General features: G+C 44.3%; 2 protein-coding genes across 2 annotated transcripts; both read right to left on the minus strand.

Moving 5' to 3' along the window:
• Positions 1–8,819: 8,819 nt before the first annotated feature.
• On the minus strand, positions 8,820–63,155 carry LOC144692759 (interleukin-12 receptor subunit beta-2-like). The gene is made up of 8 exons (XM_078561840.1): positions 62,955–63,155; positions 61,794–62,024; positions 61,176–61,277; positions 52,859–53,014; positions 33,758–33,889; positions 25,352–25,451; positions 22,501–22,591; positions 8,820–10,589 (listed from the first exon to the last, which is right to left on the minus strand). The coding sequence occupies exons 1-8, from the start codon at positions 63,088–63,090 to the stop codon at positions 9,951–9,953; spliced, it is 1,587 nt and encodes a 528-aa protein (XP_078417966.1). The 5' UTR covers positions 63,091–63,155; the 3' UTR covers positions 8,820–9,950.
• Positions 63,156–64,928: 1,773 nt separating this feature from the next.
• LOC144692674 (interleukin-23 receptor-like) lies at positions 64,929–117,762 on the minus strand. The gene is made up of 9 exons (XM_078561769.1): positions 117,593–117,762; positions 96,882–96,971; positions 95,150–95,443; positions 93,411–93,528; positions 83,161–83,330; positions 81,902–82,053; positions 74,094–74,253; positions 72,434–72,516; positions 64,929–65,054 (listed from the first exon to the last, which is right to left on the minus strand). The coding sequence occupies exons 2-9, from the start codon at positions 96,949–96,951 to the stop codon at positions 64,929–64,931; spliced, it is 1,173 nt and encodes a 390-aa protein (XP_078417895.1). The 5' UTR covers positions 96,952–96,971; positions 117,593–117,762.
• Between the last annotated feature and the right edge of the window lie 26,417 nt (positions 117,763–144,179).

Raw genomic sequence — 144,179 nt, forward strand, 5'->3', positions numbered from 1 at the left:
ATGCTCCCCATGCACCTGTGTCATGCCCACTATGTCAAGCAGGCACCAGCGCAGATACCAGCACCTCGGTGAGCATTAGATTGCCGTCTAGTATCTCAGTGCACATTAGTGAGGGCACTTCACACTCGCTTGAGGTGCAGGCAGAGGCAGGACTGCTGGAGACCAGGACAATGCTCAGTCAGTGGCTGACGATGAGCCTCTGGAGTCGGCCATTAGGCGGCAGAGGCTCGAAGTCCAGCGGGGTATGCAGGAGGATCTGGCGGAGATACATGAGGGAATGCGTGCCATGGTGTCCGTTTGGTAGGAGTCCCTGCGGAGCATGACCACTGCATTGACCCTCATGGCCAAGCGCAATGCCTCCTCCATTGAGACAGTGACGACTCTCATGGAGAGGCAGCTCCAGGAACAGAATCAGATGTTCCTGGGGTTGCATTCGGATCTGCAAGCTCTCACAGAGGCAATGACCTCATGTAGTCAGTGCCAGTGTGGGAGATGGATTTGGCACCCAGTATCCCAGCTAGGTGCCCGTCCATAAATGGTGAGCAGGGAGGTCCAGAGCGGCCTCATGTTGGTGCACAAGCTACTTGTTGTCTCTGCGGGCTCCTCTCAGGGCATTCTGGATGATGGCAACAGCTCTTCCGCCCCTCTACCAGTGACCGTGGCATCTGATGAGGCTACAATGACTGGGGAGATGCCAGCCATGGCACTGGCTGCTCCCTCCCAGGCAGGGCCAGCACAGGCTCCACGGGCCAGAGGACGACCGCCAAGGTCATCAAGGCCAACAGGACAGCAGAGTGAGCAGGCTATCTCCAATGCCAGTGCCAGCGAAGGGGGAGCACCTAGACGTAGCACCTGCAACCATAAACGTAAAGCACCTTAAGAGCAAGACGGCCTTATCAGGGATGATATTTTGTTCCCCTATTTTGCTTTAAACAACACCAGTTAATGTTCAGTTCAGCTGTGTTTCACATGCACAATTAAATGAGATTTTATTTTGTGCTGTTGGCCTCTGAATGCTTCATTTGTTCTGTAGGTGCAGGGAAGTCCATTATGTAATGATGGGCGTGTGTCTCCTGAAACTTTATTGCAAAGGCACAGAGTGTATATTGTTGGCCAAGGAAATGGTCCTGTGAGGAATTGAGTATGGAGCCTGCAGCCCTGGCATGTGGTGGTGGTTCTTCTTTGGTAGGCTAGCTGAAAGAGCGTTGGATCAAAGTGTCCCAGATGTCCCTGCTTCCCTGGAGGTTACCCAGGTCAGCCTCCATCCTCTCAGCGTTCTCCTCACCATGCTCATCCTTGGACTCACTACTGGACCTGTGGCCTGTGCAGCTGTGTCAAGATCTTCTTCCTCTACTGCGTCCCCCCTTTCCAGTGCCAGCATGTAACTAATATCAGTGACACACGTTCTGGGAGGTATTGGAGTGCGCCCCCTGAACGGTCCAGGAATCGGAAGCGCATCTTGAGAAGTCCGATAGTTATCTCTACCACTGCCCTTGTGGAGGCGTGGCTCCTATTGTACCGCTGCTCAGCCTCTGTTCTTGGATGGCGGAGAGGCGTCATGAGCCATCTTTTGAAGGGATAGCTCTTGTCACCCAGCAGCCATCCATCCAGACAGGCTGGAGCACTGAAGAGCCCCGGCACCTGGGAGTGTCTGAGGATGTAGGCGTCGTGGGAACTGCCTGGGTACCTTGCACAGACTTGCAGAATCTGCATCCTGTGATCACACACTATCTGCACGTTCATAGAGTGGAAGCTTGTCCTGTTGACAAAAGCACTGGGCTCACCCGCTGGCGCCTTCTTGGCCACATATGTGCAGTCGATGGCATCCTGGATGCAGGGGAACCTGGCAATCGCTGCAAAGCCTCGGGCTTGCTCCGCCTGGCTGGCCTCGTCCATATGGAAATGAATGAAAGTCAATGCCCACCTGAACAGAGTGTCTGTCACCAGCTTGATGCAACTGTGGACAGCTGATTGGGAGACTCCACACAGATCCCCACTGACCCCTGGGAAGAGCCAGAGGCATAGAAGTTGAGGGCCACCGTGACCTTCAGAGCCACTGGCATGGGGTGTCCATCCACACAGTCGGACCTGATCTCAGGCCCAATCCTCTGACAAATGGAGGTCATGGTCTCCCTTGAGAGGTGGGGCCTCCCTTGGCATTACCCAAACATATTGAGGTAGCTGCATTGCCGCCTGTAAACCCTGGCAGCAGGATAGTGGCATCCTCTGTGTCCCCTTCCGCCTTGGACCTCCTCCTGGCCCTGAGCCCCTTGTGCCTGAGCCCCTCCTCCCACAGGACGCTCCCCTGGAAGCTGCATTGAGACACCTGGCCTCCTCTCCCTTCAGCCCCTCTCTTCCTCCTCAGAGGAGGTGCCACCAGCAGAGGCCAGGGTTTTGGAAGGCTGACTGATACCTGGGTGGACCCACACAGTCTGAATCTTCCGGGGGCCTGGAAGACAACTATGAGTCCTGAAATGAAGCCTAGAAATACTCAGGATACAGCTCTGAAGCGAGTTGAAGCTGTCCAGTTTAAATAAGCTACCAGCAGCACACGGTCTCCACAAATCCTCACAACTCACATTGACAATGCTGCTGACTCTTCTTATCCCGCCCATGGATGGGCTTTTGCAAATTGTGGCCTGCCCGCCTGCCCGTTTTTCCCATGCGGCGGCCGAGAAATCGCACGGGCTACATAACATCGCCAACTATTGGTGTGTCAAGGGCCTTAATTGGCCTCTTAATTAATGGCGGGTGTGCCTCCGTCTCCAACGCGCGCCCGCCTAGCGAAATATCGCAAGAGGGTGCGTTGACGTCGGCAAGCTCGGCCGATATCAACGTGCGTTATTTCACGCTCAAGTAGGTCGGGTGCTTGACCACCCTCCAAGCAAAAAATTCTGCCCCTAGACCTTCCTCAGTGCCACCAAAACCTATAATGTTCCTTTGCCAGTGCTGCCATAACTCAGGCACACCCCAACAAATGACTAAAACCCAGTTACCCCCCAGGGCTGCTAAATCCGATTATGGTCCCATGCTCCAGAGCAGCAGGAACCTCCAACTGGTACCTTGTACCAACTGCAATATCACTTCACAACAGGGCAAGAGATAAAAATTGAATACACACCTAAAAGACAGTATAATTATGATCAAGTTCACTGAATGGAGGAGTTCTGGCTTTATGCAATGTATACAATTAATTTCCAGTTGCAAAGCAGAGGAAAAGACATGGAGACCCGTGACATGCAGGTTCTAGGGGTCTTCCAGAGGGTGGTGGAATTCTTGCTGCTAGAGCAGAATTTAAATGAATTGTTCTTAGTGTTGTGTGACATCACCTTCCGTCTCATTTTCCTGGGTCTCTGCATCAGAGCAGCATCCATAGCAAGACTTGAAAAGGAGCAGGTGTTAAACACATAGGACAAAATTTTATGTCTGGGGGTGGGCATGCGCCCGACCAAACCAGGCATAAAATAGCGCGCGATGACATCAGGTGAGGCCACTTAAGGCCATTAAAAAGCCAACTGACGGCGATTTTTCGTTGCCCGTGCGACTTCGCGCTCATCACACGGGCAAAACGGGCAGCCGACATTTTCAAAAACATCATCCACGAGCGGGATAAAAAGGGTCAACAGCATTGCCAGTGTGAGTAGTGAGGAGATTTGGAGATAGTTTGCTGCCGGCGACTTATTGGTACTTGGCAGCTTCGTCTATGTTTGGGGCTTCATTACTAGCTTTTCCATGCTTCATTTCAGGACTTATTGGTGTCTCCAAGGCCCCTGAAAGATTCAGACTATGTGGACCCTTCTAAGTATCAGACAGCCTTCTGTAACCCTGGTAATGGGGATTGTGGTCTCCGCTGGTGGCACTTCCTCTGAGGAGGAAGAGAGGGGCAGAAGGGAGAAGGGGCCACGTCTCCCATTGCAGCTTCCAGGGGAGGGACCTGTGGGAGGAGAGGCATAGGCACAGGGGGGCAGGGCCAACAGGAAGTCCAAGGCAGAAGGGGCTGCAGAAGACGCCACTATCCTGCTGCCAGGGTTTACAGGCAGCGATGCAGCTCCCTCAATACGTCCGAGGTGAAATGCCGAAGGAGGCTCTGCCTCTCAAGGGAGAGCGTGACCTCCATTTGTCAGATGATTGGGCCTGAGGTCAGCTCCAATTATGTGGGTGGACACCCCATGCCAGTGGCTCTGAAGATCACAGAGCAACTTCTATGCCTCCAGCTCTTTCCAGGGCTCAATGGGGGGTGTGTGGAGTTTCCCAATCAGGCGTCCACAGTTGCATCAAGCTAGTGACAGAAGCTCTGATCAGGCGGGTACTGAACTGTATTCTTTACCACATGGACGAGGCCAGTGACTTCTGGGGTCCCCCGCGTCCAGGGTGCAATCGACTGCACACATGTGGCCATCAAGGCACCAGCAGGTCAGCCTTCATCAACAGGAAGGGATTCCACTCCATGAACATGCAAATAGTGTGTGATCACAGGATGCAGATTCTGCAAGTCTATGCAAGGTACCCTGGCAGCTCCCATGACCTTATATCCTTATATCCTAAGGCATTCCCAGGTGCCGAGGCTCTTCAGTGCTCCAGCCCGACTGGATGGATGGCTGCTGGGTGACAAGGGCTATCCGTTGAAGAGGTGGCTCATGACGCCTCTCCGCCATCCAGGAACAGAGACAGATAAGTGTTATAATACGAATCATGCCTCCACAAGGGCGGTGGTAGAGAGTACCATAGGCCTTCTCAAGATGTGCTTCCGATGCCTGGACCATTCAGGGGGTGCACTACAATACCCCCCAGAGTGGGTGTCACTGATAGTGGTTGTATGCTGCGCTCTCCACAATCTGGCACAGGCAAGGGGGGACCCACTGGCGGGAGAGGATCTTGATACAGCTGCACAGGCCACAGATGATCGCTTCAGTAGTGAGTCAGAAGAGGAGCACGGTGAGGAGAACGCTGAGGGCGTGGAGGCAGACCTTGGTAACCTCCAGGGAGGCGGCGACACCAGGGACGCCTTGATCAAACACTCCTTCAGCTAGGCTGCCAAAGATCAGCTTCAACCTCATGCCAGGGCTGCCACCTCCATCCCAGATGTCTGAAATGACCCTTTCATTTGAACCCAAAGAACACTCAATACCTGTGCAATAAAGTTTAGAGCCACTCATGTCCAGCCTTACATACTGGCGTACCCTGCAACAAAAAAATAAAAAGGTGAAGCATACTCAGGCCATTATGACAAAAACAAAATTTATCTCATTTTGACAAACCACAAAAAATTACATAACCTTCTCTGGTCTTCATTCCCAGACCAGTAAAGATAAACCAGAAAAAAAATGAACAGAAAATCACCCATGAACTGTCCCTCGTGTGCTCATGGTGCCTTTAACTCATGCTTGCGAATGCTACGTCTTGATGCCCCCTCCTCGCTGGCACTGGCATTGGGGACAGCCTGCTGGTTCTGGTGTCTTGTTGGCCTTGATGACCTTGCTGGTCGTCCTCTGGCCAATGGAGCCTGTGCTGGCCCTGCCTGGGAGGGAGCGGCCAGTGCCACGGCTGGCATCTCCCCAGTCATTGCAGCCTCATCAGATGCCACGATCACTGGCAGAGGGGCGGAGGAGCTGCTGCCGTCACCCAGAGCACCCTGAGAGGAGCCCGCAGAGACAACAAGTAGCTTGTGTGCCAACGTGAGGTCGCTCTGGACCTCCCTGCTCACCATTGATGGAGGGGCGCCTGGCTAGGATACTGGGTGCCTCATCCATCTTCCACACGGCGCTGACCACCTGAGGTCGATGCCTCTGTGAGAGCTTGCAGATCCGTGCAACCCCAGGAACCCCTGATTCTGTCCCTGGAGCTGCCTTTCCATGAGAGTCGCCACTCTCTCAATGGAGGAGGCAGTGCGCTTGGCCATGAGGGCCAACACAGTGGTCATGCTCTACATGGACTCCTCCACAACAAAGACCATGGCATTAAGACCCTCATGGATCTCCACCAGATCGTCCCACATATCTCGCTGGGCATCCAGCATCTGCTGCCTAATGGACGACTGCAGACACTCACCATCTGCCTTCAACTGAGCATTGTCCTGGTCCCCAGGTGTCCGCCAACCCTGGGAACTCTCTGCCTCCGCCTGCACCTCAAGCGAGTGTGAAGTGCCCTCACCAATGTCCACTGACATCCTAGCCGCCAATCTAAAGCCCACGAGGTGCTGGTATCTGCGTTGGTGCCTGCTTCAGAGAGCTGGTGTGACACAGGTGCAAGTGAAGCCCAGTGGTCCTCTGGCGTCAGGAGTGGCCCTTCAGGGTCCTCAGAGCGAGTGTGTGCTGGAAAACATAAAAGGGAGAACAAGAACATTGCATTAGCTAAATTCTCCACTGTCACTGTGCATGCCAGACACCCTGGTGACACAATGGAGATCTGCATCACAGTGCTATCATCTTTCAGTGATCAATGGGGACTCCAGGTTTAAGTCTCCCATCAATGAAGGGACTACACTAGACAGGTTGCACAATCCGAAACTCTCGCCTTTGCGCACTGTGCTCTTAGCTTCACCTGGCACCCCCGCCTCTCCATGCCTGGTTGCACGGGGAGCGTGCCAGCTCCCCAGCTTGAGGGCATCCTCAAACCTGCTGAGCAGCAGGAGGTTGGGCTGTCCTCCGCCTGTAAGTGCCCTCTCTGCTTGGTTATGGCTCATCTTCTCCTGAAAGGACAGAGGAGCATTGTTTAGTCCACTCTCTAGCTGCAGCGCCATTGCAGCCTGGTCAACCCCAGCTAAGGACAACCTTGCAGGACACGTCCGAGTCGTGGCCCTCGAGCTGCAAGGTACTCAGCCCAAGCAGCCAGGGCTCACCACCTTGGCCAGCTCTGGCGTGATTGACAGTTGGCACTCAGACTCTAACACCCCTGAGGTCCAGAGGGGCACGGCCAGACCTTAACACTTCTGCACACTGAGCCATGCCAACATGGCACTCACCCTTCCTGAGCACAGTAGGTCTTCGAACCGCTTCCGGCACTGAACCCATGTGCCCCACACCACGTCATGGCATCTCACCAGCGCTGCTGTCTCCTCCCATGCCCTCTTGGTGAGGTGTGGTGACCTCCTCCTCCCATCTCTGGGGACAGGAATGTCCCTCCTGGAAGTGACCTCTTCCAGCAGGACCGTGAGGCACTCATCCGAAAAGCAGGGGGGGCCGAGTGCCCACCTGACCTGCCCTCCCACCTGGTATCTCCAGTCGCACTCGACTCCATAACTTGAATGTTGGAGGCACAGAGGAGATGTTCTGCCGTGGCAGCCTTCCAGGGGCTGGCTGGGCCATTTTTAAATCAGCCACAGGGACCTGCTGCACTCAGGAAGGGTGAGTACCGTATTGGCATGTGTCAGTGTGCAGAAGTGTTAAGGTGTGGCCGTCCCCCCCGTGGACCTCAGGGGTGTTAGAGTCTGAGTGCCAACTGTCAAAGACACTGGAGCTGGCCAAGGGGGTGAGCCCTGGCTGCTTGGACTGAGTGCCTTGCGGCTCGAGGGCCACGACTCGATGTGCCCTGCAAGGTGCTCCTCAGGTAGGGTTGGCCAGGCTGCAATGGCGCTGCAGGTAGAGAGGGGACTAATCAATGCTCCTCTGTCCTTTCAGTAGAAGATGAGCCATAACCAAGCAGAACCCTGCCCCGGCTTGGCCCACCCAACCTTCTTCTGCTCAGCAGGTTCGAGCAGGCTCCTGCCCCCGCTTGGCCCTTCCCAACCAGTGATGAGCCGCGTTTCACGCTGGGCAGGCCCGCCTGCGTGAAAACGTGGTCGGGGCTGATCGCGGGCAACGGAACGTTTCCTGGCTGCTCCTGGGCCCACCCACCACACCCACCCGACGACCTCAAAATCCTGCCCATAGAGGCATGTTATATCATATATTTTCAAGTGCAGCACTCAGAATCTTTGGGGGAGAGGCCTTCTAGCTGCTGATTTTGAACGTTAGGGATAAGGTTCCAATAGACTGGTGACCATTGTACCTGTAGCTATTGCTGGCATTGCAGACCTGCAGTGGAGGTAGACTAGCCTCCTCTGCAACTTTGGGGTGTAAGCCTTTTTTAAGGGGCATTCGTAGGCTTGCAGCCAAGTGTGTTTGTAGGGAGTGGAGTTGGTTGTTTGAAATCATCACCACCATAAATCAGAAGGCCTGATAATAGTACCTTCCAGTAATTGCCTGCAATAATAATTCCAAAGTTATAAAAGTTAGATCACAGAAGAGTATTCTGACCAACATACAAACATACAAATAACATTGGACAGGAAAAGACCTCCTGGGTCATCAAGGCTGCCCCACACAGTTATGTTGCCTTGTGCATCACAATCCTATAGATACAGTCTGCACCCCAACCAAAACCATGCAATCTGCTGGGAGGGGCATAAAGCTAGATAATTACCCAAGTCAATTATAGGGGAATAATTTACCAAGTACCTTCTCTGATGGAGCTTAATGAGTCAGTTATGTCTTTACAACAATCTAACAGCTTCTGTGAAAGGCATTAAAAATTGCCAGGTTCTTAAACATAACCATTGGGCTACCATAACCTCCCAGACTTACCCCTTTAAATGCAGGAGAGTAGAGTAGTTTTTACTATGGTAGTTTTCGGTGAACCAGAAGCCATAATTAAACAGATTTAGCGCAATATAAAAGACATTTATTAAATTGCTGGCTAGAATTTGTCACAATCAAATAATAGACGGGATTGTCCAGCCCTGCCCGCTGCCAGGATCATCCAGGTCCCGTCAAAAGTCAATGGATTATTGGCTGAGCTGCCGGATCTCCACTGCAGATCCCACCGTGATGCCGTCAGAAAATCCTGGCCAAAGATTCCAATTAAGTTGTGTATAATACTATATTCCTTTTTTAAATCTGAAGGCTCTAAATACTACAAACAGACTGCAAGTTGAAACAGGAAATTCGGAAAACATTTAACTATTGACAGTCTGGGTATAAACCTTTTGTATTATTTAAACATTTTCAAAACTTAATTTTTAATAAAGGGAAAATACATACATTAGTTTTTAAATTGTTACCGTAGTGACATTCATTCTCAAATTGGCATCTCTAAGACTGGACATTGAGAACATTGAGAGTTGTGTGGTGTGAAAAAAATGTAACCTTTCTGAAATCAGTATTTTCAGATATATTGATAAATTTGGTAATTGTATATTATTTATGTTTAATTGTATGGAGGTGGTGGGTATTAATGAGTGATTCAATTGAATCCCTACAAACAGTGGATGTTGGTTGGGGAAGCATATGCTTGTAATGTGTAACTCTGTATATAAGTATAACAGTGTTAAAGATTGACTCCAGTTCTATCCTTTACCAGCTGGCTTTCTGGAGTATACTAACAACAGCATGAAACAATATTATAAGTTGTCACAATCTTCAAACTAACAACCTTGACTTTGCTCTCTTAGCTTCAGAAGGATGATCCGATTTAAAGGCATATTTTAATTTGTTTGAGAATGGTTATATTAATATATCAAATTCCAGGTAATTAGACAAAATTTCAGGGATTCTAATCCAACTATACAACCAAAAATATTTAGCTGGTTACATTCACATTTAACTCACTCATGGACCCAAAGCACAGTAGGCATCACATTCTTCAGAAATCTTGACCACTTATTTCTTTCCTGAACCTTAAAATCTTCAATTCTGGTCCAAATCAGACAATTTTTCTACTTTTTTTAATAGAAGGGTTAATATAACATTAATTGCTTTTGTTAGCAGCTCATTCCACATATTCATTCTGTGGGGAAAAAAATCAATTCTTGCTGGTAATTTATAGTTTTCTTGAGGCTTGGTGATTTTATACTCAAGCCCCTGCTTTTGTGAGCACAGCCGGAGTCAAATAGCTTGTGCGTATCTCACAAACTTACAGAACTTCTGAAGACTTGAAGAGCCAAGAAACAGATGTTGGCATCTGCTAAAGCAGTGTCACTGAATGGCCACAATCTGGGGGAAATAAGATTTTATATCAATGGAGTCTTCTTCTAAGTGCAGTAAACAATCAACAAGTTCATCCGGTAGTAGAGTTTGTTCTTGAAACAGTCCCTCTGTTACATATATTCTGTGATGCTCATTGACTGGGAACTGATCTTCTTCCTTCTTAAGGATATACTTGTCAGGATCGTCTTGTATCCCACTCTGGCTAGATGCCAAACCTGTGTTCATATCTAAGATTACACCAATAGTGGAAATATCAGCAATGCTGTCAAAAGTTGGGATGCTGAATCCTTTGCATTCTCTAGCTTGATTACTTCCAGCCTTTTGAATTGATTGTTCATCATTATGTGATAAATTTGCCAGTTGGCAGCTGCTGGAGATTTGAGGCTTGTAACCAATGGTTTCTGCATCTTCGTTGGGTTGAGACAGATCAGAATTATGAGCTTCTGGAGTATCTGGAATTGAGTTCTCAAAACCTGATTGTTCTAATTGTTGTTTAGAATTTCCATGCACAGTCTGGATCAAACTTCTGTTGTTCCTTGGCAGCAAAGTATCTTCTACTTCTGTTATTGGCGGATCTTTGTACATCAAGAGCACTGCAGTGTGTAGAAAGGGAACTTCATCCTTCTTCTACAATGAAAATAAATGCAAGACTTGATGACTATCATGAAAGTATCATAGGTCTTTCAAAAGGTTTGCTGAATAAGATATTAAAAAAAAAACCCCGTATTTTCTATGTGGGTATGCTTCATTTACTGAATAGCTGACAACAATTTTCCACTCATGAATTCAGTAGTTTCATTTTCATTTCACTTTTTCAAACAACATCAAACATTTTATAACAGGGAGGCTGCTTAAGGTTGCTACTCCAAGAATTTTTTATTTTTTACTTTAGGTCAATTGAAACCAGTAACATGCTAGCAAGTAGCAAAATCCCTTGAGATTGGATGGAATAATCATGGGTACTGGGGTAGTGCAGTAGATTTGCAAATTGTCTAGAATGTGGATTAAATCTAGCTCAGATTTATGGGCTGAATACTTCCCCCCTCTCTTGTCTATTCCTGTGCCAACATGCTACACCATAATTAAGCTGCAAGTTTGTGCCTACATCATTGTGTATTCCCACTATCAGCTGAGTCTACCTACGGGAAGTGCTGAGCACCTAAGCAGATAAGTGTCAGAAAATGTTCCTTAAGAATAAAGCAGATTTTCTTTTAACCTTTAGCTGTAAAAAATCAGCTGGGCATATTAAATAGCATAATGAATAGTCAGCTTGGATTTCCAAAGCAAAAGTCTTCCTAAACAAAAACAAAAATACATGGAAAAACTCAGCAAGTCTGACAGCATCTGCAGAGAGGAATACAGTTAACGTTACGAGTCCGAATGACTCTTCATCAGAACGTCCTGATTGAATTCATGCTTGATTCATTGAATTCTTGGAAGAGGTAACAGAGAGATGACGAGTGTAATGTAGTAGATGTATTATATTTAGATTTCCAAAATACCTTTGATAATGTACCACTTAATAAATTAATGGATAAGGTCAGGACATATGGGGTCAGGGAACAGGTAGTAGAAGTAGCTGCAAGACACATAGCAGTGAGAGGAGCAAAGGGTAGCTATTCCTGGTGGCAAGGTGGGAAGTAGGCCCCCCTCAAAGGTCAGTGGTGAGAGAGTTGCTGTTCACTATTTATATTAATGATTTAGGCTTTAGAATCAAAAACGCAATTTCTAAATTTGCAGAGGACACCAAATTGGAAGTAGGGTGAGTGGTTGGTGGAATAGTCAATAAGGAGGACTGCAACAAACTACAAAAGTACATTAATACACTTGTAAAATGAGCAAATTAATTTCAATATAGATAAGTGTGAGGTATATATTCATAACAAATAAAAGAGATCACAATTTACTTGGAAATTGAAAATCTAATTTCAGCAGAGGAGCAAAGGGATCTGGGAGTACAGGTAAACCATTAAACACAGGTTAATGCAACCATACAAAAGCAAACCAAGCACTATTTCTAGAAGAATAGAATTGAAAAACAGAGAAGTTTTGTTAAACTCAAATACAAAAACACTGGATATATTGCAAATGCTCAATAAAGAGAGAAATTTCTGGAAATACTCAGTAGGTCTGGCAGCATTTATTGAGAGAGAAACAAAGTTACCATTTCATCAGAACTGTAGAGATATAACAGGTTTTAAATGAGTACAGAGGACAAGAAAGGAAGAAGGGAATATCTGTGAAAGGGATGATGATGTAAGACCAAAGGAGATGCCGTTGGGGCAATAAACAAACAAAGATTGGTCTAAAGGCAGTGTAAAAGGGGAACGACGAATCAATAGTTCTTGTCCAATAAAATATTGCAGAGTTATAATCTGATGTTGTTAAACTCAAAGTGTGTCTGGAAGGCTGGAAAGTGCATAATTGAAATATGAGGTGCTGTTTCTTGATCTTACGTTGAACTTCATTGGAATAATGTAGGGAACCAAAGACAGAGGGACCAAAGTGAGAATGGAGTGGAGAATGGAAATGACAGGTGACCAGGAGCATAGTGTCGCACTTGCAGAGAGGGTGGAGGTGCTCCACAAAGCAGTCATCTAATGAGAGTTTGGTCTCCTCAATGTGGAGGTGACCACATTGTGAGCAGCGAATATAGTATACGTACTAAATTGAAAGAAGTACAAATAAATTGCTGTTCACCTGGAAGAAGTGTTTGGGGCCTTGGATGGTGAGAAGGGAGGATGTAAAAAGGGGAGGTGTTGTGTCTCCTGCAGTTGCATGGGAAGATACTTTGGAAAGGGAGGGGGTGTTGGGAGTGACTGAGGAGAGAACCAGGGTTTCGTAGAAGGAGTGGTCACTTTGGAACATTGAAAGAGGATAGGGGATAAGGCATTAGGCAAAACTTGTATCAAACCTTGGTTAGGTAACAGTTCTGGTCCCAATTTTATAAAAATAATATAGAGGGCCTAAAAAGAGTGCAGAAAAGATTTACAAGGATGATACCAGGAATGCAAGGTTATACTAGCAAGAAAGAATGAACAAGTTGGATGTTCTTTCTTTTAAGAAGAGATGGCTGAGAGGTGACTTAATAGAGATCTTTAAAATTATTAAAAGTTTTGATAGAGTGGGCACAGAGAAAGGGTTTCCACTTGTGGGGAAGAGTACAACTATAGGCCATCAATATAAGATAGTCATCAACTAGAGGTCATCAATATAAGATAGTTATCAAGAAATCCAATAGGGAATTCCGAAGAAAGTGCTTTACCCAGATGTTGGTGGAGATGTGAACTCAATACTAGAGGGAGTAGTTGAAGCAAATATTATAGATTTATTTATGGAGAAGCTAGATAAGCATATGAGGTAAAAGGGAATAGAGGATTATGTTAACAGAATTAGATGAAGAAGGATGGAAGAAGGCTTAAGTGGGCATAAACGCTGACATGGACTGGTTAGGCTGAATGGCCTGTTTCTGGACTGTATATTCTATGTAAGTGCATAAATGAAAATAGAATGGGAAGGATTACACACCCTTTACTAGCCCATCTGATTTAAATGCATCAGTTTATACCAGAGGTCATAAGCCAATGTTGAATTGATTACATGACCCGATGCCTTTCTAACTGAATATTAATGCCCAATCAACGTACATACTGCTAACACAGATTAATCCTCTGTTGTAGATGAAGTAAAGAATATGAGCACAAATTATCAAATAATATAAGATTACTTTTAAGTGAAAAAGTTGATTTGTGTTCATCTTCTTTTCTCAACCCAGTTAGAAGGTACTATTTGATACAATAAAAAAACATAACTTTGCACCTTGTTTGTGAAGCACCAGGTTTCATTTTCTCCTAAGAGAACATTAACACCAAACTGTTTCACTTTTGTCACATGTTCTTCTGCCAGAAGTGTGCAACATTTGAGCCTGTTCTATTAGGGGGCTAAGGTGCTATCATTGAGCTGTTGGCTTAAGTAGTTTAAAACCCAACAATGTCCAATATTTTAATGCAGGAACAAATATCAATGGTAAATGTTGAGAGTTCTAAATAACACTTCTTGAGGAGGGATTTCATTACAGGAGAAAACAACATACGTATATGTCTTTTGTCAGCTAATATAAAAAGTAACATTTATGTAAGCTCATGGGAACACCACCACTGGAAGTTCCCCTCCAAGCCACTTACCATCCTGACTTGGAAATATATCACCATTCCTTCACTGTCGCTGGGTCAAAATCCTGGAACTCCCTTCCTAACAGCACGGTAACTACACCACATAGACTGCAGCAGTTCAAGAAGGCAGCTCACCACCACTTTCTCAAGGGCAATTAGGGGTGGGCAATAAATGTTGGCCCAGCCACCAAAGCCCACATCCCATGAATGAATTAAAAAGTATATATAATTATGCTTTACTAACCATAAAAGGGTGGTAATTGAAGTATGGAAGTTGACAAAAAAGATGGATGATGGGGATTACACTTTAGACATGATAAATTATGCCCTTATTCCAGCAGTTGACTGTGAGTATAACAACAGCAATTTGTATTTGTATAGCACCTTTAACATGGTAAACATCCCAAAGTGCTACACATTAGTGTAATCAGACAAAAAAAATGACATCCATTGACAACCTTTTCTGTTTGGTCAAGGACAAACATGCCAAAGACTGACCCAGTTATGCAGAGGACACAACAATGTCATTCTTACAATCTTTGCCATTCAATTGGCTGATTCATTGACCTTTATTAGCCAATCAAATAACACTTTTTTCATTATTGCTGCTATTTTCAAAATGGACAGTAGGGTCAGGGACTGAAAGATGCAATGCCAGTAAATGACTTTAAATTTTACAAAAATGGGGAAAAGCTACAATAGATAGAATTGAGTATGGAGTAAATTTTTTGAAGTACTTTTGCCTGTGCAGATTGGAAAATTTGCATACATGCTGTCTATGATTTTCCAGTCTGTGCTTGGGCACGCCAGATGCTTCATTGTGGTGTAGAAAAACCTAGAATTATACATTAATTAATAGTAAAAACAAAAATGCTTACTTCTGCAATTTTAGTTTATTTTTTGTCATACAGGATTTAAGACGTTATTACAGTATTAGTCACAAGAGTATAGGGATATTCACAATATTTGAAATAAGACCACAAAGTGCTAGCACAAAACAGGTAAGCCAGCATCTGTAGAGAGAAAAGATGGGTCATAGCCATTTATATGTGCACTCTTTGCTAGACTTAAGAGTCAGCCATGGCTCGGTTGGTAGCACTCTTGCTTCTGGCTTTCAAGGTTCTGCATTCAAGTACCACTCCAAGGCTTGAGCACAAAATCGAGGCTGATACTCCAGTGCAGTACTGAGTGCTGCAATGTTGGGGGCGCTATCTTTCGGATGAGGTGTTAAACAGAGGCCCCATCTGCCTGGATGAGATCCCATGACACTCTTTCAAAGAAGAGCATTGGTTGTCCTGACCAATCCTTATCCTTCAATCAACATCGCAAAAACAGGTTATCTGTTCATGATCAGATTGCTAATTGTGGGAGTTTGCTGCGCTCAAATTGGCTGCTGCATTTCCTTCATTACATTTCAAAAGTACTTCACCGGTTGTAAAGTGCTTTGAAATATCCTGTGGTCATAAAAAGGGATATATAAATGCAAGTCTTTCTTTTCTTTTAGCCTGGAGGCTGAAAGGTGAACAGGCATTTACTAAGGTTAGAAAAATAGAAAGAAAAAGGAAGGTTAAGGGTCAAAGAGGAACCACCAAGTACTCAATCACAAAGAGGGGGTTAATATGTTAAATAGCCTGTAAACTGCTGAATGGAAAATGTGTGATATAAAAGATCAGTAGTGAGATCATGCTGGCATAAAGATCGAAAGAATATGTAAAGAAAGGAGAAAGAAAAATCAAATCCTCTACTGAATTTTATACCGTTTAATATCCTCTTATAATATATTCATGGTGCCTTGTCAAAAGCTCTCCTAAAGTCTGCTGCTACTCATAGTGGTCATTAGGACATGTCACTCATATTCAATCTGTTGACATGATTTTCTTTCTTGAAGAGGTTGAAGAGGGCCACATTTTGAAAGGATGAGAGCATTGTGACACTTTCTCACATTTCTTTTGAATGCTGTATTATACGATCTGTACATTCCTGAAGTGGAAGCCTTTCTTGTTGAGGCAGTTGAGGGGGTTTGCTGTACAAGTTTGCAAAGCAAATTGGGTGACATTTACTGCCCCCTGGACCTCGGGAAAGTCAGAAACTCAGTAAAACTCTCTTTTGCCGCTGTCTTTCAGTGATCCCGAAGGTGATGGATTTTCCAGCTCTCGTGCATTGTATGCCCGTCACCTGGTGAATGCACGTCCATACTGCAGCTTGGCTGATCTTACAGAGATCCCCAGTGGCTGCCTGAAACCTGCCTCTCTCAGCTGATCCTGGCAACAGCTGAAACAGATAGTTCTCAATCTAACTTAATGTAAATGCTTTGTGAGTGAAAAAGCAGGAGATTTGGAATGGTCCCTCATTACAATTGATTTCAATTAGATCACTTGTCATAAAGTGCAAAGATTGGCTTTGAGGTGGAGCTTACTGCCAAAAAAAATTCTTTGTCCTAATTATATGTTGAAATTATGCTGGAAACAACAGAGAAATTCTATATCCAAACATTATGGGGTGAATATTTCCCATGATGGGCGGGCTTGACAGGAGCGGGCATGGAGCTGATTGCCACCCGCGATTGGTTGGCTGCGTGCTGCCATTTTATGCGGGCAGGCCAATTAAGGCCTGCCCAGGGTAACGTGCGGCCAATAGCACTCAGCTCTACCTGTGTGGGTGGGGGGAGGAGGGAGAGTTGGGGCCTAAGCATGTGTGCGAAAGAGCACAGCAATCTCTCTGAAGCATGGAGCTGCCTCAGGGAGATTGAATGGGTTACAAAATTTTATAATAAAGAAAGTAAAAATTTACTTAAACATGTCCCCTCATGTGACAGTGGGCAGAATTTTATGTTCGTTGGTCGGGCGGGCCCGACTGACTCGGCGGCGGGTGGGCGGCTGATTGCCGCTGGCGAAACGGGCTGCGCTGCCACTTTCCGCGGGCGGGCCAATTAAGGCCTGCACCTTGGCTTTGCGACTCCCGTGGAGAACGGGAAAATAGTCGCGGGGGCGGGCGGCCTCAGACTGCCGGTTCCAATGGGGAGCCTGTTTAAAGAGTGGCCAGGCAGCCTGCTTGAAGCAGTGCACCATGGCCACTCAGAGATCAAGAAATGTTGCATGGAGGGCAGAGGAGGAGGGGGGCAGGCTATAGGAGAGGCCAGCGGGGGGCCGCTGTGCCCCCAGATTCTCGGACGCATGCCTTGCTGTCCTCCTGGAAGAGGTGGGCCAGCGACGTGATGTTCTGTATCCTGAGGATGGGGGGAGGAGGGCTTCCCATGTTACCAGCCAGGTGTGGGAGGAGGTGGGCGAGGCTGTAAGTACCCATGATGACGTCAGATGCACTGGCACACAGTGCCGAAAACACTTCAATGATTTGCTGCGCTCTGGATGGGTGAGTACCATGTCTGTCTGGGCTATTTGAGGCAGAAGGCAGCCTTAGCCTTTTCTCCTCCCCCCCCACACACCATATATTGCTGTTGTTACTGCATAGGGCATCTGTCGCACGCTGGGTGGGCAAATGGGTACTGACAATGCTTACATCAGCCTTAGTGGTTGAGGAGAAGAAGGGCTTTCTGTGCAGCATATGTTGGTTTCTGTGGCGTTTGAGTAGTCTGGGAGCAACCTGCAGGGGAGGCCGCACGACACATACTCTGAACTCCAACACATGTCATATTGATGGTAATGACATGGTCCAAGGGGTGCCTCAAGGTGTTTTGGGCAAGTCCCATCTGCTGGCATCGGTGCCGCACCTATTTGCTCCTCCTTGCCATGGGCGCTAGGACCTGTGTGTTATTCAATGTGATGGATGCCAAATGTGTCCAAGGGGACCATTGGGGGAGGGGGTTAGGACCAGCCGTACTATCTTCTGGGGACTGATCACCAGTAGTGTGGACAGGAGCCACTGGAGGCCTCAGATGGGCCACTGTGGTTGGGGTGCGGCGTGCGCGTACAGGCTACATGAGTGAGCAGCCCCAATAAATCCTCTTCTCTGTTTTGCAGGCAAAAAGTAACCACAATGCCCGGGAGCGCCTGAGGACTTGTGGTGGGTGCGCTGTCCTCCAGCGCCTCACCCCAATCGAGGAGCAGGCCATAGAGCTCGGCAGGAGGCAGGAGGCCAGGGCGGTCGGAGGCGGTGAGGCTGGGGTCCAGCGGGCAGGTATTTGAGGTCCACAGTCCCATCCACTCAATGTGTCCACCATCCAAACCACTGAAGTTTGCTGCAATCGTTAATGCTGAAACACTGCTCATTCACTGACTGAGACATTCTGACGTGTGGGTCATACAGGAGGGACCCTCGTCCCCTTGATGAATAGCCTCTCCACCACCTTCCACAGTCACCTTATCCCATTTGTGACCCCTATCACCATGGTTTAACATGCCATTGGATCACTGCTGCAAAGCCAAAGACTTATTTCATCTGAGGGGGTTTGGGACCTCCAGCACCCTTTCAGCCAGTGCACCCCACATTACTTTGTCCAAAAGGTCCTCAGCACCTCAGCTGTGAACCTCATGGCACTCAACTTAGATGAATGCCACCACGTTACTCATCCCTGTGCCAAGGGGAAATGTTGCCTTCTGCCCACCCGGTCTATGCCCCTCCTTACAGAATGAAGGCCAATAATGTGACCTCTCAACCTCCTGTGATCGACGGCAAATGACACAACTGTTTGAGATGTTTCCTCAGCCGCATTAACTATCCAGGCAACAATGCACCCACATCAGATACCTCTGCACTCTCCCCACTCCTCTGGTTCGTTACAAGCCATGTGCCATTCCTGAGGCCATCTGACCAGCCTGTCTGCATGTGCGTTTAATGCTTGGGGCCCGTCTTGACTCATTTGGACCTCACCAATGTTCTTCTTTTAAGGGTCTTTAAGGGTGAGCGACTTATGAGGCTGGGGGGAAAGGGATGAAAGGTTGAACTGACTGTACGCTAACTGATGCACTGTCCTTGTTGTTAATTTCAGCATCACCACCAGAGCGACCCGCACCTCGACCCCGCGGCCCCCCCTCCACACCTGAGGGGCAACATGTGCAACTTGCGGCACATCATTTCAGCCAGCCAGGCACCAGCGCAGACACACACACCACGATAGGGACTTTACCATCAGCTAGTGTCCCGGGTCACAGTGGAGAGGGCATATCACGATCGCTGGAGGAGATGGTAGGGGCAGAGAGTGCCGATGGCTCCAGCAGCCGGAGGGCTGCAGGGGACGAGGCACATGCTGAGTCCGGCACTGATGATGTGCCTCTGGAGTTGTCCCCATTGCAGCAGCTGCAGGACAGGCGGCAGGAAGTGCGTTTGCATCTGGCAGGGTTGCATGAGGGAATGCTTCAGTTGCTCTCTGTGACGGAGAAGTCCAGGCAGAGTGCACGTGAAGAATCTGCCCTCAGGGCAGAGCATCAGGATTCCTCCAATGAGAGATTGGCAACTCTCATAGAGAGGGGCTTCCACCAAATGTATCAAAATATGATTGGGTTATGCTCTGACCTGCAAGCCCTCACAGTGGTTCTGGCCACAGGTGGTGTTTTCCATTGTGGGAGATGTTGTGGACACCAAGCGCCGGCACTCGGTGCCCATGCATCTGCGGTGAGCAGGGAAGTAGATTTGGACCTCTCGTCGGTGCAGCAGCTGCCTGCCATCACTGTGAGCTCCTCTCAGGGCGCTCCGGATGAGGGCAGCAGCTCCTCCGCCCCTCTGCCAGTCAACGTTTCTTCCATTGAGGCTGCAACAACTGGGGAGGTGCCAGTTCAGGAACTGGCCACTCCCTCCCAGGCGGGGCCATCACAGGCTCCACGGGCCAGAGGATGCCCGCCATGGTCATCGAGCCCGATAGGATAGCAGAGTCAGCAGGTTGTCTCTCAAGCCACTCCGAGCGATGGGGCGCCACGTAGACATAGCACCCGCAAACGTAAGCATAAGGCACCTTAGGCACTCCCCGGGTATGTCACTGGTGATTTTGTGTTGGCCTTAGAATAGGGACCCCTTTTTATAACATTGTCGAATAATCATGTGGGCTTTAATTGTGGACAGAATAAAGTCCACCTTTGTTACCATGGCTGAGCGTCTTTTCATTGTGGTGCTTTTTTCATTTTCACAGACGTATCATGAGTGTTAGAGTGGAGATTGATGTTTCTGTACTAAGGCCTCATTTACAGCTGATCAGGTGGAAGAGGTAGCACCTAAGTGCCACGTGTGGAAGTTCCATGCAATGCTGCTCCTGCTGATCAATGTGTGTGGAGCTAATTGGATTAAATTGTCCCGGGTGTCCCTGCCTCCTTGGTGTAATAGCGGGTCGTCATTGTGGCTCTCATTATCGCCCTGTGCTTCCTCATCCTCTGAGGCACTGCTGGATTCATCATGTGCAGCCTCATCCAGGGCGTCAAGGTCTTCATCGTCAACTGCATCCCCCCTGTGCAGAGCGCAGCATGCTACCACGATCAGGGAGACGCGATCTGGGGGGTACTAGAGTACGCCCCCTGAGCGGTCCAGGCAATGGAAGCGCATCTTGAGAAGACCGATGGCTCTCTCCACCACAGCCCTTGTGGTGCCGTGGCTCCTATTGTATCGCTGCTCAGCTTCTGTTCTTGGACGGCGTAGTGGCGTCATGAGCCACCTTCGGAGCAGAGAGCTCTTCTCACCCAGCAGCCAACCATCCAGCCAAGCTGGAACACTGAAGTGCCCCAGCACCTGGGAGTGTCTGAGGATGTATGTATCGTGGGAGCTGCCTGGGTACCTTGCACAGACTTGTAGAATCTGCATCCTGTGATCACACACTATCTGCGTGTTCATGGAGTGGAAGCTCTTCCTGTTGATGAAGGCACTGGGCTCACCTGCTGGCGCCTTGATGGCCACATGTGTGCAGTCTATTGCACCCTGGACACGGGGGAAGCCAGCAATGGCCGCGAAGCCTCTGGCTGTGTCTGGCTTGCCTGGTCGCAGCGGAAGTGGATAAAGGTAGATACCTGCCTGAACAGAGCATCTGTAACCTGCTTGACACAAGTGTGGACACCACAAAGATCACCCACTGAGCCCTGGAAGGAGCCAGAGGCATAGAAGTGGAGGGCAACTGTGAGCTTCAGACCCACTGGCATGGGGTGTCCACCCACACAGTTAGGGGAGATCTCAGGGCCAATCATCTGACAGATATAGTTGACTGTCTCCCTTGAGAGTCGGAACCTCCTTTGGCACTGCACCTCAGTCATACTGAGGTAGCTGCTTCGCCGCCTGTATACCCTGGCAGCAGGATAGTGGCGTCATCTGCGGCCCCTTGCACCTCGGACAACCTCCTGGTACTGTGCCCCTTGTGCCTGCGCCTGGCCTCCCAAAGGTGCCTCCCTTGGAGGCTAATTGTCTAGTCCTGGCCTCCTCCTGATTCTATCCCTCCCTTCCTCCTCAGGGGAGCTGCCTCCACTGGAGAGGTCAGAACCCATGGCCCCGGGCTAAATGGAGGCCTCCGGAAAGCTGCAAGGCCGAAAAAGAATGCTGTCTGCAGACTGCTTTCACTTTACACAAAAACCTCTTGGACATTGATGAGAACTACTAACAATCACACAGGTATGTTTAAACACTTTCATCAATTATAACTTTGTGAAAAACATGAACAACCCCTCTGAGTCCACATATCCCGACATTGCAAAAGTTTTCTTAAATACTCTCCTACCTGCCTTCCCGTTGGGCCCGTGCTCCGACCCGAAGTTCACACGGGCCCCTCAAAATCGTACACAATTGGCAAGTTAAGGGGCTTAACGAGCCCTTCAATTAATGGCGGGTGAACTGATCGCGCCCGCCCACCGAAAGATCGCGATGGCGTGCGCTGACGTCGGCACGCTCGCACGACATCAGCGCGCGTCGGTTTACACGCTGATGTGCAGGCTACGTCATCCACACGTCAACCGGAAAATTCTGGCCAGTGTTACATGAGCTGGGACACGTTTCTGATGTTTGGAAAATTTATTTAATTATTTTATACAGGCTTCAGGATGAGGTTTCCTGAAAAACGTGTAGACTGCTTGGGCTCTTCGCCTGCCCACCAACATTAAGGTTGGATGGGAAGCATTCTAAACAGGTTTAATTATTTTTCTAATGGTCTTAATAGGCTATTGACAGTTTGGCGGGCACACAGCTGCCTCCGGCGCATGCCCGCTGGATGAAATGTCGAAATGACGCGCGATTACGTCGGGGGCGCATGCCCAATGTCATCGCGTGTCATTTTACGCTTCTGCATACCAACAGCAATATTCTGCCCTATTTCTCTTGAAATAAATTTTGTTGCTAACAGTTTAACTTCCCTGGGAATGCGCTGGTTAGTGCACTTCTATAAAATGAATGGGATAACCACTGTGTTAAAATAATGAACAGAGGAAATTCAGCCCCTGATATTTTACCTGCAGTCCTTTAGCCACATTGCTGTTTTCCACATTGGGAAATTCTTCATGAGCCCAGCCAGGTAAAAACATCTTGCACATTGTTTTAATTCTAAAAGGAAAGTAAATAATTCACATGGATACAGAAAGCATTAATCTGAAAAAATTTAAATTACACTTTGTTTCAATATTCATTAACTGGAATAAAAGCAAAATACTGCGGATGCTGGAAATCTGAAACAGCAATTTTCCAGCAATTTTTGTTTTTGTTTCATTAACTGGAAGTTGTGACCTAAATTGTAATACTATAGGAATGAGAAAAGGCCATTCATCTTATCCCACTCACTCCAGCTTCCCATTTTCTGCCTGAAACCTCAAAAATTCCTTGTAAGTATTGTAGTTGATTGTGAATTCCTTAAACCAAAAGAAATCATAAAGAAGTTTAACTTGTAGCTTCTTTAGCTGATAGTCATATCCTTACATATCCACGCACCGATTGTGCACAAAATCTCTTCCTCCATCCAGTGCATTGATTGATAGTAAAAGCTGGAGTTATATCTGTCTCTCTAGTTTTCTTTCTCTTTCCTTCAATGGGAATGGATTTGGCTTCCTTTGCCTATTCATGCCCTAACATAACCTCCGTGGAGACACAAGCATTGCCCATGTAATCAGCAACAGACTGTAAAGTATAATGTTAGGAGGTTTTTTCTCAATACATATTATTATTCCCCCATTTTGTCTCCTTCCTCTCCTGAATGTATTAACTCATGTTGGGATATGGTGCTGGGGTTAGACACTGGCCTGTTATCTGTGGAAATAGCTTCAAATCAACTCATACTGATGAGTTGAAAGGCCTATTTGTCTGTTATCTGTAAACTTATGTCTTCTATGGAGTGATAGTCCAAATAAAAAGAAAAAAAAGTCAAGAATGCTGGAAGTCTGAAATAAAACAGTGGGTCAGTCAGTGTTCAAAAGAGAAAAAAGGTTAGTGATTCAAAAGAAGCCTTTCATCAGAAGTGTTCCTAAATCCAACTGACAATCTCACTTGGGCATGTGGGGTAGAATTGTCCCAGCCTCAGGCTGGTAGACTTGGAGGCTGGGAAAACAGAAGGGAGATGGCTTCCCAATGCATTCCCAATGCTGGGGGTATTTCCCAGGGGTGGGCAGGAATGTGGATTTAATTTAAATAATTAAGGCCCCAGCTAGGGGTGATTTAAAGGGCCTGCTAGCAGGTTGTTGGCTGCAGACCATCCCCCAGTCACATGTGGAGACTACAAGCTTAATGGAGGCTGCCTCCCTGTAGCAGGTTGGGGAGCCATTGGTACCAGTGGCTCCAACCCTAAAGAAGGGGCTGCAAGCATCAAAGGACAACTTTGCACCTCCGATGATCGAAGTAGAGGGGTTTCCCCTCCAATTGTAGGGCTCTGCCTCTTTCTCTCCTCTTCAATAATTATTTATTTTGATGTTGAGGTGCCTTCTTGTTCTCCTACCTGCTCCAGCAGAACCCACCTCTCACATTGGGGCTATCAAGGTTCTAGAGTGTCGGCCCTGTGATTGGGCCTTGCAGAATCAAGAGCCCACCCATTGTCCTTATTAAGAGGGTGCTTCCAGGAAAATAGCTCTCCCAGTCTGGCTCCTGTCAAGTGCAGGCTCAGGACCTCCATTTGGTCCCACCATCAGGGTTTCGAAGCCTGCGGGAAAATCCTGCCCATGATGTAAGAATTGATGTGGACAATGGAGCTGTCACATAGATACAGAACAGATGTTCTCAGGTTCAGGGTAAAACAACCTTTACTCTGTATGTAGGCACCAGTAAGAGCTTGCTGTAGTCCTGGAATGGCTGAAATAGGGAAAATTTCCATTTCTGCTCACACCTCTCACCTTCATGAAGAAAAGATTTTTAAAAAAAGTTGAGAACTAATAACTTCCATTGTTGCTATGTGTCTTATTGAATTTCCTGTTTCCTGTTGAGCTTCCTGTCCCCAGTGCTTTTTGAATACTGATAACAGAACCCACAATAAACAGACAAACATTTAAGGTGGCACATTCCATTATTCTAGGTTTTAATGAATTGTAATATTGCTCTGGAAAATATAGTACACCAGTTATAGGTAGTCAGAGTTAGGTATTTGGAATAATCATCCACTGATTTAATACTTTCCCTGTCTAATGTGCAAGCCCTTGATGAAGTAGGATCCATAGATACTGGGTGTAATCTGGTTTCTTGTCTGAGCCACCATTTTTAATGGCAGGCCTGGGAATTAATTTTACTGAGGACAATCACAGCTGAGCCCATTACTCCTGGTCCCATAAGGGTGGAACTTGAGAGATTTGCAAAGAAAGTATAAAGCATTTGTTTCTGGAAATAACAAAGACTTAGGCCAGGGGAGAAATGGGAGAGGGGGGGGAACTTTAAACTTTTCCACCTCGTGGGAAACATTTGGGATTGGGCTGAAGTCATTGAAAATTAAAATCAAGTTGGGTGTAAAACAGGCATTCGATCCAATCCCATTTGTTTCTTGCCTGCTGAGTTAGGTTAAAGTTGCACCCACTTCCCCATTCCCTCCACCTCCCCAAATTTCGGTGGCAGTAGGTGTGGGATAGGGATGGAGGAGGTTAATGTTGCAGAGTAGAATTATGATTTCTAGTCTGCAGTTAGGATGCTGGTTTCTAGCTCAGCCGAGCAGTGGTACCATCATCCCAGCTGAGATCAACTAACTCAACACTGATTAAGGATGTCGTCTTTAAACTTCTTGGTCTATATGGCTCAGTTTCAACTGAGCTAGAAGGAAATATTTTCTAAACAGAACAATTTTTCTTTTAATACCTTGTTCAAGTTAAAGATTCTGTTTGATCAAAGCAAGTAACTTACCTTCTCCTGACCGACTTTGCAAACGTCAGAGTTAAAAGAAAGGCTGACGGAATGGTTATCCCCATGCTTAGCTGCAGTGGAAGAGCAATGCTGTAATAGTCTAAAAGTTCCAACAATGAAGAAATCAATTCAAAATAAAGAATAGTTCTCATGTTCCATAAATATCATTACTGCATTATAAAAAAATAAATTTAGGTAGAATAAAACTCAACTATCAGAAGATTCATTTTAATGTCATTAAAGATACTAAATGACAACAGCAGGAAATGTTGGAAACACACAGCGGGTCAGTCAGCAACTAAAAAGGAAATAAAAGCAAAATACTGTTGATGCTGGAAATCTGAAATAAAACAAAGTCTTTGAAGAAGAGTCCTGTTCGACTCAAAGCATGAACTCCATTTCTCTCTCCACAGATGCCGCAACACCTGCTGAGTATTTTCAGCACTATCTGTTTTTATTTCTAAAAGAGGAAAACAGCTTAACATATTGAGTGAGAGTCTTCTTCAGAGGTACAACTAAAACATACTACTTTTCTCTTTCAGGTGTTTATCGACTCATTGTGTCTTTCCTTCGCTGTTTGCATTTATTTCTGATTTACTGGTATTTTCATTTTTTAAAAATCTCTCATAACTTAGAATTTCAGTCTGCCAGCTTGGATTTTGTCTGTAGCATTACACTTTCAAAATGTTGGGTTATAGAGAGAGGACTGCAATCCTGTGAACTGATGGTAACTCATCTTGGCTCCTAGTTTTTTTTATTTGCGGTTGCAACCTACCATATCAATGGCCTTTCTGTCATCTTCTGAAGGATTGACAGTTACCATCCTCCATCCTCCTAACACCACACACACAGTTTTTAGACAGATCATATTGGAGGTATCATTGGGAATTCTCTACTATCTTCCATTCTTGGTAAAGAGTAGAGGCAACAAATGCAGGCCAGACTGGTGAGGTTGTAGTGCAGGTTCATGACACCCAGTTGCCAGTAACCCCAAACTCAGGTACATCAGCAAAAGCTCCTACCTGCACTTGCAAAAGGAGCATAAGATTTGCTTTCAAAACAAAGCAGTTACTGGTATGCCAAATGCTGTGGGTGGACAAAGGCCCCCAAGGGAGCAAAAGCATCTGAGCCATTTACCCAATAATATGGAAAATTACACAGTTATGGCATAGTTACAAAACAAATTCTAATCTTGATCATTTTGCTCTCTTCTGGATCAGCAGCAAGGTGATGCAAAAAGTAATAGTGCTGTCAAGCATAACTATTGCCCATTAACCACCTTGTCAATACTCAGTTCAGTTTCTACCAAAACAATTTGGTTCCTGATCTTGTCAAAATCTTAATCGAGACAGGAACAAAAGAGCTGCGAGAAGAAAGGTAAGATTTGCTGCTCTTAACAACAAAGCAACACTCGCTCAGATGGATGCAGTCACAAAAATATTAAAGAGATTGACACTGTTCAAGAATAAATAGTTTGTCTGATTGGTATCCCAGTCTTTGACCCAATATACATTCCCTTCATGCTGATGCACTATGACTGCATTGTGTACTATGCAATAGGGGATACAACAGTAACTTGCCATGTCTGCTTTGATATCATCTCCCAGGCCTGCAACTCCCACCACCAAGAAGATCAAGAACAGTAATGTTAATGGAACACCATCTACTCCAAGTTCCTCTTCGAGTCACACACCACCCTGACTTGTGCATACCACAAAGCCTGTAATGATTCTAGGAGGAGGCCCCCCCCATCATTTTAGGGAAACTAGAATTGGGAATAAATATGACCTGACAAAGTTTATTCAAGAACAAATGCAAAACATTGTTTGCCTGTGTCCCTACATTACCCCCACTGCCACTGAAACCCCATTTCACACCTCTGTCACCTCTAGCCTTGCCATCTCTAACATCTTCCTTGCTGACCTTCTAAACTCCATTCCAAACCATTCAAAATTTCACTGCCCACATGCTGTCACACACTATGACCTGCTTGACCATCATGCTGGTCACCAAGGTGATCCAGAGCAAACACATCAGTAGTAAGTGTTTGGAGCTCGAGGAACTTTGGATCAGAGTTGAGGAACTGGATTCTGAGCTGCAGACATTGCTCCACATCAGGGAGGGGGAAAGTTACCTGGACACTTTTCTCCAGGAGGTGGTCACAGCCCTCAGATCAGGTAATTCAAATTTGTCTGTGATCAGGGACAGGACGGTGTGACTGCAGGTGAAGCAGGTGTGGGGACCCAGGGGGAAGCATTCGAGGAACCTCGGCCCCTGCAACTGTCCAACAGTTACAAGGTTCCTGCAAGTTGTGTGGATGAGAGTGGGGACTGTAGGGAGGATGAGTGAACTGACCACGGCACCGTGGTACAGGGAGCCATTCAAGTAGGGGGAGGAAATGGGAGTGTAGTAGTGGTAGGGGACAGTATAATTAGGGGGATAGATACTGTTCTCTGCAGCCATGAGCATGAATCCTGAAGGCTGTGTTGCCTGTCCAGTGCCAGGGTTAAGGACATCTCCTCAGTGCTGGAGAGGAACTTGGTATTGGAGGGGAGGATCCAATTGTCGCCGTCAACATTGGTACCAACAACATTGATAAGACTAGAAAGGAGGTTCTGCTGAAAGAATTTGAACAGTTAGGAGCTAAATTAAAAAGCAGAACCTTCAAGGTGATAATCTCAGGATTACTACCTGAGCCATGGGCAAACTGGCATAGGAAGTCAAGGAGTTAAATGCATAGCAAAAAGATTGGTGCAGGATGAATGGGCTTCAGTTCACGGGGCACTGGCACCAATACTGGGGTAGAAGGGAACTGTTCCGGTGGGATGGGCTTCACTTGAACCATTCCGGGTCCAGTGTTCTGGCAAATTGAATAACTAGGACTGTAGAGAGGGCTTTAAACTAAATAGAAGGGGGGATGGTTCTGGAGAGAGGTTATGTAGGCTTACAAAACAAAAGGATGTGGCAGCATTGCAGGGCAACTATTTACACCCAGAGTGTGACAGGAAGGGACAGAGTGTACAAACATAAAAAACACAACAGCAAATAGGGTCAAAGGGGGGGAAAATGGTAAAAAGGCAAAATTAATCACCCTTTATTTAAATGTACATAGCATTTGAAACAAAATAAATGAATTAACGGTACAAATAGAGATTAATGGGTATGATCTTATAGCCATTACAGAGACATTGTTACAAGGAGATCAAAGCTGGGAACTAAATATTCAGGGGTATGTGACTTTACGAAAGGACAGGCAGGAAGGAAAGTGTAGTTGGGTATCTTTGTTAGTATGAGATGGAAGTACGATAGCAAGAAATTACCTTGGATCAGAAGATGTAGAATCCATATGGGTGGAGGTAAGAAATAACAAGAGGAAGAAGACACTGGTGGGAGTAGTCTATAGGCCCCCTATCAGTAGCTATACTGTAGGACAGAGAATAAATCAGGAGATAATGAGGGCATGTAAAAAAGGCAGCACATTATTCATGGGTGACTTTAATCTTCATGTAGATTGGGAAAATCAAACTGGCAGAGGTAGCGACGAGCAAGAATTTATAGAGTGTATTTGGGACAGTTTCCTAGAACAATATGTTGTGGATCCAACCAGGATCAGGCTATTTTGGATCTGGTAATGTGTAATGAGGCAGGTTGTAGACCACTGAGACCATTTGCTGGCAATTGGGAAAGATTGTGGCCTGGTGTGTTGTGGAATGGCAGCCCAGCAATCAGGAGGGAGAATTAGGGCCCAGGGCCAGGGTTTGGAGGGTGATTGCGGGAGCGGGGGATGGGGGCTGGGGTAGTGTGGTAGAGTAGAAGGGTGAATAAATCCCTGCAGGAGACTTGAGCTCAGATCTTGGTGAATAGAGTTCGTGATCAGGAGTCATGAGAAACTGTGATCAGTGGAACCAAAAGCAAAGGCTTCCTGGCCCACAAAGAGAGCTTTAAAACGATTTACCTTTGGAGCTCTTGCCTTTATTTCACTGCTGGGTTTCCCAGGCACTCGAAAACCCAACCAACAGCTGTTAAATTTAATTTACGCTCCCAATTACACTGTGGATTTAAATATGACAATGAAATGTCCCAATTTTCCAAGACAGGGCACATGCCGACTTGCATTCCACCACTGGAAAAATGGGGGCAGGTGTGTTTGTGAGGGTTGGACATATGTTCTCCGGTTTTTAATTTTGAACTGCCCACAGACCCTCTCCTGCCTATCATGGAGGGTCAGGGAGGGGGTGGTTAATTTCCAGATCAGGGAGTCCAAGAGACAATATGTTCAATAAGTTTTTTGATAAGACAACAGAGAGTTGATGAAGGTAATGCGATTCACGTGGCGTATATGAAGTTCCAAGAGGCATTTCATAAAGTGCCACATAACAGGCTTATCAGCAAAGTTAAAGCTCATGGAATAAAAGGAACAGTAACTGCATGGATACAAAACTGAATGACAGGAAACAGAGAGTAGTGGTGAATGGTTGTTTTTTGGACTGGAGGGCGGTTCATAGTGGAGTTTGCCAGGGGTCAGTATTAAGATCCCTGCTTTTCTTGATATATATTGATGGCCTAGACTTGGGTGTACTTGGAATACTCTGTCTGGAAATGTGGTAGAGGCAGATTCAATCAAGGCCAACAATACAGAATTAGATAATTACCTCAAGAGAGAAAAAAGTTCCAGGGCCACAAGGAAAAGCTGGGACAATGGGACTAGATGACTTGCTTTTGCTGAGAATGGCATGGACACAAGGGGCTGAATGGCCTCCTCCTGTGTTGTATCCATTCTGTGATTCTACTCTATGATAAAGAAAAGTGATTTTTAAAAATTTTCTCTTGTACTTCACCTTTTTAGACATTTTGAGGAAGTGAAGAGTTGCACTTTATTGTTCTATTTGGTTGCATGACAGATGTTGTGATATTGTATGTATTACTTTCCTGAATCTATCTCATCAGAGATAAAAAAAATTTGTGTTAGCAGCGTCTTATATTTTTGAAAATGAATTATTATATCAGTTGTCATTCTTTAATTATGAAGATATTAGGCAGTTTGGTGTTACTAGAAAAAGACTGTAGATAAAAATGGATCCCTAAGCTTTTCTTTCATGTGAAGGCACTCTAAAACAACCTCAGTATGCAAATTGTGATATTAACAGAGGTCCCTGCACGCATTTGCTTTTGACCACAGACCAGCACAGCACAGGCAGTTCTGTCCTCATCCAATGCACATATTACTGCAAAGTTCACTGGGTTGTTGTCAAGAGCATGAACTGTGATCACCTTACAAGTTTACATGGCTCAGTTCTGCACCAAGCAGTGTATTAACCAAATTATCTTTTTGAGGAGCTAGCAAAATAACCACTTCACTATATTTGATTTATACATTGTACACTTAATAGCCATGATATTGATCAGAAGGCGTTTTGAGCTGATTGGTGGATGGGGTGGTGAGAGTGGAATTGCATGGGGAAAACCCAGAGGCCAACTTAGTGTGTCGAACTTTGCCATCACAACTCAGTTGTACCAATTAAAGCTGACTTCTGGGTTTTGCATCTCCGAACAGTGTTGTGGGCACACCCACATGACACGATCTCAGCTCTAGTTAAGGCACAGTCCACAAATGGAAATTGCAGAATGGGTGGTGAACATGGAACAAGGTCAACACCCAGATTCAATGATGCCTCACTGGAATTATTGCTGGATGCAGTCAGGAGGAGGGATACACTTTTCTCCAGCAATGAGAAGAAGAACCTGCAGCTCTCGCCAAGCTAGTGTGGCTGGAGGCTGAGGAGATGAGTAGCAGGAACGTTGTGCCCAGGTATTAGATGCAATGTTGGAAGTGGTTTAATGGCTTACCCAGGTCAGGAAAAGTCAGCACATTTGCTGATTGAATTATATTCTATGGTTTAAGCCCCCCCACTTCATTCTATCTTACTAAGCATTTTTCATCACATCAATCTCAGTCAACTTGCAGCAGCACCCAGACTTCACTTTCTATGCACTTCATTACCTTCTTATTTATCCATCCATCTTTTACATTCTGCCAAATCTTTTCCAACACATGTCTCATAGTCACCCTCACTGAATGCACTATATCCATTGGATGAATACCTCACCTTCACTCATTTACAAGTCTGTTTTTTTCACCCCTTGTAGAAGAGAATGCAAAACAAAAGGCAGTGGGTGAAGACTGAAAGTGAACTGTCAGAAATAGTCCAGCTTACAGATGCAGAGTAAGGTGCCCTGGAAATAAGTGGTACACTTGCACTGCTCTCATTCTCAGATGGAGGGACAGGAACCTTCAGTTTACTGGAGAAAAGAATTACAGACATCTCTGACATGCATGTAATGACTTCATTTCATCAATGGCTGAACTTTAAGCATGGATTGTCAAAACTGTGTTGCAACACACCACTGTTATTTTGGATACTCTTACTGGTGAGTATTGAGGGGTGCCTCCAGACACCTGAAGCACAGCTTCAACACGTGAATGATTTGATGGGTGACAAACCTCGTGTCATATAGTTCTTATTGAAGTGCTCCTGTGTCTCATTGACAGAATTCCTCACAGATATCATGTGCAAAGTTTCTCCTGTGGCTGCCGTGGCCACAATATGAGCTGGCCCTGAAGTCTGCTTCCTGGAACAAAAAGGCCTGGGATCTTGGTTGGGTGCAGTTTGAAAGCACCGTGGCAGCTCCTAAGGAATCTGCTACAAACTTGCATGAACCTCTTCTTGTGTTTGCATTACAGCTGTGACAAACAAATATCCCTTGTGGTTTATAAAAGCACCAAGGCCAGAATCTTTGGGCTGGCGAGCGGGGCTGGGGCCTACTCGTCGATACACAAAATGACGCGTGGCCACGTCGGGGGTGAGTCCCGACGTCACCGCACGTCATTCAGAGCTTGTGCTTGGCAGGCGCGCAATGGAGTCGGCTGTGCACCCGCCAAACTGTCAAAGGCCTATTAAGGCCATTTAAACAACAATTAAACTAATTAACTGAGCTGCCCGTCCAACCTTAAGGTTGGTGTGTAGGCGAAAGGCCCAGGCATTTATCATGAAGCCTCATCCACGGGCGAGATGAGGTTTCATGAAAGTTTTTAAAGTTTAATAAAAATTTTTAATAAAATTCATTGACATGTCCCAGCTCATGTGACACTGTCACATGAGGGGACATGTCTTAAAATTTTTTTTTTCTTTATTAAAATTTTCAAAAATCAAACTAACCTCTTTGAGGCAGCTCTGTGCCTCAGGGAGATTTCTGCGCTCTTTCGCATGCATGCGTGAAAGAGCGCAGGCCCTGACTCAGCCTCCTCCCCCCGCCCGCACAGGGAGCACACAGTGCTTCCGGGTGCGTGTCACGCTGGGCAGGCCTTAATTGGCCCACCCATGTAAAATGGCGGTGTGCCCGCCTGCGCCCGCTCCCATCCAACCCCCCCGATGGGGAGAAAATTCTCCCCCAAGTCACTTTGTGCAGTCAATAGCACCCTGTACATGTGGGAATCTAACCAGAGAGTTCTATCCTGGTTATTTCCATCAGAAGGGAAGTTTACATAACACCAAGACCTGGCAAACAATCCATCCATTATGCATTTATGTTCAGCTGGCTGTGAGACCCTCGGAATGTCCCCGGAACCATCCTGGAAGGAACCAGAAGCAAACGAATTGAGTGTGGTGGTGACGTTCACAGTCACTGGCAGTGTGTGTATGGCAGGTCTGGCAGGCCTTCTTGAGGCTGCAGATGTCTGTCACCACCTGGTGTGACAACATCAGCCTACAGAAGCAGTGCACTTCTGAGAGGTCAAGGAACTCTGTCTGTAAACCCTGTGATGTGCATAGTGTCTCCTGCAACTTTTGCCCCCTTTTGTGCAATTACTGATCCCACCACAGCACAGCATCACTGCCATGGATAGCGATGGTCTTCCTCTTGTAGTGTGCTGTCAAACACCTAACACCTAACACACCTCTCATCCTGATCTTGACAATTTGAAAATCTCCAAAGTTGAGAAGAAGCTGCATCTACACAAGACGTCTGCCAAATGTTTACTTGAGGGAACTGAGACACCAACTGGAATAAGTAAGGCGATTCAGACGGGGCAACCACAAATTTAAATACACACTGAACTGTGGCTCAATCTGACCCCTGGGAAACCCATGCTGGAGATGCTGGAATTTAAGCCTGTTAAATTCACTTTAAAACACATCATTAATGTCACCAAGGGATGCTGCTTACAGCAATAACTACTCACTGCCTGCACCAATTAAAACCCTGACTTTGGTCAGGAGGTTATTTGCAGCCATCCAAAGGTGCCTCTGTTAAAAAAGTGAGCACGTTGGAGCCAGGTTGAGGACCAAAATCTTATCTCCTCGCCCACCAGTTCTCAGGGGTTAAAAGTTCTTGCAATGAGTTACTTACCTAGTTTGATGGCTGTCTCTGCTCCCTTTGCCCCTTCTCCAGCAGCTGTTGTGGCAGTCATATGTACCATGTAAACTGTGTCAAATTCAAGCGTCAGCCAGTAAGTTCTCACGGTGGCATTTGTGACATTATCTAACAAAATAAAAATAAATCTCTTAATATACAATATAGCACTGTTTGATCAGTGCAAAATACAATTCTATATTCATTGTTTCCAATTAATTCTGATAATGTTTATGCCAAAAAAGCTGCCAAATCTCTTGGAATACTGGAGTAATACTGAATGCTGCAATCATTCCCTCCTCCTCTGGACCTATCTTTTCTTCCTACTCTTGTGTCATCATCACTTTTGTTATGTAATCATTCTTGTCACCCACCCTATCAGAGACATCTTTTTATTCCTTTCCAGCCCCTGTGTCCCAGGCTCTTTTCTTGCTTAAAAGCTGTTGCATTGACCTTAAATGTTGAGGGCAATTTTCACCTCCCCACCACCAAAATATATGTGTTTGAGTGGGGTGGGAAATTAAAGCGTAAAAAATTTCAAACTCAAACCCAACCTATCTCGAATCTGCTGACTTCCAGTTTAAACATAAGAAAATAAAAAATAAGAGCAGGAGTGGACCATCTGGCCCCTTGATCCTGCTCTGTCATTCAATACAATCATGGCTGATCTTCAGCCTCAATTCCCTTTCCTGCCTGCTCCCCGTATTCCTCGATTCCCTGAGTGTGTACAGTATACAAGATGGACTATAATAACTCACTAAGGCTCCTCCAATTGCACTGGAGGGGGTGCAGAGGAGATTCACCAGGATGTTGCCTGGGACGAAGGTGAGGGGCAGGAGGTTTAGGGGGGATGTGAGGAAAAACTTTTTTACCCAGAGGGTGGTGACGGTCTGGAATGCGCTGCCTGGGAGGGTGGTGGAGGCGGGTTGCCTCACATCCTTTAAAAAGTACCTGGATGAGCACTTGGCACGTCATAACATTCAAGGCTATGGGCCAAGTGCTGGTAAATGGGTTTAGGTAGGTAGATCAGGTGTTTCTCACGTGTCAGTGCAGACTCGATGGGCCGAAGAGCCTCTTCTGCAATCTGTGATTCTGTGAATCTGTGATTCTGTGACAGCACCTTCCAAATCCATGACCTCTACCAACCAAAAGGGCAAGGGTAGCAAATGAATGGGAACACCGCTATCTGCAAGTTTCCCTCCAAGCCACATGTTACCCTGACTTGGAACTATATCACCATTCCTTCATTATCGCTTGGTCAAAATCCTGGAGAACTCCCTTTCTAACAGCACCCAAGATATGGACTGCAGCGGTTCAAGATGGCACCTCAATATCACCTTCTCAAGAGCAACTAGGAATGAACAACAAATGCTGGCCCTGCCAGTGACACTCACATCCCATTAAAGAATAAAAGAAGTCCAAAAATCTATCCCAGCCTTAAATTTCCTCAATGATGAAACATCCAAAACCCTCTAAAGGAGACAATTCCAAACATTTACAACCCTCTGAGTGAAGAAATTTCTCTTCATCTCAAGTTCTGAATGATCAACCCTTTATCCTGAGACCGTGCTCCCATGTTCTAGATTCTTCAGCCAAGCAAAACAACCTCACTGTGTCTACTCTGTTAAGCCCCTTCAGTTCAATAAGATCACCTCTCATTAATTTAAATTCCAAAGAGTATAGACTCAAATTACTCAAATTCTCATTATAGGACAATCCTTTCATTCCAGGAACTAATCCAGTGTAGCTTTGCTGCACTGCCTCCAATGCAAGCATATTCTTCCTTAGATACAGAGAATAAAACTGCACACAGTTCTTCAGGTGTGGTCTACCAAAGCCCCTTACAATTGTAACAAGACTTCCTTATTCTTGTACTCCAAACCCCTTGCAATAAAAGTCAGTATGGCATTTACCTTCCTAACTGCTGGAGTACATTTTTGTTAATCATTCATTGAATGTGGGTGTTGCTGACTAGGCCAACATTTATTGTCCTTGAGAAGGTGCTTGTCAGCTGCCTTCTTGAACTGCTGTAGTCTATGTGGTGTAGGTACACCCATAATGTAATTAGGGAGGGAGTTCCAGGATTTTGACTCAGGGACAGTGAAGGAATGGTGATATATTTCCAAGTCAGGATGGTGTGTGGCTTGGAGGGGAACTTGCAGGTGGTGGTGTTCCCATGTATGTGCTGCCCTTGTCCTTCTAGGCAGTAGAAGTCACAGGTTTAGAAGGTGCTGTTGAAGGAGCCTTGGCGAGTTGCTGCAGTGCATCTTGTAGATGATACACACTACTGCCATTGTGTGTTGATGGTGGAGGAAGGGAATGTTGAAGGTGGCGGATGGGGTGTCAATTAAGTGGGCTGCTTTTTCCTGGACGGTGTTGAGCTTCTTGAGTGTTGTTGGAGAAGCACTCATCCAGGAAAGTGGAGAGTATTCCATCACACTCCTGACTTGTGACTTGTAGATGGTGGACAGGCTTTGGGGAGTCAGGAGGTGAGTCACTCACCACATAATTCCCAGGTTCAATTCCTTCCTCACAATTCCTTACACGCTAACTCTCTATGTCCCTTGTATGAGTACACCCAAGTCTCTTTGAGCATCAATATTGAAAAGTTTCCATGCCATTTAAAAAATATTCTGCTTTTCTATTCTTACAACCAAAGTGAATGACGACACACTTTCCCATAGTATACTGCATCTGCCACCTTGTTGCTCACTCACTTAACCTATCCATATCTCTTTGCAGCCTCTTTGTGACCTTCTTACGGCTAATATCACCACCTTTGTATTATCAGCAAATTTAGATACACATTACTCTTGGTCTCTTCTAAGTCATTAATATAGATTGTAAATAGCTGAGGCTCCAGCACTGACCCTCGTGACATTCCACTAGTTACTGCCTGCCAACTTGAAATGCCCTGTTTATCCCTCCATTCTGCTTCCTGTCTAATAATCAGTCCTCCATACATGATTATATATTTCCCTCAACTGCATGAGCCCATATCTTGTATATCAATCTCTTGTGTGGTAACCTTCCCACAAACCCCTCAATCTAATTGGCTGCAGCCAGGAGACAGATCCCATGAATGGTACTCAGGTCCTGCCATTAACTTCAGCAGGAGGCGGTTTCCCAACTACTAAACATCCTCCCCCACTCCCCAACATCCTTTCCTCACAAATATCGGTGTCATTAACACTGTTTTTCTCACTACATAGAGCCTGACTGGCTAAGTGTTTTCAACGTTTTCTGTTTTGACCAGCATCCATGGTATTTTGCTTATTTTTAATTAGAAAGGCATGTTGCCCAACAATACTTCAAAATAAGCGCTGCCTACATTCTCTCCAGAGCTGTATATAGTCACAATCAATTGCTTCATTAGTAGGGTATGCTAGCTATGACCACAAGAGTAGCTAACAATTAAGCCAGGCCTTCAGTGTTAAATCAACAACTGGCAGCCGCACCTCAGCATTCTGAATTAGTTTAAATCATGTCCACAGAAAGTCTCTCACACAAACATTTTCTCTGTTAGTAAACATCATGGCAAAAAACTGTCAAGTATCAGCTTGGGTCAGATGGGAAAATTTGTGATTCAGAAGTCAGGAATATCATAGGTTCAAAACACTCTCTGTGATTTGTACTGGTAATCACATCAGTTCTGCGCTGAAGGAATGTATTGTCAAAGGTGTTACCTTTATTGAAATAATTTAAACATGAATCTGCTTGCCTATTTTGATGAATATACTAAATTCCATTTCACCTGACTGCAATGGTTGTGGGTGCGGCGATGTAAACTGCACATAAATCAGATTCTTGCACACTCAGATTTCCATGTGCAACTCAGGAACAAACCGCTCCCAGAAAAACCTGGCATCACAGCTTCCAGGAGCTAAAGTTTCAGTGCTATGGCTGTCTTAAAGAATAGGTTGGTATTGCCAAGAAAGGTCTTCATCTTTGGAGTTAAAAATTTGATAGTGCCGGTTTTGGGGGGAGGTGGGGAGAATTACCCTGTGCTTGGTTGAGATGATGCAGGCAGCACATAAACTTTTTGCTGTTTGCTCATCAGCAAGATTGTGATGCCATGCATGCACCTGAACATCCTGCTGCATGTACAGACCAGCATCAAACACCATGTTTAGTGGCTGCACATTCAGCAGGGCATTCAGATGTGTGCATGACAAGCACAAGTTACAGCTAGCCTGCAATACTTAAAGGCAGCCTGCACCTCTGAAAGAGGTGGTGCATTCAGGCTGCAACAGTTGGTGGAACTATCAGAGAAGGAGTTAAAGCACCAACAGAGAGAGGCCAGAGAGAGGGCTCCCAAGTTTTTTGATGTGGCATTGAAGGCCATAGTCCAGGAGGCGGAAAGCAGGAGCGAGGTCATGTTCCCACAGGGGGCCAGGAGACCTTCGAGGCACTTACTGTGAATGGAATAGGAGCAGACAGCCACAAGATCAATTGAAGGAGTAACCCAGAGGATTTGGCTGCAGTGTCGGAAAAAGCACAATGACATCACGCGAATGGTCAAGGTCAGTGAAAACATCTTCAGATGCTAACTCCTACCCATCCAACAGGAGGTCTTGTGGCACAGTGGGTAATGTCCCTGCCTCTAAGCCAGAAGCTCTAGGTTCAAGTCCCACCCAGGACTTGATGGCCAAGGAAGGTGTATTCATAATGCAGCCGAACAAGTAGAGTACCAATCTGCAGATTCTTCCAATACACACAAATCGCAGGTGGTAAGAGTGGGAGAGATTTCTGGTCAGCTATATGATGGAAAGAAAGTTGGAGCCCAGACTATAACATTCATGTAAAAATGCATGGTGCCAAAGCAATGCAGACTCCGTGAGTGAACTATAACATACCAATCACAAACCTCAAACACTGATCAAAGCACCCTATGGCTCACCCATCGCAATCTCTTAACAATCAGTACTTGTGCCTAACATTCAGATGCTCAATTCATGAGCTTATCAATGCCTTACACCCACATCTTGCAGCTTCCACCCATTTCCAGCTAGTCAGCTATGACAGGCACATCACTGAAACACACTGAAACACACTCACTGATACTCTTCCCTCTCTCTTGCATGACAAGGTCGCAGATAACAGAAGACAACAACAGGGAGCCAATGGTGGACATGCAGGCCATCATCTGCTGAGCCTCTTGAAGGAAAAGGCGCTGTGAATTATTGGTATGGCAGTGCCTGAGCAACCGGTGTCACTGTGAACATTCAGGATGACAGTATGTTCCTGCCTTATGCACCTCCTCAAATCCCACTTCACCCTCATTCAGCTATCCAGCATGAAGTGTAAGACATATATGGTGTGACCATGGATCTCCTGCTTTTCACCCAATGCCTCCCTACCCTCACCCAACCTTTCCCTTTTGCATTTATGTTTTCAGATATCCAAGAACTGCAGCCTGACCAGCCAGTGCAGCCTCACCGTGAAGGGTGTAAGAAAGGACACATGTCTGATAAAGAATCACTGTCACTTGATCTGACACTCACAGCCACCATCTCAGATACTGGCACTGTACATACTGTAGAGGGTAGTATAGAGATGGGATCAAAAGGTGATGAGTTTCTGCGCACAAGTGGGCTAAACAAGGGCAAGGGGAATGAATAGTGTATATGCTAACTCCCCAGAAGGTGAGGTCGCAGACAGATTCTGCAGTAGAGTATTCAGATGAGGACTTCAATGGGGTGGGGTATAGGCAAAGACTGATGGGCATGCACACTGTGTTGCTTGGTGCCCTGGCAGGTCTGCCACAGAGCCTGCTGTCACTGTCAAGGAGCACGAAGAAGTCAGGTTCCAACCTGGCATAGGGCGCAGCACAGGGCTCGCAGTCTACCCTTTCCAGGGTGGAAGTGGTGTCCAATTCAGTGACAGTACTTGGGGATCCAGCAGTGATTCCGTTTCTGACTGCCGAAGTCCCAACTTCCACTGCAGCACAAGCAGAATGCACGCAATGTGACTGAGATCCTGAGATCTCTGCACATTGCAATGCAAGCTCAGCTCATTGCCGTGCAGACACAGACTGCTACCATCATGGTTGCAGATACCAGAGCTCAATGGGGCAAGCAGCGTGTCATACTAGTACAGTAATCTGTGCCCCATGTGATCACCAGGATTGCTGAGGAGCACCCTATGGGTGTGGCAGCAGCTCTGCGGTACACAAATCTGCTGTCCACTCCCAGGATGATTGCATTCCTCCTTCCACCACTGCCACTCTGCCAGTGCCCTTGCTGTTGCCTGTCAGCCAGCCAGTCCAGACTGTTACCACCCACGCCCAGTTGGTGCAGTCTGAAGCTGGGCCCTTAAGGGCCAGAGCTGCTCAAAGTCACCCTGCAAGGCCAGCTGCAGCCTCCCCCACTGAAAGTCAGCAGCCTTCCACCAACCTTGCTGCAGCCACTGGGGTAGCACTGTGAAGGAACACTACGACAAGCAAAGACACCTGCTAGAGAGGAACTAAGGGGAGGCACAAGAGCAGATAGTTCAGTTTTGTGTGTATTATTTGAAACATTGTTGGATAAAGTTGCTATGAATTGTTTTTTGTGGAGTCTTTTATTTCAGGATTTTGGCCACGAGGATGCGATGATTTTTAAAAAGGGGCGAAGAGTGGCGGAGCCTTCATTTTAAAAAGAGCACGGAGAGCTAGCCAGTCTGAGAACCCACCGGGTTCTGAGAAATATCAAAGTCTCACATCACAGGGAAACAGGGGAGTGATGGGTTGGTGACAATTTTGCTCATTTATTTTTTTTAAAACTCAGGTAATTTATTAGTAATTGTAAGATTTTTATTAGTATTAGTAAACTTTACTACCTATAACTTCACTAGCATGGAGTACAGCTTAACAGAGTGAGAAGCTGGGAGTTTGATGGGTGAAGGAGTTTAGTGAAGAGGGGAAAGTGGTGCTCCTTCCTTTTTCTACCTTTTACAGGCCCCAGTATTTGGTTCTTACTTCAGTACAGGAGATGAAGCTGATTGGTGAGTAACTGGTGAGTTATTCTACTTATTCTACTTCTAATAAATAGTTTGTAAAGTTAAGATATGGCAGGGCAGCTCGGCCAAGTGGAAGATGCATCCTGTGGCATGTGGGAAGTCATGGGTGTACCATGTATCCCAGACAAAAATATCTGCAGGAAGTGTCACCAGCTGCAGAAACTTTAGCTCTGGGTTTCGGAACTCGAGTGGCAGCTGGACTCACTGTGGTGCATCTGCGAGGCAGAGAACTACATGGATAGCATGTTTACAGAGGTGGCCACACCGCAAGTTTTGAGCATGCAGGCAGAGAACGAATATATGTCCACCAGGCAGTCCAAGAGAACCATTCAGGTAGTGCAGGAGTTCTCTGCGTTGATCTAGCTTGCTAACTGGTTATCCATTTTGGATATTGGTGAGGGTGATGGTTCCTCAGAGGACCGCAGCAAGAGCCAAGTCTGTGGCACCATGGGTGACTCAGCTGCACAGGATGGGAGAAAGAAGATTGGAAGAGCAATGGTGATAGGGGATTCGTTAGTTAGGGGAGCAGATAGGCATTTCTGTGGTCGTACACGTGACTGCAGGATGGTATGTTGCCTCCCTGGTGCCAGGGTCAAGGATGTCATAGAGTGGCTGCAGGGCATTCTTCTGGGGGAGGGCGAACTGCCAGAGGTTGTGGTCCACATTGGTACCAACGACATAGATAGGAAGAGGGATGAGGCCCTGGATGCAGGTTTTAGGGAGTTAAGAAAGAAATTAAAAATCAGGGCCTCAAAAGCAGCAATCTCAGGATTACTCCCAGTGCCATGTGCCAGTGAGCATAGGAATAGGAGGACTGAACAATTGAACATGTGGCTGGAGAATTGGTTGGAAGAGAGGGCAACAGATTTCTGAGGCATTGGGATCAGTTCTGGGGCAGGTGGGACCTGTACAAAATGGACGAGTGCACCTTAGTGGGACTGGGACTAACATCTTGCAGGAAGATTTGCTAGAGCTGTTGGGGAGGATTTAAACTAGATTGGCAGGGGGACAGGAACCTGAGGAGGAGTTCAGATTGGAGGGCAGCAAAACTGGTAACAGGAAGTAGAAAGGTGGTAAGTGAAATTCAAAGGCAGATGAAGCAAAGGCAATTAGCAAATAGGATCAGAACGCAGATTAATGTTAAAAGGACAAAGTTAAGGGCACTCTATCTGAATGTACACAGCATTCACAACAAAGTAGATGATTTGAAGGCACAAATAGAAGTAAATGGTATGATTTAATTGCCATTTTGGAGACATAGGGCAGAATTTTTCTGTCGGTGAGCTGGGGGTGGGGCCCGCTCGCCGATGCGAAAATGACGCTGAATGATGTCGGGAGGAACCCCCGACGTCATCCCGGTCCATTTAAATATTCAGGAAGGCGGGCGGACAGCGAAATCAGCTGTGCACCTGCTGACCTGTCAATGGCCAATTGAGGCCATTGACAGGATAGTTAAACCAATTAAAGGCCCTGTCCGTCCAACCTTAAGGCTGGCGGGCAGGCCAGGAGCCCCAGCAGGCTTCTGATAACACATGAAACCTCATCCACCGGTGGGATGAGGTTTCATGTCGGTTTTTTAAAAGTTTAATAAAGTTTCTGTGCATTTTATTAACATGTCCCATCTCACGTGACATTGTCACATGAGGAGGACATGTTAATTATTTTTTTATTTTTCTATTTTTGATGTTTATAAACCTTTCACCGATCTCCCTGAGACAGCACTTAGTCTCAGGGAGCTGTGTGCGCATGCGCGAAAGAGCGCACTCTGACAGTTGGGGAATTTCCCCCCCCCTCCGCACAGGAAGCGCATAGCGTTTCCTGTCGGGTGGCCCGCTGGGCGGGCCTTAATTGGCCTGCCCACTTAAAATGGCGGCGGGGCCCGTTTTGGCGGCAGTGATCGGCTGCCCCCCTGCTGCCGAGCTGGTGGGGCCCACCCGCCCATCAAGGGCAAAATTCTGCCCATGGTTACATGGTGACCAAGACAGAGAACTGAGTATTCAAGGATATTCATCATTTAGGAAAGATAGGCAAAAAGGAAAAGCAGGTGGGGTAGCACTGTTAATAAGGGACAAGATCAGTATATTAATGAGAGAGAATCTTCGCTTGATGGATCAAGATGTAGAATCAGTTTGGATGTAACTAAGAAACATCAAGAAACAGCAAACATTGGCGGGAGTTATTTATAGGCCACGAAATTGTAGTGGCAATGTTGGGTATAAATCAAGAAATTAGAACTGCATGTAGCATGGATAATACATAATAATGAGTGACTTCAATTTATATATATATATACTGGATAAACCTAACTGGCACTAATGCTGTGCAGGGTGAATTTCAGGAGTGTGTATGAGATCAGTTTCTGAAGTAGTACATTGAAGGACCAGCTGGATATCAGGCAAGTTTAGATTTAATATCATGTAATAAGAAAGAGCTAATTGATAACCCTGCTGTCAAGGAGCCTTTAGAAAATAGTGGTCATAATATGATAGAATTTTACACTGGGCAGAATTTCCCCCCCGTCAGGGGGGAAGTTGAAGAGCGAACGCGTGGAGGCCGCCTCTGTTCGGTGCCCCCAATCGGGGGCGCTCTGCCATTTTACATGGGTGGGCCAATTAAGATCCCCCAGCGTGATGTCCACACGGAAGCGCTATGCGCTTCCTGTGCGGGCAGGGGGGAGCTGGGTGGGATTCCCTCAGCCGAGAGTGCGCTCTTCCGCGCATGCGCACGAAAGAGTGCATTCATCTCCCTGAGGCTAAGTGCTGCCTCAGGGAGATCGGCTCCACAGTAAAAAATCTTAAAAATAGAAAAAAAAATTCCCCGATATGTCCCCTCATGTGACACTGTCACCTGAGTTGGGACATGTCCATCACTTTTAAATACAGTTTAATTACATTTTTAAAAACCTACCATGAAGCCTCATCCCGCCCCTAGATGAGGTTTCATGCTTTTTCTAATGCCTGCCAGGGCTCCTGGCCTGCCTGCTAACTTTAAGCTTGGATGGGCAGGTCCATTATTTACTTTAATGACTCTGTCAATGGCCTCAATTGGCCATTGACAGGTCAGTGGGTGCCCAGCTGATTCTGCTGAGCCCCCGCCTATCTGAAAATTGAAATGACGCGGGGTGACATCGGGAGTTTCGCCCGACGTCATCCCGCTTCATTTTACGTGTTGGCGAGCGGGCCCCGCCCCCTGCTCACCGACTGGGAAATCCTGGCTATTAAGTTTGAAAGTGAAATAGTTCATTCTGAAACTAGGGTCTTAAATCGGAACAAAGGAAACTATGGAAGTATGAAAGGCAAGTTGGCTATGGTGGATTGGGAAAATACATTAAAAGGTTTGATGGTAGACATGCAATGGCTAGTATTTAAAGAAGTATTACATGATCTACAACAAATATACATTCCTCTAAGACATAAAAACCCAACAGGAAAGGTGAATAAACCTTGGCTAACAAAAGAAGTTAAAGATTACATTAGATCAAAGGCTTATAAGGTTGCCAAAAAAAAAAGTGGTAAGCCCGAGGATTGGGAGAAATTTAGAATCTGGCAAAGGAGGACCAGAAACTGATAAAGAAAGGAAAAAGAGAATATGAATGCAAGCTAACGAGCAACATAAAGACCTTCTTTACATATGTGAAAAGGAAAACATTAGCAAGGACAAATGTGGGTCCATTACTGGTGGAGACAGGAGAATTTGTAATGGAGGATGGGGAAATGAAACCAAGCAATGACTTTTTGTCCGTCTTCTCAGAGGAAGATCCAGAAAATCTCCCAGAAATACTAGGTAACCAAGGGGCTTGTGAAAACAAGGAACTGAAAGAAATTAGTATTAATAAAGAGGTAGTACTTGAAAAATTGATTGCATTGAAGGTTGATGAATCGCCTGGACCAGATAGTGCTGAAGGAGGTGGCTATCGAGATAGCGGATGAATTATTGGTTATCTTTTAAAATTCAACGGATTCCGGAAGGGTTCCTGCAGACTAGGAAGTAGCAAATGTAATCCCACTATTTAAGAAGTGAGGGAGAGAGAAAACAGAACTACAGACCTGTTAGTAGTGGGGAAAATGTTAGAATCTATTTTAAAGGATGTGATAAATGGACACTTGGAAAATAATGATATGATTAGGCAGAGTCAACATGGATTTATGAAAGGGAAATCATGTTTGACAAACCTGTTGGAGTCTTTTGAGGATGTTACTTGTGGCATAGATAAAGGAAAGCCAGCGGATGGGAATAAGTGTGAAGTTATCCACTTTGGTAGAAAAAACAGAAAGGCAAAGCACTTCTTAAATGGTGAGAGGTTGGGAAGTGTTGATGTCTAAAGGGACCTGGGTATCCTTGTTCAAAAGTCACTAAAAGCTAGCTTGCAGGTGCAGCAGGAAATTAATAAGTCAAGTGGTATGTTGGCCTTCATCGCAAGGGGGTTTGAGTACAGGAGTCTTCTTTCGTATGGCGATATTTTTAGAACATCTATAATTTTACATCAAGATGTTCAAGCTAGGATATTATGTCAGGAATGGCGGCTGCAATTGTATAGAGCCTTGGTGAGACTGCACCTGGAGTATTTGTGTACAGTTTTGGTCTCCTTATCTAAGGAAGGATATACTTGCCATAGAGGGAGTGTAACGGAGGTTCGGCAGACTAATCCCTGGGGTGGTGGGATTGTTTTATGAGGAGAGATTGAGGAAACTGGGCCTGTATTCACTAGAATTTTGAAGAATGAGAGGTGATCTCATTGAAACTTATAAAATTCTTACAGGGCATGACAGGGTAGATGTAGATAGAATGTTTCCCCTGACTGGTGTAGTAGTAGAGTCTGGTACATACAGGGTTAATGTGGGACTGAGTACAGTACCACCCACACAGTGATGTAAGAAGGCACATGATTCAGAGCTAGGGTCAGTCTAGAGATGAACAAAGATGTGTAAAGACTTAGGATAGAGTCAGCTCCATACCTGTACCCTCTACTGTAAATATGTATATAGTTATGAGTTGTTAATAAAGACTTGCTGTTAATATACTCAAGGCTACAAAGTTTACTTCACGGTGTCTGAAGCAGGATTCTTCAGCCGGTGAGTCTAGGATTAGGGAACATAGCCTCAGAATAAGGGGCAGGCTATTTAAGACTGAGATGAGGAGGAATTTCTTCACTCAGAGGGTGGTGAATCAGTTTTAGGAGCTGAGTGACATTATCATCTGCCCACTCCGCATATTTTCAGCTCATGCACGCATGCCCATGTTGGCACCTTCCATGCATGGAGCTCTGTGCAGGCCATGCCAGAAGTGGCCAGATATGGGTCGACTGCCATTTTCAGGACTCCAGGCTCATGTGGCACCAACACCAGCACCCAATTTTGCAGCCTGGGCTTTTTAAATTAAAAAAAATGGTTTTGCAGCTTCAGTACTTGTTTCAGAATGCTGTTGGTATTTTACACTCACTGATAAAGGCTGTGCTCACCATTATGCAACTTCCTTCCCCCACCCCCACCTTGCAGATAGTTGATAAGAATCAATCATCAGCACCTCAACAGTTGCTGAAGACTTTCGTTGGGCCTCTCCTGAGCCTCTAACAACTGTTTTTCTACTATGGAGTAGGAAACCCCCTGCCCCCAATTATACAACTGCTTCTTCATCCCCCACCTGAGTTGCAATGAGAAGCCTCACAGTTATACAGCCCTGCTCTTTTTCAGTCCCAAAAGTCTCCTATTACTCCAGCTATTGCTTGACACTACAGAGGCATAGAACACTAAATCAAGGAAGTTATGCAACTTTTACCAAATTATGGTTGGGCCTCAGCTGGAGTATTGTGTTTAATTCTGGGAACTACCCTTCAGGAAGGATGTTCAGGCCTTCGAGAGAGTGTAGAAAGAAATTTGTGAGAATGGTACCAGGATGTGAAACTTCATTTATATTGGAGAGACTTGGAGAAGCTGGGATTGTTCTCCCTAGAACATAGAGGAGTGACAGGAGATTTAATAGAGGTATTCAAAATCATGAAGGTTTTTATAGAATAAAAGTTCTGGTTAGAGAGCAGCAATGCTCATAGAATTATAGCATGATACAGCAAGAAAGGCAGAAACAGTTCTCATGGCAGAAGGGTCAGTAACCAGACATCATAGGCTGAAGGTGAGGCAAGGTGAGAAAATTTATTTCAAGCAGCAAGCTGTTGATCTGGAATTCACTGCCTGAAATGATGCTGGAAGCAAATTCAATAATAACTCCAAAAAGGGAAGATAAATACTGGAAAAGGAAACATCTGTTGGGCTATGGGGAAGGAGCACCGGTATGGGACTAATTAAGTACCTCTTTCAAAGAGCTGGCACAGGTATGATGGGCCAAATAGCCATTTTCTGTGCTGTAACATTCTATGATTTTATGAACAGTGCTGCTCTCAACTCTCTACAAGGCAGACTGAAGGGACGCTTGGACTGTTGCAAGGCTGCTGCTGCCATCTCAGCCATGTGCTGTGATCTATAGTTATATTTTGTGTGTTTTGTATCACCTCATGTAGTTGTACTTTATATTTTCTTAATATTATTGAATTAGTTAAAGCCAGATATAAACTATAAAAATGAGAGCTGGTACTCTTTGTACCGCTACTCAAGAATTCACAAAATTGCTAACTCTAATGAAATAAAAAACTTTTTAGAAACAACATTGGAAATTAACAAAGCTGTGAATTCAATTCATGAGAAAAACTAACAAGGAATAAGAGTAAAAACTCAAAATGTTGGAAACACTCAGTGGTCAGGCATTATCTATGGAGTGGGGTACATTTTTAAAATTCATTTACGGGATGTGGCGCCACTGGCTAGGCCAGCATTTATTGCACATCCCTAATTGCCCTTGAGAAGGTGGTGGTGAGCTGCCTTCTTGAATCACTACAGTTCCTGTGATGTAGGTACACCGACAGTGCTGATAGGGAGGGAGTTCTAGGATTTTGACTCAGCGACAGCGAAGGAACGGTGATATATTTCCAAGTCAGGATGGTGAGTGGCTTGGAGGGGAATTCCAGGTGGTGGTGTTCCCATCTATTTGCTGCCCTTGTCCCTCTAGATGGTAGTGGTCGTGGCTTTGGAAGGTGCTGTCTCAGGAGGGTTGGTGGGTTCTTGCAGTGTATCTTATAGATGGTAAACACTGCTGCCACTTTATAGTCCCTATGTCAACAGTGCCATCTCAATCCAACCTATGTCCCCCACATCCCCATGGTCCCGCATACCCTCCATGCCAACTCATGCCCCCACATCCCCATGGTCCTTTATAGCCCCATGCCAACTTAGTGCCAACTTATGCCAACCCATGCCCCCAGCCACCACCCTTTGCCCTCACACCCTCCATGCCAACTCACCCAGTATTCACCATGGCGGAAGCCTTGGTGAGATGAAATAAAATAAAATTCTAAGAATTCTAAGTGCTTATTGCAGACTACTGTATTTAAAAAAACCTTCTCAATGATATCATTTAAATCCCTTTTAAATCTTCCTTCAGTGTTAGATAGCTGTCTCCTTTCATGTTACTGAATCCTTCAGAGATATGGAACTTGGCTACTCTCTAATTATGGTCCATCTTTTTATTACAAAGTTCTGCCAACCTGGACAGTCTTGTCTGATCTTGGTGAAAATTATTATGTACTAATTTATCATTTTCAACATGGGAATCAACTTAACTCAGATATTTCCATGTGATACGACGAACATTGGCAGCAGTGTGTACCATCTACAGGATGCACTGCAGAAATTCACTGTATTTAAAAAGCCCTCTCACTGATAAAATTTAAATCTCTTCAAGTACTCAATCCCTTATGCAAACAAACATTTCCCTCAAATATTTAATCCCTTTATGAAGGCAAATATTTGTACTCATAGCCCCATATCAAAGACCACTAGTCTCTTTATAACCGTTTGGAGCTGTCAATCAATCTGTGAATTTATAGACCCCCCCCCGCCCCCTCAACACTGTGACAATGATGTTGTGGAAGCAGTCAAGCAGCACTAATCCTTTAATGACAACACTAGGGTTTATGTCAATGAACAGTAAAATAGCAAGCACCCTTTCTTTCAGTTGCAGACTGGACTTTTTTTTAAAATTTAAAGGGCAGTTAGATTTAAATGACTTGACAGTTCCACACAGCTTATCCACTTTTTATGCACATTCATGTCTACTCTTAGCAATCCCAAAGGGATACCTAACCTCTCCCAAAGAGCAGTTGGCCTCTCCCAAAGAGTAACCTTACCTCTCCAAATAATTCTGGCAGCTTTATATGTTTTCCTCAAATGTCTAAAGCCCACAAGTCATGTTTTGGAATTCCCATTAATGAAAATTGGATTGTTTGAAGACAGCTGCACTTTCACATGTGCAGCTGCCTCAGTGAACCATGGATGTGTGAAGTACAATCCTCCCCCATTCCCTCCCTCCCCCACACCCCTCCCTGGGCAAAAATGGTTGGGGCCAGGTTCAGGAGCAGGACTTCCTGAATTGGGGCTCTGGTGCCAATTTGGCAGAGGTGCGTAGCCCTTCTGGCTTTATGAAAATTCAGGCCATGGAGTCTACAGAAGAATTTAGATAGGTTAAGTGGGTGGGCAAAAAATTGGCAGATGGAGTATAATGTGGGAAAATGCAAACTTGTCCACTTTGGCAGGAAGAATAGAAAAGCAGTATATTTATTGAATGGGGAGAGATTGCAGAATTCTACAGGACAGACGGATCTGGGTGTCCTGGTGCATGAATCACAAAAAGTTGGTAAGCAGGTGAAGCAAGTGAAGGCATATGGTATGTTGACATCTATTGAAAGGGGAATCAAATATACAAGTAGGGAAATGTTGCTGTAGCTGTATAGGGGATTAGTGAGACCGCATCTGGAATACTGTGTACAGTTTTGGTCTCCTTACTAAGGAAGGATATAACTGTATTAGAAGTAGTTCAGAAAAGGTTCACTTGACTGATTCCTGGGTTGAAGGGGTTATCTTATGAAGAAAGGTTGAGCAGGTTGGGTCTATTCTCATTGGAGTTTAGAAGAATGAGTGGTGATTGTGTTGAAACATATACGACCTTGAGGGGACTTGACAAGGTGGATGCTAGGAGGATGTTTCCCCTTGAGGGGGAGTCTAGAACCATGGGGCACAGTTTAAAAATTAGGGGTCTCCCGATTATGAGAAATTTTTTTCACTCAGAGGGTCATATGTCTGCGAAATTCTTTTCCCCGGATAGCAGTAGAGGCTGGGTTATTGAATATATTCAAGGCTGTGTTAGGTAGATTTTTGATCAACAAGGGAGTCAAGGGTCATGGGGGGTAGACAGGAAAGCGAAGTTGAGGCCACAATCAGATCAACCATGATCTTATCGAATGGCAGAGCAGGCCCAAGGGTCTGAATATTTCTGCTCCTAATTCTTGTGCTCTTGTGATTTTAATGCTGTGTTTATTAACCCTCCAAATAATTTTTAAAAATTAAATGTCTTAAAATTCTGGGAACACAGCAAGTCAATGGAGAAATGTTAGGCCCTTGTTTCTGAAGTGTACCCTTCCTCAAATAAAAACTGAAAGACAAAGAAAGGCTTTTTAGGGTGGAAGAGAAAAGGGTGATGGAGAAGGACAAAAAAAGACAATAGATACTCCAATTAGGAGAGAAAGTTTTAAAAATATTTGTTTTGGGATGTGGGCATCACTGAGAATGCCAGCGTTTAATGCCTATGCATAATTACCTTTGAGAAGAAAGTGGTGAGTTACCGCCTTGAATCGCGGCAGTCTATTTGGTGTAGGTGTAACCACTGTACTGTTAGGGTTTTGACCCAGTGGTAGTAAAGGAGCAATGAGGTATTTCCAAGTCAGGATGGTATGTGGCTTGGAGGAAAGCTTTAGGTGGTGGTGTTCCCATAAACCTGCTGCCTTTGTTCTTCGAAGTGTTAGAGGCCATGGGTTTGGAAGATGCTGCCAAAGGACCCTTGGCAAGTTGCTGTAATGCAACTTGTAGATGGTATACACTGCAGCCATGGTTCGGAGTTGATGGAGGGTGTGAATTTTGAAGGTCATGGATAGGGTGTCAAACAAATAAACTGCTTTGTCCTGGATGGTGTTGAGCTTCTTGAGTGTTGTTGGAGTTGCACTCATCCATGCAAGCGAAGAGTATTTCATCACATTCCTGACTTGTGCCTTGTAGATAGTGGACAAGCTTTGGGGAGTCAGCAGCTAAGTTACTTGCCATGGAATTCCCAGCCTCTGATCTGCTCTTGTAGCCACAGTATTTATATGACGGGTGAGGTAAATTTCTGTTCAATACTGATTCCCAGAATGTTGATAATGGGAGATAAAGTGATGGTAACGTTGTTGAATGTCAATGAGAGGTTGTTAGATTCTCTCCTGTTGAAAATTATTATTTCCTAGCACTGGTGTGGCATAAATATTACTTTTGGGTTGAAATGAACTGCAAACTGCTTACAGGAAAAACAGGAAAGATTGATAATATAAAAGATTATCTCAATGAGGTATTGAAAAGACAAAGGAAAAACAACAGAACAAAACAAATAAATAAAACAGCGGAAATTGTGGGAAATGCCTACATTGGAATATGTGAAGAAAATGGGGAGATTGCAAATAAAAATACTGAAAAACTAAATGAAGTGTAAAATCTAAACAGTATAAGAATACAGACACCTGGCTCTCACCTTCGACCATTTGAGAGGTGCAATTTGCTGCGTTTAATCACAGAGATGTTTTTGCTGTGAGTTGCCACATATGGTTGCTGCTCACAATGCAATCTTACATCTGGCCTGTCACCATCTCTGTTTAAAAATCCTGGGGCAAGAAACTACATTTTGATGAGATGTAAACAGAGGATCTCTGACATAACCACCACAAAGGTCTTGACTGCCCGGCAGAAGCCTAGCTCTACTTTATGTTACCTTCTCCTTTGATGCAGTTAGCATGGTTAACACCAGGCAGAAGGTGCAGAATGCAACAGCTACAAACAAAAGTAGAATGTCATTGTTGCACTGAGAGGACTCAATGCTGAAGTTCTCAGAGGATAAAATTACACATAAAGAGCAAACCCTGAGTCATCATAAGCATCAGCTTACAACTGAAAAAAGAGAAAAATCTAAATTACTACTAAATTACGTGCTTCTTGCACGCTCATGAAAATTGAACTTTTTATTGTTTACTCCTGTGCACTGGTCTCAGAATATGTAACAAAAGAACAATCTTGCTAACAGCTAGCAGAACTCAGCTGAAATAGTATTCTATTCTTTCCTTCCTTCCTGTTCTGATCTCTTCTGTTAGAAAATAAGTTAATTTTAGATCTTGGCTGGTGTATCATAAGCTCTGTAAACAAACTGTTTACTTCTGCTAATTTTTTCCCTTGTTTTCTTGGAGACATCAACTCAAGTTTTGCTATTGGTTGAGCTCCAAAACCCCTCCTAAATGACCAATTTGCATGAAGCTAAGCAATGAGGTTGGCTTATAGTGTAAAACATGCGATATTCATTCCATTGCCCACCATATGTCTCTTCCAATCTTCATTTTCACTGTGAAAATGCTACTCACAATCATACAAAAATATTGCCGCCCGCTGCGGTTTATCTGCCTTCTGCTCTCGCAACCTTGCAATTATCTCTCCCTTACCCTTAGCCCATTACTCCCTGCCCACCATCACTGGTGAGCTGCCTGTGAGCACTGCTTCAATGCTAGCAGCTTGCAAATAAGGCCTGGTGCTCAAACCTTGGCCTCTGGCCAAGCACATTGGGCTGGCTGTGCAAAAAAGTTAAAATTGACCCTACTGTTTGGCAGGAGTTCTAGAGAGTGGGAATCCTGCTTGATATTTTATTCTGTTCCTAGTTTTGGAATGCTGAGTCCAGTTATGGAGCTTCTGCTGCCATTTACTCACACCCCCACTGAGCTATGATAATTCCTTATGAACAGGAGATAAGAACTAAATCAACTTCACTCTAAGCAAAGAATGTACCCGTTTCTTGTGTTTTGTTCTTTCTGCAGGGTCATCAAAATCAACATCTTTTTAAATCTGATGTATCACCAATTGATTTGGATTATGATCGGCAGCTTTTTATAACCTTGTTATAAAGGAAAATTAATAAAATAATTATACTCACGTGGAACAAGGTAAGACCCATCAGCACCTTTCTTCAGATATATGGTATAGTTGGTGATAAATCCTTGCTGTTTTTCAAGTGGAATTTCTCCCCATTTTAGTTGTACTTGCTGTCCAGCGAATTTCATCACTGAAACATTTGGTCCTGTTGTGGGTTCTGAAAACAGAAATATGGAACATTCTATGTAAAGAAGGAGATCTCAGGGTTACAATTACCCATGGCGCAGCCACAACTGTACTAACGTTTTCTATGACAAGCCCTTCTGTTCCCTAGAATAGATTCCATCTGCATGGAATGTTTTTTAAATTCATTTATGGGATGTGGGCGTCGCTGGCTGGGCCAGCATTTATTGCCCATCCCTAATTGCCCTAAAGAAGGTGGTGGTGAGCTGCCTTCTTGAACCACTGCTTAAATAATCAAACCTGTAAACTGGCTGGTTAGAATAATTGTGTGAGCTGGAAGCTTATATTTGGTTCATTGAAATATCTCACTAAAAGAATTTTCCTATTCTCAATGCCCTTCCTATCTCTTCATTGAAAACTGTGTCTTCCTTCACATGCTGAACTGGTGGTCTATCATGTTGGCTTTTTTTTCTTGCTTGAGAGATGTCGAGACAGAAGTAGTTCACTCTGTTGCTTCCCTCCTTTGATAAGATCACCTTTTTTTCACTGCCGAGAGGTTCTTTGACATATAAGCCCCACCCTTTCTTTTATCTCCAGTCTGTATTTGCTAACCACTCAGGCCCCAATATTTACAGGGAGGCAGGAAGAGAGCGGGTGAGCTTGTTTGGGCAAAAACTTGAGAATGCTGGGAATTGCAGAGGTGCTGCCACATTTAACGGCAGGACTCTCTTATCTTCTTTTTGGCTATGTTTGCCATTCAGAAGCCAGCACATTGACAGGCTGGCTGGCTGCTGGGCGGGAAAGCCAGTTATGGAAAGATCAGGGTCCCCGTTAAGTAGGAAACATTGTGGATGGGTCGGGGGATCGGAGGTCAGGCCAGCAATCAGGAGAGAGGGGAAACCTGGAGAGGTCATGGATTTGGGTTGTGAGACAGGCAATCAGCAGGGAGAGAGACCAAGAGAGACCCTGGGTTTGATGAAGCGTGGAGGTTGGCCAATGACTGCATAAGATTTGCCTGAGGGGCCAGGAGAGATATTCCTGCTCCTCCTGATGCATAGGCAGTGCTTTAAAAAGCACTTACCTATGGGATCTGCTGCCCTATCTAGTTGACGGAATTCCTGAGCCCTAGGAAACCCGTGCAGTAAACGTTAAATTCAAATCACTGCCAAACTATTAGAAACAGAGCTTCATTTTAGTACTATAATTATGGACCTACTTTTCCAGGGGCCCAGCACAGTTAAAGTGGAAAGAGGCACAGTCAGTGGGTTGGGGTCAGGTTTCACAGATTTGCTGATTTAACTATTGCCTCCCATTACTGGGAGGGGGAGGGATTACAATTGTCCACTGTACATCCCATCATTATAGTTAATGTTTGGTATCTATTTAATACAGGCACAGGAGCAGGTCATTTAGCCCCCTGTTTTGCCGTTTAATGAGATCATGGCTGATCTGTGACCGAACTCCATATACCATTTGCCCCATGTCTCTTTATACCTTTGGATAACAAAAATCTATCAATCTCAAATTTAAAACTGATTTAGCATCAACTGCCTTTTGTGGAAGAGAGTTTCAAACTTTTATCAATCTTTGTGCATAGAAGTGCCTCCTAACTTCGTTTCTGAAAGATTTGGCTCTAATTTCTAAACTAGGTTCCCTAGTCCTAGTCTACCAACTAGTGGAAGTAGTTTCTCTCTATCGACCCTATCTATTCACCTGAATATCTTGAAATCTTCAATCAAATCTCCCCTTAGCTGTCTAAATTCCAGGTTATAGAACCCTAGCTTGTGTAATCTCTCCTTGCAATTAAACCTTTGGAGTACAGGTATTAATTATCCTGATAAATCTATGCTGCTCTCCCTCCAAGTCACTATATCCTTCTTAAGGTGTGGCCCGGAACTGCTCATAGTACTACAGGTATGGTCTAACCAGGGCTTTGTATAGCCGAAGCATGACTTCTATCTCTTTGCATTTTAGTCCTCTAGCTATAAAGGCCAGTGTTCCATTTGTCCTTTTGATTGTTTTCTGTACCTGTTCATGACATTCTAATAATTTGGACTTCACCATTTGGGAAGTATGCTGATCTATCATTTTTAGGTCCAAAGTGGACAACCTCAGATTTGCCTACACTGAAATCCATTTGCCAGTTTGGCCCCTTCACTTCAACATTTCAATGTATCAATGTTTCTTTTGCTTCCATTTACAATGCTTACAATGCCATCTATTTTTGTGCCACTGGCAAATTTGGATATATGACTTTCTATTCCATCATCTAAGTCATTAACAAATGTGGTAAATAGTTGACGACCCAACACAGATCCTTGTGGGACACCACCAGTCACATCTTGCCTATTAAAGTACCTGCCCAGTATCTTTCATCTCAGTCTGTGAAGAAGGTAGGTGTGGAAGGGAGTTGTAGGTGGTGAATGGTTAAAGGAAGTGATCAGAGATGGGCTTATCTGTGATTCATATAATAAGAGTAGTCAGGCCACAGGCAATGGCAAGGTCAAGGGGGCAGCCATGAATATGGATTAAGGAGTTTACATGGAGGAAGAGACTTAGGGGGGATAAGATGGCAGTAAGATCAAGAGGAGAGAAAACAAGATGAGTTGAGATGGAGACTGAAATTGTCCAGGATGAAGTAATTGGCGGAGATTTTCTGACCCTACGGTGGTGGGACCAACAGCAGGGGATGCAGTGGGCCAGCCAAAAGCTCATTGGCTGGGAACAGAAGAAGATCCCAGCAGCAGGTAGGGCCTGAAAACATGCCCATTGGATGCAAAGGCTGAGGAAGGAAAACAGTGAAGATATTTAGGTGATACCACCTTTATCATACTTGAGTGGACAGTAGAGAATGAGAATTTTAGATGGGAGGTGAGAGGGGTGGAACAAGGTGAGATGCTTAAAGGAGGAGAATGTGCCAGAGTATGGGGTCAGGTAAAGGTGTGAATTTATGATAAGAGCCTCACCACTACCATGATGGTCTTGGCAGGGCGAATGGAAGAAAATAAAGCCAGGTGGGGAGGCTTCATGAAGGGGAAAGGTGTCATGCCCCTCAGCCAGGTTTCTGTTAAGTTCATGATTTTGATGCAATCATCCACAATAAGTTCATGGATGGTACGGACTTTGTTTACAAGTGATCAAACATTCTGGAGGGAGATGAGTAGAGGCACAGTGACAGTAGAGTCCTCAGGTCAGCAGTAGGAGGGGTGAGTTGGACAGGAAGGATATTGGCAAGATCAGCCCCCAGTGGGGGCATTGGGTGGGAAAGTTGATGAAAGAGTGGGATGAACAGTTAGGGTTGCTGCTCATAATGAACCAGCACCAAGTGCCATGATGAGCCCTATGGAGGATGCTGAGAGGCACAAGAGGGAAGCTATAGACTTAACTAAGAGAGAGCCAAGTCTGGAGAGCAGCAAAAGAGCTGAAAGGTCAAGGAGTACTGAAAGGGTGGGGCAGGAATTTGGGAGGCTGAGTACCAGGGAGGGGAGAAGTGAAAGGAGGTTTGATGATAGAAGAGAGGGGTCTAGGAGCAGTATAGAGAAAGGATGTTTAAAAAAGGAAAGAAAATATGGAAATAGAAATGGCAGGTTGGGGTCTTGATCAGCAGCGAAAATAGGCATGTAACAAATGAACACAGGGAAAACTCAAGTTACATAGAAATTGTTACATAGTGGTTATTAGGATACATGAGAACCTGATAGTAAACGGCAAATAGATAGGAGGGGGTCCAGAGTTAAGGTTAGAGGTCCTGTGGTAGGATAATGCTGATGTAGGCAGAGTGGAGTCATGAAATGTTGTCCAAGTTTGGAGACAGGTGTAGTAATTGAAGTCCAGAAGCTATTTGAGGATAGAGTAGAGTGGGACATACTGTTGAAGGTATTTCCGAGGGAACAAAGAGTCAGGTGGTGTACAGAATCAGCTGCGGCGCAGAAATGTGATGGCGAGCTTGGGGGTCACCATAAAATCCAGAAGCGGCAGAGGTTTGCACTTTATCACAATTGGATTAGATCCTGGTCAGGAACTGACTCTTCTGAAAGTCCGTATAAATAACATCCATAGCCATAGGATAATTTAGTCACCTCTTCAAAAAGTTCAATCAGGTTCGTCAGGCATGACCTTACACTTTACAAATCCATGCTGTCTCTCTCTGATCAGATAAAATATTTCCAAGGTGTTCAGTCACTTTATCCTTAAAAAGGGCGATGGTGATCTCCACAGTTATTGGGAGGGCTTCTTGTTCCTGGTTTGAGGCTCCAGGTCTTGTCGCCACGTCTTTAGTGAAGCAAAGCCACCTGAGTTATTACTTCTAGCTCATCCCAACATAGGACTGATACTCCTGGAAAATCCTCACGGGATGAGGCAATTTAAAGAGAGTCCTCCTTCTCCTCCCTCCTAGCAGAGGTTTCCCCTTTCTGCCTCCTCCTCTGCCTGTCCTACTCATTTTGCAGAGCAAGTAGCTACTGCCCCTGTGCTCTGTAGTTCTATCGAGCTGTCTGTGCGCAGCAGAAATCGTTACAATCCTCTAACAACTCACGTCAGTGTTTCCACCAACTTGGCCCAAGCACAAGTAAGTTGAAAGCACTTCAGCTGCAAATTCTTGAGTTACCCTTTAAACAGGTCCAGAAGAAGGTCCATCTTTTTTTCTAACGCTTGTCGCTTTAGGAGTGAATAAGGAAGAAGTTCTCTGAACATTCGTTGGTTAATTTTACTATTCGTGTGTTGCATCACACAAATTATCTCACCCTTACAACCTCTTCAGGCTCAAATGAGGGATGCACTTGCATGCAACTTTCTAGTGGCCTGACACCATGCAACCCACACGAGAACTAGCCATCAGCATCTATCGCACAACAAACATGAAGGTATGGTGACACTACACAATTGGACTTTTCACCCTCATCTTTCTTATAAAGCAGAGTGACATATACAATTTTGCAATCTAAAGGACTTGTTCATGAATTGAGAGAACTTTGGAAAATTAAGTTAGAGCATCTGCAAAGTTCTCACCTACTCTCTTTAACCAAGGACATGGAAAAATTGTAAATAGTATGCAAAATGGGAAAGGAGATCTCTTGTGAAGATTGAAAGAAAGTGAATCAATCAGAAAACAAAGTCTTGTTTGCAAGAAAATTGGGACACTAAAAACTCATGCAAGCTGAACTTTAAAACCTAACTGTCACATCCAGTTGGTTTTGTAACGGATTAAGCCTATAGTGTTGCCAACGCAACATGATTAAATGTAAAACGTGCCCAGGGAAAAACATTACCTGTAAAGTGTGTGCTAAGTTAGTTGTTAAAATATTTACTATGTAAAAGTGTGTTTTATTTTAAGTAAAGGTTTTTCTATTCAATGGGAGAAGGCGTAATGACCCTTGCGCTTTGGGAAAAGCTTGAATTTTCTTTTTGCGAAATGTCTCTTCAATTCCATAGTGAAACTGGGAAGTATTCTGAAAAGGATGTAATTGGTAAGCATTTTAGCTCCAAGAAATGTCCTTGTGACCTGAGGTTGTTATGGGGATGAAAGCTAAAAAGCAAAGGGTAAATAGAAAGCTAATTGGATATCGAATTACAGCTGGTCTAAACAAGCACAGTTTAAAACAGATCCTGGTGTAGAAGCAGGGAGAAAACTCTGACAATAGAGCAGGGACTGTGTTACTGTGTAGTATAGTTAAAAAAGACAGAAAGTTAAAGACAATGAGAGCAGGGGTTGTGGATTAGACAAGACCACTGCTGCTGTGATAATTTTGCCAGACCCAATCAGAATGTTTAAATGGATGGAGAAAGGAGTCCCTGGGGATTCTGTGCCTTCAAGACTGTTGTGAACCTAGCTAAGAGATTCTGCAGGGGATGCTGTTTGGATGTTGACCGTATCCAGGAACCTCAGATAGAATAAGGCTGCTGGTGAAAGCGACTCAAGGGCCAAATCCATTGTCTGTTAGCTAATCTTTGAATTATGTTAATTTTAGTTGGTTTATTACAGTAAAAGTTTTAAAAAGTAAAACTTTGTCCAGCCGTTTTCTTTCCCTGGCATCATGGGGATTCCTTCCTTAAAAACCTGATCGGTCTCTACAGGGTTCGTAACACGTGACACAAAATAATTTCCTTATTTCCATTGACAATATCATTGTTATCTGTTTTTATGGAGCCCACATTTCTCCTGACCAGCATCTTTTTTTTTACAATCATGTTAGGAAAAACTGTGCTGCTTTCGATATCCAAAGCAAGTTTCTTTACATACTCCTCTTTTTTTTTAGCTCTTACTATCTGCTTTGTTGCTCTTTGTATCACTGCCACTTGCCAGGATCTGTGCTATTAGCTCTTGATAACCCACAAGCTTTCTTTCTTTTCTTACTATCCTCATTTCTTTGGGTGCCATTAGGGAGCCCCTGAATATAGATGATATCAAGTATGTTTATTTGTTGAGCTCATCCAACTAAGTTCACCATAGATTGTGGAGATGTATTCATTTGCTTGCAACCAATGTCCTGGGCTGGAGTCCTGATTCTAAAAGTTACGAGGGAGGGGCACATTTCACCTTGTGAAACGCACCCCAAAAAATCGAGAAGGACACTGTTAACAGGGGTTGTAAAGAGGTCCATACCCTGTCTTGCTGTTCCAACTGGAGGATAGCAGCATGGACATGGGAAAGCAGTGAAATGGGAACATAGAGGACAATTTATTCAATGGTTTACCAGGCAGGTTGCAAATTTGTGCTGATTTAGCTGACCTCATCCAGAATGGCAGCTGTGGTACTACAGAGAGCTTTGGTAATCTTGGATTTGGACTAGAAAGAAGAATTACAGGGATTCCCGATGTGATCACTGTTTAGTGATTTCTATGGGAAAGTAAAAGTATGTGTCCATTGGTTGAGGACAAAATTGGGCTCATTGCGATGTTCACTGACATTCACATATAAAGAGTGACCTCTTGGACAAGCTAATGGAGTCTAACCAATGTTCATAGAACACCATCAGAAAAGAAAAGAGGTGATGGACAAAAGAGCTCCCGAGGTGAGGTGAGAGTGACTGCCCTTGACACCTAGGCAGCATTTGACTGAGTGTGGCATCAAGGAGCCCTAGCAAAACTAGAGTCAATGGCAATAAGGGGGAAAACTCTCTGCCGGTTGGAGTCATACCTAACACAAAGAAAGGTGCTTGTGGTTGTTGGAGGTCAATCATCTAAGTTCCAGGACATCACTGCAGGAGTTCCTCAGGGTAGTATCCTAGGCCCAACTACCTTCAGCTGCTTCCTCAATGACCCTCCTTCCATCACAAGGTCAAAAGTGAGGATGTTCACTGATGGTTGCACAATGTTCAGCACCATTAGCAACTTTTCAGATAGCGAAGCAGCCCATGTCCAAATGCAGCAAGACCTGAACAATATCCAGCCTTGGGCTGACAAGTGGCAAGTAACATTCGCGCCACACAAGTACCAGGCAATGACCATCTCCAACAAGAGAGAATCTAACCATCTTCCCTTGACATTCAATGACATTGCCATTACTGAATCCCCCACTATCAATACTGTGGCTACAAGAGCAGGACTGAGGATAGGGATTGTGCAACGAATAACTCACCTCCTGACTCCCCAAAGCCTGTCCACCATCTATAAAGCACAAGTCATAAGTGTGATGGAATACTCTCCAGTTGCCTGGATGAGTGCCGCTGCAGCAACACACAAGAAGCTGGACACAATCCAGGACAAAGCAGCCTGCTTCATTAGCACCCTTTCCACAAACATTCATTCCCTCCATCATCGACGAACAGTGGCAGCAGTGTGTACCATTTACGAGATGAACTGCAGAAGCTCACCAAGGCTCCTTAGGCAGCACCTTCCAAACCCACAACTGCTAGCATCTAGAAGGACAAGGGCAACAGATACATGGGAACACCACCACCTGGAAGTTGCTCTCCAAGTCACTTACCATCCTGACTTGGAAATACATCACCATTTCTTCACTGTTGCTGGGTCAAAATCCTGGCACTCCCTCCTTAACAGCACTGTGGGTGTACCTACACCACATGGACTGCAGTGATTCAAGAAGGTAGCTCACCACCACCTTCTCAAGGACAATTAGGGATGGACACTAAATGCTGGCCTAGCCATCGACAGCCACATCTCGTACATGAATAAGAAAACAAATTTGAAAAAGTGGTGGAGGAGGATTTGATTAAAAAATCATACTAAGTACTTACTTCCTTCTACTGAATATCCCTGCACTGAAGAAGATCTTCCTTGTCCCTTTTGGTACATTGCAGTGACAGAAATATTGTAACGTCTTCTTGGTATAATGCTTCCTAAATAAGATGATAGAAATAATTTGTCACAGTAAAATAACTTGCTTTATTATGACAAGCAAAAAGCATAAGAAAGCATAAACTAAACATTGTGTACAAATTCATTCCAACTGCAGAGCATGTCCAATCTACCCTATTTGGACCCCTAACCCATATAGTTAATGCCACAAAATTTCTCTCTGATCCACAAAGTTGTTAAACAATTCACATTTACACCTCCATTTAAGTTTCCTTTGTGCAGGTAACATTTCCATGATTTCAATAGCATGTGAATTATTTGTCTTTCACTGAGGATTTGATCCTATCTGCCCATATTGATATCTATAGCATACATAGTTACACCAATCTACATGAATTGAAACTTTATTAACTACTTTTGGACTGTAGTGGGAAAAAAAACTTCCAATCCTGTTTGTAATATAATATATTGAAGCAGGTGGCCATAGTCTATAGAGTTGGAAGATTTCACTCTGAGATGGAGCAAGCAATGACAGTGGTGGTTTATGGCAAACTTACTTCCTTCTGCTAGATATTCCTGAGGTGAAGAGATTTTTCCTATAAACAAAGAGTGATTATCCCTGGGAAGTCTTTTCCAAGCAAGTAGCTGTTTGTTGTTGTCAACTGCTTCTGTCCAGTCGACTACATAATCCAGAACTGGCTCATTGGCTTCATCTGGTGGTTCCCATTTGACATAAATTCCAGAGTCTCCCGCTGGTGCCGCCTTAAGGTTTCTGGGAGCCATCAAATCTGTATGGTGATAAATATAGTCCAAAGATATTTCACAATGAAACTAGGCTACATCCAATATTCTGCAAGTATACATGTATCAAACTGATGTTGTACCTGAGTTCAGAATGCCCCTAAGAAGAATTCTTTCATAATTGACTCCTTCCTGGGGAGGTTTGGTCAAGCACCAACTGAACTGAATACTCTCAGGTCAGATAACAGACAGGCAGAGAAAAGTTCCCTCTATTCTGATGCAATGACGTATCTCAGCCCTGACCCCAAAGTGTCAGTGTGACAATTTAGTTCCAGTTGGCTTATGGCCTCTCTGCTGGGTGTCAAGGTGCAGTTTTGTGCTGTAGGAAGTGCCCTCCCACACTATCAGTAGTTGTGTTATTTGTTTTTGCCTGTTGAGAAAGGTAAGAATGAAATGTGGCTTTCATACAATTGATCTACAGAACTGGATCATTATCAATAGTGGAGTTGAGAAGTTCTATAGCCAAGATCTGAAGCAAGCCTCCCAACTATTGTGCCACAATAATTGTGCTGTCAGACTGATTATTTATCAATTTTGGGGGCATCAAGGAAAATTGGCCATTTTGTTTTTGTACTTTCATCCCAAAACTGGCACATAGGGAGTGGGTGAGGGGCCTGATCTTTGTCAAAACCTCATGTAAGTGTTTTCTGGTAGATCTTAGAGTGCCCAAGTAAGATTCTTACCTCTTGTTTTCAGTCCCCCTGATGTGAGATGGCACAGTCTCCAGTCAACACCTTTCAATTCAAAGTGGTTTATTCTAAGAATTGGGTGGGAGTAGAATCTGCACCTTCCCCCATCCTGTAACAGGAAGTATCAGTCCTTATATATTTTTTACTTTTATTGAGGTAAAACTAAATTTTAAATCCCTTTCATAAAGATTCAAAAAGGAAAGGTCTCCTGTAAATAATAGGAATTACTTGCTTCTCCTATGTGGAGGACTGCAGGTGTAGAGTTTCCTTTGGAGTTAAATGCAGTAACAAAGATGCGGTCTGGTGCCCAAAATGTTCGCCAGCTGAACCAAGTCTCTGACACACCACACACTCGGATGATCATTTCAAGCCCATTTTGATGATAAAATATACGATAACCGAGAATAATGCCCCTGGTTTCCGGAGGACGGAGAGGCTAGGAATGGGAAAAAAAAATTACACAACAGACAAATATCAGCAAAGAAGAACATAACCTTTTAGCCTCCTTAACCAAGGATTACGTTTCTAGAACAACGATAGTTCTTCAGATATTTTCCCTCTCATCACTAATAGAACTGCTATACATTTTGATGCGTCAAATCAGTGTGAGAAGCCATTTGCTCCTTCTCTAAATCCCAATTACTGGCCTTGAAAGATAATGGAAAATCTATTTACAGCTGTTGATATAACCCTAAATGTTGAGTCTTAGACATAGCATTCTGATTATTGCACTGGAAAGATTATATTGCATGTACAAGGGGAGACACTTCAGTAATATACACAGCTTTTAAAAATGTCAGTCCTCAGTGGAATGGATTTTTGTGCGATCATTTCCATTGAATGGGGGTTGGGTGGAGCAATTCCAATGAAAGTGGTCCAATGCCCAATCAATTTTCATCCCTCGAGTCCCTTTACCATTCTTTCTGCTAGCTGCTCACATGTTTGGAACAGCTCTCTGATGAGAGCAGATACAAAGCATGTAGCTCTTGTAGCCTAATTAAGTTAAAGAGTGGAGGGAGGCGATCCCAAGGGAGGGCAGTAGAAGATCGAGCTTTGCAGGGGTTCTTTGTGGGGTCTGCATTAATGCTCACCCTGATCCAATAAAAATCATTTACAAACCTGTCTTTCCTCTTTTTCTGGGCAGCCTATTGACGTTTAAAGATCACTCATTGGGCCACTCAATCACAACTACCAATGGATGCGGCCCTCCTCTATCCACTTTAAAATTGCATCAGGGTCCTATTGACCTTACAGTAGCCATATTTGCTAATGTCAATATGCATGCTTCCAGCAGATGCTTGGGCTGATCAATTTCAAGCCCCAACCAAACTGGCACAGGCCCAGATATAAGTGGGAAGGAGGTAATCAGTCCTTTTTGGCACCATTCTTCCCTGGTGGACCATGGATTAATGTTGAAGCTATGTTGAAGCCATGCCTCATCCTGATCTCTGCCTTCTATCCCATGCTTAATTGATTTTGAATTGGGCAAAAAACGGTGCGCAGTAGGCCTCCAAGAGAGGAATTGAGAAAGGGAGCAGGGAGATCCGAAATAAAAAAATAGAATGTATACATGTAATCACACAGTCGGTCTCGAGGGGGAGCTATTGGAAAACTAGTCACTAAATTGGTTAGGAAAAGTCATTGAGTTCACAAACTTATTTCACAGGAAGTCACTGAGTATAATATTACAGTGGATCCATTGACTTATTGCCTATATTGAAATGTTACCCTCTTCTCTCCATGCCAATCCAGATACAGAGACCTTACTGATGTGCAAAACTAATACCAGGTCAGATACCAATATTTTCACTCCCAAAATAATATCACTCATGTGTTCACAGCAAATGTTACCAAAACTATCATCACTCCCACTAATACACTGCAGAAGTTAGTCCATGTCATAAGCTTTTCATTGTCTGAATTTACCTATCAGCCACAAAATGTTCAGAGCTGTGTTACAACTTGTGAAGGGATTTTTTTTGGGAGGGATTAAAGGTGTGAGTGATGTTGTATTTGGGCATCAAGATCTGCCAGAATCACACACAGCACCAGCTAACAGTAAAGTAAAAAATGTATTTTCTAACACCATTCTTTCTTCCAAATCTTAGAAAAAAAATCTCTGAATACAATTGTGTGAATGCTTCAATTTCACCGTTAATTATATGCATAGTTAATGCATATTCTCACACAGAGAATACTGATTTAGTGCTGAGCTTTATCTTCAAATATGGTATACAGATTAGAGGGGCTTTGGTGTGCAATGCATAAAGTCACGAACATGACAAGTAGTATCTTTGGTTTTGTATTGAGAGCCACAGAATACAAAACCTAAAAAATAGTGTTAATCTTGTGCAAGATCTTAGGATACAGCTGGAATATTCCATACAGTTTTGCGCACTTCATTGTAGAAAAGATATAAAAGATATGGAAAAGGGTTTTATAAAATTCCCCATGAATCATGGGTTCTAGTTATCAAGGAGATCTTGATAGACTAATGCCTTTTTCCTAAAACTGAGGAAGTCTTTAAGGTTAAGAAGGTTTGTGTTAAGTTAAGGACTGATGCATTGTTTCCATTGGTTGGCGAGGTGGTCACAAGAGGGCACATATTTAATATGGTCAGGTAAAGAACGCAAGGGAAAGTAACTTTACACAAAGCATGGTTAGAACTTAGATTTCTTTTTGCCCCAAACCCTTGTTGACATGGTCTGTGAAAAAAATTAAACATTGTAACCATCTCTTGCTTGAGTCAGTTCTAAAATATATGAGGTGGGATTTTCCTGGGTGTAATGTTGCTTCACTGGCAGTAATGGGGAAGGCGGGGATGAGATATCGAGCAGGGATCCATGCCGCCTGGATCCTCACTCATTTTAAAGATTCATGGTTGACAAAAGCTGCCACCTAAGTATGGGTGGATATTCTGTAATGACCAAGTGGTGCCACACATTATATTTTTCAGCACTGGGCGAGTTCGGCAGCCTGAGCGGACAATATGGCGAGAGGGCCAAAAATCGGCTTCATGATGTCGTGAAACCAGCTCACAATCATCCACTCAGCCCGTCAATGCTGGGCCGCGTTCCCCACCATTGGATGTCGGGAACCTCATTGTAATACATCAGCATATCATTACAAGGCCAGCCCGCCGGAATCATTCCCGCACCACCCCCCCCCACCACCCCCGCTGGATTGAGGGCCCACATCAGCAGGAAAACACGCCGGTGCAGAACACGCCTTGACAACGGTGATGTGCAGAAGTTGCCTTACCCAACAGGGCCCTGCTCATATCGTGGACATCGAGCAGCAAGAGATGCTGGAGCCTGACAGCAACGGGACCCTGGAGGAACATCCATGACATGTTGGGTGGATTCTCATGGACATGGCCCTGCTGTGAAGCAGCTCACGGAAGTTGGAAAGTCACTGTCGATGCTCACAATGGATGATGGTTGAGGGGGTGGGAGAAGGTGGTCTAGGATCGACTGGGTGAGGAAGAGATGTCGGGGAGGGTGAGGTTGGGAGGATGGGAATGATGATGTCGGGAGGGGGGGGTAATGAAGGTGCTGGGGGTGGGGGGGGAATGAAGGTGCCGGGGGGAGGGGGTGAGGTTGGGGGGAAGGGAGTACAGGGAGCGAGGAGTGGATAACACGGGAGAAGATGGCAACTGGGGACATAGGTGTAAGGCGGGGTGGAAGGTGTAAGGGAAGGAGGTCAGTGGGGGAAGGAGTGCAGAGAGGGTAGGGAGTCCGGGTGGAGGAAGAGGTGAGGAGAGGTGAGGGAGTGCGGGAGGAGGAAGGAGTGCGGAGAGGGGAGGGACTAAGGCTGGAACAAGAGGTAAGGCTGGAGGAAGGAGTCGGGAAGGGGGAAGGAGTAAAGCTGGAGGAAGAAGTGAGGGCATCTGAGGCACACAGGAAGGGGGAGGGACTAAGCGGGGGGGTGGGTGTCTGGCGGGGTGGGTGGACTAAGTGGGGGAGTATTTCCAGTGGGGGAAGGGGTCCAGTAGGGGGAAGGGGATCTGAGGGGGGAAGGTTCCAGAGGGGGAAAGGGTTCCGGGGTGGGGGAACCAGAGGGGGAAGGGGCCCTAGGGGGGGGAAGGCATTCCGGGGGTAGGGGAGAAGGGTCCCGGAGGGGGAATGTCCAGGTGAACATGCAAGTCTGATAGGTCCATGACTGCCCCTGGGGAACAAACTGAGTTGGGCGTGGTATGAGGGAATGCTGAGAATGACTGAGGGCAGGGTGAGGCAGTAGGGTGGGAGGGTGAGGGTTTGATGAAGGGATGGCAGGCAGATGGGACCTCAGTTTGATTTTTCATTCAAAGGATGCAGCACTCTGACAATGCTGCACTCCTTCACTACTACACAGAAGTGTCAGCCTGGATTATGTGCTCATTTTTCTGATTTTTGGCTGAGTTGCAGCCTAATGGAGTGGCTGTTCAACATCCGTAGATATTGCCAGTTCATCAGATAAAAGAAATTTCTACTTACCATTGACCCTGCCTTCCCCTTTAAGGTGCCATAAGCATTCCATCTCCTGTAGCTGCAACGATTTCCCATCAGCCTCAGCAGCAGGTTCCCATGCAGTGCTGGGAATTCTGCTAGGAATCCCCCATGAAAAAATAAGTAAGTCTAACCCTAGAAACTTTTCCCAGGGTCAGCAGTGAGCTAGAAAGACCATCCTGCCACAATTAAACTGGGGATCAGATTATGAGGGTGACATCAGCCAAGCACATTAAAAAAGCTGGCTGCCAGAATGCAGCCTTACCCAATACTGATGTCAGCTCTATCCAAAACATGAGGTAGAAATTAAACAACTTTCTCTGGATTTTTTGGATGGTGGAGTTTCCCACCTCGCCACCAAAAGTTTCAATGGGGAACAAGTCCCCCCGATACCAGCAGCCCCGCAGCCATTTAATGCTCCGCGGGGCACTAATTGGCTAAGGACAAGACTTCCGCCCCATTTGGGGAGAAGGTCCCGCCATAGAGAGCTGCCGGATAACCCAACTGGCTGGCAGCTCTGCAGTCCCAGCAACACCAGGTTCAAGCGGTGGTCACTACAGGGACTACAGCCGTCCGCGTAGAAGAGGAGCTAATGGAGGCCGGACTTCAGTTAAGTCTGGGGTTTCAGCAGGGCCTGGCTGTCAGACCCCCTTCCTGACACCAGCTCACCCAGTAAAAGGTGCCGGACTACCCAACTGTCGTGGGCCTCCCCCCTGCTGCTGGTAAAATAACAGCAGGATGAGATGAATTGGCCATTTAACAGCCTCAATAGGCTGAAGGGTTGGAAGGCCATAAAACGGGAGACAGGCTGGGGGGTGGGCAAGTAGGCAGTGGGCAGGCCATGTGCTGCATTTTACAAACCCTACCCTGCCTTCAAACCTGCCAACGGGAGTCCGTAAAACTCTGCCCACTGTGCAATTTGTTCAGTTACACATGTGACTGACAAGTACTTTTGAATATAGCTGACAGTGATTAAATGCAGGAAGCCCCACTATCATTCTCAGGGCATTTAATGAGCTGAAGCAGTTCCACAAGCTGAGGTAAGTTTAATAGAACGTTTAGAAAGATAGATTCAGTCATGTTCATTCCTGCAAGTGAAAAGATCATAGCAAGAAAGAAACATTGAAGACACAGACTTAACTATAAAATAACAGACAAAGCAACTATGTGCATTTGGTGAAATGCTTGCTAATACCGATACCATTTCTTTGCACTGAATAAAGTTGGCACTTTGTGAATAAATGTTTTGTCAGCAGGATGCAAATCACAATCAAAGGCTATTTTGCAAAATGTCTGGACATAATGTTATGCAGCATGTACTGTGCTGATGACTTGATTGTGTACATTTTAATCATTGCTGTTTGGTGGCTTTGATATTTTATAGCGTTTAAGTGTTTGTATAGTATATTCATCTTATAATTTGATTTTTTTCACACCGAAAAGCACCATCAAAGTAGCTTGAAAATGATTAATATTGACAGGCATGGGGACTGACCAGGAGAGTTGGGTTACCCTAGATGGTTCATATAGAAAATAGAACCATTGCAGACTTGTTGGGTAAAATCCTGTGCCCTCTGCTGTGACGGGTTTGGTGGTGTGAGAGGCATCTAATCAGGTGGGAGGGTGTGGGGAGGGGGAACCCGCCAGCTTCCCGCTTCCATCCCATTAAGCCCATGGTGGGAAACCAAGCACCACCACCAATTGAGGCCATTAATTGGCCAAATATTGGCCATTTAATGGCCTAATCCTACTGCCACTGGTATTAGTCCAATGGCGAGCAGGGGGCTTGCCACACAGGGACCACGACAACAAATCCTGGTATCTTAACTTGCAGGCTCCCATGGGAGGGTCCCTCGTTCAAAGGCACTCAGTTCCTGTTCGAGAAGCCCGGCATTGAGAACGGGGCTGCCGCTGAGAACTAAACTCCACCCTTGCCCCCGAACCCGCTCTCCACATCTCTCCTGCGGCCCCCTTCCTGCAATCCCTCTCCCGCCATCACTCACGTGTGGCCTGGGATCCCACCGCGCAGGTGCCATTCAGTAGAGCTGCCGGCCTCTGATTGGCTGAAGCTCTTGGCAAGCAGGACTTCCACCCCCAGGGCCCTTGATCCCATGGGAGTGACCGCGACTTGCTTGTCAAGTGCCTAATTAGCACATTATGCATTGGGCCTTCCCAAGAAGAGGCGATGCAGGCTCTTGGCAGCTCTCCAGCTGGCAGCCAAGACCTCAGTTACATCCACAAGATTCCTCCCACTGAGCCAAATGTCCAGTTTCTGTGCTGTAACATTTATAATTCAATGCTGCTTTAAATTGCTTCAAGATATTTACATTAAAGTACAAACAGATAATTTGGGTGAAAGGAATGCCAATTAGATTCTAATTTTTCAAAGTAAAGTAAATGCTTTGGATCCTCAGACAACCCTTCGGACACTTAGCTAAGAGCATTAAGGGAGCATCGAGAAGCAGGGGCTGGGACAGGTAGTAGCTCACCTCGTGGCGCGCCGCCAACTAATTAGATTCTAACTTACTGCTTTTTTGTCTGCTAGCTTATAATAAATATTTATATGGTTTTCAAGTCAAAAAGATTTTAAGGAATTACAATTGTTGCTAATCTTTTTGGGAGTGGAATGTAGCTCATTTGTGCTAGGAAATGCATCAATTAGTGTCTCATTTGTTGGTGTAGGTGTTCTGAGGACAGATTTGTTTGTATTAAAATGACCGGAATTTAATGAGAGCTGTTTATATGTTACCTAGTTGCAGAGTCAGTGGGACCACAATGCATCGTTCGCATTTTGGGCAAGTACTGTTGCTGAAGCAGCCTTGGTGAGATGCTGCAATGCATCTTGTAGATGATACACACTGCTGCTACTGTGTACCAGTGGTGGAGGGAGTGAATGTTTAAGGTGGTGGATGGGATGCCAATCAAGCGAACTGTTTTGTCCTGGTTGGTGTCAAGCTTCATGAGTGTTGTGGGAGCTGCATTCATCCAGGCAGTGGAGAGTATTCCATCATACTCCTGACTCGTGCCTTGTAGATGGTGGACAGGCTTTGGGAAATGAGGTGAGTTATTTGCCACAGAATTCCCAGCCTCTGACATCTGCCCTTGTAGCCACAGTATTTATATGGCTAGTCCAGTTGTTTCGGGTCCGTGGTAACTTCCAGGATGTTGATAGTGGGTATTCAGCAATGGTAATGCCATTGAAGGTCAAGGGGCGATGGTTAGATTCTCTCTTGTTGGAGATGGTAATTGCTTGGCATTTGTGTGGTGTGAATATTACTTGCCACTTATCAGTCCAAGCTTGAATGTTGTCCAGGTCTTGCTGAATATGGAAATGGACTGCTTCACTATCTGAGGAGTCATGAATGAGATGCTGAACATTGTGAAATCATCAGCGAACATCCCCACCTTTGACCTTATGATGGAAGGCAGATCTTTGATGAAGCAGCTGAAGATGGTTGGGACTAGGACGCTACCCTGAGGTACACCTATAATGATATCCTGGGACTGAGATGATTGACTTCCAATGACCACAGCCATCTTCCTTTGTGCTCGGTATGACTCCAAACACTGGAGTGTTTTCCCCCTGATTTCCATGGCTCCAGTTTTGATCGGGCTTTTTGATGCCACACTTGGGGCAGAATTTTATGTTCGGAGGGCGGGCACGCTCCCGACACACCCGAGTGTAATATGACACGTGATGACGTCGTCTGTTGAAAGGCCTATTAAGGCCATTAACAAGTTAATTAAAATCAAATTAATGCTGCTTGTCCAACCTTATGGTTGGTGGGCAGACGAAAAGGCCAAGCAGCCTTTACATTTTTTAGGAAACCTCATCCACGAGCGGGTTGAGGTTTCCTAAAGAAATAAACATTAACTGAAAACTTTATTTTTGAATTAAAAACATGTCCCAGCTCATGACAGAGTCACATGAGGGGACATTAAAAAATTTTTTTTTTACTGTCTTTAATACTTCTTTAAAAAAGTGCTTCAATCTCTCTGAGGCAGCTCCATGTCTCAGGGAGATTGAAGCGCTCTTTTGCGCGCATGCGCGAACTGCGCACCAGGCCCGCTCTCCCTCCTCCCCCCGCCCGCACAGGTAGCGCTGAACACTGCCACTCGCAATCCACTCAGTGTGGGCCTTAATTGGCCCACCTGCGTGAAAACGCGGAGCGGAGCCGATCGCAGGCGGCAGTCAGCTTCCCGATTGCCCCCGCCTGCTCCCACCGAGCCCGCCCGACGAGGGAAAAACATTTTCCTTGGTCTAATGCTGCCTTGATGTCAGGGGCTGTCACTCTCACCTCACCTCATGAATTCAGCTCTTTTGTCCATGTTTGGATTAAGGCTGTAACGAGGTCAGGAGATGAGTGACCCTGGAGAACCCAAACTGAGCATCAGTGAGCAGGTTATTACTGAGTAAATGTCGCTTGATAGCACTGTCAATGACCACTTCCATCACTTTGCTGATATAAATACGAATATTTTAAAATGACTGACTAGAAGAACAAGAATTAACAAATTACTTGTGACAGATCTAGGGAAAGGGTTAGTACCTTAATTAAATTAAGAAACTGAAATGAAAGGCTGAGGCCTATATAGTGTTGGACTAGACATTGCTGAGGTTAAAAAGAGTAGGAGAGAAAATGAAACAAATAAAGAAATAATGACTATGTGATACCAAATTTGGGTTTTTAATAGCCTGTATGTTGCAGAAGGACAGGATGGTAAGAAGTTCCACACTTAGGAATTTCTAGGAAATGGTAATTAAGTATGGAACAAAGCAGTGGGTTTTGATTTAGATAAAGGCTACAAATTAGAAGCTTAGGGGGAACAAGAACGAAAGTTCGACAGATTTTAATATTAAATTGTTGCAGTTAAAACAAGCGAACAATAGCTTCCTGAAATGGCCTGCTAATTGATTGGTGGAGTTAAGAGAAACTTGCAATATGATTCATAAATTATATCAGATAATTTTGTTGCCAGGTGAGGATTTGTTTTTCTTAAGAGCCACTAAATGATATTGTTTCAGGACTAGCTCAGTGAGAGGTATACATTGATCTTTCATCTTAACTGCCTACATTAGTAAGGTCACATTGCTTTACAGAACTTTACCTCTCTGATCTCTACTGCTATCATGTGAAAAAACATTGCTATTGATGGCTTTTTATCCCTAGGAGTATACAGCTGATTAACAAAATGGCAGGCATAAGGTGTTCAACATACCTTCCAGTAGATGATTATCCTTCTATGTTTGTTTGGATCAACTGGTTCACTTAAACTCCACACATCTAAAACTCCAGCAGGCACTGCAAACATTCATTAGGGAAGAGAAAGGATTTTAGCGTTTAACTTATTGATAACTATATGAAGCATTTGAAATATTTTTCACTACCACAATACGCACAGCTCTCAAATTGTTTATTGACTAACTATACTATGCATATTGTTTTGTACGGCCTTTGTCAGGTTAACCAGGCAGTAAACCTGATTGCATGACCTCTCATTAACCTAACCAATAGTAGCGCAGGTTTAAGGTGTTGGACACAAAAATCTTCCCTGAATTTAATGTTGAGGATGAAATGCACCCAAAGGCTGGGATTTTGTCAGGGCATTGGGAGCCCTGACGATGGGCTGAAAAGTCAGGGGCAATCTCACCTCAGCCATTTAGGGGAGCAAGGCCACAGTTTAGTTACACAGCTACTTAGCTGCTGCCAGGGCTCCAATCCCTTTAAAAGTCATGAGCCCATGCCTGGGAGAGCTGCCAGCCATTGGATAATCCCAACAGTATCACTGGGAGCAGTGGCCACTGCCGGGGCTGCACACAGCCGATAGCAGGCAGTGATGGACACTGCCCTCACAGCAAGGTGGGTGGTGTCAGTAGTTGCTTGGACCAGTCAGGCAGGCCTGGCGAGATGTGGGGGAGATTGGAGTGAGTTGGTGAGGGTCAGGAGGTATTACCACAAAGGCGGCCTTTGCCTCTGGGGTCCCCTTGGTGGGCCATGGGGCGCCAATTAGGAGGGCCCCCAGGAGCCTGTAGGAAGCCAGCTAAGGTTCTCCAGCTGGTCTCCCCACACGGTAAATGGCCCACATACCACTGGTGAGATGCCAATGGTGGCGGTAAGAGGCTTTTAGTTGGCCACTTAAGGCCTCTGGGTGGGAGGGACATCCTCCGCCTTCCCTGCTGCTGGCAGATTGTCATGGCAACAGGAAGGTGATGCGCACTCCACTCTCACTATCTTATGGGCCCCGCTACCTCCCAGCCAATCCCTGGAGGGGTGGTAAACTCCAGCCCAATGAGTGTATCGACCCTGACCCATAACCTCTCATCTGACAATTGCAAATTTTGGGTGAGAATAAATCAAGGGTTTAATTTTCTCTCTTTATTTTCTCCTTCTATGTTATAAGCTCTGCAGATTTAAGCCAATCTTGCAAAACTATCAGAAAGATTCCTGCACACATGAGGCATCTGTCAAAGCAACAGCAGGCAGGAGGAAACAGTGGTGTGGAGGGGGGGAAGAGAGCAAGGAGAGCACCAGGTTTGGAAAGTAACAGGAGTAACAGAGGACTTGGCTTTTAGATCCTGAAGAAAAAAAGCCACCAAGCCACCTGAACACCTAATCTAGGCACCTGGAAGGAGGTGGCCCTGACAATGAATATCATCTCATCTGCACAACAAATCCCTTCTGCAGCAATTGGAAGAAAAGTATACAATTTTAAATTTACTTCTACTTGCTTCTTCCCTTCCACACATACATCTTCCAGCAGAATTTTGCTCAAGGAACACGTTTGTGCAATATACATTTAATATGCTTGGTGTAGCTGAGTACATAATAGTTGATTTCCAACACCCCACTATTTAAATACATGTCAGAATTGCACTCACCTGCCTCAGGTGTTTTGCTTAAAAATGACTTGCTCCAGTCACTCCAGTACTTATTGCCTTTTATGAGGCTGCAGCGAATCTGAAACTCGTATTCGTTGAAAGGCTCCCAGTTGTAAAAATGACCTGAATTTCCATTGATGCTAAACACATTTTTACCAATCTAAAATAGATAACAGAAATATTTCTCCCATATTGGCTCGCTCTTCTCTTTTCGCAAGTTTACTTTTCAATCAACTTTCAATCAGGCGACAGCATTTGCAATGCAAAACAACATCAAAGCAACAGTGTTTTCATAGTTTTCATGATAGTAAATATCCACATTATTTAATTATCTGTATCTTTGTCGTTATTCAAAGGAGCATGATTATTGGAATGAAATTTTACTCAGTGTTCAGACTTACAGTTCAGTGCAATACTATATTTTTTAGAGGTGCTGCACTTTGGCTAATACATTAATCCAAGATCCAGTCAAATAGATGTTTACAGCATTGGATATTCTGTCCATTCTATTGCACAATTTGAGGAAGAATAGGAGGTTTTCTCTGCACTGATAAGAGTTGTGGCTGGGGCTGCCACTACTTAAGGTCTCAGGAATAAGCTGACCTTACCTCATAACTGACTTAAGGCAAGACTTATGTCCCCATGATGGAGGAAGTCCCACCTCAGAGAGCTGCGGGCCAATCAAATGGCTGGCCGGTCTTTTAGCTGGTCCGGGGTCTCACCAGGGCCAGCCTGGGAGTGGGGACAAGGGGTTGGGTGGCCAGGGTAGACAGGAAAGTGGGTGAGGGGAAAAGTGAGATGGGGGAGGCCTTCAAGTGGCATGAAAAGGAAGCTCTATCCCCTTTACCGGCCGCCAGTCAGTCAGGTTTCATTGGGCAGGATGGACACTTGGCGCTGGCATCCTCCCGACACAGAGAAAATCCCAGCAGTGGCAAGAGGCGGCCCTTAAATGACCACTTAAGGGCCTTAATTGGCCCATGGTAGGGCAGGCCTCCCATATCTCCCCCTCTGCTGGTTAGATTGCAGAGTGAGGTGGGGGCAGGAGGATAGGTGCCATGAACAGCGCAGCTGGCATGGTGCCCAATTTTATGGAGCCTTCCCCATCCCATCCCAGGGGTGGTGGTAAAATTCAGCCCTTTATTTACATCAGTCAATCAGCAGTACATCACTGCATTACAGACATAACCACTCCAGGTCCAATGAGTTCCAAATATATTGAGCAAAGGAAAAGAGAGAGTCATTTGCCTGGATTTTGCTGTAAAAATAAACAGAGAGACTATCAGGACTGTTATTAAAGAGTAGATTGGACAGCAACTGCACAAGTGCGGAACGGAGAAATCCAGAAGTTGTTGTCTGAGTACCCTGTTCCTCCAAAAGATTTCCTATAACAACATCTTGCCAAGTGGCTTGACATTCATATACATAAAACAGCATGAAGTTGGAATACTCATGAGGTAGACATCCACTCCAGAATACATTAGAAAAAAGTAGGGCTTGTCTTTTCAAGTATAAGTGAATTTTTAATGGTGTGATAAATCCTAATCACTTACAAACAACCTCTCTGACACTGAAAACATACTTATATAAGTATGGAGTCCCATTCCTTCAGATTTTAATTATTGTTAGAGATTTTAAAATAATCAAAAAACATCTTTATTATACCTCTTTTTTGTCTCATTTATTTCTCCCTTAATCCCATATAACTGTCCCTCCCTTTATTTCACTTTCAGTACACAATTTGGCATTGACTATTCCAACTTCTATATCCTTGTTCAGACTCCGCCTGTCTTAGTGGTCTTCAATCTGATTGGTTAAGGAGACATGCAGTTGTGTGTCCTGTTCATACAGATCCCAAAACCCTATAGAGGCCGATGAACTGTTGAATTTCTAGTAATCGTAAGTTCCAGTACAAAAGCTTGCAGAAAGCAAGCATAAGAATAGATAATGCATGAGTTTGCTGCTGGCAGCTAAATCTGGGCCATTAGCTTTCTCTGAATGGCTGGGTTTCTCCAAATGCAGAGAGCTACTGATGCCACCTTTGTACATCTAAAAGCTCTATCTGAAAGCCCTGTCAACTTCATGAACAGGAAAGGATGTAATATCCTGATTGTGCAGATAGTGGTTGATGCTGACCACTTTGTTAAGAATATTAGGGAGTAAACATAATTTGTTTATTCTCAGGAAATTCAGCATATTGACAATGTTTAGCCACAGCAGTTGGATGGAATAACTAATGGGAGTCAGGGAAACCTGGTTCAGCCGTGGCTGGTAACACTTATTTGAAATGCGAGTAAGTCCATGATGCCCTGGGCACTATCAGAATCAATATGGAACATTTCATTAGAATTTTCAAGCTCCATTTGCGGGACTTGAACAGGTTAAGGGAAGCCCTGCAATATAGCCTAGCAAAGGTTTCCAGAATTGTAGTGGTTTGCTTTATACTCTAATTTGATGATTTGGCCTTCTAAACACAGAAGGTGAAGAAAAAAACGTCACCACTTTGCATGCATGAGAACCTTGCTTCTGAAAGATAGATTTTTTTCAAAATGGACCTCCCGAGATCTTGGTCCTTGAGTTCCGCAGCCAACAGTAGCTGTTAATGCTGTGAGAAGAGACTGCTGTTTCCAGCTCCTCCTGTTCAATGGTGCTGTATGATTCATCCAGTGATAGGCCCTCTTTCCCAAGTGATTTCCTAAGTGACTGTGACTTTGATAAGTAAAGCACCATGGCAGAATGGGCAAATTGCATGGAGAATGCCAGGTTGCTGTTCAGATAACTCTTTATGTTAAATACTGAACGCCGCTGAGGGATACAATGGGTATTCATCATAGGAAGAAGATCTCTGACTGATAAATCAGGAATTGTGACTGAACAGGAGACCTAAGTCACCAGAACATCTAGACTGCAAAATACTCACAGTTCTGTAAATGCTCTATCCCATTACCAATCAAAACCTGGCTGCCCTAAGACAACTTCTCCATTTCCCCCAGTGTGTAGCACAGCCCACTCCTCATATCCATTGGAGGGCCTCAATCCTTTGTTTCTAGTTGTATACATATTTCCCTTTTGCAAATAACACAGAGATTTAGACATGGAACAGATTAACTCCCAATGTTTCTTCACCTAGGTGTCTGCCAAAAGTCCCCTGTACAGATGTGTCCAGGTGCAGGCATTACAACCGTCTCTTAATTTTCCAGTTAAACAATGCAGGAAATGTAATATATATGGGGTAGTGGAATAGTAAAAGAGAAAGCCTACATGTGGGAGGGGTACTGAGAGATTCTTCTTCCTATTCAGGGTCTCATTCATTTCTTCTTTCATATTATATTGCCCTGAATGTTGCTGAGATCAGTCATGCTTCCAGCAGTATCTCTGCATGGAAACTCATGTGGTCACTTACCTTGGCCAGGCTGGTAAGGTCATCAAGTCATTTCTAGTAGTTAATGGGGCAACACAGTTGGTACTGATTACCAGTTTGCTCTCTCTCCAAACTGCCTGAAAATCACTTTTGGGAGACATAGGGCAGCATCGTCCAAGATTTGCACTAAGTGAGGTAACGGACAGATAATACAACGTTTTACCCGCCGGCCGCAATGGCGGATTTTCACACCGTATTGTCCCAAACCCGCCACATTAATTATGCATTCCCGGGAAACACGCCGTTTCCATGGCGGGTGGGCTCTCATTCACCCACTACGCCATCGCCTCGCTGCTTCAGCACGCCAGGCGCCATATTTAAAGTCCATCCAAGCGCAGGCCTCTCAGTGCTTCCAGCCCATGACTGCTGCAAAAAAGAAAAGGCCCTGAGAGGCAAAAAGACTGCAGCCCCCAGGTTCAATGATGTGTCCCTCGAGCGCCTTTTGGATGCAGTGGCGGCCTGCTGTGAAGTTCTCTACCCACACTCTGGCTGCAGGATGGGCAGCAAACTCACTAATCCGGTTTGGGAGGTGGTGGCAGTGGTGGTCAGTGCCAACGCCCTTCGAAAGAGGACAGCCACCCAGTGCAGCAAGAGGATGAATGATCTCCTCCATTCCGCCAGGGTAAGTCTCTCTTCTCATCACTCACAACTCACACACTCACAAACCCATCACACATCCACAGGGCCCTCGCTCATTTCCGGTTCAAGGGACATCACCATTCACTCTCTCACACACACCTTCATTGTCCTCATCCCGTCCATGGGACCACTCACCACCCTCACAGGCCAGACATACTTATCATCTGTTTTGTTTCAGATTTCCAGCACCCGCAGTATTTTGCTTTTATACTTATCATCTGACCTGGCAGGCGTCCTGCTTACACTGTCTCCATCCCTATTTATGCAGGACAAGCTGGCACACAACAAGAGGGAGAGGTTGCAGACCAGTGGAGGAATGCCTGAAATCAAGGTCCTCACGGACTTTGAAAACAGAGCCACCCAGCTGGCCGGCTGTGATCTGGACCGGTCCTGTGCTGACAGTGAGGTCGGCAGTGCTCTAACAAGTGAGGGTCCAGCAGTGCAACATCTATCAGACAACCATGCTGTGAGTGATTTGTCCTGTTTCAGAAGCCACTGCCATGCACTAATTATCTCCTCTTTCTTCCGCAGGTTAATCTGGGAAAAATCCGATGGAGTCCATGACCCAGGCCTCCAATCAAGCCCCAAAGAAACCTCTGAAGAGGAATCTGGAGGCACCCTCCTTGAAGTACCATCACAGCGCTCACCCACACCCTCCACCAGCGCAGAGACCCACACCTCGGTGGGACTGAGCTTTAGAGTAGCCTTGAGATCACAATCTGGTGAGCACATTGCACTGTTTGATCCACAGCAGGCGGAGACAGGGACTTCCCAGGTGTCTGGCACTCGGAGGTCTGCTGGAGGCCAAAAATTTGTTGAGTCTAAGTCAAATGACGAGCCTCTGGACTGTCACAGTTGCTGGAGCTGCAAAGGCAAGCTTGGGAACATCAGGAAAGGATGGCTGCTGTGCTCCTCAGATTGCGAGACAGAATGGAGGAGTCTGTCCACCTTCAGGCTGAGGCGAAAGTGCTGGCATGCCAACGTACTGAGATCAACACTGGTAGGATGGCGGCGCCATGGAGACCTTGGTCCAGGAAATCAGTCCTGCTGTGTGGGCTCAACTCCAACGCTGATGCCATATTTGGCCTCCAACGGTGTGTACCCAAGAGGGGTGCGGGGCAGCTCGATCTCACCCTAGCTACCCCTTCTCCCCAAGGAGTCAGCCTGGCGCCCCTGGACACCCATAGGGAGGAGGATCAGCAGGTGTACCCCCCATGGCCATCAATCCAGATGACTCCGGGAGTGTCCGACCCCCTTGGACCTCAGGGGCTCCAGCTCCACAGGCCGAGAAGGGTGCTACTGCCACACAGCAGGATCCCAAAAGCAGGCCGGGGCCCTCCAGGTCTTGGCCCTCCAGAGGACGCTTGTCAAAGTCATGCAATCAGCAGGCTGCCTTCACCTCCACTGTGGATGGCTGGGGAGCATCAAGACGTAGCGTCAGGGTTAGGAAAGTTAAGAAGATGTAATTGCACAGACTGGGCATGGGTGTTAATCGCTTGTACATTATGTTCACTATTGTTAATAAACTCCCAAGAATGTCTCCCTGCCTATGGCTCCTTGTTCTGATGAGCAGTGTTCAAGTCACTCAGATGTGAAACCTTTCTGCACAAGATAATGACAGGTGTCTCAGTCCAGGGCCTCTTCCCTGTGCTTTGTGCAGCCTTCAGACCAAAGTGATGGTCCAGCCTCACACTCCCTGGAAACATTACTGATGCCAACACCTCAACGGTGCTTGTCATTGCTGCCAAAATGTTGTGGGCAGGCTTCTCAGAGCTCCACCATTCTCTCTGTGTGCTCTCAGCACCTTTAAGGTGGGGCTGGCCATCTCTTCAGCATCTATGACCAGTGATGCTGTGTCCTGAAGGGGACAGGTGCTGAAGGTGGACAAAGGATCAGGTGCTTTTAATGTTTCACGGCTGCGTCTGTATGACATGACCCTGATCACAGAGCACATGCAAGCTGCCCTTGGCCAGACAGGAGTCAGACATTGACAGAGGCTACGTGAAGACCTATGGAGTGTCCTCACTGCATATCGTCATCATCCTCCTGCGATCGAGCAACTTTTATGATCTCCAATACGTCTCCATGACAGGAGCATTATCACAGAATGTATGCACGCTGTCATAAGCCAGACTGGAGTCAAACGTTCATAGATGCAACGTGAGGATCTATGGTGTCTCCCCACTGCATGTCGTCATCATCCTCCACAAAGCTAACAGCTATGAGGGCATCCCGAGCCCACCTGCTTCATCCAAGGGCAAGTGCAAGGGCCTCATCCCTGTCATCGTTGCCTTCGAGGACTTCCTTACCCTCATCGCTGTTGATGTCCTCCTTATCGGAGGAGACCTCCAGCTCCTCCATCTCCTCCTCAGCCAGCTCCTCTCCCCGTTCACTGCAGACCCCTTAGATGATGTATCGCTTTCCGCTGTTGCTTTTTGACATTCAAGCTGGCTCTAACTCTTATCCCTTCATGTTCAGAGTCACCTGCATCTAAGCGTTTCAGCAGAAACAACCCTTTAACTTCTGTATCATGCCCTGGTTTCTGTTGCCCCCGATGGTGGAGATGCAATCAGGAGTGAGATTCTCACTGAAATCCCGCCTGCTGTCCTCCATACAAAGAAAATGCGATCCGATGCCAGTGGAATCATATGGGTGGGTGAAAGTCTTGCCACCATTCACTGATAATCCAAACCTATCACCAAGTTTACAACAGCAAAGTTTAATGGGCACTGGGAGCCTCCTGTGGCCTATATTTAGTAATTTAAGAAAGGCTGCATTAATATACTTTATTGAATATGACAAGAAGATAGGTAGGGATAGTCGAAAGCAGCGACAAAGGCGGGGCCATTGCTGGAGTAAGAGAGGTTAGTTACAGACGTGTTATTAACTCTATTGCAGCCACATTTTCCATTCTACTTATGAATATTAGGCCTAAATGCTCAAAACCAGGGCCTGAATTTTTTGGATTGCGGGGTCTCCCTTTCTGCCAACCAAAGAGTTGGCAGGGAACACATCCCTACCGACTACAAGTGCCCTACAGCCATTTCACGCTCGAATGAGTAAAATTGGCTGCAGGCGGTACTTCTGCCCCTCACTCGGGAAGAAGACCCGCCTTAGAGAGTTGCTGGCCAAATTGATTGACTGGCAGCTCTCCCGTCCTGCAGGGACTTCTGATGGAGGCGCCCTGCACCTGGGCACCCACCCCTTCCAGCCCAAGATCTAAGCCCGTTCTTGTTTGGGCTTCCCCCACAGCAGGCAAATCCTCCCGCCCACCTTAAAATTGAGGTAAGGGCGGGCTTTGCATCCGAGGCCTTGCCCGGCCCAGCGTAAAATCGTTGCGAGGTTGGGTTAGGAGGGAGCACAGAGGGAATCCCATTCCTTCAATTTCAAAACAAAAACAGAATTACCTGGAAAAACTCAGCAGGTCTGGCAGCATCGGCGGAGAAGAAAAGAGTTGATGCTGCCAGACCTGCTGAGTTTTTCCAGGTAATTCTGTTTTTGTTTTGGATTTCCAGCATCCGCAGTAGTTTTTTGTTTTTATCTCCTTCAATTTCAAGCTTGCGTAAAAACCTGCCGGCGGGGGAGTGTGAAATTCTGGCCCGGAGGTGGCTCGCAATGTAAATGGAGTGTGGGTTTGTTTTGTGTATACCAGAAGGATAAAGAGAAACAGAGTGAGGATGATGCTTATATCTTAGTCAGGAAATAATGCATACTTCATAAAACAGCATTCTGCAGTAAGTCTGGAACTTACCAGAGTCCAGCTGATACCAGGATCGGACGTTATTCTATACCTCAGTTCAAACCGACATCTTGCACTTGTTGAATTTCTCCAGTGAATGATGGTCTTGGCAATTGAATTATTTATAAATTCAACTTTAGTGATGTTTGGTGCATCAGGCTTAACTATTTAAACAAAAATATTGTTACAAATTGGCATTAGAATTAGAATAACATTTCTCCCAAGATTTTCCCTTATCACTAAAAAATGGTCACTGGGAATTTCCTTTGGGGCTCTCCTGAATGGTTATCATCACTTCAGGGGAGAATCAGAAACCCATGTATGCAGCTTAACCAGCCTTCTCGTTAATCTCCTGCAACGCTGGTCAAGTGGTAGTAGCCCTGAGGGAAATGACAGTGGGCGATTTATATTGGATATAATTCCACAGGTACTTTCAGTGCTTCATTTTCTTGCCCAAGTGATTTTACTTCATCCCTAGACTTTTAGGCCCTAAAAATCCTAAGGATACTGGAATCTTAGCAGTTGCTCCAAGCTTACTCCCACCGGTGAAATTCGCCACTGACCCTACCAAAGTCTGCAGGCTCAGAGAGAGGACCTTTAATTTGGAGAGAGTTAGCAGGTGTTCACACTTCTTGGGGCCTAACTAGATATTCACCTTGAAAATTTCGATAAAGGGTCAGAAAGTTAGTGGAGCTCCAGGTTGGATATTTCTTAATATTCCTGCAGGGGGGCTGCTCTGAAAATATGTTTTCTAAAAACACAGCTTTTCTCCTGTTCAGTGGGGTAGAAATTAATCCCAGTTCCCCAGGGGGACTGCTACTGTGTTGGCCATCATGCCATCAGCTGTTCCAGTGCCAACTCCAGATATACAGAATCATCACCCAGACTCCCCTATCCCACGTTGATGGCCATGTTTGGTGTGAGTAGAAGCTCCATGACCAACAATCCATTATTGATAATGCTTGGCCAGGACCCCAACCTAATATACAAAGTCTTAGCAGTACACCAGAAAGTCCCAAGATTTTCAGCCCCTTTGTCTGTTCAATGGTGGGGTTAAATACACACGAATCCAAACTTGTCCGCACCCCAACATCCATAAAAAGACGTTTTCCAGCAGGATTGTGGCAATATGGACTCGTGATAAAATGTTGGGCCTTCCTAATCTGTTTTAACTAGGCTAATTGTTTGCTTACTGATCCATCAGAGGAGTTTGAACACAGGACCGAAAAGGTCAAGTACAATTGGAACCACTAGAAATTGTAATACCGTACCTATATCGTGGATCGAAAAAGTTAGGTCCTTAGATGTTGCATTTCCTAGTGCATTCACAGCTTGTACCCAAACCTTGTATAGAGAGGCTTTTTCAAGATGATCTCCAGGCACAGTGACACTGCTAGTTCCAAATTTTGTAGGAAACACCTGTTCTTCACCTGTTCCCTCACTGTAACGATAAGATAATACAGAACTCATAACACAGAAGCATGAGAATGAAAAGCACAAACAAAAAGGAACAAAGTTTTTTCTAATGAATGTAAAAAAATACAACAATCCTATAACATAAATCTAGTATTTTGTTGAGTTCTGCGTCATGAGATCCACATCATAGAGGGCAGTTTTTTATTATAGCTTAGGATGGGCATGCAAAGAAAGGGGCATCTCCTAGACCCATCTAATAATGCCAGCAAGTGGCCAGATCCATTTTCATGATCCGGCATTATTTTAATACTTAAGGTTATTTGCCAGTGCTTTGCTTAAAGGTGAGAAAGACTTGCATTTATATATCACTGTCAGAAAATCCCAAAGTGCTTTATAACCAAACGTGTACCTTAGAAGCAGAAACTAAATACTGTAGATACCGGAAATCTGAAAAAAGGAGAAACTTTCAGAAACGCTCAATAGGCCTGGCTGTATCTGGAGAGACATTTCAGGTCAATGGCCTTTTATCAGGACTGGGAAAAGTTGGAGATGTAATAGGCTTTAATAAAGTGAGGGGGGAAGGGTGGGAGAAAGTACAAAAGTGAATGTCTGTGATAGGGCGGAAGGCAGGATTAAATGACAAGAGAGTTCATGGTGCAAAGCCAGAGGGAGTGGTAATGGGACAAGTCAAGAAACAAAAGATGTGTCTAGAGGAGGTGTGAATGGCACAATAATGAATAACTGCCATCAAAAAATCAAAAAGGAGAAAAAACAAGAGAGACAAACACAAACCAGCAAAAAAAAAGGAAACAACATGGGGCAGAGGTTACAGTCTAAAATTGTTGAACTCCATGTTAAATCTGGAAGGCTGTAAAATGCCTAATCAAAAAATGAGATGTTGTGCTTCAAACTTACTTTGAGTTTCATCAGAACACTACAGGGCACCGAAGATAGAAAGATCAGCGTTCGAGTGAGATGGAGAATTAAAATGACAAGCGATTGGAAGCTCCAGGTTCAAACTTGTGGACTGAATGGAGGTGTTTTACAAGCTGGTCACCAATCTGCATTTAGGCTCCCCAATGTAGGGGACACCACTTCGTGAGCCGTGAATATAGTATACTAAATTGCAAGAAGTACAAGTAAATCACTGTTTCACCTGGGAGGAGTGTTTGTGGCCTTGGATGGTGAGAAGAGGGGGTAAAAAGACAGATGCTGCATCTCCTGCACTTGCATGGAAAGATGCCATGGAAGAGAGTTCTGCAGGTGATTAAGTATTGGGCCAGGATGTCATGGAGGGAACAGTTCCTTTGGAATGCTGAAAGGGAAGGGAAAGACCATGAATATTGGTCGATAGCCTATCTCCAAAAATGGCGACAGAGAAATCAAAGAAGGGAAGAGAGGGGTGGCACTTGAAAGCAAAGCTGATTAAATTTTATAGCTCAGGGCAAGAGCAAGAAGTGGCACCAATGCAGTATTCCAATGAAACTCAACATAAGATACAGAACAATGTATTGGAAAAAGAGGTGAGGGAGGGGGCCTGAGTCAGAACAAAGAATGCATCACATATCTCACAAAAAGGCAGGTGTAACTAGGACACATACTGGCTCCCTAGAAACACCTTTTATTTGGAGGAAGTGAGTGGAGTTAAAGAAGAAACAATTCAATGTGAGAACAAGCTCAGTCATGGTGGCAAGGGTGGTGGTGGATGGTGATTGATTGGGCCTCCTTTCAAGGAAGAAGCGGAGAGCCCTAAGACCAGCCTAGTGGTGAATGGAGGTGTAAGGAGATTGGACGTCTGTGGTGAAGAGATGGTTAGGGTCAGGAAACTGGAAACTGTTAAAGTGACAGAAGGCACTGGAAGGGTCACAGATATAGGTGAGAAGAGACTAGACAACAAAAAGAATCAAGATAGAATAAATCAGTTCAGTGGGGCTGGAACAGTGAAATTATGAGTCTATCCAGGCAGTCCTGTTTGTGGATCTTGGAAAGGAGATAGGGGTGTGCTGTTCAGGGTTGGGGGACTATGAAATTGGAGGCCATGGATGGAAGATCTTCAGAGGATATGTGGTCAGTGACAATCTTGGAAATGGTGGTTTGATGTTCGGTGGTGGAGTTATTGTTGGGGGTGGCAGGAGGAAGTGTCAGAGAATTGGCATTTGGCCTCTGCTAGGTAGGCTTGAGTGAAAAGGTCCACTGTGTGGCAGAGGACTTCTGGCTAAAGAAGTGGTCACAGAGGCAAAGATGATGGAAGAAGAGCTCAGCATCATGTTGAGCTCAAAATTCATTGGGGTGGGTAACTAAGGAGATGAAGCTAAAGCATTTGCTAAAGACAACTCATTCAGGGTCAGAGAGGGGAAGGTCAGAGAGTACCGTGAACACACAGCAGGGGGTGAGTTTAGAGGAAGGATTAAGCTCAGGGTGGAGTGGAGGGGAAGAATGATCAAGAGGATGTTGATATCCATTAGCTGATGAAACTTGCAATCCTTCACACCTCAAATGAAGGAAAAAAGTTTTTTGTTGAAGTGTTGGATGAGACAAATGATGAAAACCAGGGCAGCTTTGAGATAGAGTAAGTTGGTGCTCCTGTAGAGAGAGATTGAGAGCATTCACATGGCAACGCAAGGCACTGAGTGTGGATCTCAGGATGTAGCGAGAACAGCGATTTGAGAGATGCTGAACATCAAGGAGGTAGCTCGTGAGTGGATCTGAAACACGATGGGTGGAATTTCAATTGAAATCTATAAGGAATATGTCGGAGCCAGAGGCTGTTGCTGAGGAAGACAATGTGGCTGTGAAAGCAAATTTTGGTAGTTACCTGATTTAACTCAAAAAGGAAAATAAAAAGCAATAAAGGTGAACAAGGTAGAAGAGGCAAACAGAAATCCTGTCAGAGAGAAGAACAGGGTCTTCAATGTGGCACTCCTGGAAGAGATGTGACAGTGAGTTAAACACTAATACAATATTTGTGGGTGCTGGAAATCTGAAATAAAAACAGAAAATTCTGGAATTACTCAATAGATCTGGCAGCATCTGTGGAGAAAGAAACAGAGTTAGCGTTTCAGGTCGGTGACTTTACATCAGAACTGGGGAAAGTTACAGATGTAACTGGTTTTAAGCAAGTGCTTTCAAAGCGTAGTTACTGTTATAATGTAGGAAATGGGGCAATTACTTTGGACACAGTAAGCTCCCACAACAATGTGATAATGACCAGATATCCTGTTTTTAAATAATGTTGCTTGAGCAATAAATATCAAGGGAATTGAAAAGAACTCCTCTGCTCTTCTCCAAATAGCACCTCGGGACCTTTCACATCCAGATGAGGGGGGCAAATGTCTCATCCAAAAGTCAGCATCTCCAACAGTGCAGCACTCCCTCTGTACTGCACTGGAGTGTCAACCTGGATTATGTGTCAAGTCTCTGAAGTGAGACTTGAACCCACAACTTGCTGAATCAGAGGGCAGAGTTCTGCCCTCTAAGACGTGGCTGACACCTGAAAATGGGGAGCTTATCATGCTCCTTGTAGGCAGCTTGTCCATTGGAAGTGTAGAAAACCTGGGTATTGGGTTTGCCAATATTTCAAGGAAGTCTGTATCTCTGAAAGGAATGGTGAACTGGAACTGTCCTCACAGTCTACTAATAGGACAGGATTCAGGGCCCACAGCATTTTAAATAGGGCCACATAGAAATCAGCTGCTGGAAAGACATTTTCTTCCCTCGTGATCGGAAGCAATGCTCAGCTGTAGTGGAGACAGCTGGCTGAACACAAGCATTGCTCCAGGAACCCAGCAATAATGCTAGAAGTAATTTAATGACTTTACCAGAGTTGCTGGGACTCCCTTTCACATCTCTCCGACTCTCTCCACAACTCTGCAACCTCTGTTGGAGCCACGGCAGCGCCAATATATAAGAATATGAATATGTTTTTATATTGCTTTTGTTTTTAATAGTGACTCAATTAAAACGTGAAAAGGATTTATTTGAATCATGCTCTCAAAAAAACCCTGCCTTTCCCTGTCCTGTTCTCAAACACTCTTCTCAAAGCCATTGATATGAAACGTTTTTGAAACCTAGGTTTTGATCACAGCAATGGGGGGGGGGTGGGATGGCTGCCGCAACTACATCCACCAGAAGATTGTTTACATCAGAGGATAGTTCAGAGGGTGATAAATAACCTCCTGGAGTGAAAAAGATATGAGGCATCTCATCTCTTTTTGGGGTCACCAATGACCAGAAACTTAATTGGAGCAGTAACAAGAGCAGATCAGAAACTGGGTATTCTAAAGTGAGTGACCTACCTCCTAACTCCCCAGCATCTACAAGACACAAGAAGGAGTATAATGGAATACTCTCCGCTTTGCCTGGATGTGTGCAACTCCAAGAACATTCAGTACTATCCAGGACAAAGCAGCTCCCTTGACTTACACCCATCTCACCTTAAATATTTACTCCCTCCAACACCAGCACATGGTAGCTACAGTGTGTACCATATATAAGATACACTACAGCACCTCCCAGCTTCTACCAATCTCCATTTTGCAATTTTCAATTGATCTAGCCTCAACAGTTTTTTGGTGAATCGTAGAATCACAGAATGGTTACAGCACAGAAGGAGGCCATTTGGCCCATCCTGTCTGTTCTGGTTCTCTGAAGAAGCAATTTACCCAGTGCCACGCTCCTGCCTTGTCCCCATAGTCCTGCACATTCTTCCTTTTCAGATAATAATCCAATTCCCTCTTGAATGCCTCGATTGAACCTGCCTCCACCATGCACACAGGTAGTCCATTCCAGATCCTAATGACTCGCTGCATGAAAAGATTTTTCCTCATGTCGCTATTGCTTCTTTTGTCAATTACCTTAAATCTGTGCCCTGTGGTTCTCGATCCTTCCATCAATGGGAACAGTGTCTCCTTATCTACTCTGTCCGAACCCCTCATGATTTTGAATACCTCTATCAAATCTCCTCTCAACCTTCTCTTCTCCAAGGAAAGCAGTCCCAACTTCTCCAATATTTCTTCATAACTGAAATTTCTCATTCCTGAAACCATTGTTGTGAATCTTTTCTGCACCCTCCTAATGCCTTCACATCCTTCCTAAAGTGCGGTACCAAGAATTGCATGTAATATTCCAGTTGAGGCAGTGTTTTGTACAGGTTGAACATAACCTCCTTGCTTTTGTACTCTCTATCCTTATTGATAAAGCCCAGGATGCTGTACGCTTTATTAACCACTCTCTCAGCCTGTCCTGTCACGTTCAATGCTTTATGCACATATTACATTTCCTCTGCTCCTGAGCCCTCCTTAGAATTGTACCCTTTTATATTGTCTCTCCACATTTTATCACTAAAATGAATCACTTCACACTTTTGGAGAGAATTTCAGATCTACACTTTCTGCTCTATTCCCTGAATATTCCCCTCTGGATCACTTGCTTTCTCATTCTCACACACCACCTCAAATACTTTCACATGAGGAATGTAGATAGTGTAAGTGGTAGCTGCCGCAGCCATTCCTTGTGCCAGTCTGTTCTAAGGACTCACTGCATGAAACAAACCTAATATATTCTGCCTTGATTACAAAAGTTCACCAAATAATGCAGCACCTTTGCTCACAGTGATACATTAAAATAAATCAAAGTTACCATTTTAAGAGCTTCTGTTTCAGCTCAATGAGCCAGTAACTGAGGTTAATTACCAGAGGAACTCATGGTTTTACACTTCATCAGTTCTTATTGCAATCAGTACTTCAAGTGCAACTGACATGTTCAGTGACCAAATTACCACCTGTGAATGCAAAATATTATTCGGGTTTTGTGGGTAGAATTTCTCCGACCACAAAGAACATTTCCGCAGAACAGTACTTTAAGTGTCAGTAATAAGGAAAGTTTCTGTTTAAAAACAAGACACATGCAAAATGTAAAAGAACAGCTAGAATTTAATTCAAATTCTAATTCCTTGTGAAGTATGCATATTATTGGTCAACTAAAGGAAAACTTGATAACACTTAAGGGTTCTAGTAGACATTGCAATGGACTACCAAAAACTGAAACATAATTAATGCAATGTGTAACTCCGTAGTATAGCAGATTTCAATTATAATTAAGAAATAGATAAGCGAATGAATCAACACATGAGTAATTGAAACACGTTGTACAAGATTGGAAGGTCCTGTGTTTGATCATTAATTTGTGGTGAGTTCGTTGACCCTGAGTGGGCCAGTGGTGAGGGCTGCAACATATGTCCTCCGTACTACTGCCTAAGAAGGGGAAAACACAACTTAGAATTCCCCCTCCCAGCACTTTCCTGTGGCTGTTACTGAAAAATCTACATGTCAGCAAGGACAGGAATCGACTCAGCTCAGTGATTCCCCATATGGTCAAGAAGCCTGCTGAGATTCATCATCTAGGTTCACACAGACCACAACATTCAGCATGGGATAGGTGATGGTCGAGGGCAGGGGGGTTGATAATAATTAAAAATAAATGTTAGGAACAGTGGGATTAGTTGTTATGCTAATTGTGTGGAAGGGCAATCAAACCACAGAATCACAAAATCACACAGTGCAGAAGAGGCCTTCAGCCCATCGAGTCTGCCCCGACATGTGAGAAACACTTGACCTACCTACCTACCTAATCCCATTTACCAGCACTTGGCCCATAGCCTTGAATGTTATGACGTGCCTAGTGCTCATCCAGGTACCTTTTAAAGAATGTGAGGCAACCCGCCTCCACCACCCTCACAGGCAGTGCATTCCAGACCGTCACCACCCTCTGGCTAAAAAAGTTTTCCCTCACATCCCCCCTAAACCTCCTGCCCCTCACCTTGAAATTATATCCCCTTCTGACTGACCCTAAGGGGAACAGCTGCTCCCTATCCACCCTGTCCATGTACTCATACTCTTGTACACCTCAATCAGGTCGCCCCTCAGTCTTCTCTGCTCCAACAAAAACAACCCAAATCTATCTAACCTCTCTTCATAACTTAAATCTTTCATCCCAGGCAACATTCTGGTGAATCTTCTCTGCACCCCCTCCAGTGCAATCACATCCTTCCTATAATGTGGTGACCAGAACTGCACACAGTATTCCGGCTGTGGCCTCACCAAGGTTCTATACAACTCCAACATGATCTCCCTACTTTTGTAATCTTTGCCTCATTTGATAAAGGAAATTGTCCCCTATGCCTTTTTCACCACCCCACTGACATGCCCTTCTGCCTTCAGAGATCTATGGACACACATGCCAAGGTTCCTTTGTTCCTCAGAACTTCCTAGTGTCATGCCGTTCATTGAATACTTCCTTGTCAAATTATTCCTTCCAAAGTGTATCACCTCACACTTTTCAAGGTTAAATTCCATCTGCCACTTATCTGTCCATTTGACCATCCTGTCTATATCTTCCTGTAGCCCAAGACACACAACCTCACTGTTAACCACCCAGCCAATCTTTGTGTCATCCGCAAACTTACTAATCCTACACCCCACACAGTCATCTATGTCGTTTATATAAATGACAAATAATAGGGGACCCAGCACAGCTTCCAGTCACTAAAGCAGCCTTCTGTCATCACCCTCTGTCTCCTACAACTAAGCCAATTTTGAATCCACCTTATCAAATTACTCTGTATCCCATGTGCATTTGCCTTCTTTATAAGTCTCCCATGTGGGACCTTGTCAAAGGCTTTGCTGAAATCCATATAAACTACATCAACTACACTACCCTCATCTACACACCTGGTCACCTCCTCAAAAAATTCAATCAAATTTTTTAGGCATGACCTCCCTCTGATAAAGCCATGCTGACTATCCCTGATCAAACCTTACCTCTCCAAGTGGAGAGAGATTCTCTCCTTCAGAATTTTCTCCATAGTTTCCCTACCACTGACGTGAGACTCACTGGTCTGTAGTTCCCTGGCTTATCTCTGCAACCCTTCTTAAATAGCGGAGCCACATTAGCTGTTCTCCCGTCCTCTGGCACCTCCCCCGTGGCCAGAGAGGAATTAAAAATTTGGGTCAGAGCCCCTGCGATCTCCTCCCTTGCCTCCCTCAGCAGTCTGGGACACAAAACATCTGGACCTGGAGATTTGTCCACTTTTAAGCCTGCCAACACCTCCAATACCTTGTCACTCCCTATATCAATTTGCTCAAGAACTTCGCAGTCTCTCTCCCCAAGTTTGATGCCTTCATCCTCATTCTCTTGGGTGAAGATGGATGTGAAGTATTCGTTCAACACTCTACCGATGACCTATGGCTCCAGTTTTTCCACAAAGTCTGCACCTATAGGCCCTGAAGTACCATGCATTGTTTTTATACCAAATGAATTGTGTCCATTTGGAGAGCTGGATCAGTTCATTATTATCCACTGCATCGTTCATTGACATAAATATTGAGGAAAGTGGGAGTGATTTGCTTGAAAACTGAGAGAAAAACATTTAAAAAGTCAGTTCTGACTAAAGATTGCTGCAGCAGTGGCACGTTCCTGGGTGGCACTTAGCTTCTTCTGTACCACTTTATAAGAATGTCTAACATAGGGCAACCTGGCAGAGGCAGGTAAAGAAGAGGAGAAGGCATTACGCAAAGGTGGAGAAGTTGTCAATAGAAAACAGAGTCTGAACTGCAAATATAAAAGCAAAATACTGCGGATGCTGGAAATCCGAAATAAAAACAGGAAGTGCAGGAAAATCTCAGCAGGTCTGGCAACATCTGTGAAGAGACAAACAGAGTTAACATTTTGAGTCCAATATGACTCACTTTGGAACTTCGAAGAAATCATATCGGACGTGAAACGTTAACTCTGTTTATCTCTGAGCTGCAAACCCTTGCAGACCACACAACTGTCCTCCAATACCTCATCTCCTGGTCCAGGCACAATGAGATTGCCTTCACTTGGTTCTATTCTTCCTTATCCAGACATAGCCAGAGCTTTAGCAATAGAGATTCTCTTCTCACCACTGCACCATTACCTCTGAGTTTCCCAAATGTATAGCTTTGACCTGTTCCTCTACAGGCTGCCCCTTGGTGACATAATTCACAGACATGACATTGGCTCCCACATGTACATTGACAACATCCTGATCCGTACTCTCAACCCATCCAATGGTTTTGTCAGACTGCTTGCCAACATCCAGTCTTGGCTAAATCATTTTTTTGCTCCATTTGGGAAATCTGTACCCTTGCCACCAATTCTATCCCCCTCCCCAGTCACTGTCTTAGGCTGAAGCGGACTGTTCACAGCCTTAGAATTCTATACAACCTGGGTTGAGCTTCAAATTCCACATAGTTAATGTTACAAAAGAAAATCCAACTCCCATATCTCTGCCAGTTGAATAATGGATGAAATGATAAAATATTGCATGGAACACAGTTTTGGGCTTTTGTTTGATCACCATTGAGAATTAAGGAGTATTTATGGCTGTTATTTGTCCAATACTTTCTTATGACTCAGAAATTTACCTACACGAGACCTGTTCTTAGGAGCTAAATGATCTCCTAGGTCTCCAATATGGCGGCAGGAAGTCCATGCTCATTATGAGCCAGAAGTGCAATGCTTACATTATTGTTAAGGACCCAAAAAAATAGTATACAATGTAATACAAGGGACTGTAATGTAAGGGAGGTCACTGAGGGTCTATTCAATGAGAGCTAACTACACTTCATTCCCGCCACCCAAACAAGGCTATTGACATAGAAACAGCAGAGATACTGGGGCAGGATAGGTGATTGCAGATAGCGCCCATCTCAACCTGACCACCAACACTATATTACGTATCATCAGGATACACCACCACCTGGGAGTTCCTCTTCAAGCCACACACCATCCTGATTTGGAAATATATTGCCATTCCTTCACTGCCGCCAGGACAAAATCCTGGATTCCCTCCCTAACAGCACTGTGGGTGTACCTACACCACATGGACTGCAGTGGTTCAAGAAGGCAGCTCACCACCACCTTCTCAAGGGCAATTAGGGGATGGACAATAAATGCTGGCCTAGCCAGCAATGCCCACATCTCATAAATGAATGTAAAAAAAAGGAACAGGCAGGTACGCAACATAAGCTAGAATTGCTAGCCTGCACATTTTCAGGTCTAGAATGTCTAAATTCTCACTCACGTTTGGATATGGACGGTGTAATATGTTTCCAGCAATGTCTGTTTTCCTGCTATCCACGTGCATGTCATATTGTTATGTCTCCAAATACAGATCAGGTCTTTCGGCTGGTCTGGTGGATCTAACAATAAAAATCACAACAATGTTAAAATCCTGACATAATTTGAGATAACAAAAACACAAAACACAAGAAATAGGAGCAGGAGTAGCCTATCCGGCCCCTCGAGCTTGCTCTGTCATTTGATAAGATCATGGATGATCTGACTGGCTTCAACTCCAATTTCCTGTCTGCACCCCATAACCCTTGACTCCCTTGTCGATCAAATATTTGCCTAACTCAAGCCTTGAATATATTCAGTGACCCAGCCTCCACTGCTACTGGGGAAGAGAATTCCACATACTAATGACCCTCAAGAGAAAAAAATTCTCCTCGTTTCAATCTTAAATGAAAGACCCCTAATTTTTAACTATGTCCCCTAATCCTAGACTCCCCATCAAGGGGAAACATCCTCTTAGCATCCAGCCTATCAAATCCCCTCAGGGTGTTAATGAGAGCCTCTCATTTCAGTTGCAGTGTTGGAATATAAATCAGAGGTAGTCTTCCGCGGCTCCTTTTGACCAGCAGTATAGTTCTGGTACTGCTGATCTTGGTGAACTTGCTCCAGCGTTGGGAAAATCCACATCTAGAGTCAAAGACCAGAGTCAGAAGCTCTTGCACTTTAATTGCGCAATATGAAGGAGGCATAAAGTAATTTCCAATGTTTTTAGTCATAACCTACAGAGTTTCATTTTTCTCATCAATGATTTCATACTGACAGGATTTGTTACTTTTAAACAGCATGAAAAAGGAATAAGTCATCAGGAAGTTGTGTTTGGTGATTTAGTAATATGCAAGAGCTGATTTTAACTCAACACTTCCAGTGAAAATGGGATAGTAGTGGATTTAAAATCATTGTGTGCTATTTACCACCCTATTACCACTACACCATCTTATTTACTGGGCACTTTCACTGGACAGCTCAGGAACCTGTCTGGATCAGGCTGGAGCCTCATTACAGTACAAAGATCAGCTTTCTAACATTATTTTGATGGGTGTTGGGACAGACCATGGTCCTTGTGCAATCCACCAAGTTAAAAGACACGCTGAAAAGAAAAACATAAATAAATCAATAGTTTTGTGGCACAAGGAGGTGCAGGAGTATTTCTCTGGGCTCCATAAGTAGAATGTAAGCTGTTGCTGCCCCAGAAATACCCCTACCCTCCATGATTGGCTCTACCCAGACCTACTTGTTGTACTGTGGGCTGCCAGATATTGTATTGGTCAGGAGCCAGTAAGTGACAGCAAGATGCCCAATCGGGTGGCTGCGTGGCAATGAAACCCAACCTTCAAAATGAACTGGCCTCCTGCTAGCGGGGACAGACTGCTTTTTATCCACTGTCCACCCATTCCATTCCTGGAGTTAAAGTCTACCACATTTCCTGCATTTACTGTCCTGTTCCAGCTTGGATTCCTCCCACCATATTGCACAGTGCCTTCAATTTGCTGGCCCAGTGCCTGCCTGGATCAAGTGCAAGCATCATTATTGCATTCAAGTTGGGGTCCTAAGACTTAAAATTACCAATATCTGTTATACTACTGAGTGCTTCATCCCAGGCAGAAAAGGAAATGTAAAGGGAGAGTCATCTTGTGCATAACTATGAGATCACATTAGGCAATGATATTTTTTGGGACAAATACTTACAGCCAGATTGAAGACTTGCTACACACACTAACTCTTTAGCCCCATCCACACACTCAATGTAACAGTATATTGTGGAGTCTTGAGTTGTAACATTGATCATCAAATGGTGTGCAGCAGTTTTATTAAAGCGCTCCATTTGTATTAGTTTCTTATCTCTATGCAGTTCAAATTCATTGATGTCGCAGTTCTGTCCCATAGACACACAGGTGATCGAAATGTTGGAGCCAACCAGGAAAACAGGAGCTGGTTTTACCAGGACTTTACCAGGACACTGTATGACAGACAGACCTGAAACTAAAAGAAATTACAGTAAAACACTTAAGGTTTGGCCTTTCTGAATAAGATCTATGAGTATGTTGAGATCATTGCAGGTTTTCTTTCTTGTGTTTGTTTCAGTTCATCAAGGCACTAAGTGACAGGATTATGCAAGGGGAATTTTTTCTACTCAACAATCAGATGACAAGCTTATATCATATATGTTAAAAAGAACTCCACTTGGCTCTCCTAATAAATCATCTTAATCCAAGAACAAGTGCCCTTTACTCATCATTGCGAGTTTTCTGTTTCCAGTCTCAGAAAGAGAGAACTATCACTTACTAACTGGTTCAAGTGTGTTTGTAGTATAATTCTTGTCATTTGTTAGGCTAGTCTCATTGTGGAGTGGTTTAATCTTACTGGTCCACTCGATATTGATTAAAGAAAGAGTTCTGTAGCTGGACAAGATATAGTTTAGTAACCTACTTAAACATAAATGTCACTACCAACTACAGGTAATGCACTAACACATATGTATAACATACACAAGTATAAGCCAGACAACCTCAGTATGTGCACCCATGATGCAAAGCTGATCAATCTTCCTGTCAATGTCATCGGTGTCACAAATCGCCCTGAAAATTCTAAGCTCTGCCTAATTTAAGCTTGGCTTTCCTTCTATTGGGTTTTTTTTGCACCTCTTGCACAATTATCTTGCAGCCATCTGCAGTAGTATTCAATGCTAGATAGAGAGATGTTTGCCTTAGTTCTTATCATATCTCAGACGGACATTCTGCATGCTGGGCCTGGAAATATGCTGACCTCACATACCAGATTCTTACGATCCTAACGCTGTCACAAGATGCTTAACTTACTGAGCAGATAGTGAAGCAGAAAACAGACTCACCCTCCCTTTTTCCCCTTTAGTTGCTGTAGTTGCAGTTTTCTGCCTTTTGTGCTGGTACTTCTAATTGTCAACAACCTTTGCTTTCCAACTTGACCTAAATTCCCAAAACAGCTAGATAAAACTAGATTTCTTTCTCACAATCATTTCATATCACTGACTGAGGAGAAACTACAGGTCTTGGCTCAGTGGTAGCACTTCCCTTTGAGTAGGAGGTTGTGTTTTCAAGCCCCACTCTCGTAACTTGGGCATGTAATCCAGTTTAGTAACAAGAGACTATTGTGCCATTTATGGTGCTCATCTTTCAGTGAGTTGTTAAACTGTTGGATGCAAAAGATCCCCTATACACTATTCAAAGTAATGTAGGGGATAATGTATGCCCAATGTCAGTGAAACAGGTAATCTAGCTATTTGCTCTCATTGCTGTTTGTGTAATTACCCTATATTAAACAGCAACTACATCTTAAAAGTTCCATCTTAAAAGTTCCATTGTGATGTGCTATGCAAGTTTGTTCTTTCATAAATATTTAAGTAAAAGGTTATTAATAAATAATCAATGTGCAATAGACTCACCATTCGATCTGACACATAACATCATGGTAGTTATAGCAGTCACTGTCCCCATTATATTAGCTAGACCCATGGTGAATTCATGAAGCTTCCCTGTAAAGAGTTTTTTGAAACAACAGACATCAGCAATAGAGTAATAGAAGGGAAAGTTTAACTGAATATGTGTCACAAACTGTAAAGTTTGTGCTGTTTTGCTTTTATTTATTAAAACAGCAGTTATTTAAGATTTAATTAAGAAGAAGATTTCATTTAAAGTTTCCAAAGACTTCTTGAAATTACTTCAAAGGGTCTTAAATACATCCCTCTAATTACCATAATTAATTCTCAGTGAAAGTAACAAATTGTCTTCATCAGTGTGAAATCTTGTGATAATTAACAAGTAATGTGCCTACAGTTTTGTTTATAGGAACAAGTTAGTTATACTTGACGTTTAGGGTTTAACACTGGATAGGAAAATGATAAAACAAAAAAATTGTTGTGCTCTTAAATGAAAAGGAAAAACTACAAATGTCATACACCTGAAATAAAAACAAAAAAAAACTTAAGTACTCTGCAGGCCAGTTAGCATTTGAAAAGAGAAAAATCTACTGAAAACTGTGAGATAAGCAGGCATTTCAATAAAAGGGGGAGGGAGAAAGAACCAACTGATACAGCAATCTCAGAGAGGAAATTAATAAAATAGACCTGTGACTTGATGCAATATATAAAAAGAACTAAAGAATGTCTAAACTATAGGTGGGTGTAGGTGAATACAGGATAGGTCAACATACGCAAAAACATACCGTTAAAGTATAGAAAAATAGAGAAAGAGGCAACATCATGGTAACCCTGATCTTGGTTTCTCCAAACCAAAATTGGACCCTAACGATATGTTATATTACCTAACCCTTTATCTGCGTGTGAATTAAGTTGTGACCTGCCAGTGGTGGCTGTCAGCAAATTCAGGATATTTTTCTGAAGGGAAAGCACTTGAATAACTGAATCAAATAAATGACCTTGAGACAAAAACAGAAAATGCTGGAAAAACTCAGCAGGTCTGACAGCATCTGTGGAGAGAGAAACAGATTTGACGTTTCGAGTCCATATGACTCTTCTTCAGAGCTTGAGACCTTGGGACCTTGAGCAATTATGTGGGAGGAGGTAATGGACAGGTGTTTCATCTCCTGTGATTGCATGGGAAAACATTGGGGAAGGATAGCTGGAAGCTAGAAGAGTGAATAAAGGTATCATAAAGGGATTGGTCCCTTTGGAAAGAAGAAAGGGAGAAAAAACGTGTTTAGTAGCGGGAATCATATTGAAAGCAATAGATATGATGCAGTAGAGAACAAAGGAGCCCTGATTTTGTAAGAATAGGGGGATGAGACAGGGTCAAAGTTTGAGAAATGGAACAAACATAGTCAACAGACACTGCAGAGGGGAAACTTTGGCGGAAGAGAAAGGAAGACATTTCAAAAGGTTTGATGTAGAAAGTATAGTCACTAGAGAAAATGTGGCAGAGATGGAGAAAACAGGATGAAGGGATTGAGTTCTTATAAGAGGCAGGGTGAGAAAAAACATAGGGCGGTATTTTATCTGTGGCACACCATTCCAGTGGCTGAACTGGAAGTGGGCACCACATCCACTCTCTAGCTTTTTGCTGGTTCCCATATGATTACAATTAAAATTTAAAGTGTCGGCAGCGTGCGGGGAGACACGTGATCACGTGGCAAGGGAAACCTTTCAGTGGCGAAACCCGCCACCAGCTGACAATGCAGTAGGTATAAGCAGGCTATAAAACAGTCCCCTGGAGAAACAGGGTGGTTCTGCATCACGGCCACAACTTTCCTGCCCAGCTCCATTGCCATTAACATAAGGTTTATTAGTAGCACAAAATATTTCAAATTTAAATTTCACTTGTAAATATTTCATATTACATTGTTTTCACTTTATTCATTTGTGCACCATCAATATTTGTTGAGATTAGCTTAGCCTGAGAGCTACATGGATTGGAATACCCCATGTTTGGCATGCATTGATTGTTACAGGGCAATTACAGACATTTCTTTATTTGGAAGAAACAATGTTGTGTTTTTGTGTTCACTCTTTGTTGAACATTTAAGTTAGTGTCCAGTGTTGTACTCACTACTCTGTGGGACATGTCTGAACTTGCAGTTTCAGCAGGCCATCCATTCTATGCAGTGTAAAGAACATTGTCTGAGATCACTTTTAGCAGGGTAATTGAAATGTTGTAGATGAACTCAAAGCCCTCTAAGGAATCTGCCAGCCAATACCCTAGATGGACACACATTTGGACAGTATTAACACTGCCCTTTAGGTCCTTCATTTTCTTGGTGAATCGCATAACTAACATTGTAGATAGGGCTTTAAACTAAATAGTGGGGGGAGGGTTCAGTTGCATGGAAATATAAAAAATCAAAGTTTAAGGAGAGGGTAAGAGTGCAGGTTAGTGACGAGGCTGATTGTTACCAAAAAGTGAAAGGAAGGGACAGAGTGTGTGAATGCACCAAAGAATCATGGGATTAATTAAGGATCTCATAGTAAAGGATCCCCTAGGGAAGAGTGATCATAGCATGCTAGAATTTCAAGTTCAGTTTGAGAGCGAGAAGCTTGAGTCCCACACTAGTGTTCTGGAGTTAAACAAAGATGACACTAAGATTAGAGGCGTTGTGGACAGCGAGGAAGGCTTTCAAAGCTTGCAGAGGGATCTGGACCAACTGGAAAAATGGGCCAGAAAATGGCAGATGGAATTTAATGCAGAAAAGTGTGAGGTGTTGCATTTTGGAGGAACAAACCAAGGTAGGACATATACAGTAAATGGTAGGGCACTGAGGAGTGTGGAGGAACAAAGGGATCTGGGAGTTCAGATACATAATTCCCTGAAAGTGGCATCACAAGTAGACAGGGTTGTAAAGAAAGCTTTTGGCATACTGGCCTTCATAAATCAAAGTATTGAGTATAGGAGTTGGGATGTTATGGTGAGGTTGTATAAGACATTGGTGAGGCCAACTTTGGAGTATTGTGTGCAGTTCTGGGCGCCTAACTACAGGAAGGATATCAGTAAGATTGAAAGAGTGCAGAGAAGATTTTCTAGGATGTTGCCGGGTCTTCAGGAGTTGAGTTATAGGGAAAGATTAAACAGGTTAGGACTTTATTCCTTGGAGCGTAGAAGAATGAGGGGAGATTTGATAGAAGTTTACAAAATAATGAGGGGTATAGACAGAGTAAATACGAGTAGTCTCTTTCCACTCAGATTAGGAGAGATAAACACGAGAGGACATGACTTTAGGGTGAAAGGGGAAAGGTTTAGGGGGAACATTAGGGGGAACTTCTTCACTCAGAGAGTGGTGGGAGTGTGGAACGAGCTGTCATCTGACATGGTAAGTGCGGGCTCACTCTTAAGTTTTAAGGATAAATTGGATAGATACATGGATGGGAGAGGTCTGGAGGGTTATGGACTGGGTGCAGGTCAATGGGACTAGCGGAATAATATTTCGGCACAGACTAGAAGGGCCGAATGGCCTGTTTTTCTGTGCTGTAGTGTTCTATGGTTCAATGGTTCTAAAGGTAACTACATAGGTATGAGGGCAGATTTTGCCCGAGTGGACTTTGCAGAAAGACTACAAGATAGGACAGTTGATGAACAGTGGCAGTTATTGAAGGAGATATTCAATTCCTCCCAAGTAAAAAAATATGTTCCAAAGAGGAAGAAAGATGGTAAGAGGGAAAAAAGCATCCATGGCTAAGCAAAGAAGTTAAAGATAACATAAAGGCAAAAACGAAGGCATACCTAATTGCAAAGGTCAGTGGCAGGCTGGAAGATTGGGAAACTTTTAAAGATCAACAAAGGGTTACTAAAAAAAATAATAAAAAGAGTAAAGGTAAATCATGAAAGAAAACTAGTGCAAGATGTAAAAACTGATAGCAAAAGCTTCTACAAGTATATAAAAGGAAAGAGAATAGCTAAAGTGAATGTTGGTCCCTTGAAGGATGAGACTGGGTAGTTAATAGTGGGGAATGCAGGAATGCCAGAGACGCTTAATCAATGTTTTGCCTCAGTTTTCACGGTGGAGGACACTAGTACCACCCCAATAGTAACAGGTAGTGCAGAGGGTATAGAGAAGGAGGAACTTAGAAGATTTCACCATCACTAGAGAAAAAGTACTGAGCAAATATTGGGATTAAAGGGTGACAAGTACCCAGGACCTGATGGCCTACATCCCAGGGTCTTAAAGGAAGTGACAGCAGAGATAGTGGATGCATTGGCTATAATATTCCAAAATTCCCTGGATTCTGGAAAGGTTCCAGTGATTGGAAAAATGCTAATATAATGCCCTTATTCATAAAGGGGGGGAGGCAGAAAGTAGGGAACTATCGACCAATTAGTTTAACATCTGTCATTGGGAAATTGTTGGAGTCCATAATTAAGGAAGTAGTAATGGGGCATTTGGAAAGTCAAAATGCAATCCGTCAGAGTCAGCATGGTTTTATGAAGAGTAAATCATGTTTGACTAATTTGCTAGAGTTCTTTGAAGATGCGACAAGCAAAGTGGATAAAGGGGATCCTGTAGATGTAGTATATCTGGACTTCCAGGAGGCCTTTGATAAGGTGCCACACAAAAGATTAATACACAAGATAAGATCACATGGAGTTAGGGGTAATAAGTTAGCTTGGATATAGGATTGGCTAACCAACAGAAAGCAGAGAGTCGGGATAAATGGGTCATTTTCTGGATGGCAAGCTGTAACTAGTGGAGTGCCACAGGGTTCGATCCTTGGGCCCCAACTATTTACAATCTATATTAATGACTTGGATTCCAAGATAGAGGGTACTATAGCTAAATTTGCAGATGACACCAAAATAGGTGGGAAAGTAAGTTGCAATGAAGAAATAAGAAATTTACAAATGGATATGGATAGGTTAGGTGAATGTGCCAAAATTTGGCAGATGGAGTTTAACGTGGATAGGTGTGAGGTTTTCCATTTTGGTCGGAAGAATAAGAAGGCGACTTATTATTTAAATGGAGAGAAACTTCAGAATGCTTCAGTGCAGAGGGATCTGGGTGTCCTCGTGCATGAATCGCTAAAAGCTAGTATGCAGGTACAGAAGGTAATAAGGAAAGCAAATGTAATTTTGGCATTTATTGCTGAAGGAACAGAATATAAAAATAAGGAAGTGTTGTTGCAACTGTACAAGGCATTGGTGAGACCGCACCTGGAGTATTATGCACAGCTTTGGTCCCCTTGCTTGAGGAAGGATGTAGTTGCATTGGAGGCAGTTCAGAGGAGGTTCACTAGATTGATTCCAGAGATGCGGGGCTTGTCTTATGAGGAGAGATTGAGCAGTTTAGGCCTATACTTGCTAGAGTTTAGAAGGATGAGAGAAGATCTAATTGAGGTACGTAAGATGCTAAAGGGGATAGATAAAGTAGACGTGGATTAGATGTTTCCCCTTGTGGGGCATTCTAGAATGAGGGACCATAGTTTTAGGCTAAGGGGTGGTAGATTTAAATCAGAGATGAGGAGGAATTACTTTTCTCAAAGGGCCGTGAATCTGTGGAATTCACTGCCTTAGAATGAAGTGGATGCAGGGACGCTGAATAAATTTAAGGAGGAGACAGACTTTTAATTAGTATCGGGTTGAAAGGTTATGGGGAGAGGGCGGGAAACTGGAGTTGAGACTGAAATGAGATCAGCCATGTTCGTAATGAATGGTGGGGCAGGCTCGAGGGGCTGAATCGCCTGCTCCTGCTCCTAGTTCTTAGGTTCTTATGATCTTATGTTATATTGACTGACTGTTCCCACCATCAAACCCAGGACACCAGGCCTTTCTGTCTTCCACTCCTCCATGCCCCTGACCCCATCCTCTATCCTCCCTTGGATTCCTCTTCCACTGCTCCATGCCCCGACTCCACTCCACACCATATCCCCACCTCCGCCACCCAAAACTGCTTACCTTTGCTGGTCCTGAGCCTCCATGCAAACTGCCTATCTCCTGCTCACTTCCCTTGTACTGCATGGTTCAGCAAGGGAAACTCTTGATCTCAGACACAACCACACAAAGCTGACCATTGCATGCCACCTTTAAACACACCAGCTAAAAGATTCTCATGTGCTACTTACTTTAACTTGAAGATAAATTTTAATCTGTGGCACACCATTTCCGATGGCGGAACTGGAAGTGGACACCACGTCCACTCCCTTGCTTTTTGCGGGTTCCCATGTAATTACAATTATGATTGAAAGTGTTGGCAGCATGCGGGGAGACACGTGAGATCATGTGGCAAGGGAAGCTTTTCAGTGGCGAAACCCACCACCAGTTGACAATGCAGTAGGTACAAGCAGGCTATAAAACATTCCCTGGAAAAACAGGGTGATTCTGCATCACGGCCACAACTTTCCTGCACAGCTCCATTGCCATTAACATAAGATTTATTAGTAGCACAAAGTTTTTCAAATTTAAATTTCACATGTAAATATTTCATATTACATTGTTACATTTGAAGGTAATTTTAAAAAGTTTTACGTTAATGACCATCCATGGCATATAAATGAGTTACAAGTGGGAACCCGCCATAGGAGTGTGTGAGGTCTGACACATCACAAACACGCAGCTGACTTAATATCTGCATCTCAACCCAACATCAGGAAATTGAAATTTTGTCTCCCACCTAATTCAATCACCCTGCATACCATGTTTCCTGCTCTTTCAGGCTCCATAAAATCCTCCCCATAATTAATATAGTTATGTCAGTCATTGTGTTTGTAATGGATGTCTGTAGAAAGTCAATTACAAAAAATTGAGAGAAAGAAGTTCTCTTTGCTGCCAGATCCAATAGATGGTTAAAACAGGCAGGTAACCGGAAAGGGAAGGAGACTGGAACTTTCCACCGACCTGCCATCCAAAAATTAAATATACCCCAATGTGTATTTACCTCCTCATTAGCATTCAATGCTTGCTTCTTCCTTACATTATTGTCTAATTTTACAGACATTTCAAAAACATTCCTTCCACTATGAAGTGTCAAAGTACAACTTTTGCTCTGAGCTTCAGCGGGATTAAGGATATATAAAGTATGGATATGTGCATGTTCTTTAGTAAATCAACTTTGGGAAGTATGTGGAATTTTGGGATCACTTAGTGATTGTGGAGGAAGGAGGCATGATGGCTTGTGAGGATGGCATTCAAAAAGTCAAATCTTAAAGTAATTAAAGTATGGATGACTGTTTCAGCATGGGCTGGGGTGGGGGGCACGATGTAGTAGAGCTGTTGGGCAATGTTGCAGAGATCGAGGTATTCCACCTTGGTGTTAAATGAGATATCGGATTGGAGGAGATTTCTTTGAATCTTTGAAAGATATTCAAAATAAAGAATTGTAATTACAGTAAACTCACCGTGGATCTATTCATAATGAAGATTAACTATTACTCAGCCAACGAAAATGTTCAAAAGCAACTGTTGCTCAGTACTTTTGCATTTTGAGCAGACTGTTGTAGACTATATTTTTCCCCTGTATTTTTCTGCAAATTGTACTAAAAGGCAGAGTTGCCTGTTTTCAGTTTGATTAATGATCAACTAGTGAAGTTGCTGGAATCTGTTGTTTTGAAAAACTTATTGCTGTTGGTAGTAATGAATAATCATGACATGCATGTAACAATAAACCATTCATACTACTGTTAGTTAGTCACAGAATCATAGAATGGTCACAGTACAGGAGGCAGTATCTGTGGTGGCTCTCTGCAAGGGCAATTCACTTGATGTTGCTCCTCTGTCTTTTCTTTGTAGCTCTGCAAATTTTCCCTTTTCAGATAATGATCCAATTCTCCTTTGAAAGCCATGACTGAATATGCCTCCACCATACTCTCAAGTAGTGCATTCCAGATCCGAGCCATTCACTGCGTAAAAAAGCTTTTCCTCAAGTTGCCATTGCTTCTTTTGTCCTTCACCTTAAAACACTGTCCCCTGTTTCCCGATCTTTCCACCAATGGGAACATTTCTCCCTATTTACCTAGCCCAGATCCCTCACGATTTTAAATACCTCTATCAAATCTCTTCTCAACCTTCTCTTCTTCAAGGAGAATAGTCCCAGATTCTCTAATCTATCTAATTGAAGTTCATCATCCCTGGAACCATTCTCATGAATCTTTTCTATACCCTCTCTGATGCCTTCACATCCTTCCTAAAGTGTGGTGCCCAGAAATGGACACAATGTTCCAGTTGAGGTCAAACCAGTGTTTTATAATAAAAAGTTAATGGCAATTCATATTATAGTTTAGTTTGCTTACTGGTTCAACAACAATTGAGAAAAACCCACTTTACCAACCAGAATCCCAATACAATCAGTGGTGAAATGAGAGGAGATAGCAACCTCCAAAATGTGTAAACAAGGTGGCTTTATGTCAGTGAAAGAGCCAATGTGGTGTTAGCTGCTTGGAGGACATTGTTGGAGGTTCGGAAGAGGTTGCATGACTTAAAGATGGTTATAAAGATATGCTATGAATGTTATTTTTAAGTAGCATGTCATGGATTATATGGACCTGAAGGAACAGTTTTTAAAGATATCACATGATTAGTAGACAGATGTTCACATAGATATAGCAAATAAGTTCATAGAAACGAAATGATTATGGATATGCAACTTACATTATGCATTTCTTGATGAAAAATCAATACATTCAGGAAAGAATTTCCATGCATTGAATCACCCGAGCTTAACCCTGCCCATTTTTAAATTTAAAGGCTAAACTGACACACAGTAGGAAAGCAGAATGTGAAACAGGTGCTGAAGTCAATGGCACATGGAGGATGTGACTCAATTTGTAAAACAGTAGCTGATTTATATCAGAAGGGGATCTGAATGGTTTTGGTGCTGTGCAGAACTAGTGATGTGTACCATTTTAATAATGAAATTTATCATTTACATTTAAGTTATATCGAAGTGTCCATGTGCACAAAACACGTAATGATAAATGGATAATTTTTCTTATGTAATCATAATGTCCTTATAATTTGTTCTCTTCGTAGAGCAAGGAGGACCTAATTAGTCAACTAAATAACATGAATTCTCATTATCCAGAACCCAGAAAGTCACAAGCTCCATAGGATAAAAACATACTGATGTTAAAGGTGAGGTGTTGAATACTGGTGATGAAAAAAATGGTAGGTGCTGATTGGGAGCAGCTATCATATGACAAAAGTCCAGTCTGCTGACTGTCCCTCTTTAGTTATGTGGAAATATTGGTCTAACTGAACTTATTTTTGAATGAGGGATAATATGAGTCATGATCTTCCTATACATGTTAAATTCTTGGGATGTGTTAGTCTCTTGTTCCACTACGATTATCCAATAATTGCTACAGCCAAACCCATGGGCAGAAACTCCCCTTTTTTGCCTGTTAGGGTGCTACTTCAAAATCTAGCCCTTTATTAAACCCATTGGGGAAATATGTTGGTTGCTTTGAGTTACCAAAATCAGGTAGAGTCAATCCTGTCAACTTTTCTAGGGTCATCCTGTAAACGCTTGATGGTGAGAGTTTATTAAATGAGGTAGGAGAGGTAATGGAAAATTAACAACCAGATGAAGGGGCTAAGCAGCCAAAGCCTTCTAATTGATGGTTGAATTGGAGAGGCTGCATAATGAGGTAGATGAGAAGAGAATTGCCAAATTTGGCACTCTCCCAGTGGTGCACATGTTTGTCAGGGGCTGATCAACACTATGCACTTCCAGTACAACCTGAAATAGATCAGATGTGGAAGATGTCAAACTTTAATAAGCTTTTAAGGTGAAACTATCCACTAGTTTCCTTTACAAGATAGAGGGTCTAATACACCAATCAGTAAGTATTGCCAGTCAACCTGTTACATGTTTACTCTTGGTCCAAGCCAAGCAATGCTGTAGCAATCTATTATTATTGTTTTCCTGTGTAAGGCCAGAAAGTGCAACCTGACTACACTGACTCTAACCTAACAATGCTGACAACTACCTGACAACACTGTCGTGGCCCAGAATAAAACCCCTCACAGAACCCCACAACTCTCACTATAATTGAAAGCACCACCACAACTATGGGCCAGCACAACTTGGAGGGTGCAATTAGTGAGGTTCCCCATTTATCATGATAAGTGAGCAGAACCACGAGCAGGACTTTGACCTTGTCAGACGGGCGCGGGTGGCCGGGCCTGGGAGCAGTCGCGAAACTGACCGCTGCCTGTCGGCCCCGACCACAATTTCACGCTGGCTGGCTAATTAACGGGCAGCCAGCGTGAATGGCGTGCTGCAACACTGAGGGCTGCCAGGGTGGGGGCGGGAGGGCGCAGAGGTTTGCGCATGCGCACGGGTGCACGCACAGAAAGCTCCCTGAAGGCACAAAGCTACCTCAGGGAGCTGAAGATTTTTTAAAAATAAATTATTTAAAAATATTAAAAACATGTCCCCTCATGTGATTCTGTCACATGAGCAGGATCATGTTATAAATGAGATTCAAACATTTTTATTTTATTTTTAATTCCTGTTGGTAACCTCATCCTGCCCATGGAATATGTTTCATAAAAAATCCGAAGGCCGCCCAGCCAATTCTCCTGCCTGCCAACCGTAAGGTTGGACGGCAGCAAAATATTGCATTCAATTATGACTTTAACGGCCTTAATAGGCCTGTTAATTGTTGGTGGGTGTGCCCACTGACCGAACTATCGGGTGAATACGCGAAGATGTCGGGACGCTCACCTAGTGTCATCGCGCGTCATTTTAGGCTCGAGCAGGTCGGGTGCGTGCCCACCCGCTCAGCAAAAAATTCTGGCCCATGTGTGTATTCGGATACAAGCAGCAGAGTTTTGGAGGATCTCAAGCATGTGGAGGGCACAAGATGGGAGAAGAACAAGCATAGCATTAGAATAGCTTACTGGAGGTAACAAAACCACGAATGAGAGTTTCAGTAGCAGATGCAGTCAGGCAGGGCCAGAGATGAGTTGTACTATGGAGCTGGGAGAAGGTGGGGTTTGTAATGAAGTGATTATGCGGTTGGAAAGTACAATGGACGGCCCATCTGTTTTCCCCTGAACAAGTTAGATTAGAACTATGTCCATGATTGGAGCGTTTGATGTCACAGTGAGTATATGAAATGGAGAGAGTTATAATCTCCAGTACTAACATCCCTCACCTTGAATCCCCAGAAAAAAATGGTGGGATTTAAAGCTGCATTTTTACCATGTTCTAATGGAAGCATATGCTGTCAAAGTCATAGTGAAAGAGGAGGTAGTTGAGATACTGGAAGGGCTAAAAAGAGGAGCTACTAGAAAAGCTGGCAGTACTTAAAGTTAATAAATCACCAGAGCCAGATGGGATTCTTCCAACGATACCGTGAGAAGTAAGGATGGAAACTGTAGAGGTATTGGCATAATCTTCCAGTCCTCCTTGGATACAGGGGACTGAAGAATTGCAAATGTTACACCCTTGTTCAAAAAGAGTATAAGGATAAACCTAGCAACTACAGGCCAGTCAGTTTAACCTCAGTAGCAGAAAAACTTTTAGAAATGAAAATCTGGGATAAAATTAACATTTAGTCGGACAAGGGTAAATTAATCGAGGACAGCCAGCATGGATTTGTTAAAGGCAAATTAACTAATTTGTTTGAGTTTTTTGATAAGTTATCAAAGAGGTTGATGAAAGTAATACAGTTATGGACTTCCAAAAAGTGTTTGGTAAAAGCCACATAGTAGACTTGGCAGTAAAGTTGAAGTCCATAGAATTAAAAGGACAGTAGCAAGATAAATATGAAGTTGACTAAATGACAGGAAACAGAGTAATGGTGAACAGTTGATTTTCAGACTGGAATAAAGTACACAATAGGGTTTCCCTGGGTTGGTGCTATGACCATGCTTTTCTTCATATATAAATTAAAACTTGGACTTGGGTGTAATGGGCAGAATTTCAAACATTGCAGATGACACAAAACTGGATGTATATGAACTGTGAGGAGGATAGTGGTGGATTTCAAGAAGACATAGACAAGCTGGTGATATGGGCGCACACGGGGAAGATGAAGTGTAATACAGAGAAGCGTTAAGTGTTACATTTTGATAGGAAGAACTAGGAGAGGCAATATAAAATAAAAAGCCCAATTCTAAAGGGTGTTCAGGAAAAAAAAGACATGGGGTGATATCTTCACACATCATTGACGGTTGAGAAAGTGGCTGAAAAGACATATGGGATTCTAGGCTTTATTATTAGAGGCAGTGAGTACAAAAGCAAGGCAGTTATGATGAACCTTAATAAAACATTAGCTCTGCCTCAACTGGAGTATTGTGTCCAATTCTGGGCATTACATTTTGGGAAGGATCTAAAGGTTTATGACTTAAAGATTTACAAGAATGATTCTAGTTCTGAGAGATTACTGTATGTGGATAGATTGGAGGATCTGGGTTGTTCAACTTAGAGAAGCTTGAGAGGAAATTTGATAGAATGGTTCAAAATCATGAGGGGTATAGGCAGAGTAGCTAGAGAGAAACTGTTCCCATTGATGGAAGGGCCCAGAACTAGAGGACACAGATTTAAATGATTGGCAAAAGAACCAGAGTGACATGAGGAAAATAATTTTCAGCTGTGTGTATTTATGGCCTGGTTTATGTCCTAGCGTGTAAAATTAAAGCACATGGGATTGGGGGTAATTGAGATGGATTTATATAAACGACATAGATGACTATGTGAGAGGTAGGATTAGTAAGTTTGCGGATGACACAAAGATTGGCTCGGTGTTTAACAGTGAGGTTGAGTGTCTTGGGCTACAGGAAGATATAGATGGGATGGTCAAATGGGCAGATAAGCGGCAGATGGAATTTAACCCTGAGAAGTGTGAGGTGATACACTTTGGAAGGAGTAATTTGACAAGGAAGTATTCAATGAACGGCATGACACTAGGAAGTTCTGAGGAACAAAGGGACCTTGGCGTGTGTGTCCATAGATCTCTGAAGGCGGAGGGGCATGTTAGTGGGGTGGTGAAAAAGCCATATGGGACACTTGCCTTTATCAAATGAGGCATAGATTACAAAAATAGGGAGGTCATGTTGGAGTTGCATAGAACCTTGGTGAGGCCACAACTGGAGCACTGTATGCAGTTCTGGTCACCACATTATAGGAAGGATGTGATTGCACTGGATGGGGTGCAGAGGAGATTCACCAGAATGTTGCCTGGGATGAAACATTTAAGTTATGAAGAGAGGTTGGATAGGTTTGGGTTGTTTTTTGTAGGAGCAGAGAAGACTCAGGGGCGACCTGATCGAGGTGTACAAGATTATGAGGGGCATGGACAGGGTGGATAGGGAGCAGCTGTTCCCCTTAGTTGAAGGGTCAGTCATGAGGTGACATAAGTTCAAGGTGAGGGGCAGGAGGTTTAGGGGGCATGTGAGGAAAAACTTTTTTACCCAGAAGGCGGTGACAGTCTGGAATGCACTGCCTGGGAGGGTGGTGGAGGCGGGTTGCCTCACATCCTTTAAAAAGTACCTGGATGAGCACCTGGCATGCCATAACATTCAAGGCTATGGGCCAAGTGCTAGTAAATGGGATTAGGTAGGTAGGTCAGGTGTTTTTCACGTGTCGGTGCAGACTCAATGGGCCGAAGGGCCTCTTCTGCACTGTGTGATTCTGGATAGAAAACTGGTTGGCAGACAGGAAACAAAGAGTAGGAATAAACGGGTCTTTTTCCAAATGGCAGGCAGTGACTAGTGGGGTACCGCCAGGATCGGTGCCGGGACCCCAGCTATTCAAAATATATATTAATGATTTAGATGAGGGAACTAAATGTAATATCTCCAAATTTGGAGATGACACAAAGCTGGATGGGAGGGTGAGCTGTGATGAGGATGCAGAGATGCTTCAGGGTGATTTGGACGAGCTGAGTGAGTGGGCAAATGCATGGCAGATGCAATATAATGTGGATAAATGTGAGGTTATCCACTTTGGTAGCAAAAACAGGAAAGCAGGTTATTATCTGAATGGCTATAAATTGAGAGAGGGGAATGTGCAACGAGACCTGGGTGTCCCTGTACACCAGTCACTGAAGGTAAGCATGCAGGTGCAGCAGGCGGTAAAGAAAGAAAATGGTATTTTGGCCTTCATAGCCAGAGGATTTAAGTACAGGAACAGGGATGTCTTGCTGCAATTATACAGGGCCTTGGTGAGACCACACTTGGAATATTGTGCAGTTTTGGTCTCCTTATCTGAGGAAGGATGTACTTGCTATAGAGGGAGTGCAGTGAAGATTTACCAGACTGATTCCTGGGATGGCGGGACTGACATATGAGGAGAGATTGAGTCGATTAGGGTTATATTCGCTGGAGTTCAGAAGAATGAGGGGGGATCTAATAGAAACCTATAAAATTCTAACAGGACTAGACAGGGTAGGTGCAGGAAGGATGTTCCCGATGGTGGGGGAGTCCAGAACCAGGGGTCACAGTCTGAGGATACGGGGTAGGCCATTTAGGACTGAGATGAGGAGAAATTTCTTCACCCAGAGAGTGGTGAGCCTGTGGAATTCGTTACCACAGAAAGCAATTGAGGCCAAAACATTGTATTTTTTCAAGAAGGAGTTGGATATAGCTCTTGGGGCAAAAGGGATCAAAGGGTATGGGGAGAAAGCGGGAGCAGACTATTGAGTTGGATGATCAGCCATGATCATAATGAAATGCGGAGCAGACTCGAAGGGCCAAATGGCCTACTCCTGCTCCTATTTTTTATGTTTCTATAGAACGCACTGCATGAGAGGGTGGTGGAGGCAGATTTAATCATGGCATTCAAAATAGAACTGGATAAGTACCTGAAGGGGAAAAGCATTGTAGGGTGTAGATCTAGCTAAATTGTACTCGCAGAGAGCAGGCATAGGCTTAATGGGACAAATGGCTATCTCCTGTGTCATAACCATTCTATGATTTTAATGTATTACGCCACTTTTCCCCTTGAAAAAAGAACTTTCAAAAATATCTCAATGCAACTTCCACAACTAGAGTACAAGAGGGTAGCAGTCTTGCTTCAGCCCTACAAAGGCTGGTTAGACCACACCTGGAGTACTGTAAGCAGTTCTGGGCACCACACCTTAGGAAGGATATTCTAGTCTTGGAGGGGATGCAGCATAGGTTTACCAGAATGATACCTGGACTCCAATGATTAAATTACGAGGAGTCATTACATAAATAAGAACCTAAGAACTAGGAGCAGGAGTAGGCGATTCAGCCCCTCGAGCCTGCCCCACCATTCATTACGATCATGGCTGATCTCATTTCGGCCTGAACTCCAATTTCCCGCCCTCTCCCCATAACCTTTCAACCCATTACTAATTAAAAATCTGTCTACCTCATCCTTAAATTTATTCAGCGTCCCGGCATCCAGTACACTCTGAGGTAGTGAATTCCATAGATTCACGACTCTTTGAGAAAAGTAATTCCTCCTCACCTCTGATTTAAATCTACCACCCCTTAGCCTAAAACTATGGCCTCTCGTTCTTGAATACCCCACAAAAGGAAACATCCGCTCCACGTCTACTTTGTCTATCCCCTTTAGCGTCTTATATACCTCAATTAGATCTCCTCTCATCCTTCTAAACTTTAACGCATATCGGCTTAAACTGCTCAATCTCTCCTCATAAGACAAGCCCCGCATCTCTGGAATCAATCTAGTGAACCTCTTCTGAACCGCCTCGAGTGCAACTATATCCTTCCTCAAGTAAGGGGACCAAAGCTGTGCATTGTACTCCAGGTACGGTCTCACCAATGCCTTGTACAGTTGCAACAACACTTCCCTATTTTTATACTCTATTCCTTTAGCAATAAATGCCAAAATTCCATTTGCTTTCCTTATTACCTGCTGTACCTGCATACTAGCTTTCAGTGATTCATGCATGAGGACACCCAGATCCCTCTGCACTGAAGCATTCTGAAGTTTCTCTCCATTTAAATAATAAGTCACCTTTTTATTCTTCCAACCAAAATGGATAATCTCACATTTATCCATGTTAAACTCCATCTGCCAAATTTTGGCACATTCACCTAACCTATCCATATCCATTTGTAAATTTCTTATTTCTTCATTGCAACTTACATTCCCACCTATTTTGGTGTCATCTGCAAATTTAGCTGTAGTACCTTCTCTCTTGGAATCCAAGTCATTGATATAGATTGTAAATAGTTGGGGCCCAAGGATCGAACCCTGTGGCACCCCACTAGTTACAGCTTGCCATCCAGAAAATGACCCATTTATCCCGACTCTCTGCTTTCTGTTGGTTAGCCAATCCTCTATCCAAGCTAATTTATTACCCCTAACTCCATGTGATCTTATCTTGTGTATTAATCTTTTGTGTGGTACCTTATCAAAGGCCTTCTGGAAGTCCAGATATACTACATCTACAGGATCCCCATTATCCACTATGCTTGTCACATCTTCAAAGAATTCTAGCAAATTAGTCAAACATGATTTACTCTTCATAAAACCATGCTGACTCTGATGGATTGCATTTTGACTTTCCAAATGCCCCATTACTACTTCGTCACTAATGGATTCCAACAATTTCCCAATGACAGATGTTAAACTAACTGGTCTATAGTTTCCTACTTTCTGCCTCCCTCCCCTTTTTGAATAAGGGCATTATATTAGCATTTTTCCAATCCACTGGAACCTTTCCAGAATTTAGGGAATTTTGGAATACTATAACCAATGCATCCACTATCGCCGCTGTCACTTCCTTTAAGGCCCTGGGATATAGGCCATCAGCTCCTGGGTACTTGACACCCTTTAATCCCAATAGTTTGCTCAGTACTTTTTCTCTAGTCACAGAATCACAGAATCATAGAATCACAGAGTGCAGAAGACGCCCTTCAGCCCATCGAGTCTACACCGACACGTGAGAAACACCTGACCTACCTACCTAATCCCATTTACCAGCACTTGGCCCATAGCCTTGAATGTTATGACGTGCCAAGTGCTCATCCAGCTAACTTTTAACAGATGTGAGGCAACCCACCTCCACCACCCTCCCAGGTAGCGCATTCCAGACCATCACCGCCCTCTGGGTAAAAAAGGTTTTTCCTCACATCCCCCCTAAACCTCCTGCCCCTCACCTTGAACTTATGTCACCTCATGACTGACTCTTCAAATAAGGGGAACAGCTGCTCCCTATCCACCCTGTCCATGCCCCTCATAATCTTGTACACATCGATCAGGATGCCCCTCAGTCTTCTCTGCTCCAACGAAAATAACCCAAGTCTATCCAACCTCTCTTCATAACTTAAATGTTTCATCCCAGGCAACATCCTGGTGAATCTCCTCTGTACCCCCTCCAGTGCAATCACATCCTTCCTATAATGTGGCGAACAGAACTGCACACAGTACTCCAGCTGTGGCCTCACCAAGGTTCTATACAACTCCAACATGACCTCCCTACTTTTGTAATCTATGCCTCGATTGATAAAGGCAAGTGTCCCATTTGTCTTTTTCACCACCCCACTAACATGCCCCACCACCTTCAGAGATCTATGGACAGACACGCCAAGGTACCCTTGTTCCTCAGAACTTCCTAGTGTCATGCCGTTCATTGAATACTTCCTTGTCAAATTACTCCTTCCAAAGTGTATCACCTCACGCTTTTCAGGGTTAAATTCCATCTGCCACTTATCTGCTCATTTGACCTTCCGATCTATATCTTCCTGTAGCCCAAGACACTCAACCTCACTGTTAACCACCCAGCCAATCTTTGTGTCATCTGCAAACTTACTCATCCTACTCCCCAACATGGTCATCTATGTTGTTTATATAAATGACAAATAATAGGGGACCCAGCACAGATTCCTGTGGTACGCTACTGGACATTGACTTCCAGTCACCAAAGCAGCCTTCTGTCATCACCCTCTGTCTCCTACAACTGAGCCAATTTTGAATCCATCTTATCAAATTACTCTGTATCCCATGTGCATTTGCCTTCTTTATAAGTCTCCCATGTGGGACCTTGTCAAAGGCTTTGCTGAAATCCATATAAACTACATCAATTGCACTACCCTCATCTACACACCTGGTCTCCTCCTCAAAAAATTCAATCAAATTTGTTAGGAATGACCTCCCCCTGATAAAGCCATGCTGACTATCCCTGATCAAACCTTACCTCTCCAAGTGGAGATAAATTCTCTCCTTCAGAATTTTCTCCAATAGTTTCTCTACCACTGACGTGAGACTCACTGGTCTGTAGTTCCCTGGCTTATCTCTACAACCCTTCTTAAATAGCGGAACCACATTAGCTGTTCTCCAGGCCTTTGGCACCTCCCCCGTGACCAGAAAGGAATTAAATATTTGGGTCAGAGCCCCTGCGATCTTCTCCCTTGCCTCCCTCAGCAGCCTGGGACACAAATCATCCGGACCTGGGGATTTGTCCACTTTTCACCCTGCCAACACCTACAATACTTTGCCACTCCCTATATCAAGAACCTCATCTATACACCTGGTCACCTCCTCAAAAAATTCAATCAATTTGTTAGGCATGACCTCCCTCTGACAAAGCCATGCTGACTATTCCTGATCAAACCTTACCTCTCCCTCGCAGAACCTCGCAGTCTCTCTCCCCGAGTTCGATATCTTCATCCTCATTCTCTTGGGTGAAGACGGATGTGAAGTATTCATTCAACACTCTACCGATGACCTCTGGCTCCACCCATAGATAGTGATGGTGATTGTTCTAAGTTCCTCCTTCTCTATACCCTCTGCACTATCTGTTACTATTGGGGTGGTACTAGTGTCCTCCACCGTGAAAACTGAGGCAAAATATTGATTAAGCGTCACTGCCATTTCTGTGTTCCCCACCATTAACTCCCCAGTCTCATCCTCCAAGGGACCAACATTCGCTTTAGCTACTCTTTCCTTTTATATACTTGTAGAAGTTCTTGCTATCAGTTTTTACATTTTGCGCTAGTTTTCTCTCATGATTTACCTTTGCTCTTTTTATTATTTTTTTAGTAACTCTTTGTTGATCTTTAAAAGTTTCCCAATCTTCTAGCCTGCCACTGACCTTTGCAATTTGGTATGCCTTAGTTTTTGCCTTTATATTATCTTTAACTTCCTTGCTTAGTCATGGATGCTTTTTCCCCCTCTTACCATCTTTCTCCCTCTTTGGAATATATTTTTTTACTTGGGAGGAATTGAATATCTCCTTCAATAACTGCCACTGTTCCTCAACTGTCCTACCCTGTAGTCTTCCTGCCCAGTCAACTCGGGCCAAATCTGCCCTCATGCCTATGTAGTTACCTTTGTTTAACTCCAGAACACTAGTGAGGGACTCAAGCTTCTCGCTCTCAAACTGAACTTGAAATTCTAGCATCTCTAGCATCTAGATCGCTCTTCCCTAGAGGATCCTTTACTATGAGATCCTTAAATAATCCCATCTCATTGCACAAAACCAAATCCAGAATAACCTGCTCTCTAGTTGGTTCCACAACATATTGCTCCAAGAAACAATCTCTAATACACTCTATGAACTCTCCCTCGAGGCTACCCTTGCCAATTTGATTAGTCCAGTCTATATGCATATTAAAATCATCCATGATTATTGCTGTGCCTTTCTTACATGCTCCCAGTATTTCCTGGTTTATACTGTGCCCTACTGCTGAACTGCTGTTTGGGGACCTATAGATTACTCCCACCAGTGTCTTCTTTCCCTTGCTATTTCTTATTTCTACCCAGACTGACTCTACGTCTTGCTCTCCAGTGCCAATAAAATTGTATTCACTGGAATTTAGATAGTTCAGGGAAGATTTGATTTAAGTTTTCAAGATAATAAGGCAAACTAGTGAGAACCTATTTCTCCTGTTGGGAGATTAGAATCAGGGCACAGCCTAAAATTAGAGACAGTCTTTTCAGGAGTGAAATTAGGAAACACTTCTTCACACAAAGAGTGGCAGAAGTTTGGAACTCTTCTGGTGGCAGTGCATTATCACAGTATGTGGAACTGAACATATAGAAACCTAATGCTCCTCTGACTGTGGACTATAAGAGCCCTGCACAAAATGAACTCGGTGAGCAATGCAGTGTTCATTGGCCACACTTCACTACTACATTTGGACCAAATTTCGAATCGCACTAAGATAGCCTATGCGGGTGGTTGATGTGTAAACTGGAGCTGCATGAATGCTGTTCTGAGTTTGGGGCACCTAGCTGGGCAGAGTGATTACTAGTATACACAGCATTCAGCTGTGCTGCACCAGGTATTCAGCCCACCAACCCTTCTGCAAGAGCTATCCAGTTAGTCCCATTTCTCTGCCTTTCCCCCACACACTTTTTTGCATTTTTCATTTTGAAATATTTATCCACTTTTCTTTTAAAGTTGTTCGGTATTCTGCTTCCACCATTGTTTCTAGTTCTATACTCTAACAACCTTGTCACAAAAAAAGATATTCCCCACCCTTTCCTTTTGGTGATAATCTTAAAATTGTGCCTTACAGTTACCAATTCATCGAGCGATAGATTCTCCCTGATTAACTTTATCCAGAGTGGAGAATTTAAAATAAAGCTATGGATTTTTCTCCAAAACCAGGGTAGCTATTCCTAAAGAATAAAACTTTAAGTGAATCTAGAACTGTCTTTAATAGTTTTAAAAGTTATGTATTCTTTTAGTTTTAGTGATAACATAATTACCCTAACTTTTGTGACTCAAACAGCAATAATGATCTAAAGAAAGTAGTCAGTTTGAATTACCTTGTTCTCCATTAAGGAGCCTTTTCTTTCCACAGATTGTATTGTACTCCTCCCTGAGCCGTTGTTTCTGTGCAGTCTTCCTACCTGCTTGTTTTCCCAACAAATGACCCCTTTATCCACACAGATTTTGGCAGGAGGAGGTGCTGAATGAACACCTAAGCTGGCACTAAGCATAGTCTTAGCTTTTCCATTTAAGTACTAAATGAATCACATGGCTCATTGGGAAAGCCCCTTCAGGGGGCTGAATTCTGTGATTCTTCTGGGCTCTCGCTGATGTCTGGCAATACACTTCCTTCAAGTGCAAGAGACCTATCTTGATGATGATTGACAATCAGCTACCTGACGTTGTTATGAGAATATTTTTGATGTTTAAAAATACATGAATAGCAAGTCGGATATATTTTAAATTGTCACAAGTTTCCATTACAGTTCTTCACGAGAAGGCAAATTATTTCAAAATTTGAAATCGTAAATGTAGAAAAAAAGTCACACAAAATAACAGGGTGCTGAAATGACACAGAAGATTTTAGCTTTTCATCTATTTCCTGTTTAAATGTATTATGATCTTTAAAAAAAACATACATTTTTTGAAAGAACTAATTCTCAAAAAAGATGCGCATGAATTTTCCTTCTTTCAAGAAAATATTTTAATTTCAAAACTAGTATACATTTCATAGTTAAACGATTTAAGCATGTTGATATATTTTTTCTCTTGAGAACCTGACCCACTTTGTACACCCACATCTCAATTCTGAAAAAAGCTTAAATACAGAAATCTTAGCTTTAATTCTATTGAGCTGAAGGTCACACATGTGTACTACAATTATTACCGTATGTGGTCATTAGTATGGCATGGGTTAGGAAATTCCATTCAGTGATAACAGACAAATAAAGACAGACATTTATTCCATTAAAAATGTAACACGCTGGGCAGGAATTTTAGGTCAGCGTGCGGCACAATTGGTGGGCCCAGGAGCGCCACCCGCGATTTCACGTGCCAGCCAGCGTGAAGCACGAGCTAGAATGCTCAGTGCTACCGGGGTGGGGGTGGGAAGAGAGCAAGCACTGAAGTCAGTGCGGGCGCAAGCGAGCGCTCACAGAAAGCTCCCTTAAGGCAGAGAGCTACCTCAGGGAGCTGAAGACCTCAAAAGTTTTAAATAAAGACTTTAAAATCACAACAAAAATGTCAAAGGATCACAAACAGTCACATAAACATAGACATTATAAAAATTCTGTCCATATATTTTTTTTAATTTAATAACGGAAACCTCATCCCACCCGTGGATGAGGTTTCCTGAAAAATGCAAAGGCTGCCTGGCAGATTTGCCCACCCGCCAACCATAACATTGGACAGGCAATGAAAAAATCTCTGTTAATTGTGCTGTTAATGGGCTTAATTGACCTCTTAATTGTTGACGGGCACGCTTCCAAGTTTAGCAAGCGCCCACTGACCAAAATATCGCGCGAGATGATGTCGGGATGCTCACATGACGTCATCACATGCTATTTTACACTAGAGCTGGTCAGATGTGTGCCCACACACCGAGCTAAATATTCTGCCCATTAAATTTTTTACTAAACTGTCCATTGACAAAGTAGCGAAACGTGCCACATGCTGAGCCTACAATCCAAATAGTTCCCACCGATTTTGATAATGTTAGCTTGGGTACTTGAACCACCTTTTCACAATATCTCGAAATGCTTCACAACCAATTAAGTACTTTTGTTATGCAGTTACTGTTGTATTGTAGGGAAACAGAGCAACCAACATGCACACAAACATTAGTGAGATAAATAATCTGTTTTAGTGATGATGAAATGATAAATGATGCTTAGAGGACTCCCCAACTCTTCATAAAAATGTACCACAGGATCTTTTACGTCCATTTGAGAGGGTGGTCAGGGCCACAGATTAACATCTCATATGAGCCAAGGCTCGACTTTACATCTCTCTTCTCTCTCTTCGCTTTTGACTTCCTTCCATGGTACTTGGGGTCATCACAATGGAGGTCAATCACACTTATCCATCTCCATTCATTTCAACCATCATTTCTGGATTTGGTGGGTGGTTTTACAGCCCTTCCTGCTACTAACCCTCTTCATCTATCTGGACTGAGGAGTGGCACCAATACACACTGCTGCCTGCACAAATGGCAGGATTCTAAGTCTGGCATCTACATCATTTAATTCTCAACAGCTGTTACAGGTTCGATGCAAGAACAAGAGGAAGATAAAGGACACACATCATTTTTCAAAAGATTACTGTAAGGTGGGAAGAGGATGCTGTGATGAGGTGCTTTTGACTTTCTTTTGCTGCTGCAGTGTGAGTGTTCAGTGTTGTGGAAGAATTTGGAAAGTTTTTTAGATTCAGAAGGGATTGGTGCTGGACTTTGACATGGAGGTCAGAGGAACTAAAAGGCCTGTGAAGAGAAAGCCTGCTTTCAGTAATGGGAGGTATATTTGCTGCTCCTCTTGGGCTGCAGCAGAGAGGGGAAGCAGTATGCACAGGGAGGAGCAGTAGGAGTAGGAGGGCACTCAATAGAAGGCCCTACCCACCAAGGTCTTCAGATTGCACTTCTTTTACCTCCACCTCAGGCAGGAACAGTATCCAAGGCAGCTACATTTCACCATGGAAGTAGTCACTGAACTGTGTCATCTCCTATAACTGGACCTACAGCCGCATGGCAGGGTGAGGGCACACTGCCAATGGCCATGGACAGCAGGTGAGAGCAGGTAACATTTCCAATATTTCAAAGTTTGCTTTGCTGCATCAGGTGACAGAGATCGTGAACAGTGTTACACTTGTTATGATCCTTTTCTCCAGTAATGGCGCTCCACTCCTGATCACATGATCCCGATTCACACCATTTTTTTTTTTGCAGGTGCACTGGGCCTGTGTCCTTGGCCCAAAAGGCTTCAAATGTTGCTTGGTTTCAGTCTGCGCAAGCACAAAACTCCCAAGGGCTGTGGGGACTTTGAGTTCCCAACCCCCGCTCCATGAGAAGTCTGATCTCATCACATAATTGTGAGATTTATAAGATTATTATATTTTTAGACTGTATTTTTAAATTTAGAATAAATCAAGGAGGTCATGTGACCTGTTCTGAATCGGCCTGACAGTAAGCCAGGGTGGCTTGAGTGTTAAAGATCAAAGGTAGGCTTAGATTGTTTTACTGAGAAGAAGGTGTAAGGTAATTACACTTGGAGACAATGGCAGCAGTCTCTGGGTTTGTAATGAAGGTAGACTCTGAGTATCCCAAAGTGCCAGAAAGGTGTTGAAGATACCAGGTTATAAATACTTGTGCTGTAAACTGTCCATTTATTTCTAAGATGAAAAAGAGTTGGGATCAAGAATAGCTAATTAGCATTTTCACCTCAATACAAAGTTAATATGTTTCACGTTGCCATGGGGAAGAGGGCAAAGGAAGCCATTTTTGAGATCAGATTATAGGCTTCCCTACAAATCAATGAATATCATAGTCAGACAGCAGTTTCTGTGGTCAATAGAGAGAAGAGACTGCTTGGCTTTGCAAGCTACTATAGCCAGATGTGGGAGGGAAGTGATCTCTATTCAAAGTGGCTTATCCTGCAGCCTTCTCTGGATTTTCAGAGATATGTTCAGCATGGCCAGAGGGATGAAGAATCAGTAGAATAGGCTTTACTGCTGATGGTGGATTTAAGAAACTTCAAAAACTAAGGAAAGCGTCTGGAGATGGTCACTTGAAATTAATACTAGGTGAAATGGGCATACAGGAACCCATTGGAAGCTGGGAGCAATAGTGGACTGCTTGCTATAAGGATTATGGTTCATGGAGAGTGCGATGCATGATAAGTATAAAAGTGGAATGTTCCTCCATGTAGCTTAAAGTATAAGTAGCCTAGAAAAAGAAAATAGTGTTTAGTCAATAGTGCTTTTAGTCACCTGTTACAGTAAAAGTTTTTAAACATGAAATCTTAACGTGTCATTCCTTCAGCTATTAACTGTAAGTTCAAAGTTATTATTAAAAGTAATTGTTTTCTACAGAGATCATGACAACAGAAGGAGAGAGAAGGAGAGAGAAGCAGGAGCTTTGAGCACAAGGCCTTGCCAGGCTCGTGGGATTCGCAATAGTGCAGGTGCTGTTGCCCTGATGCATGTGGCTCTGCAGGCCCCATGTTAATGGGTAGGCATACTACAACCACGAAGACTACATCTCTATGAATATGTAGTTGGTGTGCAACCATGCCCAGAACACCCTGTCAGCAAAGCTGGCATCCTGCATCAGTCAGCTGTATCTGCCATCTTTGGGCCACCATGATAAACCAAAGGCTGGCTGCTTTGTATCAAGGGCTACCAGCTCTATACCTGGCTCATGACTCCCTGCTTTCTTCCAAACAATTTAGTCTATGAATATGGATTTTATTTTTCAATTGTAATTGGTGTCTCCACTGTGTTATAGAGTATAAATTTCTCAACGGCACTACCTTTGTACAGTATAGGTACAGTATACCAAAGGTATGCTCAGTAATGTTGACCATTGAATCCCAATTACCATTGGGATTCATTTGCATAGTGCATATGTGTAGCAAACACACAGTGACACATTATTTGCCACATGCTCATTGGGGTGAAGAAATGCAGACACCTCAGGGACCTTAATGGCTACCATTGAGTTAAAGGTATATTTGTAGCCCCCAAAAAGCATTAAAAGGGACAACTTCTGTTAAATTTGTTAATCATGCTTTGCAGAATACTTTACCTTTTGGAGAGGTTGTTGAAACAGTGAAGCCTTTCATCTGTTGGTAAACAGTTGGTTAAGAACTTAAAAATAGAAGCAGGGCTAAGCCATGTATTCCTTTAAACCTACCATACTATTGATGACAATCATGGCTGATCTTCTACCTCAACTACAACTTCCTGCATATATCCTGTAATTCCTTTAGTATCCAAAAATCTACTGCTCTTTATCTTGGCTACATTTATTGCCCATCCCTAATTCCCCTTGAGAAGGTGGTGTATCACCTTCTTGAACTGCTGCAGTCCATGTGTACACACACAGTGTTATTAGGGAGGGAGTTCCAGGATTTTGACCCAGTGACAGTGAAGGAACAGCGATATAGTTACAAGTCAGAATGGTATGTGGCTTGGAGAGGAACTTACAGGTGGTGGTGTTCCCATGCATCTGCTGGCCTTGTCCTTCTAGGTGGTAGAGTTGTGGGTTTGGAAAGTGCTGTTGGAGAAGCCTTGGTGAGTTAAATGTACTTAACTACTGAGTATTCACAGCCCTCTGGATAGCAAAGTTTAAAGGTTCACTAACCTGTCAATAAAGAAATCTCTGCTTATCTCAGTGCTAAATGTCTGACGCTTTATTCTGAGCCTGTGACCTCTAGTTCTAGACTTCCCTGACAGGAGAAACAACCTTCCAGCATCAGCTTCATTAAGTCCCTTAAGAATTTTTATAAATTTCAATGAGATTATCTCCCATTCTTCTAAACGTTAGGGAATATAGGCTTACTATACTCAATTTCTCCTCATATGACAATCCCCTCATTGCAGGAATTAGTCTAGTGAACTTTGTTTCATTCTTTCCAAGTCAAGTATGTCTTTACTTAAGTAAGGAGATTAAAACTATACACCAGTACTCCAGGTGTAGATTCACCAATTCCAAATACTTCTTTACTGTTGTATTGAAACCCCTTTGTAATAAAAGCTAACATACTATTTGCTTCCCTAATTGCTTACTGTACCAGCACGTTAAATTTCTCTGATTAGTGTACAGGTACACCCAGGTCACTTTGAATACCAACATTTTAAAAGATATTCTGCTTTTATATTTTTCCTTCCAAAGTGAATAATTTCACACTTCCCACATTATATCCATCTGCCATGTTCAAACTGTCATATCCCTTTGCAACCTTTTGTCTCCTCGTCACAGCTCACTGCCCCAATGAGCTTTGTATCATCAGCAAACTTGTATACATTACACCTAGTCCACTCATCTAAACCATTGATATAGATTATAATTAGCAGATATTACCTAGAATATACAGCATAGAAACAAACCATTTGGCCCAATCAGTCCATGCCATGTTTATGCTCCACTTGAGACTCCTCCAATCTAACTATCTACCTAACACTATTTACCTTTTCTATCATAATTACTTAGCTTAAATGTATCTATTATATTCACTTCAAATACTCCTTGTGGTAGCAAGCTCTACGTTCTCAGCATTCTCTGGATAAAGAAGTTTCTTCTGAATTCCCAATTTGGATGTTGTAACATTTTACTACAATATAGGGGTACCAAGTGTACCAATTTTTCGATTTATTTGATTCAAGGCAGCTACAGGAAGCTAAAAGTCCTCTGTTTAGGACTCGATCTGCATTTTCTAATATTTGTTATGCCCATCTTACAAGAATTTCCTCTATGTCCAATCACATACATGTTTTGGCTGCTGTTCTGCACCCGACCTATTACTATGTCCCTTTCGATTCAACCATTCATGATCCTTCACAACCTTTCTCTTCTGAATCCTCCCCTTCCTTTTTCTATTAGGTTTGATGATGACAGCATCATCCTGTTCTTACTGACAATATGTGTTCCCTGGAAGGGGAAGGAAAGCCTAAAGCTTTCCTGCTCACAAATTGTAGCAGTTGCTGGTCAAACAGCACCTGGCTACAGTGCAGGAAGTCGTTCCAATCTCTCACTAAAAGGGCATGGTTAACAACTGGCAATCAAAGTTCTTATCACTAAACAGGCCTTTGGAGTACCATGCATGCCAACACTTATAATCTTGCCTTTAGCTTTTACATTAGTATTCAATAAAGTGAATATTCTAACTTAGTGAGGAGAAAGAAGCTAGAGTTAGGTTCAGGCTTTCAGTCTTAACTTTAAGGAAATGATAAGTTCTACTAAAAAAACATGCATGCTACTGGAGCACTATCATCTTGCTTTATCTTTCTCAGATTCTGTTACCTATTCACAACGTTCTGACTTCTGCTTGCTTTTCGTGATAACATTTGATGATTGCTAGTTGTGATTAGAATTTTGGGAGCTGTGCTCCTTTATGAGTAAAATAGATAATAAAAATTTGCTGCTGTTCTGTCATTGGCCTAGAGATTGCTGCCAAAATGATGGTGAGGCTAATGGCACTCACTGTTATTTATGTGCAAATGGTACAGTAAATTCAGGTGAAGGGCAGATGCACAGTTTTACTCATGAGTCCAAAAGCTGCATTCCAAGTTGCATTGCTCTTGTCATTAACTTTGCTGTCCACATCACCACTGAAATGCATTGTATGGCTTGAAGCTACTGTATTTGTGTGGTAGACACAAAGTAAACTTGCCACAGAAAGTTAAATCTTGTCCATTCCAGTCTAAGTACCCTCTTAACAATGTGAGATAAGTGTTAATCTATCTCTCTGGCATTGAAAATTAATTATTATAAGTATGGTGTCTCATTCTCAGTTTTTAATTGTTGTTAGAGATTTTAAAAAGGTAAAACTTAAAATCAAAAAAGGTCTTACTTTACTTTCTGCCTTTTTGTTTCTCCCTCTCTTTTATAATCTTGCTTTCCTTCCTTTTGTTTCTCTTTCCGTACTTGATTTGATATAGAATTCACCCAATCTAATTTAATCCTATCTTCCTTCTCAGTCCTTATACTGTTAATTTTACAATCTTTCAATCTGTTTGGTTAAGGAGATACAAAGTAGCTTATCCTGTTCACTCAGCTCCCAGATGCTCTGTTTCCTTCACTACACCATTTGTCACATTGCACATTCAGCAGCTTGTCACAAAAAATTGAAAACCTAACATTGTCAGGAAAATATATTAATGTTATTGGAATTTATTGTAAAATAGTGCTATCTGTGTCTATGCGTGTGTGCGTGAGACTTAATTGGATTAAAGTCAGCTGATCTGAAGGCTTTGATGTATTAGAAGATGAGCTAGGTTTGAAATTTTAAGTAGGTAAACATGGGGGAAGTTTAGAATGTAAGGTGTAAAAGGACATTTGCATTTTTAAATCAAGTAGACTAGCTTGAATTCAAAGAGAGGGAGTGAAATGTTACACCTAGCCAGAGGAAGTTAAGAAACAGGGGGTAGAATCTTTGGCTTGGTGAGCGGGGGTGGGACCCGCTCGCCAAGGCCTAAAATGATGCGCGGTGATGTCGGGCGTGCATCCTGATGTCACCGCGTGTCATTTAGATTTTCAGTTCGGCGGGCGTGCAGCCGAGTTGGCTGCGCGCCCACCGAACTGTCGAAGACATATTAAGGCCATTTAAATATCAATTAAACTAATAAACTGAGCTGCCCGTCCAACCTTAAGGTTGGCGGGCAGATGAAGAGCCTAGGTGGCCTTTTTCATGAAACCTCATCTACAGGCAGGATGAGGTTTCATGAACATTTTTACAGTGTTTTAAAAGTTTCTAATAAAATCAATGGACATGTCCCAGCTCATGTGACAGTTTCACATGAGGGGACATGTCCTTAAAATTTTTGTTTACCTTTAATCAATGTTTCATAAGTGAAAGTAATTTCCTTGAGGCACCTCTGTGCCTCAGGGAAATTTCTATGCTCTGTTGCGCGCATGCGCGAAAGAGCACTCTCCCAACTCAGGGAACCCACCCGCACAGGGAGCGCACAGCACTTATGGGTGCGCGTCACACTGGGTGGGCCTTAATTTGCCGTAAAATGGCAGCGCAGACCCAATTGGGGGCGCCGATCGGATCCGTGCCCGCCCCCGCTCAACCCCCCCCCCCATCGAAATTCTATCCTGTGTGTTTATTTTTCCCAAAGATTATTGGTAAAATTGGTACTATGATAATTTTTTATGATCGGGGAGGTAAAGTCCAAAGACATAATGAAACAATTGGAATTTGCATTCAAAGGGAAAAATATACAAAAGAGGAGAGAAGGATGTGTGTAAAGGCAAGCATTTTAAGATCTAACAAGTGTGAAAAGCCTTTAGCATCTACACCTCAAGTTGCTGTCTACAAAGGACTGAAGTTAAGGAAAGTCCCTTTGAATGGGATTGTTCAGTGTATCATGTTTCTTTGCCTGGGTCTTTTAAAATCTATGTGTTTTATTGTTGCCTTAATGGAGGTATAACTGGGAGTCAGATTAATTAGTGGATTTAGAAGTTATTATAGTAGTAATTTGTAGACATATGTATGTGCTTAAAATCATTTTTATTATTAATAAATGTTTAATCTAGTTTTGTGAAAACCTATAAGCCTTGGTGGTCTTATTACTACTGAATTCAAAGCCCACATCTCAAAACATACATATTGCAAAAAAAAATAGTTGTGGCAGTTGTCTCAAGTTTCCCTCTGGGATTTGAGCAACTCAGCTCAAATAAACAGCCATCGGCTGAGCCATAAGAACATTTATTAATAATAAAAATGATTTTAAGCACATACAAGTTACAAAGACCTTATAAAGGTTTGACATGCCATATGATGCCAGACCTGATAAATCATCATATCTGCTAATCAGCAGAAATGGCACTGCAGGCAAGCCTTTTCTGCCTACTCATTGCTCTGCCTCCATCCCTTCCTGCCTTGGAAAAATCACTTAATAAAATCTAATTGTGCAGAATTAAATATTAAATACAGGATAGAAATCTTTCTTTTGTTTTTGGACAAAGAGTTGATTGACAATACAGGTTGAACAAAGTGAATTCAAGAACTATTATTAGCCTGAAAATGGGAAACACACTAGATTGGACATTTTGGATTCCCTGATACTGCATTTTTGCATAATTAATCCATTTGTTGTGTTGCATTGGCATTCAATGTGACAAATAGTTTCAGTAGTTTTAGTAGTATCTAAGAATGTTGGGAGGATGGTACTTACTGTGTCTATACTCATTCTCTATTATCATCTGGATGAGGACAGCATTTTCATGCTGGGACATCATTTGGAGGTGCACACTCTCACCACTACTACAGAACCCTTGTTTACAGCCCTCTATTCCTATTTAGCAAGTCCAAAGCCACTAGCGTTCTTCACCTCTGCTTCAATGTAGATGCAGCCCAATCTACACATGGCCTTAAAGACTGAGATAGCTTTTCCTTTTGCAGTTAAGAACACTACAGTATAAGCTTCTAAGTCACAGGAATCTACCAAACTGTTGGAAGAGGCATCTAACAAATAAGCCAATTTTTAGTTCATTATTACATCAAGTAACTGACGTCATGTTTACCAGGGGGAGATAAGAAAATGGGAAGGACACAGAGCCTTTTATTGTCTCAAAGGTTTCCCAAGACTACAGGACATTGCAAATATAACTCATGTGGTTACCAGGGTTCGTCGTAACAATTGTATTATACATAAAAAACAGAAGGCGTGCTACTCTATAAGGTGCATATGGCCTCCAAGTATACAAAATGTAATTCCGCAGCTTAATGCCGGTTATCTGACAGCAACCACGATGTTTTTATTCAGCTACAGTCTGCGTTCTCTGTATTGTATCAAGGAGCCAAAGGATTGAACAGAATGGAAAAAAAAAACTCTTAGAAGTCCGGTGCATTCATGGCTTCTGCCTACCATACTGATCAAACTACCACCGCTGTTACTTAGAGTACATTTATGGGATGCTGAAACTAGAATTTTACCAGCCCTTTGGGGATAGGCTAGGAAGCTGAAAAGCTGGCAGAATGGCAGGGGAAGGCGTTGGAGAGGGATGCCCAATGTCTTATCGCTGTCATGCCATTTTACCAGTGGTGGGAGAGTTGGCAGACTGGCCGCATGCTGAGAGCCCAAAGGAGCCACCTAAATGGCCATTAAGGGGTCACTTCCCACCACTGGGGCTATTTTGCCCACCTCAGGAGGGCCTCCAGCACATTGGGAGACTGCCCAGTAAAACCTAGCTGCTCCGAGGGAGTTCCTCATTTTTTGACACCCCGTGGCTTGTGGAGAGGCCCTCCAGCAGTAATGGCTATTCCCACAGGAAATGTGCTGCCAGTACTTAACAACCCTCTCACCCTCCCCACCTCAGTATTCCCCAACGCCACATACTCCTTTTGCAGGGTGCCCAGCCATTCAGGTACCCCCTCCCTGCACTAATGTTTTGCTGTTGGGACAGGCTGCCATCCTTAAATAGACAGCGATCCAGTCTCCAGCCACTTAAGTGGGAATATGACTTCTTGGGTCCTGACACCAGCCGAAGAGGGGTCACCTCCCGCTTTCAGACCCAACAAAACCATTACTGTGTCTTTCACTATTTGCCAAAGAGGAACAAGTATGCAGCTAAAAAAAGTCAATGAGGCTACAGGCCCACACAAAGAGGAGGAAAAGGATGTGGCGATGGATAGATTGCAAAGATATTGATGCAGAGAGAGTGACATTTGACTCAGTGAACAAGAACTATTTCCAGTGAATGTACATTGACTCCCACCTATCATTCTACATCACAAATTCCACATGCATTGTACTCATGCTGACCATTTGATTATTGAGGGTATCAGCCACTCAGAGCTACAAAATGAAAGAGAAAATAATGCCTGAATTTCCGCTCCTGGGTCGGGAGCACAGAATCGGGACATTTCCTGGCTCAACAAAACCAACCCAGGAGAAAGTGCCCCGGAAGTTGAGATCTTTGTTCCGGGCTGACAACGTTCTCTGGACATTGGGCCGGGCAACCCCGGAACAAGTGTGAAAGCTGCCGAGTGTGGAGGCAGCTGGGAAGAAGACCTGCCTTGGTACATCAGCACTTTGTTGAAGGTTTTTAAAAAAACATTAAAACAAAAATCAGCCCTCCAGCCCTCATCCCCCACACACTCCCCATGCTCCATACATGCCAACCCATGCTCCTCACGCACACTCTCATGGCCCCTCTTACCCTCCATGCCACCTCATGCCCCTCTGCTCACCCCTATGCCAACTTAGTTCCAATTTATGCCAACTCAACACCCCCATGCACCACCCTTTTCCCTTACACCTACCATGCCAACTCATCCAGTATCCACCATAGGCAGACCTCAGGACCCTTGTTGAGATGAAATAAAGTTCTAAGTGTCAAGTGTCTCGTGCAGACTTTATTTTTAAAAAACACGAATCATGAAATCCCATTTACTATATTTAAATTCCTTCAACTACATAATCCCTTATAAGAACCACTGCGTTCAAGTACATAATCCCTTATAAAAACAAGCATTGGAATTCATAGTTCCACTTCAAAGAGCTGCCAATCAAACTGTAAAATGCAGCCACTCTCCTAAAATGATGGATGGTTGTGACATCAGTCATGCAGCACTAATCCAGTAATTATAACCATCAGGCTTATATCAACAGAAAGTGTGAAATAGCAAGCAATGATATTTTAAACACAAGACATTTTTTCTCAAAAATTTAAAGGGCAGGAGTTTTAAATGTCTTAACAGCTTGACAGTTGCCTTTGACAGTTCATTTTGATACTTCTGACAGTTTCAATGAGCCTGACAGTTGATGAGTTTATGAACTTTTAACAATCCCAATGGGAACATTACTTCTCCCAAAGGGCAACTGACCTGCCCCAAAAGGCAACTGACCTGCCCCAGAGGGCATCTGAAATCCCCTAAAGGTGTTCTGGGACCATATCCTGCCTCTCTAAAAGGATATATCACCTCTCCAATGACTCCACCAAGTTCAGACCCACTCCTACCAGGTTTAGCCTGCACTCATTGTGTTTCACACAGTTGGGTCACCAAAACTAGACATGAGTGGAACAGCTGCGGATTTATATGGGTAGCTGCCACCATGAAAAGTGCGTGTACGAAATGCGACCTGGACCCATTCCTGCCCCTGGGAAAATGGTAGGGGCCATGTTAGTGGATGGGACGTCTGATAGTTGGCCTCTGGCCTCATCAACCATTTTCACAATGACGGAGTGGATCTCCATCGTTGCAAATATCCAGACCCAATTTTCCATCAATATTCCACCTTCAACTCTCTATTTTATACACCCATGTATCCCTTTGATGACCATGTAGGATCTGCTTCAATTGTTCCTGGAATGGGACGAGCAAACATGGTAGCAGGTAGAGGTGAGGTGCTGCACACCTCCTGAGCTGTGCACTTCTAGGTACAGATCCCCCTACAACAATTGCAGACACATAAGGCAACACATTGGCTGCCAATGCTTACCCACTCCAGGTTCTCTACAGGTGTGCACTAGTGTTGGGCCCTGCAGGTACAATGGACGGAATGAGAACAGTCCACAGAATGCTTCCAATGCAGGTAAAAAAATTAAATAAGAGCAAAGAATCAGTTCATCATCACACTAAAGTTTACCAAAAATATCCCAGATAAAAAGAATGACAAAGTTTACAATTGTTCGGAAAAAATGGAAAATATTGTGACTGTTTTTTTATTCATTCACGGGATGTGGGCTTCGCTGGCTGGGCCAGCATTTATTGCCCATCCCTAGTTGCCCCTGAGAAGCTGGTGGTAAGCTGGCTTCTTGAAGCGCTGCAGTCCATGTGGTGTAGGTACACCCACAGTGCTATTAGGAAGGGAGTTCCAGGGTTTTGACCCAGAGACAGTGAAGGAACGGCGATATAATTCCAAGTCAGGATGGTGAGCGACTTGGAGGGGAACTTCCAGGTGGTGGTGTTCCCATCTATCTGTTGCCCTTTTCCTTCTAGACAATAATGGTCGTGGGTTTAGAAGGGGCTGTTGAAGGAGCCTTGGTGAATTCCTGCAGTGCATCTTGTAGATGGTACACACTGCTGCTACTGTGCGTCGGTGGTGAAGGGAGTGAATGTCCGTGGATGTGGTGCCAATCAAGCGGGCTGCTTTGTTCTGGATGGTGTCAAGCTTCTTGAGTGTTGTGGGAGCTGCACTCATCCAGGCAAGTGGGGAGTATTCCATCACACTTCTGTCTTGTGCCTTGTCGATGATGGGCAGGCTTTGGGGAGTCAGGAGGTGAGTTACTCATTGCACGATTCCTAGCCACTGAATTACTCTTGCATCCACAGTATTTATATGGCTAGTCCAGTTCAGTTTCTGGTCAATGGTAACCCCCAACATGTTGATAAAGGGGGATTCAGTGATGGTAATGCCATTGAACATCAAGGGACAATGGTTGGATTCTCTCCTTTGGAGATGGTCATTGCCTGACACTTGTGTGGCGTGAATGTTACTTGCCACTTGTCAGCCCAAGCCTGGGTATCATCCAGTCTTGCTGCATTTGGATGGACTGCTTCAGTATTTGAGTAGTCGCGAATGGTGCTGAACATTGTGCAATCATCAGCGAACATCCCCAGTTCTGATCTTATGATTGAAGGAAGGTCATTGATGAAGCGGCTGAAGATTGTTGGGCCAAGGAGACTACCCTGAGGAACTCCTGCAGTGATGTCCTGGAACTGAGATCATTGACCTCCACCAACCGCAACCATCTTCCTTTCTGCTAGTTATGACTCCAATCGGCGGAGAATTTTCCCCCTGATTCCCATTGACTCCAGTTTTGGTGATGCCATTTTCAGCTCTTTTGTGCATGTTTGAACCAAGGCTGTAATGAGGTCAGGAGCTGAGTGGCCCTGGCGAAACCCAAACTGAGCATCGGTGAGCAGGTTATTGCTAAGCAAGAGCCGCTTGATAGCACTGCTGATGACCCCTGCCATTACTTCACTGATGAACGAGAGTAGACTGATGGGGCAGTAATTGGCCAGGTTGGATTTGTCCTGCTTTTTGTGTAGAGGGCATACCTGGGCAATGTTCCACATAGCCGGGTAGATGCCAGTGTTGTAGCTGTACTGGAACAGCTTGGCTAGGGACGGGGCAAGTACTAGAGCACAAGTCTTCAGTACTATTGTCGGAATATTGTCAGGGCCCATAGCCTTTGCAGTATCCATTGCTTTCAGCCGTTTATTGATATCACATGGAGTGAATTGAATTGGCTGAAGACTGGCATCTCTGATGCTGGGGACCTCCGGAGGAGGCCGAGATGGATCATCCACTCGGCACTCCTGGCTGAAAATTGTTGCAAATGCTTCAGCCTTATCTTTTGCACTGATGTGCTGGGCTCCTCCATCATTGAGGATGGGGATATTTGTGGAGCGTCCTCCTCCAGTGAGTTGTTTAATTGTCCACCGCCATTCATGACTGGAAGTGGCAAGACTGCAGAGCTTAGATCTGATCCGTTGGTTGTGGTATCGCTTAGCTCTGTCTATCACTTGCTGCTTATGCTGTTTGGCACGCAAGTAGTCCTGTGTTATAGCTTCACCAGGTTGACGCCTCATTTTTTTTAGGTATGCCTGGTGCTGTTCCTGGCATGCCCTCCTGCAATCTTCATTGAACCAGGGTTGATCCCCTGGCTTGATGGTAATGCTAGAGTGGGGGATATGCCAGGCCATGAGGTTACAGGTTGTGTTCGAGTACAATTCTGCTGCTGTTGATGGCCCACAGCGCCTCATTGATGCCCAGTCTTGATTTGCTAGATCGGTTCGAAATCTATCCCATTTAGCACGGTGGTCATGCCACACAACACGATAGAGGGTATGCTCAATATGAATGTGGGGTTTTGTCTCCACAATGACTGCACGTTGGTCACTCCTACTGATGTTGTCATGGATAGATGCATCTGCGGCAGGCAGGTTGGTGAGGATGAGGTCAAGTATGTTTTTCCCTCTTGTTGCTTCCCTCACCACCTGCCGCAGACCCAGTCTAGTAGCTATGTTCTTTAGGACTTGGCCAGCTCGGTCAATAGTGGTGCTACGGAGCCACTCTTGGTGATGGACATTGAAGTTTCCCACCCAGACCACATTCTGTGCCCTTCCCACCCTCAGTGCTTCCTCCAAGTGATGTTCAAAATGGAGGAGCACTGGTTCATCAGCTGGTGGAGGGCGGTATGTGGTAATCAGCAAGAGGTTTCCTTGCCCATGTTTGACCTAATGCCATGAGACTTTATGGGGTCCAGAGTGGATGATGAGGACTCCCAGGGCAACTCCCTCCTGACTGTATACCACTGTGCCGCCACCTCTACTGGGTCTGCCCTGCCGGTGGGACAGGGCATACCCAGGGACAGTGATGGTGTTGTCTGGGGCATTATCTGTAAGGTATGATTCCGTGAGGATGACTATGTCAGGCTGTTGCTTGACTAGTCTGTGAGACAGCTCTCCCAATTTTGGCACAAGCCCCCAGATGTTAGTAAGGAGGACTCTGCAGGGTCAACGGGGCTGAGATTGCCATTGTCATTTCCGCTGCCTAGGTCGATGCCGGGTGGTCCGTCCGGTTTCAATCCTTTTTCATGACTTTGTAGCAGTTTGTCACAACTGAGTGGCTTCCTAGGCCATTTCAGAGAGCGTTTAAGAGTCAACCACTAGGTTAAAGTATAACAGTGCTTACAACAAAAATTACTTTGGTTACATTGGGTAAGATTAGTCAAGTCTAGGTATTCTCTCCAAATTGAGGCAATTTGCAATTATATATTCTAACTGTTAACTACAACCCCATCTCCAAACTCCTTTTCCTCTCTAAAGTCCATGAACAGCTTATTGCCTCCCAGATCCATGTCCATCTTTCCCACTACTCACTGTTCAAATCTGCCAATCAGGTGTCTCCATTTCTCTCCAGCACTGAAATGGCCTTAAGCAAAGTCACAAACAACACGTTCAGTTATTGTAACCACAATACTGTAAGCATCTTTAACCTCTTCGCAACCTTGAAATAGGTCAACCACACCGTCCTGTTCCTGTGCGGCCTCCTTTGTGCATATTGATGAGACTGCCCTTGTTTGGTTCCCATCCTACTTATCCAATCATAACCTGTGAAATCACGAGCAATCTAATGTTTCTTCCCACTCTTAAACATCTATCCTTAGCCCCCTCTTCTTCTTCATCTACATGCAAGATATGAGAGTATATTCCATGTCTGTTCATGATACCTAGCCATACTTCTTTACCACCTCATTTAATCCCTTCTTTCCAATCCGATTGTTTGTCTAACATCCAGTCTCAGGTGAGACATGATTTCCTCCAGCTAAACATTGGGAGGACCAAAGTTGTAGCCCCTGTTACAAATTCCATACCCTCATCACTGACACCGTCTCCCTTCCCATTCTCAGTTGCTGAACTACATATTTACAATCTTAGGGATGGATTTCACCATGGAGGCAGGAAGCAGGAGTCGGGTCAGCTTATGTGTCAGAAACACACTTTTGGTGGGAAACTGAATGAAGTTCAGGTTTTCGTGGGGCTGAGTCCTTAATTGGTTTCCTATCTAACTGGAACAGGTGGGGGCAGGAATGGAGATGGGTCAGATGAAGTGTGCAGCTCATTTAGACACCCATAGCAGCCATCACTGAGGCTGCTGGCTGTCCTGAGGGAGAAGAGTGCAGCTGGCCTTGAAAAGATGAAATGGCAAAACAATCCAAGGTCACAGTTACCTTAACTGCTATGGCAGGGCAGCAATCAGTAGTATGGGGTGTGAGGTGTCTGTGACCATCTGCCTGGGAGTCGTAGTCTCCTCCGGCACTGGTTCTCAGTTATCTCCAGGTATCTTCGCCTCTGCCTGTAGATCCAATGTTCAGGGAAGTATCTCTTCTTCGTGCTCCTCATCTCTCTCTCCTCTGGCCTCCTCATGCCCACGCTCTGCCCTTCATCTGCAGGTAGATGCTCTTCATCTCCAATGGACTCGATTTCTGAGGGTATAGCACTCATTCCCAGCTGCAGCTTTCCTGGCGTTCAGGTGGGGTCCAAACAGCCATGCCAACTGCTCCAATGTCTATGCAATGCCAGGAATGTGACGACCCCCTGCAGCTTCTAATGCTGGCTCCTACCCTGGTCTGTGATGGGCTGTTGCCATTTTAACTTCAAAGGAGAAAACGCTTTCACTGGTGATCAGACATTAGACTTAACAGCTGAAATTTTTCTAGCCTCCATGACTCACCCCTGACTTGGTCCATGCCTGCCTTCAGCATGTCTGTGGCAGACAGCTGCAGAATGCCAGCCGCCTCCAGCAAAGTTAAAAACCTGCAGAGAGCCAGGCTTTCAACAACCCTCTTAACTACCTTAACTGGCCCCACCCTTCCCTCCGCTCTCACATAAAGTTTTCACGTCCAGAATGGAGGCAGGATGTCGGTATACACAACATTGCTGCTGTTTTTCCCACTGCCTGCCTCCATTGGAGCCCAATTCCAGCTGCAAAAATTTTGCTCTTAATGTACTATTTGACCCAAACAGTACTCTGACCCCATAATAAGGAGAACCTACTTTCACTTTTGGAGCCATTACATTGAAGCGCTGAATAAACGCAAATTTTTGTTGCCCCCGTAGTCACTTCAGATGCATTATTACTCAAACATCTCACGACATCTCACTGCTAAAGGTGTTGCTCCATTCAAACCACTCTGACAAAAGCAAAATTCTATAGATGCTGAAAACCTGAAACTACAGAAAATGCTGAAAATACTCAGCAGGTCTGACAATATCTGTGGAAAGGAAAACAAAGGCCCAGATTTGTCAGGGAAATGGCTGAAAATTCTAAGTCCCACCCCTGAACATGGCACGTTCCATTTTCGCAGGGGCAGGAGTAGAGTTGAGCCAGGGTTCACACATGCACTGTTTACAGAGGCAACTGTGCCAACTGTGGCCATTTTAATCACCAGCTGCCCCAACTGATGTGGGATTTTGGTAGGCCAGGAATGTGAAACCCAGAGGGCAGGATTTTGAGGTCGTCGGGGGTGGGGGGGGCACTGCAGGCGGGCCTGGGAGTGACCGGGAATTGGCCTGCCACCCACGATCGGCTCCCAGCCGTGATTTCACACTGGCTGGCCAATTAACGGCCAACCAGAGTGAAACGTGCCCTGAAAGGCTCAGTGCCGCTGTGGTGAGGGGCGGGAGGAGGGTGAGGGCTGAAGTCAGCACGGGCCCGGGGGAGCGCGGAATGAAGGCTCCCTGAAAGCAGAGAGCTGCCTCAGGGAGATGAAGAATTTTAAACCCTTAAATAAAGATTTTGAAATCCCAGGAAAAGTTTTCACCCATAAGAATCGCTCACCTAAACATGTTGATGATAAAATTCCGCCCAAGTGTTTTTTTTTAAATTAATATCAGAAACCTCATCCCATCCTTGGATGAGGTTTCCTCAAAAATCCAAAGTCCACCTGGCTGATTCGCCCGCCCACCAACCATAACGTTGGGTGGGCAGCGAAAAATAGCTGTTAATTACCTGATTAATGGACTTAATAGGCCTCTTGATTGTTGGCAGGCACGCTGTCGACTCTCGCGCACGCCCACCAACCGAAATATTGCGCAAGTGCCCGATGACATCGGATGCTTGCCCAACATCATCACGCACTATTTCACGCTCGGGCGTGTCGGGCGTGTGCCTGCACGCCAAGCAGAAAACCCTGCCTAGAGTGTGCAGATTAGACCAGGTAAAAGGAGGTCTGAACTTGGTGGATTAATTTTATTTGCCAAGGTAACCCTTTGGAAAGGTAAGGTATCTCTTTGGATATGGTCCCAGGACACCTTTGGGAGAGGTAAGGCACCCTTTCGAATTATTAAAAGTGATCACAATTATGTATTGTTATGAAACCCAATTTACCTTAATCTTGAGCGTGGAGGTTGGGAACTCCAAGTCCCGACAACCCTCGCACCTCCCGTGCATGCGCCGGCCGAGAGTGTGCTGCACATGCACAGAATGGCACTTTTATGTTATTTGGGCCAAGGGCTGGCCCAGTGCACTTGTGCAGAAGGAAAAAGCAGCACAAAAACCATGGTCACGTGACTGGGTGCAGCACGCCATAGCCAGCAAGTGTCCCAGGGAGGAGACAAGGGAGGGGGGACAGGGAGAGGTCCCAAGAAGTGTCCCAAGTAATGGACAAAGACAGGGGACAGAAACAGGTCCCAGTTGAAGTTCAGTTAAAGGGAAGGAGCGTAGAATCAGGCTCCAATCAGTGATAAGGGCTGCAGAGAGCAGAATTTAAGTGAAGTGGGCTTGGGAGAAGCCCTGGTAATTGAAGAGGACTCGGAAGAAGCCCTGAAAATCCAAGAAGGCAGCCGAAGGTTGGTGACACTGTGCTGCAGCCGAAGATCTGGAGTTGTGCACGTAATTTGGTGCTTAGATGTAGACTCGGGAATCCAGGGGAACGGAATCTCAGGAGATGAGATTGAGACCCTGCGAGGTAGACTCTTGTTGTGCCGACGGAGTTGAAGTGACATTTCGAGAGAATTCCAAGGTGAGATTTTTGAAAGTGAAGATTGGAAACCCCCTGAGAAAGACAAAGTTTCAGTGAGATTGTTTACAGAGTGTTACAGACATCTGGATGGGTTGTTGAGAAATCTATAGAATCTGTTTTGGTTGTATTTGGCATTTGCTGTGCAGTTGGTGTGTTCAACCACAGTTTGTTTGTTCATTCACGCGTACTTCATGCTTACTCTGAATGTTAGAGTATAAGATAGATGTTGTAAATTGTTTTATTTTTCTGGCCTTGTATAGCAAAGTTTATTTTTGTTTGTTCAAAAGCTGTGAAATCTTATGGCTTTATTTACTTAGTAAGGGTCTTGAATCTCAAACTTCGTCTCCTTTAAACAAATGCAATTGGTCCCTAACTGGATCTTACCAATAACTTGGGGGTCTGGCCAAGGGTCATAACAGTACTTTTTTTCGGGACAAACTCACTTGAACTGTAAAGCCGTCAAAGATCTGCCAAAGAACTGCCATGCTGTCAAAGAACTGTCAAAGTTGTCAAGGAGCTGTCAAAGGATACTAGGTGAGTTGGCATGGAGGGGGTAAGAGCAAAGGGTGGTGGGTGGGAAGCATGGGTTGGCATGAGTTGGTACTAAGTTGGCATAGGGGCTAAAAGGGCCATGGGGATGTGGGGGGCATGGGGGTATAAGGGTCCATGGGGGGTGGATATGAGGAGACATGGGGGCTGGGTGGGGGCATGAGGTGGCAATGGTTGGGGCATAGGGAGTGTGTAGAGGATGAGGAGGTGAAGGGGGTGAGGGCTGGAGAAGTATTTTTTGCTTTGTTCTTTTTAAAATTTATTTCAGCACAGAACTGGAGTACAGAGGCAGGCCTAGCCCGCCTCCACACCTGCAGTCTTTGCAATTGTTCCAGGATCAGTGGGCCCAACGTCTAATCCAGCAACCCCCCGCCCCCACCCCCACCCCGGAATGAAAATCTGACCTGCGGGCAGCCATTTTTAAAGTCCAGGTTCGCAGAGTCAGGAATTCTCCCACCTCTGTGCACCCAACCCGAGAGCGAAAATCTGGGCCAGAATTAACATTTCAAGTTCATGACCTTTCATCAGAACTCAAAGCAGGAGATTAAAAATTCTATCACAGTTTCCACATGTGCTGATGACACCCAGCTCTACCTCATCACCAACTCTGTCAACTCCGCCAATGCCTCCAACTTCTCAGGCTGATTTTGACAGAGAAGCAGAAATTTCCTCCAAATAAATATTGAGAAGACCGACGTCATTATCTTTGGTCCCCACCAACATGCTCTAATTTTTTTTGTAGAGAACAGGAAATTCATTTAAATGCCTAAGCCCTTTAAATTTTTTTGTGCAGTCGAACACAAGTGATAAGTTAAAGGTGCTGACTTGTGTGTGGCTGGTGCGGAACCTTTTGTGTGGCTGTGTGGCCATGCAGTTTAGAGGGAACACTGGACCAGCCACAAGCTCCTCTCTCTGCTAACTGTCTGAGGCTGAACAAGACTGTTTGTAATCTTGATGTTGTATTTCACCCTAAGATGAGTTTCCAATCATATTTGCGCCATCATTAAGATCACCTTTTTCCACCTCCATGACAAAGTCTGACTCCGACACTCTACCCTTCGTAAACTTGACATTGTCCTAAACTTTGTTGCTCTGTCCTAGCTTGCACCAGGTCCGATTCGCGTAACACCTTTGTGCTCACGCAGTGGCTCCCAGTTAAGCAACAGCTTGATTTTACAATTCTCATTCTGTTTTCAAATTCCTCCATGCCTTGTTTCTCCCTCTCCATGTAATTTCTTCCCACTCCACAACCATGAGATCTCTGAACCCCTTTAATTCTGACCTCTTGAGCATCCCCGATCTTAACTGTTCCACCATTGCCGGCCTAGCTTCAGTAGCCCAGGCCCTAAGCTCTACAATCCTGTCTCTAAACTTTTCATCTGCCCTACTTCACTTTCCTCCTTTATGACACTCTTTAAATCCTACCTCTTTGACAAGGCTTTTGGTCACCTGTCCGAATATTCTCTTGTTTGGCTCAGTGTCATATTTATTTTATAATGTCCCTGTGAAGCACCTTGGGACATTTTATTACATTAAAGGTGCTATATAAATACAAGATCTTGTTGTCATAAGCAAGTACAAAACCAGGGAAAATGCAAGGCGGACAGGATGGAAGTGAGAACAACACAGAAGGTCTGTGAAAGGGTGGAGGGAAGGAGTGATTAAATGACAAAAGGGATAATGGTGCAAGGCAAAAGCCAGTGGTTGTGGGATAAAAAACAAAAGATAGGTCAAAAAGATGTAAATGGTAACTGCAGAACAATTACCAGTTCCAAATATAAAAACAAAAAACTGCGGATGCTGGAAATCCAAAACAAAAACAGAAATACCTGGAAGAACTCAGCAGGTCTGGCAGCATCGGCGGAGAAGAGCAAAGTTGACGTTTCGAGTCCTCATGACCCTTCAACAGAACTGTGAGGCATCAGTGAGCAGGTTATTGCTAAGCAAGTGTTGCTTGATAGCACTGTTGACAACCCCTTCCATTACTTTACTGATGATTGAGAGTAGACTGATGAGGCAGTAATTGGACAGGTTGGATTGTCCTGCTTTTTGTGTGCAGGACATAGCCGGGCAATTTTCCACATAGCTGAGTAGATATCAGCATTGTAGCTGTACCGGAACAGCTTGGCTAGGGGCATGGCAAGTTCTGGAGCAAAAGTCTTCAGTACTGTTACCGGAATATTGTCAGGGCCCACAGCCTTTGCAGTTTCCAGTACCTTCAGCCTTTTCTTGATATCACATGGAGCAAATTGAATTGGCTGAAGATTGACATCTGTGATGCTGGGGACCTCCGGAGGAGGCTGAGATGGATCATCCACTCGGCATTTCTGGCTGAGGATTGTAGCAAATGCTTCAGCCTTATCTTTTGAACTGATGTGCTGGGCTCCCCCATCATTGAGGATGGGGATATTTGTGGAGCCTACTCCTCCAGTAAGTTGTTCAATTGTCCACCACCATTCGTGACTGGATGTGGCAGCACTGCAGAGTTTAGATCTGATCCAATCCGTGGGGTCGCTTAGCTCTGTCTATCACTTGCTGCTTTTGCTGTTTGGCACGCAAGTAGTCCTGTGTTATAGCTTCACCAGGTTGATGCCTCATTTTCAAGAATGGCTGGTGCTGCTCCTGGAATGCCCTCCTGCACTCTTCTTTGAACCAGGGTTGATCGCCTGGCTTGATGGTAATGGCAAAGTGGGGCCGAGCCGAGGTTACAGATTGTGTTCGAGTACAGTTCTGTTGCTGCTGATGGCCCACAGTGCCTCATGGATGCCCAATCTTGAGTTGCTAGATCTGAATGAAATCTATCCCATTTAGCACCTGGGTCGCGCCACACAACACGATGGAGGGTATCCTCAATGTGAAGGCGAGACTGCGTCTCCACAACGACTGTGCGGTGGTCACTCCTACCAATACTGTCATGGACAGCTGCATCTGTGTCAGGCAGGTTGGTGAGGATGAGGTCAAGTATGGTTTTCCCTCTTGTTGGTTCCCCCACGACCTGCCATAGACCCAGTCTAGGAGCTATGTCCTTTAGGACTCATCAAGCTAGGTCAGTAGTGGTGCTACTGAGCCACACTTGGCGATGGACATTGAAGTTCCCCACCCACAGTACATTCTGTGACTTGCCACCCTCAGTACTTCCTCCAAGTGATGTTCAACATGGAGGAGCACTGATTCATCAGCTGAGGAAGGGCAGTACGTGGTAATAAGCAGGCGGTTTCCTTGCCCATGTTTGACCTGGTGCCATGAGACTTCATGGGTTCCAGAGTGGATGATGAGGACTCCTAGGGCAACTCCCTCCCGACTGTATACCACTGTGCTGCCACCTCTATTGGGTCTGTCCTGCTAGTGGGACAGGACAAACGCAGGGATGGTGATGGTGGTGTCTGGGACGTTATCTGTAAGATATAATTCCGTGAGGATGACTATGTCAGGCTGTTGCTTGACTAGTCTGTGAGACAGATCTCCCAATTTTGGCACTGTGACTTTGCAGGGTCAACAGGGCTGAGATTGCCATTATCATTTCCGGTGCTTAGGTCGATGCCGGGTGGTCCGTCCGGTTTCATTCCTTTTTTTAGACTTTGTAGCAGTTTGATACAACTTAGTAGCTTGCTAGGCCATTTCAGAGGGCATTTAAGAGTCAACCACATTGCTGTGGGTCTGGAGTTACATGTAGGCCAGAGCAGGTAAGGATGGCAGATTTCCTTCCCTAAAGGGCATTAGTGAACCAGGTGGGTTTTTACAAAATCGACAATGGTTTCATGGTCATCATTAGACTTTAATTCAAGATCTTTATTGAATTCAAATTCCACCATCTGCTGTGGTGGGATTCAAACTCAGGTCCCCAGAGCATTACCCTGGGTTTCTGGATTGCTAGCCCAGCGACAATAGCACTATGCCATCGCCTCCTCCATGTCAATGAAGATGATGCTGAATAGTCTCAGCTGCTTTTCCAAAATATTTTTCCAAGTGCCTGGCCAATTTCTTTCCCCACCAACCTCTCCTACCCCCCCGACATGTGCTTGTGGCTCCTTCCTTCACTCTGAGCTGCCTTGAACACTTCCCCCCACACCCCGCATTCCGGCATTGGAACCCTTGCCCCGAGCCTCCCCTCGGTGCTGCCTTGCAACCCCCTGGCACTGCAGCCCTTGCCCTAGCACCATACAGAAAGCCAGCCGGGAAGAAGCTGATTGGAGGTCTCTTTGGAGACTTGCCTATGACCGCTCCCCCCCACCCCCGGCCCCCACCACCAGCTGAATCTGCAGTGTCACTTCCTTGGATTTCTATGCGGGATCCTCGTGATTGCTGTGCTAAATTATGAGTGCTCACCTCCGAGATCCCCTCAAAGTTCAGGTCGCCAGGTGCTACCATTAAAAGGCAATTGCAAATCACGCTGTTCTAAAGTCATGCCAACGTGGGATTTAAATTTGACATGGGGAATGATTCCGGGCTGTCGCCAGATTAATGAGATGTAAGTTTATGAAAATTAAGTTCCCGATGTTCGACGGCAGGAAACATGGCCCGCCATTGATGGGGGTCGGGGACAATCATGTTCTGGATTTACGTGGCTGGGAAATGCAACTAGGGAATGGAAAATCACGCCCTTATACCAGCCCTTCTCGTGACAAACCCTGTTAACTCTTACATCACAGCGGAGGAACAGATGCTGGATGGGTGAAAAAGTCCATTGCAACATGGAAGACAACACGTATAAGTATTTGGTATTTTCAGCAGATATGACAGAACGGTAATGTAGTGTGGACTGCAGCAAAGGGTAAAAGCAGAGAAAAACCTTGTACCAGCCATCCATTGCAGGTGCCAAGCTATGTACCAAGACATTTGGGCCCTCCTCGCCAGTGATCATGCAAAAGCAACCGAGAGAGTGGGGCCAGCAGCACAGACTCTTCCTCCACTATAATCAAATTCCTTAGCATAGGTTTAGCTGTAAAATGTGACCTACAGAAAAACAACCAAGTCCTACAGCATTGGGAAGCAACCAAAGCGACAGGTGCAGTCACACTGGAAGTCGTGGTTCTCTCAGGCGGTCCTTAATCGATGGTCGGTCATTAGATGTACCCGGAAGCAGCATCATGATCTGGCAGCACTACATAATGACCTAGTTGCCCTATTTATGGATGCACAACTGGCTGGTTTTCACCAGAGAGGCTGATAAAAGGAGACCTAAACAAAGCGTGTTTCTTTCATTCCCCCAGCACCGACAGTGACATGAACTGCCAGTTCTGTGAACATCCATGCCAATCTCACATCAAACACTTCAGTCATGAAAGGATCCACAGGAGGCCATGAAACCAATTACAGCTTGGACCTACTTGAAAACCAAGGAGTCTACCACTAATTATTAACAAGCCACAAGGCTAGACTTCTGACAAAACGTGTATTTCTATTCCTAGGTCTGTTTTTACACAGTGGCATCTTTATGTAGCTTTCTCTAGAGTGAGAAGTTTTGATTCTTTTGTGAAAAAGTAACCAGAAATCCTGAATTTAAAAAGGGACTGTGGCATCAGAGATTCTAACTTTACCATAAATGTTTTACAGATTTCTGCTAGTTTCACAGACCTCTGCTAGATATACAGTAATCTACTATCATTAGCTTAGTATGCTACATTTTTTCCCTTTTGAGTGGTATCAGTTGTGTGCTGAGTGTTAACCTCAATCTATGACACAGTGGCCACAGCATGCACATTAACTAGGACTCTTCATTGACAATATATTATTGTTAGGATGTAAGTGTTAAGGAAATGGCAAAATGGTGTTAATACTTCCTTTACTTTTCATCACTGTGTCATTATACAAAATATACATACCTTGACAGGCATAAGAAAAATATAGACCCTGTAATTCAAAGTGATGTGGTATTCTAGTTTATACCAATTGAGTCTGGA

This window comes from Cetorhinus maximus, chromosome 17 (genome assembly GCF_964194155.1).
Source record: "Cetorhinus maximus chromosome 17, sCetMax3.hap1.1, whole genome shotgun sequence".
Classification (NCBI taxonomy): domain Eukaryota; kingdom Metazoa; phylum Chordata; class Chondrichthyes; order Lamniformes; family Cetorhinidae; genus Cetorhinus; species Cetorhinus maximus.

Coding starts and splice junctions, on each gene's coding strand:
- LOC144692674 (XM_078561769.1), bottom strand. CDS start 96,951: ATGGGTCTAGCTAATATAATGGGGACAGTGACTGCTATAACTACCATG. Junction 83,331..93,410: donor TACACCGTCCATATCCAAAC/GTGAGTGAGAAT, acceptor TTATCGTTACAG/TGAGGGAACAGGTGAAGAAC. Junction 82,054..83,160: donor TTTTTCGATCCACGATATAG/GTACGGTATTAC, acceptor TTGTTTAAATAG/TTAAGCCTGATGCACCAAAC.
- LOC144692759 (XM_078561840.1), bottom strand. CDS start 63,090: ATGATCATCCGAGTGTGTGGTGTGTCAGAGACTTGGTTCAGCTGGCGA. Junction 53,015..61,175: donor GGGATATTCAGTAGAAGGAA/GTAAGTACTTAG, acceptor TTCTGTTTTCAG/AACCCACAACAGGACCAAAT. Junction 10,590..22,500: donor ATGTGGCTAAAGGACTGCAG/GTAAAATATCAG, acceptor TTTTCATTGTAG/AAGAAGGATGAAGTTCCCTT.